General features: G+C 42.2%; 1 protein-coding gene and 1 long non-coding RNA gene across 8 annotated transcripts; one reads left to right on the top strand and one right to left on the bottom strand.

The window, feature by feature from the left end:
* Positions 1–42,936: 42,936 nt before the first annotated feature.
* LOC130541073 (uncharacterized) lies at positions 42,937–69,172 on the bottom strand. The gene is made up of 3 exons (XR_010111055.1): positions 69,041–69,172; positions 62,280–62,418; positions 42,937–43,118 (listed from the first exon to the last, which is right to left on the bottom strand). It is a non-coding gene; the product is annotated as an uncharacterized LOC130541073 (long non-coding RNA).
* A 19,469-nt stretch (positions 69,173–88,641) lies between these two features.
* Positions 88,642–118,377, top strand: LOC117977268 (protein FRG1B-like). 7 transcript variants are annotated; one of them, XM_055105089.2, is made up of 6 exons: positions 100,304–100,324; positions 102,934–103,048; positions 105,291–105,395; positions 108,588–108,679; positions 109,665–109,775; positions 116,090–118,377. In XM_055105089.2, the coding sequence occupies exons 3-6, from the start codon at positions 105,297–105,299 to the stop codon at positions 116,343–116,345; spliced, it is 558 nt and encodes a 185-aa protein (XP_054961064.1). In that variant the 5' UTR covers positions 100,304–100,324; positions 102,934–103,048; positions 105,291–105,296; the 3' UTR covers positions 116,346–118,377. The 7 variants fall into 7 exon arrangements, 1 of the variants encoding a protein (XP_054961064.1); XR_008622356.2 differs by lacking the exons at positions 105,291–105,395; positions 108,588–108,679; positions 109,665–109,775; positions 116,090–118,377 and adding exons at positions 88,642–89,467; positions 89,949–90,131; positions 91,331–91,400 and having other exon boundaries at positions 100,199–100,324; XR_008622355.2 differs by lacking the exons at positions 105,291–105,395; positions 108,588–108,679; positions 109,665–109,775; positions 116,090–118,377 and adding exons at positions 88,905–89,171; positions 89,949–90,131; positions 91,331–91,400 and having other exon boundaries at positions 100,199–100,324.
* The last annotated feature ends 25,802 nt before the right edge of the window (positions 118,378–144,179 follow it).

Genomic DNA, 144,179 nt, shown 5'->3' with positions numbered 1-144,179 from the left:
TTTTTCTCTTTTAAAAAAGTTGGCTAATTTGTGCTTCTATATTCCTCTTTAATTTTATTTTTATTGGGGGTACAAATGTTTTTAAAGGAGGGATTTTGGTAGACCCGAAACTGTGGGGTGGCTTCCTCTCTAGCAAACTTACTATCTCTATGCCTGTGATTCCCATCTCCCCCAAGAAAACAAACTAATTAAACGACCAGAAAACTGTACCTGGAGAAAATGAGGTAGATGTTGCAGGATCCGGGACCGCGGTCTTCGCTTGCTTCATGAAAAATCGGCTAGTCTCCAAACTCGCGAAGGAATATTCAAGGTGCCTCAACTCCTCCTTTTAAATTTTTTAATAAAGAGCCTAGAAAGGGAACTTTCCCTGGGCCTGCTGGAGCCCCAGCCTCGCTCTCCCAACTTCCCAGCGGCCATAAGTGTTTTTCTGCTTCCGTTCGGGCCCCCCGTCTTCCCGGGCATCTCTGAGCTCCTGCCGGATCAAGGCTGTGGTCATCACCTCATTCATCTCTGCCGCTTGGCCTGAGCCTGCACATTTGGCCTCATTCTTAAAACAGAGGCTCCTAGAGAGTCCCAAAAGCCGTTAACCATTCCCATATGTGGGATCCCTTCCCTGATCACACAAAGCAGAAGCCTGAGAAAAAAAAGCAATAAAGAGTGGCCTCCTGGCTCTCCTTCCCCTCTTCCGTCCCTTGTCTGGGAAAGGGGTTCTCAACCCCAGCCCCGCCAAGAGCATATTAAGATTTCTTCCTCCCTTCCTTTCCTATCTCCCCCTCAGATTCTGTGATCCTGACTCCTTCTGTCTCCACCTCAAAATATTTCCTCTTGCATTTTATTGTTATTCTGTTATGGAGGGACTGTTAACTACTGTTGTTATTATTATTCATTATTTATTGTTATTATGATTGTTGTTAGAGATTTGTTCACCACTGTTCAGGGGACAGCAGACTGGCCCAGGGGGAAGCCTGCCTCTCCCTCTCTGTCTCTCTCTCTCTTTCTCACACGCACATACACACACACACACACACCCTAACACAGTGCACACTCATGCATATATGCTCACAAATGCCTGCTGTGTTCAGGCCCCTGCACAGCAATCCGAAGAGGCAGGCATCCTACCCCAGCACGCAAACAACACACTGCCCACGCACACCAGCATTCAGGCAGAACACCACCCCCAGACCAATGCCAAAACCCACACGCACCGAGCTTGCAAGGAAAGGAAAATACATTAGAATCCCTTCTCTCCACAACCTGGAGGGGCGAGTCAGGCCTCTGTCTCTTCCCCCCAGTCGCTTTCGCTTTCTCTTTTTTTTTTTTTTTCTCCTTGTTTCCAGCTTCAGAGAGCTCAAGGCCCATAAATCTTGAGGGGTCTACAGAGCGCAGAGCACATTTGTATGCATCGTTAGGACTCGCTAATACCTAAGCCCATTAAGGAGCGTGTATGCGCGTGGTTTCCGGTGTGTATTAACTTATAGTTAAATTCTGGAGGAAAGGGCATTGTGAATTAACATATACCAAATCCATCATGGGCTTTTGTCATATCAGATTAGTCAGTCATGGGTTTGGGGGAGCAACTTGCCTGGGTCGGTGTGTACCCACCCTTCAAACTTTGTGGAGCAGGCCCAGGGGTCTTGGGAAACACGAAGGCATTCCTATCCAGCCCCAGTCATTCGGATCCCCCAGGCCTAGCGGCCGCACACCTGCGAGATGGCGGAGGGACTGCAGACCCGGGTGCGGGAGGCCAGCGCCGGTGAAGAGAGGCGGGGGAGGGAGGCCCCTCCAGCGTCCTGCTGGGGTTGAGTTGGGGCAGCTCGTCCCGTGGCCGCTGGGTCGTCTGGTTTCCGCTTTCCGAATGAGAGGAGAGGCAAGTGGAGCCGCTGAACTTTAATTTAACCGTAGAGAAGACAGTGGGGGGAGGGGAAAAAAAAGATCGGAGAAGGAGGAGGAGGCGGCCGAGAGATCGAGGAAAGGAAGTCCTGGCGGCTCAGGGGAACTTGGAGATCTCTCCAAGGGGCTGAAAGCTGGAAGTTGTATGAAGATGTTCCTTTCCCACATCCCAGCTACTCCGCCCCAGTCGAAGAGACAAATTCCGGCCCTCTTATAAAAATAAGAAAGAAAAGGTAAAGAAAAAGAAAATCTAATTACGTGGCATGTTTCAGCCAGGTGTTCCTGGTTCCAATGACTCAGACCCTATTGGAGCCCCGAGGATCTGGATAATTGGGCATGCATAGACAGTGATGAAGGATGCCATTTCTAAAAGGAGGAAGGGGAGAGGAAAGTCCATCTCTTGGGGTCTTGTAGAAAATGCCAAAGACCAAACAAGCTAAATTATTGTGTCCGTGTAGATCTATTTCCCTATTTACATACAGCAGGCTGTGGGGGTGGGGGATGAGGGAAGTCCAGGAATAAACGACCAGGCTGGAGCTGGCTGGCAGGAGAGAAAATGCGCCCCCCGGCCCTTTGCGGGAACAGCCAAGGGGCCTCCTCAGCTTGCAGCTCAGGCGGCCATGCGGAGCACCGGTCCGGGGCCGGGGGCCGGGGCCGGCCTGGGGGAGGGGAGGCGGGGGCGAGAGGGGAGGCGGAGGCGACTCTCCCCGGGCGCTGTGAACTTTAGCTGGGCCGCAGCCTGTCAGCCCCAGAAAGCGTTAAAGGTGCAGCAGCCCGCGCCAGCCTCCGCAGCCGCCTTTGTATGCGTGATTTATGACTTCAGTCTTGGTTCACCAAGAGTTCACACGGCTTTCGCTGCAGTTGAAGGTTAAAAGATGGTCTTCGCTTGACAAGTGGGACTATTGAAAATTCTTTCTTCTTCTTTTTTTTTTTCTGCCAAAAAAATTATTCACTGTTTATCTGAAATTCACATTTGACTGAGGGTCCTATGTTTGACCTGACAACTCTACTCTTTTTGTTTGTTTGTTTGTTTTTGTTTTTTTTTGTTGTTGTTTGTTTGTTTTATTGATCATTCTTGGGTGTTTCTCGCAGAGGGGGATTTGGCAGGGTCATAGGACAATAGTGGAGGGAAGGTCAGCAGATAAACAAGTGAACAAAGGTCTCTGGTTTTCCTAGGCAGAGGACCCTGCGGCCTTCCGCAGTGTTTGTGTCCCTGGGTACTTGAGATTCAGGAGTGGTGATGACTCTTAATGAGCATGTTGCCTTCAAGCATCCGTTTAACAAAGCACATCTTGCACCGCCCTTAATCCATTTAACCCTGAGTGGACACAGCACATGTTTCAGAGAGCACAGGGTTGGGGGTAAGGTCATAGATCAACAGGATCCCAAGGCAGAAGAATTTTTCTTAGTACAGAACAAAATGAAAGTTTCCCATGTCTACTTCTTTCTACACAGACACAGCAACCATCCGATTTCTCAATCTTTTCCCCGCCTTTCCCCCTTTTCTATTCCACAAAACCGCCATTGTCATCATGGCCCATTCTCAATGAGCTGCTCGGTACACTTCCCAGACGGGGTGGTGGCCAGGCAGAGGGGCTCCTCACTTCCCAGTAGGGGCGGCCGGGCAGAGGCACCCCTCACCTCCCAGACGGGGCGGCTGGCCGGGCGGGGGCTGACCCCCCCACCTCCCTCCCGGGCGGGGGCTGACCCCCCACCTCCCTCCCGGACGGGGCGGCTGGCCGGGCGGGGACTGACCCCCACCTCCCTCCGGGACGGGGCGGCTGGCCTGGCCGAGGCAGACCCCCCACCTCCCTCCTGGATGGGGTGGCTGGCCGGGCGGGGGCTGACCCCCACCTCCCTCCCGGACGGGGTGCCGGGGGGAGACACTCCTCACTTCCCAGACGGGGCGGCTGCCGGGCGGAGGGGCTCCTCACTTCTCAGACGGGGCGGCCAGGCAGAGACGCTCCTCACCTCCCAGATGGGGTCACGGCCGGGCAGAGGTGCTCCTCACATCCCAGACGGGGTGGCGGGGCAGAGGCGCTCCCCACATCTCAGACGATGGGCGGCCGGGCAGAGACACTCCTCACTTCCTAGATGGGATGGTGGCCGGGAAGAGGCGCTCCTCATTTCCTAGATGGGATGACGGCCAGGCAGAGACGCTCCTCACTTTCCAGACTGGGCAGCCAGGCAGAGGGACTCCTCACATCCCAGACGATGGGCGGTCAGGCAGAGACGCTCCTCACTTCCCAGACGGGGTGGCGGCCGGGCAGAGGCTGCAATCTCGGCACTTTGGGAGGCCAAGGCAGGCGGCTGGGAGGTGGAGGTTGTAGCGAGCTGAGATCACGCCACTGCAATCCAGCCTGGGCACCATTGAGCACTGAGTGAACGAAACTCCGTCTGCAATCCCGGCACCTCGGGAGGCCGAGGCTGGCGGATCACTCGAGGTTAGGAGCTGGAGATCAGCCTGGCCAACACAGCGAAACCCCGTCTCCACCAAAAAAATACGAAAACCAGTCAGGCATGGCAGCACGCACCTGCAATCGCAGGCACTCGGTAGGCTGAGGCAGGAGAATCAGGCAGGGAGGTTGCAGTGAGCCGAGATGGCAGCAGTACAGGCCAGCTTCGGCTCGGCATCAGAGGGAGACCGTGGAAAGAGAGGGAGAGGGAGACCGTGGGGAGAGGGAGAGGGAGGGAGAGGGGGAGGGGGAGGGGGGGCAGAAGGAGAGGGAGCCTTCTTTTTTTTTTTATTTTAGAAGCGAAGAGCAGAGGCTCAGGTGAGAAAAAAATTGGGGGGGTGTGCGGGGGACAGGGGTTGCAGGTGGGCCAAAATGGTAGGTCAGGAAGGTTTGTCTTCCTATATTTAGGATTTTTTTGTTGCTAGGATTTGCGTGCGTGTTGGGGAGAGGGTAGAGAATAAGAGGGAGCTAGGCAAGAGATGTAAAGATCTCTCATATTTAGAGGCCAAAGGAGTGAAAAAAAATCGTGCTTCCACAGTTAATTATCTGGGTAACTTGGGTCACACCCCCTAACTGATCCTCCTCTAGAGACCAGAAATGGGCCAGGTAAGGGAGAGAGTTTGGGCAAAGGGTAAGGTTTGTGTGCTTCTCACTGGGTGTACTTGATCATCCACCTTACCTGGGTAACTACTTTTTTTTTTTTTTTTTGGAAATGGGGTCCAGCTCTGTTTCCCAGGCTGGAGTGTTGTGGCACCATCATAGTTTACTGAAGCCTCAAACTCCTGGGCTCAAGTAGTCCTCCCATCTTAGCCTCTTAAGTATGTGAGACTGCAGGCATGTGCCACACCGCCAGGCTGGGTAGCTGCTTTTCAATATGCTTCTGCACCCACAGATTTGAAAAAGGGCATTTTTAGACAGCAGTCTTCAACTCTCTTCATCCTGTAGGTTTAGCCTGCCATTTACATTTGATGCACATGAAGAGGCTAATGGGAAGGAAATCTATAGAATTGTAATTGGAAGACCTTTCAAATCCCAAATTCCCTTGGTCTAAGAGCCAGTCTCTCTTCTTTCTAGCATTTTGACAAAGGTCATGCCACAGCAGAGGTGGTGGTCAAAGATCTCCTAAAGACCAGGATCTAAGGCCCCTTTGTGATCTAAGGCTCTGAGTACTTGGAGAGACAAAACTCACTCCTTCTTTGTAGATTCAGAGAGACAGAGAGAGAGAGAGAGAGCGAGAGAGAGAATGAGGAGATACCTTGAAGCTGAGGGTCTGCTTGGCTCTTCGAGGTTTCTTTTAAGATATGTTTTTAAAAAATTTTCTGGAGTGGGAATTGGGATTGTGTGCACTGGGAAGGGGAACAGCAGAGAGCTGGGTTGGGAGTTGGGTGTGCCTCCCTAGCCCTATTTAGGCCCCATCTCCATTATCGATACTAGGTAAATGTCTTAAGAGATAGAGCCAGCCCCTCAAATCCAGATCTGGGAACCAAAGGCATCCACGCTAGAAGGGGCACTCCCTGCTTCTCTTTCTACATAGCGTTAGAGAGGTATTTTCCCACCATGTGAGGACTTAGATAAGAGAAGGAGAAGAGCCAGAAAGATGTCCACATCTCGCCGGGACACCTAGCACCAGGCCCTCCTACAGGGGACCTCGTATGTAAATAGCAGAATGGGGAGCAGAGAACAGAGAGACGCCAGAAATCCAGAGTCCAGGCTCTGAGGTCACTTTGGCAGGAATGGTCCTCTGGCCTTATGAAGAACAGAGGGGCAATATGGCACTGTTTAGAAGCTCAGGGGGTGGTAGCTGTTAGGAGGAATCAGCCAAGGAAGCTAATGAATCTCTTCCAGGTTCTGGTTGGGAAGCAGAGGAATGAACTTAACGGCCTCTGGAAGTAATGTCTGTACTGAAGTCCCCTTCTCACCCTTTCTGACTGTGTTCCTCCCTGGGAAATAATTCCAGTAGGCTTGTGCTTATCTGCAAGTCTGGGGTAATTATGAATTATTAATTCATCATTAAGACTTGATTGTGACCGTTGCTCTCCAGTGGACCCATTTATCTCCTTCTTTGTGAGGCAGAGGGGAGCCTCTGTTAGCCCTTGGCTTCTGTAACAGGCAAACTGAGGCCAGCCCCTCTTGAAGGCAGTCCTTGAACTCTGCCCTAGGTGGGATGGTTGCCTCATTACCAGTCAAGTAATGTTGCACCTCAGAGTATTTGTGCAATACAGCCACCTCCCACAAACTTCAGATTTCAAAGTGCTTTGTAGGCTCCTGGAGAGATAGAGTAGCGGATTGGGAGTGAGACTCCAACAGGGGAAGAAACTTGGCCAAGCTGTGTGTGGAGACAGGAATTAAGGTGAGGTGGGAGGACTCCCAGGCACAGTATCTAAGCAATCTGGGATCAGGAATGGGCATTTTGCCTTCCTTACCCTAAGGAGATGCTAGTTTCCCTCAACTCTCTGGGGACCCCTGAACACACATCTGGCCCCTTTTCCTGACCTCTCTTTCCCCCACCAGCCTCTCAATCGAGAAGCACAGGTTTCAAGTCACATCATCCCCTCTGATGGTTAGGGGTGGGAAAGTCAGATCTGCCGGTTGTTTCACATCTGTGAGAGGCCTGGAGAGGGAGAAAATTGCTCCTATCCCATGAGGTAATGCCCATCTAAATCCCTGCTGTAAGCTCACCTCCCCCAGCACTGAAACAATTCTCTTCATCCTTTTTTTCCCCTCTTCTTCCCTCTGGAACCACAGACAGGGAGATTGAGGGTAGGAGATGCAGTTCCCAACAGCTGTACCTAGAGGAAGAGACAGAAGTAGGAAATGAGGGGAGAGTGGCTTAAACCTGTTATTTCCCACAAAGTTTATCTCCATTCTTCAAACCCAGGTCAACACCATGAAACCAGAGCCATGAGAAGCCCTCTCTCCTTGTTCCCCCAACTCTCTCTCTCTCACACAGAAAAGGAGCCCTGTGTCCCTCCCTGAGGCCAAGGGGCTTCTCTAAAAACTGCTCTAAGAACACTACCACTTTCTACAGGACACCTGAAGTCCCAACCCCCATGTATCTCTCAGTGACTGTCTGGTCCAGAGGGAGCCAGTGGCTCTTGCCAACACATCACCATTTTGTGCCCCACGAGGGGGGTGGTCCATGGAGTCATCTCAACTTTCAGCCCAGACCTCACTCACTCTTTCTCCAAGCCATGCCAACATTCCTTGGTCTCTCCAAAGCCAGGAGGCAGGTAGGAAGCCTATCCAGAGGATCCCCTGGAACTGGCTAATATAGTTTAATTTACTGTTTGGTGGTAAATAAAGAGAACTTGGGAAAAAATGGAAGGAGCAACTGTGCCTAGCATCCTTCTCAGCCACCCCTCCCCTGGACATTGGCTTTCTCCATGAAACAGTGCACTGTTGTTCTTGGACAACCATTCCCCACCATCTTCGTTGGAAGGGCTTGAGTTTCACCCTCCATTCACCCCCATTAATCACCCCAGCAGCTAAACATCACCCAGCTCCCTCTGGCCCTTTCTCTTCTTGCCCTTAGTATTCATGGCAGAGCATTCCTCACTGCTGCATGCTCACAAAGACCCCTCCTCTGACACGAGGTCCCTCCCACTCCCCAACCACCCAGTCCACGATGGGCACTGCTCACTGTTCTGGATGTTCCAACTGCCAGTGCCCACTCCTGGACCCCATTCCCCCACTCCCCAGCTATCTCCATAGCCACTGCCCCCTTCCCATGCACTTGTTGGCTTACCACACCCTCTTTCAGGTAACTCCTCTTAACCCCACAAACCCTCTTCAGTCTTTCCCAGCCACCATTCTGCCCTCCATGCCCTATGCATGTGTAGCCCTTGTCTGCTTCTCTATACTTCTCCTTGCTTCTCTCTTCTTTCCTTCCCCAAGACATTCCGTAGGCACTTCATATGGTGGACCTGAAGCCCTTCCCTTCTGACCTTGAGAAACTGAGAGGCAGTGTACCACAGGGGTTAAAACCATGGGTTTGTGATTCAAGTCCCTGATCTGACACTTGCTAGTTGTACAAACTTGGGCAAATTACTTAACCTCTCTGAGCCATCCATAAAATAGACATACCCACTGACCTTATAGAGTTGTTCTGTAGATCAGATTAAATTTTATTTGCATAGATCCAAGCATTCAGCAGGGGCTTGATAAGTGGTAGTTATTGTGTTACAAGCTTCTTGTGAAGAAAGAGAGATGTTCTTCAGATTCTAAAAAGTGAAGGAATTGCCTCCTCCAGCACCAGAGAGGGAGGGATAAAAATTACACAGTCTTGCAGATAAGCAGGGCCCATTTACCAGGCAGTGATACTCTTCTATTAGCTCTAGAGGGTCTCAACTTTCGCTGCACATTGGAAACCCCAGTGAGTTTTTTTGTTTGTTCATTTTTGTTTTTGAGATGGTGTCTTGCTCTTGTCGCCCAGGCTAGAGTGTGGTGGCACATCTCGGCTCACTACAACCTCTGCCTCCTGGGTTCAAGCAATTATCCCTGCCTCAGCCTCCCGAGTAGCTGGGATTACAGGTGCTTGCCACCATGCCCAGCTAATTTTTGTATTTTTAATAGAGACGGGGTTTCACCATGTTTGCCAGGCTGGTCTCGAACTCCTCACCTCAGGTAATCTGCCCGCCTTGGCCTCCCAATGTGCTGGGATTACAGGTGTGAGCCACCATGCCCAGCCACAAGTTTTTTAAAATACTGATGCCTGGGTCCCACCTCCAGAGATTCCAATTTGGTTGGCCTGTAGTAGGGCCTGGGCATCTGGATTTTTAAAACTCCCCAGCTTACTAATGTGTAGCCAGAGGTTGAGATGCAGGCCCTAGGAAATGATACAAGAGATAAGGGGAGGGCTGACACTTCTGCCAGAGCAAGGGAGGGGAGGGATACTCAGCTGAGAGCTGCTTCTCAACCTTGGACATCCCCTCATCAGTGGCACTGCTTCAGTCGGGGAGGTTTTCACTTAGAATTAGCTTCTCTTGAGATCCCAGAATTTCAGAGACTCTCACCTTTTTCATTTCCTATAGCTATTAGAATTTACAAAGGGGCCACCCAAAGAGGAGACAGAGGAATCGACAAATTGACCTCTAAGAGGCTCATCTCTTATCAGAAAAGCATATGGTCCCCAGACCACCAGTGATAGAAGCAGAGGCAGATACCTCCAGTAGTGGGAAAATTTGTAATTACATAGTAAATGGAGTTTCTACCTGGTTGCTACAATAATAGGCCAAGCAATTAGGATACAAGTTTCCAGGATCTTTTCCTATATTTCCAAAAAGATAAATCACCCCTAGGAACAGAATCTGCATATTGTAATTAACTGATAAATATTTCATGCCTGGTTCAAACCTTCTCCTCTTCTATTTAATGGCCACAAACTTGAGCACAGAGGAAACAGGAGTGAGGAGAGTGGGGGTTGGCTGTAGGGGGGAGGTTCTACCTTGGCTTCAGGGAGGGAGAAGCTGTCTTAGTTAATTATTTACTGTCCTCCTGTTCTTTTAAGAAAACATTGCTCACCTGGAGAAAATCAGGTCCCAGGTGGTAAAGGGTGTGACTTGGGCTTGTTGGCCTCAGCCCTGACCTCCCCCAGGAGAGGCCAGGTTTTGGTGACCCTGGGGGTGCTGGGAACTGCAGGCTTTGGAGTCAAGGGCCCAGTGTTTGAACAAGAGCTCTGTTCTGTCACTTATTAACTGGATGGCTTTAGGTAATTTACCTAATTTATGTGAAACTCAGTTTCTTCATCTGTAAAACAGACATAATTTTTACCTTGTAGGGTGGCCTATGCTCAGTTGGATCTCAATGCATGATAACTATTATTATCAACAGTAACAATGAATAATTAATAGCCCATTGGATTGTACCCTTTCCCTTCCTCAACCCTGCTCCAGTGTGTAGGGCACCTAAACTACTGAATGCTTACTGTGAGTATGGTGAATGCCTTAGCTCAATTACACAACATAATTCTTTGAAGGGAATATCTTATCATCCCTACTTATCTGTGTTTGCAAATGAGGGAACAGGGCATGTAGAAGTTAAATACCCTGCCAGGTGTCACACAACTAAGTGGTTAAGAGCACAGGCTCTGCAGTCTGACTGTGTAGTTTCAAATTTGGGCTCTGCGACTTAATAATAGACTCTCCTTGACTTACAATGAGGCTGTGTCCCGATAAAGCTGTAATAAGTTGAAAATATTGTAAGGTGGATATGCATTTCATACACCTAACCCACCAAACATCATAGTTCAGCCTCGCTTACCTTAAAGTGCTCAGGACACTTTCATCAGCCTACAGTTGGGCAAGATCATCTAGCACAAAGCCTATTTTATAATAAAGTGTTGAATATCTCATGTATTCAACATGAGATATTTATTCATCTCATGTATTCAACATGAGATTCAACATGTTATAATATACTGTACTGAAAGTGAAAAACAGAGTGGTTGTATGAGTATTAGAAGTACAGTATCTAATGAATGCATATCACTTCCACATCATCATAAAGCTGAGAAATTGTAAGTCAAAGCATCATAAGTCAAGGACCGTCTGTAATCACTGCAGGATGGAACATAAACTGCTTAACCTCGCTAAGCCTCAGTTTCTTCATCTGTAAATTGGGGATATGAATGGTACCTACCTGAAAGGTAGTTGTGAGAATTAAGTGAGAAATGCGTGTATAGTGCCTGTCTCAGTACTGGCATGTGGTAAGTGCCTAGTAAATGTGAGTTGTCAGTGCCATCATCATACTACCCAGCAACACAGGGCCATGGCGTCTCCTGCTCTTTGGTGGTGTTTGGGAGATGAGTGAGTGTGAGGGTTCTCCAAAGGTCACAGAGCTGCTCTTTTAACTCCCCCTGACAGACACACACACTTCAGTATCTAGGACTCGGGAAAAAGAACAATAAGCAGATTATGACTCCATTTCGGGAATTAAATCAAAACTCAAGACTATCTCAATTTGGCTTCTGACGAGAGGGAAAGGTTTAAAGGGAGTGAGGAGGCGGCTGAGTGTGCGTTCAGAATTGCAATTGGTTCTGGATCCCACCTCCCAGCTCCTCCACAGGGCCAGGCCCAAGGAGTATCCCCCGGGGGTGGAGGAGTGAAGGAGCCTTAGAACCTGTGTTATCTGAATGTGGGTGAGGTGGGGAGAACATGGTCAAGGAGTTGGGAAATTATCCAGAAACATTTTCCAAAGGGAGATCTTCCCGCATACCACCTCAGCCTGGCTCTGGATTGCAGGGGAACCCCAGAACGGATGGGGTCTGGGGGCTTAAGACAGGTAGGTGGCCTCAGTAGAGGGGAGAAAAAGTCCTGCTGGAGACAGTCGCCTCCCTGGATAAGTACCTGGGCTAGTGTTCTCTTTAAAGACGTCTAAGCAGTCCTGGTATGCTAAAAACATTATGTGTATGTGTATAAACATATATTATGTGTGTGAGTAGCCATTCAGCTCTTACTTGGCTTCCCACATTTGGCTCAGATTATTCTGAGCATTGTAAACTAAAAGTGAAATTCGGTTTCTACTTAAGAGAGAGCGTGATTTTCCCCAGTATTATCTCCTGTGCCCCCAACACTCCACCAGGCTTTAAAGGCCATTATACAGAAGGGAGAACTGAGACTCAGGAGATGGATGGCTTGTTCAGAATCACAGAAGCAGCGTGCATCCAAGAAGGGATCTGCTCCCAAACAGAAACCAGTGTCTTGGGAGAGAGAGAGCAGAGGAAGCCCGCACCTCTGCCCTAACCTGAGGCTTTGAGCCTCCCGCAAAGCCGAGTGAGTTGAGAGCGCCTGGAAGGCAGACGCTGCGGAGGGAGGGACTCCCGGGCTCGCCAAACAGCGGGGCCTCGGGCAAGAGCGTCGCCGGCGCGTCCTCATTCTGCGATTACTGTCAGGGGACCATCCATCAGCGCCGCCCGGGATGCTGGGCCAGACTGCCCGCCGCCCGCACCGCCCGGGTCTCTCCAGATCGCATTAGCGTGGGGCGAGGGCTCAGTGCGGCACCGGCTGCTGAGGGAGAGGCGTGGCGGGGAGGAGGGTGGGGCGGGGGGACGAGGACATCGCAATGGGGCCACTGCAGGGGCAGGGGAGAGGCTGCTTTAGGACCCTCCTCCTTTTCTTCCAATCTCCCGCCTCTGGGATCTAAGGTGGATGAAAGGGGCACTAGAATGGGAGGCTTTTGGGGGGCAGGGGGCGCAGAACACTGAAGGCATCAGGGAAGAGTAGTGATGGGGGCAGTTGCCAGAAGCAAAGAGGAAGAAATACCTGTAAAGGGGAAAGCCAGATAAATTGTCTGGGGAGGGGAGAGACTGAAAATGGGGGTGCAGAGATTGGGGGTTAGTGGAAGAAAAAGACTTAAAGGGAAAGGAAAAGAGAAGCTGTAGAGGGAAAGAGAATTGGCAAGGAATTGACGAGAGAGCAGGGAAACAGGAAACCACAGATCGTCAGGGGCCGACAAAACCTTAGAGACAACCTACTGCAGCCCCTCATTCTACAAATGAACAAATGGAGACCCAGAGAGGGGAATCCCTTCTCCAAAGACCCACTCCACCTGCTGGCTGGGCAGGCTCTTGACCCCAGGCTCATTCATTCAACCCATGTGTTTTGAGCATCTGCTGTGTGCTGGGCACTGGACTGCCTGGATGATGCAGGATCAGCTCCTGCCCTCCAGAAGCTACAGTCTTTCCTCAGGGGCTTGGAGGGGCTGAGCATCCAGGAAGCTCCCTCACCCCCAGCCAGGAGGGACTCCCTGAGCCCCACCTCTCCTGGCCACTGAACCTTCCTTGCCTTCTGCTGTTCTGCTTATCTCCTCATGGAGGGTGGCCGTTCCCTGGAAGATCTTCCCTCTCCACTTTCCTGGGGACTCCCCAGGTGTGGAGACAGGTACTTGACAGTTTGGCCAACTTGTTCTATCTCCCACAGCCAACAGCGTAGGCCTAAAAGGAAAGTCCATATTCCTTGCTGGGTTTCTCCTCTGGGCATGGACAAATCCCACAGGTTGCACTGAGATCCAATCGAGCTGTGGTAAGGAGGATTGAGGCTGGACATGAAGAAGTACTTCCAGGTCCCACAGTCTGGGACCATTTTCTTGCTGGGGCTTTAAAGTAACTGTCCTTCTGTGAGCACAGTGTTGTCACCGTCTTCCAGGGAAGGACTTGTCTTCCTCAGTCTCCAGTTAGCCTTGTGTGAGGCATTATGCTGGGAATGTTGGGGTTCCAGATACCTGGTCTCTGACCATGAGGTTTCTGCTCTAGACATGGGTGAACTGACATCTCCCTGGCATCCTCCCAGTCACTGCCAGCTCTGCAACATCATGGAACCCCTGAGTCCTTCACAACTCCCAGATCATCTCATCCTTCCTCCTTGCTCTGGGAAGACCATGTCTGAGTAGTTCCAACCAACCTCCCACCTTAAACCCAGTCCCTGACAACCAGAAGTACCTCCTTAGTCTGGACTTGACCTTCCTTGCTGCCATGGTCCATCAGCAATGACCAGGGCTGAAGCAGCACGTTTTTTCTACAAACACCCCTCCCTCCCAGTGACGCTCGTCCAATCCTCAGTGGTCAGGCAGGGAGTGGGGACAGCTTCCTGCCAAGAGCTCTGGAAGGCAGCTCTGCCTCCTCTGCCTGAAGCAAGCTCCTGTATACTCTGAGATGGTGGTGTTCATTTTAAAGAAGGGACCATCTTTCCTCCACAGTCCAGCTTACATTTGGAGGGAGACAAATGTGAGTTTCCAATCCCAGAATCTTTGCCACTGTACCAATCTCCATGGATGCATGGGATTCAGGAAAGGAGAGAAATGAGCAGAGCGAGGACATGAATAGAATCCATTTCCTACCTCTTGTTCCAGCCCAATTCCCAGGGAAAGGCCAACAGAGGGCAAGAGAGGTGGACACTGAAAATTCCAGACTAAAGACCAACAGACAGATTTCAGCATTATTCCTTCTTGTAGGCAAAGTGGTGCCTAAGGATCTAACCAAATGAAAAAGCCTGGGAAATAGGCTATTTCTGCACCCCCTGACCATTCATGCAGAGCAAGATATCGGCTTCAGCCCAGAAGCAATGCTAGAAGTTGAGAGGTTTGGAGTAGACTGTGAAGCAGTTCCTCCAAGTGCATGCCAGATGAGGGGGTTGGAGCACCCAGCCCAGAACAGCATCCAAGGAAGGAGGCCTTGGCGTAACTCTCTGTGTCTCTGTGTTAACTTCACATACATTGTCTTGTGTGATCCTCAGTGCCAGGTTAAGCACCAGGCACAGAATACATGCTTGCTGTACAAATGCATAAGTGAAGAGCCATGGGAGGAAGGTCAGGATCCTCAATTTTAGATGAAGAAACAGACACACAGAAAGGTTAAATGACTTGCTCAAGGTCACATATCTCATCAGAGACAGGGCCAAGTTTCAGTGGAGAGCCACTTTAGTGGTAGAGGGTGGTAGGGAAGAGGGAGGCAGGAAGGGAGAGAATGAACCATCAGACACCACACCAGGGGGAGAGGAGAGCTGTCATCTCTTTCTCTTTGTGAAAAGAGATGACTTCCTGGAAAAGATGGCATTTAAGACCACACAGTTTTAAAAATAACCCATTGAAGGTTGATTTGTAGCATATGCGAAGTTCTGCCAAAAACATGGAGAGGTCAATGAGTAGACGGGGTCATTGAGGATCAGAAAAGAAAGACAACACTGAAAGTCTGGACAGCTAAGCCCCAGAATTTTGCTAGTCTTAAATGCTGGGTGACATCAGGCCAGCCACACCCCTCTCTGAGCCTCTAGAGAATGGAGATGCCAGATGTGGAGGAGGGTACACATGGGCAAGAGGAGGCAGGTCATTGCCTTCAGGGTAGCAATTGGAGGCATCAAGTTCCCACTTCCCTAGACCTATTCTTTGTTGTTATTATTGTTGTTGCTTTCATCTGATTTTAATTGTTTTATGTTTTTTGAATAGGAAATACATGTACATGGTTCAAAACTCAAAAGGCACCAAAAGTTATACAGTGACAAGTAAGTCTCCCCAGAACCTCAGAACTCCCAGGCCACCCATGTCCTCACTCCATTATAACTGCAGTAACCACTGAATTGTATAACCTCCAAAGGTATTTCCTGCTTCTCCTGGCTTGTACGCTGAGGCCATCACAAAACTGAGTTGAGCACTGATATTCTGAGGAGAGGTGGTACACATGTTTTGGCCCCTGGACTGGTGGGGCCTTGGAATACTAAACTCTGAAAAGATGCAGAACCTTGAGGTCAGGAAGAGGACATTTCTGCATGCTTAGAAGCTCAGAAGCCTCACAGGTGAGAGGATGGAGTTGGGAGCCAGGCAGAGGCAGGAACCCTCTCCGGGGCTCTAATACCACACTCCCACCCCAGAGCCTCACAGTGCCCTCTGGGTTAGCCTGGCTCAGGTATGCACCCAGTTAGGTCCTGCTCAAGTTTTCCAGAGAACAAGGCCCAGTGCTTCCCCTCCACCACCTGTCACATTATTGGGAGGCCTTCCTTGATGTCTCATTCTAGTTCCTTCAACTTTAGGTGCAGCCCATGGCTTTTGATTCTGCCGTCAGTGAAGATGGAACATGCTCTTGGAGATGATAGCTTCCAGGGACCCAGGCTCTTCCTCCCACTTGCATACACAATTTTCCTTCAGGCCCTCTAATTCCACCTCAATCTTTTTTCCAGACTTAGAAGACACATGCCTGTTCTTTCAGCTACCCTCCCCCACCTGAATTCTCAGTGTGCCTCCATTTCCAACCACCTCATTCTTGCCCTGCACATCCCTTTGGCATTATTATCCCCAAGTATGCTTTGGTCATGAAGATGGTAAAATCCCAACCTAAAGCCAAGTCCTCCACCAGATTCGGGAGGTAAATCCAGCCTAGTCTCTTTGTTAACTGAATCTCTCCATTTTGGGTGATGGCCTAGCCCGACTCATGAACTTGTGTCCAACACTCTGACTCTCAGATCCTCACACATGGCCTGTTGTGAGATAAGGCACAAGTTCACCCCAAGCCTGGGATGGCCTCCCCTCTGTTCTCTTCTCCAAACCCTCCCCTGGTGAACCTCATCCTTTGCATTTACTCACTAAGCAATTATTATTGAGCACTATTCCAAGTTCTTAGAATACATTGGTGATCAAAACCGAGAAAGACCCCCCGCCTGTGTGGAGTTTACATTCTAGCAGAGAGAGACAGATAATGAACAATATTCTTACTAAATAAGTAAATTATATCATATATTAGAAAATGATAATTGTTACAGAAAAGGAATAGATCACGTACAGAAAGATCAGCATGGAGAGGAAATCTGAGGTTTTTAATATGGTTGTCAAGGAGATCTCACTGAGAATATGGTATTTGAACAAAGACTTAGAGGTGAGAGAGGAAGTAAGCCCCATAGACATCTTGGCAAGAGTATTCCAAGTAGAGGGAGTGGCTGGTGCTAAGGCCCTGAGGCAGGAACATGCCTGACAAGTCTGTGGGAGTGAGCAAGAGTGGGAGGAGATGGCATCAGAGAGGTAAGGAGGAAACAGATGATGGTTGGCCTCATAAGTCAACTTAAGGACTTTGCTTTTTACTCGGAGTGAAGTAGAGAGGAAAGACATGATTGGACTTCAGGGTCTTGCTTTGTTTTGAGAGACAGTCTCACCCTGTCACCCAAGCTAGAGTGCAGTGCCACAATCTTGACTCACTACAACTTCTGCCACCCAGGTTCAAGTGATTCTTATGCCTCAGCCTCCCAAGTAGCTGGGATTACAGGCACCTGCCACCATGCCCAGCTAATTTTTGTAGTTTTAGTAGAGACGGGGTTTCACCATCTTGGCCAGGCTGGTCTTGAGCTCCTGACCTCGTGATCCACCCACCTTGGCCTCCCAAAGTGCTGGGATTACAGTCGTGAGCCACTGCACCTGGCCTGGACTTCAGTTTTTAAATAGTCTTTTTGTCTTTTGTGTTGAGAATAGATCACAGGGTGCCAAGGGAAGATGCAGGGAGACTTGTTGAAAGGTCATTGCGCTAATCCAAGTGAGAAATGTGTGGCTTGGACCAGGATGGCAGCAGTGCATGTGGTGAGAAAGGCCCAAATTCTGGATTTGGTGGCAGTTTCCTCTTCCTTGGCTTCCATCCTTTTGCTCTCTTTGCTTCCTCTCTTCTTTTCTAGGTTGTATGTTTTCTCTCTTCTTGAAGACTGAGAGCTCTCTGTGGGTGGGGCTCAATCTCTGTTCCTGGGATCCGGGGCAGGACCCCAGGCAAAGGACAGACAGGCCCCATGCTGTCTGGGAACAGGCTGACAAGCCATGCAGCTTCACAGCCCTCCCCAGTTACAGGGTCCCTGAGCCAAGGGGAAGAGGCTGCTGTTTCTAAAGAGGATGTGTTGGACAGTTATTGAGGCGCTTAGCTGGGGGCTCCACTCTAGTCTTAATCTGAGCAGCCCTCAAGGAAATCATAACCAGCTCTTAAAAACATGTTGAGACCAAAGCTGGTGCATGTGTTTGAGCGGAGCTTCAGACAGCTACTTAACACTGGGGGCCTCTGGGCTTTTGATTCCTCCACTTCTAGCCTGCCATCTCCCCCCAGCTGGCTGGTGCTTATCAGCCAAGACGTTGTTTAAATCACACTCATTTCCTATAACCATTTCACTTGAAATGCCATCCTCTGCTCCAGAAATTCATCTATCACCAGCCTAGGGGTGTAGTTGAGGAGCCTTGGGGTGATCGCTCCCCATCTCTACCCCTGCCCCCAGTCACCCCTCCTCCCATGACCCATATTCTCAGGTTTCACGCCATAAGAACTACTTCCCCTCGGTGTAACAGGGCACTTAGTGCCAGAATTATTTATAACATTGAGATGGCAACAGGGCAATGGGGAGCAGCCCAACCCATGGACACTTTCTCTTTGAAAGCTCGATCAATGGACCTAGATCACTGTTTACTACTTGGTGTCTCGGCCTCTGCTGTGTTTCCTGCTGGCTTTGGGGGATGGGGAAACAGGGGTCTGGACCAGGTCAAGGCTGTCCTCAGAGTTTAAGATGCTTATAAACCAGGCCTCTAATAAAGTTATTCCTTCACTGTACCTCTATTCCTTGGCCAGGCACTTCCCTGCCTCAGGTGAGCTTTCTTCTTGGAAATGAACCATTCTTGGGGCTTTTTCTCAAACAGGAGCCCTCTTCCTCCCCCAGGAAAGCTGACATTATGTCCCTACCACAGTGGCAGAGCTAGGACTTGAGCTGAGGAAGTCATCTGATATGGATCAGAATGGGGATGTGGAAGATTCCGGGAGTTCTTCTGAGGAAGGGCTTGAATTGGCCCCACCCAGTCTGGAGTGGAGGTAGAGGGGTGGATGAATTCACTTCTTAAGGACTGAAAACCTTTTTACCATCCTCTTCCTCCCCATTCATAGCCAATTACTCGTTGTCCTAATTTGAAGGCTCTGTTGTCTGGACTGGAGGATTTTTACCCATTTTCCAGCCCCTCTCCCGGTCTCATTTATTTGGGCAGTGTCACATTAAAGGCATTGCCAGACTTCCTAGTCCTTCCCAAAGGCCTGACCCAACTCCTTCCCAAATGGTGAAGCACCTCTGCCTCCTTCCCTTTACACCTGTGGACCTACCACACTGGGGAACTCCTAGGTGAGTCCCAGAGAAAGCCCAGGTGAAAGACTATGAGCCAGTCAGAAGGGATCAGGGTAGAACCCAAGTTGGGACAGGCAGGGGAGGCAGTCCCAGTCTTTAGGGGGGTCAGGTAATTCCCCTTTACAAGCCAAATGAAGAAAAAAAGTTCTAAGGACAGCATATGACTCCACAAAATAAAGGACATAATTGGGAGCGATATCTAATTTATCTATTGAATGCCTCCTACATACTCTTTTATCACTTAGATGGACAGAATATAGTTGGTGTGCTGTGCGCCATCAATCTCAGGGCCTGGGCTTCCTGTTCTGGCTACACCTATTACTGTCCGATTATGACACTGTAATACCAAGATCAATGACATTTTAAATGTGCTACAGTTATGGGCAATTGCTGACAATAAAAACAGTGACAAATTGATGAAACTTGGGCAGAGACGATCTGGTGTCAAAAATAAACCATAAAGAATCTGATTTCCAAACTGAGAGAGGTGCCTGGGACACCAGCTTAGTGGGGAAAGACCCAGCGAGAAGAGAACCTATCCTGCCCACATGATCTTGGCCACTCAGGAAGCCACCTGCTCTGGAAAACTCCCTCTAGGCTGACCTGAAAGGCCCCAGCAGGAAGATGGAGAGGTGGTCTTTGGTTAAGGCTTGGGTTCCCTTTAGAGAGAATCGTCATCACTGAGACTCTGGGAAGTGTCTGTGTGTGGCTGCCAAGGTGGGGGCCACACAAACTCACTGAGATACTGGTGGGTGGTCTTTCATGTCCTGCCCACACTGAGGAATTAGGGCAGACTGGTTGAGTCATAGAATCACACTTAGCCAATGTTAAAGCTAAAAGAGACCTTGAGAGTCTCTCTTCATGGAGGGTCAGGCTCTGTCCTCCAAACTGTCCCTCAGCAGAGGGACCTGGATCTTCCCTAACTCTGCTTCAACTTGCCCCAGGCATTATTTCCCCAGGCTAATCCCCTTCCCCACCCGTTGCAGGGAACTCCAGGCCTTCAACAAGCAGAACTATTTTGGCGTACATTAAGGTGGGCCTCCTCCAGCTCCTTTTTTTTTTTTTTTTTTTTTTTAGATGGAGCCTCGCTCTGTCACCCAGGCTGGAGTGCAGTGACAAAATCTCCACTCACTGCAAGCTCCGCCTCCCAGGTTCATGCCATTCTCCTGCCTCGGCCTCCCAAGTAGCTGGGACTACAGGCCCCTGCCACCACACCTGGCTAATTTTTTGTGTTTTTAGTAGAGACGGGGTTTCTCCATGTTGGTCAGACTGGTCTCGAACTCCTGACCTCAGGTGATCCACCCAACTTGGCCTCCCAAAGTGCTGGGATTACAGGTGTGGGCCACCATGCCTAGCCTCCAGCTCCTTATTTTTAATGGATTACCTTAATTTGTAGTATTCCTTTCATACATTTTTCTCACTTTAATAATCACAATTTTAAAATATGAATACTTTAGTAGCATTGCTAATACTACTTTACATAATAATACTTTAGTAGTATCGCTAATACCACTATTACAAGGATAACTACTATTGGGAAGCATTTATTGTGCAACTACTATATGTAAACTCTGTTCCAGGTGTTTCATGGGTATTATTTTTCATCCCCACAGCAGCCCTGTGAGGTGGGTATTGTTCTTCACATTTTAGAAGTGAGGAAACAGGCCTAGAGTTGTAGTGATGTGCCTAAGATGACACAGCTGATAAGCAGTGGAGCAAGAAAGGAGCCTGAGATGTGGCTCAACATTCATCTTTTTTCCATTGCCCCTTTCACAGACCTTTATAGTCCCATTTATAGACGGGGCTGAGGGCCTCCCTAAAGAACCTATAGCTAGTCAAAGGCAGAGCTAGACCTAAGCCTAGCTTTTCTGACCCTTCTCGTATTAGACCAGCATTGTATGTATTTTTTTTTAAAGACTGGTCAAGTGCAGTAGTGAGAAGGGGGAAGGAGCAGAACAAGGAGTTTGATCTGTAACTGGCTGTGAACAATCAATTGAGATAAGGCACTACCTTCGGAACATCCCCCACACTCTTTCCAGATACACCACAACAGTCCTTTCCCCAGGTCACCACCACTCACTCAGCCAGGGGCTTCAGCCTTGGCCTCTAAGAGTCAGCAGGGTGTCACAGTTGGCTTTGAAACCAAGCAGACAGGTGTTTGAATCCCCACTCTGCCACCTTACAGCTCTGTGGCCTTAGGCAGGTGGTTGTGAGAATTTAAATGGCATAAGCATATAAAAGCATTTGGCATAGAGTCTGGCACATAGTAGTGCTCACTAAATGGTAGTCATTAAAGATACAACCTGGGACAGTGGCAGCTAGTTTAACAAACCACCACACTCCGTAGCACCTCTCACCTGGGTGCAAGTGCCCCAGGCCACACTGCAGTAGCTGCACGCTGAGGGTGTCCCCGGATATATAAGAAGCCTCTCCGAGGGCCACAGAGGTTTTTTGATGGCAGATGGTTTAAAACATCATTTTTATATTAAGTTGTATAAAATATACTATGTTATAAAATGCAAAGTTTGCATCATTTTAGAGCTAAAACTTAAGGCCACAAAAAGAATCTGCTATTTTCTTATTAATAAAAAATCCTATTTTTATATAAGCAAATAATGAAGATGAAGTAACCTATTATTTAATTAAACATGTCTTTAAAAAAAAAAAAGAAATAATTGGTCCTTGCTAATGGCCCTTCAAGGCAAGCCCCCAGACTGCTGGGGTCGAAGTTTACCCTCCTGCCTCTAATATCAAAGGGACTTTGGCAGAAAAGTTTGAGAAACCCTGTCAGGAACAGAGCCTACACAAGGACCAGGAAATCTGACTTCTTCATTCTTTAAAAGAACAAAACAAATAGCAACATTGTTTTTTCTACCTTCCTACTGTTTTACCTGCAAGTTTAGCATTAAGAACATGAAATGTTTTGTTTAAATTTATGATTCTTATTTCTGGTTCCTTTCTGTTTAATAATTGCTAGCTGAATCATTAATCATCAACCAAGTGAATGGTCACACTTTATAGAAGGCTACAAGGTGGAACACAAGATTAGTTGGATTCTTAAGAAAGAAACTAAAAGCTGCTTGCGACTTAGATGCTCTTAAGTTTTATGACTATGGTGGGAATTTGAGCATCCAGGCCTTGCTTCTGATGGTCCTCTCGTTCCAGTGCCCCAGTTCTAATCCTCTGTGGGTGCCTTCAGTAGGCACAACCTTAGGGCTGCCCAGGGCTCAAGGCGTCCATGTTTTTAAAGTGCCCAACAATGGCTTTTCATTCATCAGAAACTCCACAGTACACCCACCTAACTGGGGCTCTGATACCTAATTCAGCAGCACCCACCACCAAGTCTTTCTAAGTTTTATTTTTTTAATATTACATGCAATATATGTTAATTATAAATAAATGTAATAATTCAGGCAGGTGAAAAGGAGAAGGAAAAAAGGCCCAAGTAGTTTCCCCACTGAGGAAGAACCCTGATTAGTGAGGCAAGTCACGTGACTTTGGGAATCTTGTTGAATCTACACCCATTTAAAGTGGAAATCTATATAGCCTGATTGTTTGATGGTTTAGAGCTTTGCTCAGTTTAGAGTTCAGGGAGGTGGTATCTACAGGGTGTATTGCTCTGATAAAAATTAGCAGCCTGCCCAAGTTCAAGGTATGAGGGGACTGATCACAGATTGGTTTGAGAATCATTACGTTGGCCCTTTGGTGACTCTAGAGATTAGATCCAGAGTACAAGGGGCCCACACTTCCAAGGGATCCCATCACACCTTCAAATAGCAGGCTCATGGAAAGGGGATTCCAAGATTCTCCCCCTCCAGCTACGGCATTGCTTTACAATATTTAACATTCCTTCACTAAAGAGCAAGTCTAAATTGCAAGTACTCCTAGGACAGGGACTGGCTTAGATCCATGACAGTTCCCTCTCTGAGAGAAGGGCGTGCCTTACTCCACCGGACCAAACAAAACTAAAGTGACCTCTCTGCTCCCCCCAGAGAGGGGCACTGGGGATGGTAAAAGCATTTCTGTCTCTGAACCCAGGGATGAAGTAGAGAAATGTCACTTAACCATAGCTAGGACCCAAAGAATTGTGAGACCAAGCTACCAAAGGCTCAAGTGAGGGGCTGGAAAGAGTGACAAAAACAGAGAAGGACAGATCTGTGAGCCACCACACTTCATTTAGGAAGTCAGTGCTAGGGTAACAGGAAGGATCAGGCGGGCTGTCAGGAGAGTGGAACGTGTTAGAGAAAGAACAAAACTGAGTGGAGACGCAAGGCAGGAGACCGTTTACAGGTGAATTAGCAGCAGAGGGTGGGTGGTGGCTGTGCCTGGGGCAGGGGTGGTGGGGTGAGGAGGTGGGGGTGGCAGTGACTTTGAGGGAGCTCTTGCAGAGGGCAGCCTTCTGAGGTGAAGAGCCAGAGCTCTGGGTCTTAAGAGTTGGAAAGCAGGTTATATTTCACATCCTTCCCTGAATGGAGAAATTGAATTTGGTCAAGAATAGGTCCTAAGAAGCAGCTGTGAGCACCCCTTTTCCATCCTGTTGATGAATATGGAGTGGGAGCAAAGTTGAGTGTGGGCATCTGACAAGGTCTTTATGATCCTAGATGCACTTACTATACCTTCCTCCTCCTCCTCTGCCTTGGCTAATGGGCTGTGGGTACCCACCGCACAGAGGGCTGTAAGACACTCATTGTGGCTGATGCAGAAGCTGGGCCCTGCCCTCCTGGCCTTCTGAGGAAAGTGATTATTGTTTTTGTCTTGTTTTTCAACTATCCCTTTGCCCCCAGCAGGACTGAACCTTTCCACTCTTACCATCTCTGGGTCCCTTCAGATCTTTTATAGCCTTGAACTACCTGCTACAAGATTTTTTTCTGTCCTAAGAACGGAAGTCCGGTCTGCTTCCTAACATTAATCCCTTCCACACGGCACAGCCTCGTTTCCTCTAGATCAGAGAGATGGCTTCTGGATTCTTCTTTCCCTGCAATACAGCTTCTTCTCCTGGGGCCCTCATACTGCAGACTGGGATGATCATCCAGGCTTTTGCACTGGGCCAGGAATTTGGGAGTCATCCTGGATCCGTCTGCCCCTGTCAACCTTTCTCTCAACAGATATTTATTGGGCATCTTCAACAGCCAGGCCCTGTTCATGGTGCTGAAGAACAGCATGTATAAAACAACCCTGCCCTCACAGGGCGATCACCAGTCACCTGTGGTGTGGAGTCTCCTTTTACCTCTGTCTCCTCCTTCCCACTGTCACCATCTTTGGTCCTCCTCTGTCACCTGGAATACTCCACTTCGTAACCAGCATGATCTTATAACGCTAGTTTTACCCTTGTCAGCACTTTGCTGAAAACCTCAAATAAAGACTTTTTTTAAAATGTGCGATGGAAAACTAAAGTTATAAATTATATCATAACCATTGGACCTCTTTTTAAAATGCACTGAAGCCTTACAATGTTATTCATGGATATATATCTATGGTAAAAATAGAAAAAATATATGATGGTGGTGCCTCTGAAAGGGAGGGGAATGGTACTGGGGAAGGGACAAAGGGAACTTCAACTTTATCTGTAATGACCTCTTTATTTTTAAAACTCAAGAGCAAAATTGACAAAATTTTAACGGTAACTTAACAAAACCTCAAGTCTGGATAGTGGGTTCAAGAGTGTTACTTTATATGGACAGGCAGTGACTCATGCCTATAATCCCAGCACTTTGAGAAGCCAAGACAGGAGGATCTCTTGAGCCCAGCCATCCTCCCGCCTTGGTCTCTTGAAATTTGAGACTAGCCTGGGCAGCATAGTGAGACCCTGTCTCTACAAAAAAAAAAAAAAATTTAACAGCAACTCAGGAGGCTGAGGCAGAAGGATTGCTTGAGTACGGGAGGTCAAGGCTGCAGTGAGCTATGACTGAGCCACTTCACTCCAACCTGGATGATAAAGCAAGACTCTGTCTCAAAAAAAAAAAAAATTAAAAAAAAGTGTTCCCTGTAATCCCAGAACTTTGGGAGGCTGAGGCAGGTGGATCACTTGAGCTGAGGAGTTCGAGACCAGCCTGGCCAACATGGCGAAACCCTGTCTCTACCAAAAATACAAAAAATTAGCCAGATGTGGTGGGATCAGTCTGTAGTCCCAGCTACTCAGGAGGCTAAGGCAGGAGAATCACTTGAACCCAGGAAGCTCAGGTTGCAGTGAGCCAAGATCTCACCACAGAACTCTAGCCTGGGTGACAGAGTGAGACTCCATCTCAAAAAAAAATAAAAATAAAGAAATAAAAAAAAAAGGAGTGTTACATTAGTTGTCTATATTGTAGATACACTTGTCAAAATTTAAGCCATAAAACCCTCAGTGTCCCTCACTGTTCCCACCCCCTTAGCCTGGCATACTGGGTCTTTCACAAGCTTGTGTCAACCTCCTCTACAGACTCATCTTTACACTGAGGGACTTGCAGTTTCCAAGTGCTCTGGCCTTGCAGCCTTTGCTCATGCTGTTCTCTTCTGAATGCCCTTTCCTGCTTTACTACTTTGTTCTTGCCCTTCTGGATTCAGCTCCTGGGAGGCCCTGTGGATTGAAGTCAGATGGCTCAAGTAGGCAGCTGGTTAGGACCCAGGAGACAGAAACGTGCCTGGGGAGGACAACACTTTCTTGTCCTGGTTTCTATTCAGCTGCAACTAGAGAAACAGATCACCTGTTTCTTGTTCAAAACTAGGATCAGTGAGAGGAGGGTGGAAAGTGTAAGATCCTCCACAGTGCCCTCCCACCTCCCAGCCTCTGCCCACATAGCCTAGCTCCAAGGCAGAAACTTCCCAGCAGAAAAAGGAAAACTGATAAACTCATTCCTTGGTCTGGCTCTGTTAGGATTATCATCTGGTTTCCCCTGCTGGTGTTGGAAGAGCTGTGTTGGTGTAGGCCAGTGCTATCCTGTGACTAGAGGGAAGAAGCTCTGTCTGGGCCTGATTTGGCCACAGCTCCTAGTAATATGCAGAAAAGGAACACAAACCCTAGGCCCAGGACACCCTCCCCATGCCATCCCACACCTGACTTCTGCGCACCTTGTGAGCAGATCAGATTTGGTGTTGCTTCTTCCACATCATCCTCGCATCCCCTTTCACAGACTCGGATAGATCCCCTCATGGGAACCTATGGATCTATGGCATATCTATAGATATACCACCCCCCAACTGTCCTTTCCCCTTCATAGCATACATCACCCTGAATTATAGCTGCCTGTTTATGTATGTGTCTTCTGCACCAGGTGGTACTCTCTGATGGGTCAGGGATTGAGTCTGTCTTGTTCACAGTTGCATCTCCAACACCTGCAACTCTGACTCGCTCAGAGTAAGTGCTCAATACTTTTTGTTTTTGATTGAATGATAGAATGACAAGTGAACTCTATTTCCCACTAGACTGTGAGCACCATGTTGACAGGGACCATGCCCTGATCATCTTTGGATCCTTAGGGCCTATATAGTGCTTGCCACATAGGAGGTGCTCAGTAGACACTTATCAATTTGAGTGAATGGACTTCAGTTTCTCCACTTACAATCTGAGTAAGAGGAAGATATTCTTTGCCCTCTCTCCCTCATTCTCCAGCCACATTGGGGGTTGTGGTTGATGCTATGAGGTTGTTCCTGCCTTATTCAACTTCATGTCCAAATCTTCTAATGGCAAAACACAACATGGTGACCAAGTCTCAGAGTCCAGGCATCCCTCCCATAGCCCATAGCCAAGTATGGGAGAAGGGTGCTTCAGGGTCTCTCTCCATTCACTTTAGTCTCCAGCATTAGCCAAGATCCCACTGTCTACCCTGAATTCTTCCTGCTATTGCACAAGGCTTCTTTCATCTTACTGTATTGTCAGGGAAAATATAGCCAAGATTATCTGCTCCTCAACCTGAAGTAAAATAAAGATTCTGCCTAATTTTAGAACCGGTGTTAGCCAGGTGTGGTGGCTCACGTCTATAATCCCAGCATTTTAGGAGGCCAAGGCAGCAGGGGAATCGCCTGAGTCCAGGAGTTCAAGACCAGCTGGAGCAATATGGCAAAACCCCATCTCTACAAAAAAAGCAAAAAAATTAGCTGGGTGTGGTGGCACACGCCTGTAGTCCCAGCTACTCAGGAGGCTGAAGCAGAGGATCATTTGAACCCGGGAAGTGGAGGTTGCAGTGAGCCAAGATCGTGCCACTGCACTCCAACCTGGGTGACAGAGTACGATCCTGTCTCAAAATAAAAATAAAGAATAAAACCAGTGTTTCCACATCTGGAACTTTCTTTTCAAGTTTATATCACCTCTCCTTCCAAATCAGATCTCCCCTCCTCCAGGAAGTACTCCTTGATTAAGCCAAAAATGTTTTAATTTTCACCACTTGTCCTATTACTCTGCATCCCCACAGCACTTGTAGTTTGTACTTATTCCCTATCCTGTTTAAGTGTGTGTTCATCATCCTAACCATACTGCATAAGCAGGCGCCATTTTAAGTAGGCTTCATAGATTATCAGAAATTGACAAGAAAAAATACACACCAAGAAGAAAGTAGAAGAGGATTTTTTCTTTTCTTTTCTTTTTGCTTTATCATAGAATTCCTTGTCTTGGTGCTTACAAGCTGTGTAGCACAATGAGAGGAGAATGTGATTTCTGCAAAACATTTCAGGGAGCACAAAGTATCTGTAAATACCCAGGAATAATGACCATGTCTTTATTTGTATTATTTTTCTAATTCCTCCACTCTATAGGGTTTGCCCAAAGTCCTTGATTTAAGCCCTTGAGTGTTGGTTGGCTGACTTAGCTTTGGATTGTGGTCCACTGAGATCGCTGGATCTTTTTAAGCTTTAGAGTTATGCCCTGCCATGTGGATGCAGGTGGAGGAAGGACTTCTCAGTGTGACCCATGAGAGGAGTGGCTTTCCTGGGCCCCAGGCCCCAGGCTGCATGCGTATGGGAGGGAGGAGGAGAAGCAAGGAAAGGAGGAGAGACAGAAGTATATACTGAGCTGGTAGTTGGGGGAAGGGTTGGCGGGTGGGGAGAAAGGAAGAGACGAGTCTGGGCCAAGGCAGAGGTGTCTCCCTAGGGAGTCCTCAGAGCGGGCAGCCGGACGTCGCTCCATCCTTCCCGCCAGATGGATGGGTCTGCTGCACAGGCACAAGCTGTCGGGCCAGGCCCTGCCAAGGCAGAACAGTGGCGCTTCTGTGCGCACTGCTCCGATCCGCTCCGGAGGATGGGGCCCGCCCGGGAAGCCAGGGAGTGATGGAGAAAGCAGACGTCCCAGAACAGGAGCCGCGGGGTCACAGAAGCACGCCTGCCTCCCGAAACAAGGAGCCACAGGATGAGGTGGGAGGGGACCGGGAATCAACGCGGGGGAGCGTTTGGGGGAAGTGTTGGTCGAAAGAAGAGGCAGAAGGACGCGCGCTGAAAGAGCCTGGGGATGAAGAGCTCGATGATTTGGCCACAAGCCCCCTCACCTTTAAGAACAAAGCTTCCTGCCTTCAGTTGCAGAGTTTTGTTTCCCGGTCAGATGCTCGGAGACCTTCCAACCTGTCCCCCACCCCTCAGCCTTGCCCATCTCCACGGGCATCTTCCGCGCCCTCGCCCGGGACTCGGAGACCACCACCCTCCGCCTCCGCCTGGCCTGGCCCGGCCCGGGAGATCCCTGACACTCCAGTTCGGAATCTGCGATCCGCAGGCTCTCAGATCCGCCGCTGGCCCGGCTCCCACCCGCCCGTCAGCCGCCTCCCCCTCAGCGTTAATTAAAACTTGCGAGATGGAGAGGCTGGCGTGGGCGGCTCTGTTTAATTTGCAGCATCTTTCATGCTGCTGACGATCGTAAAGGGCTTTAATATTGAAATATGGGCCATTTTCCCAGCTCCAGCCCTCGCCGCGGCTCCCCGCACCCCCACACCCAGCCACCCCGCGCTTGATGAAAGAGCCCCTGCAAATCCATTAAGGAGAGATAATTGAAAACTCTGGGGTAATATTTAAGACCGTGTGCCGACGCGGGGTGGAGGGCCTGACTGCTCCCGCTTTGCCTGTCAGTGCTGGTGCGTGCCAGTCCCTAGCACTCTAGGCCCACCAAGGCCCCGCGGACGCCTAGCCAAGGCCCGCCGTCTTAGCGGTGCCTCCTCACTCCCTGCACTCAAAGGGCTGGCTCTGCGCTAATCTGGCTCTGCCAAAGACTTCCCTGGAGACCTGAGTTCCAAAAGGAGCCACAGGGCACGCTGTGTGACAGATGCATTAGGGCCAGCATGCACGGGGGCCAAAGCATCTTGTCCCACTCCTTCAGCTTCGGTTTGGTGCACCAGCATCAGGCACTGCTCAAGCTTCTGAGCACAGCATCCCCTCTGCCTGCAAGCTTTTCCCTCCAGCACTTTCTACTTGGGGAATTGCTGTTCCTCTTTCAAAACCAACCCAGTTCCACCCCAAGTAATGGTGCAGTGGGGTATGGAACGTGGGTGGGAGTATAGACACTCCAAGATCCTGGTGTGACCATTGTTGCAGCTGCATGATGAGGACACTATACTGCTCTGTTTTCATATGTTTTTAATGTTCCACGACAAACATGTTTAGAAAGCAGCTGAAGCATCTTCTTTTACGCCTCCCTCTCCCATAAATACAGACTACCTGTTATCTTGTACATTGATGTTCCTTAGCACATTGTGTTGCCATTATCTGTTTAAAGTCTTTCTGCCTACTCAGCTGTGACATCTTCAGGACAGGGATCAGGTCTAATTTCACTCCTTAGCCCTTGCTTCAGGCCCAGTGCAAGGCACATAACATGCGTTCAGTAAACATCACTGAATAGGCTGCTCTCTGGGTACCTAGAAGTCTCTAGAGCTTAAGGTTAGGATACAAGCACACGGAAGGAGGGTAGGGCAAAGCATGGAAGAGGGGTGGTGTCTGTGAGGCTGGGTTGGGGGTCATGTCTCTCTCCCACAATGACTGGCTTCAGGATGTTCCCAGAATGGGAAAAGGGTAGAGGACCCTGTTCTGCACTGTGATTTAGGAATCCTTAGGTCTCTACCTGGGACTTTTGGGGATGTTTCTCCACTTCACTCCATTTGGCTTACTCTCCCAATCAGGTTAGACACACACACACACACACACACCACCACCACACACCTTAGACAGGGAAAGAGTGGGAAAGAGGGAAGCAGAAGAGATTATTTGAAGACCTACTTGTGCAAAAGGCATGAGTAGTTCACGCATTTCCATGGATACCCAGCTAACCCCCTACCACAGGGCCTTTCCTACTTACCCCTGTTGCACAGTCTTCCCCAGCACTGTGTCCAACACCCATACAGGAGTTATACTCACAGGATGGCACTATCGAGGAAGAGGGGGCTGTATTGACTCAGCCCCCCAACCGCACATTGGCCCTGAAGCCACAGTTGCAATGATGCCCTCTCTATGGCCAGAATGAGATCCAAACCATTCCAAAGTTCCATTTCCAAACAAGGACTCCTCGTTAGAACCACAAAACATCAGAGCTGGAGGCAACCAAAAGAGCACTGTGTCCCCTCTTAGTATCTATGGGGCAACTAAGACTTAGAAAGGGTCTGTGATGTGCCCCAGGTCACAAAGCCATTGGTAACTGGGCGGGCAGGGTGGCTCACGCTTGAAATCCTAGCACTTTGGGAGGCCAAGGCGGGTGGATCATTTGATGTCAGGAGTTCGAGACCAGCCTGGACAACGTGGCGAAACCCTGTGTCTACTAAAAATACAAAAATTAGTGGGCAGTAGTGGAGCGTGCCTGTAATCCCAGCTACTCAGGGGGCTGAGGCAGGGGAATTACTTGAGCCTGGGAGGCAGAGGTTGCAGCGAGCTGAGATCATACCACTGCACTCCAGTCTGGGCGAAGAGTGCGACCCTGTCTCAGGAAAAAAAAAAAAAAAAAAAAAGCCATTGGTAACAAAACCAGTGCTAGTGCTAGAATCCCAGCAAGTTAGTGGTGGAGCTGGAATTAGAATCCCAATCTCTTGAGCCACTTAAATATATACAATTGGTATTTGAAGTGCTTTTCACAAACATTATCTCATTTAATTCTCTCTCTCTCTCGATAGGATCTCACTCTGTCACCCAGGCTGGAGTGCAGTGACATGATCATGGCCCACTGCAGTCTCAAGCTCCTGGGCTCAAGCAATGCTCCCACATCAGCCTCAGGCACATACCACCACACCTGGCTAATTTTTGTATTTTTGTAGAGACAGGGTTTCAGCATGTTGCCCAGGCTGGTCTTGAACTCCTGAGCTCAAGAAATCCTCCTACATTGGCCTCCCAGAGTGCTGAGATTACAGGCATGAGCCACCGTACCTGGTCTCATTTAATTCTCACAAACCTATGAGATAGCGTCACAATTCCCATCTACAGATGAGAAAAATGAGGCTCAGGGAGAGCCATGATTTGTCCAGTGTCATACACGGGTGGAAAACAGATCCAGGATTTGAACCCCAGTTTGACTGGCTCCAATTCCAGTGCCCTTTCCACTCACTTCTCCAGTATCTCCCCCTACACCCCACCCAGCCAAGTCAGGCCAGTTTCCCAGACACTCACCCTTCATCCCTGGACATCTCCAGCCAGAGGTCTTTTTTCTCCTTAGCCCAGCTTCCCCCACCCAGGGCAATGTTCTTTGCCCCAGATTTGGAGGTGGGGGTGTGGTAGTCCCCACCATGGTTCTGGGTACAGGCCTCTATGAACTGAAGCCATGCACAGCCTGGCCTCCTGTGTGCAGCCCTACTCCTGTTCGTGGCCACGGAGGCCTCAGCCATAAATCCCCAGGTCTCAGCTCATAACCATTAGCAAGCGATTGGGTTCATCAGGACGCCTTTATGAGACTGGAGTCAAATAAATGGATTGCCGGAGGTCAGGAACAAGGGATCTCCTTGTCTTGCCTTGCTTCCAAGATGCTCCCACCACCCAGAGGTTGGCAGATTCTGTTTGACTCACAGCTGTAGGTGGAAGTGGGGGCATTGTCACAGTGGGATAAAGATGTACAGTATCCCCTGGTACTCCACACCCATAGAAGGAAAAGCGCTTGGAGAGGCACATCCTAAGATAGCCCACAGTCATTAGGGCTGGAGGAACGCACACACAGAGGCACATATACACACTCAGACCCCCATCTCTGATTCAAATCCACTCTTCAGCAACCAACCCCCCAACCCCACCTCACGTCCTCTGATGTCCTCACACTCCATTCCTCCCGTGAGGTATTTCCTGAAACACTGCTTCTCAAACACCACTGTGCATACAAATGACCTGGGACCTGGTTAAAATACAGATTCTGACTCAGTAGATCTGGGGTGACACCCGAGCTCTGTTTTCTAACCAGCTTCCAGGTAAGGCCAGGGCTGCTTCTCCAAAGATTTTAAGCAATGGTCCTCCCACATTGGAAGGGCAGAGGCTTTCAAAATGTAAAAGAGATAGGAGTGTGCAGTTTGGGAAAGCTCCTCTCCCACTCCCATCCCCCAAACGCTGCTGTGCACACCCAGGTGACTGAACTGTTTCTAGAATGCTGTTACCTCACTCTTTACATGGCTCCCTCTCATTCTTCAAATCTCAGCCCAAGTGTCACTTCCTCAGAGAAACTTTCTCTGACCACCCAATTTATTTTATTTTATTTTATTTTATTTTTTTGAGCCGGAGTTTTGCTCTTATTGCCCAGGCTGGAGTGCAATGGCATGATCTCGGCTCATGGCAATCTCTGCCTCCCGGGTTCAAGCGATTCTCCTGCCTCAGCCTCCCAAGTAGCTGGGATTACAGGCATGCGCCACCACGTCTGGCTAATTTTTGTATTTTTAGTAGAGACAGGGTTTCTCCATGTTGGTGAGGCTGGTCTCGAACTCCTGACTTCAGGTGATCCACCCGCCCCAGCCTTCCAAAGTGCTGGGATTACAGGCATGAGCCACTATGCCTAGCTGACCACTCAATTTAAAGGGTCCCTGCTCCACCCTGTCTGTGATTACCCACTTCACAACAGGTCTCAAAATTGCATGTATCTATTTGCTAACTTGCTTACTTATTTTTTTGTCTGTTTCACTCTCTGAAATGTATGGTCCTTGAGTTCAGGGATTATGCCTGTTCCATTTATTCATGAATTCTTGGCAACCGGTGCCTAGTGCATAGTAGATACTCAGTAAATACTGCTGGATAGGCCAGTCACAGTGGCTCATGCCTGTAATCCCAGCACTTTGGGAGGCTGAGGCGGGCAGATCATTTGAGGTCAGGAGTTCGAGACCAGCCTGGCAAACGTGGTGAAACCTCATCTCTACTAAAAATACAAAAATTAGCTGGGCATGGTGGCACAAGCCTGTAATCCCAGCTACTCTGGAGGCTGAGGCAGGAGAATCACTTGAAGCTGGGAGACACAGGTTGCAGTGATCCAAGACTGCCACTGCACTCCCACCTGGGTGACAGAGGGAGCCTCTGTCTCAAGAAAAATAAAAAATAAAAATAAAAATAAAAAAATAAAAGATCATCTGAAAGAGTATCTGAATCCAGGACTGAGGCCATAGGTAATCTGAGAAAGTATCTTGGAGGAAGGAAAATGGGAGGAAAAGAACATTGTGTGAAGGACTTAAGAAAGGTGACTCAAGGGAAGTGGGGAGGCAAGGGTATCCAGATAAGATTGGACCCATTGGTCCTGGGTTGATATGACAGGGGTGAGGAAGGGTCCTGGAGGGAGAGATCCTGTGGGTAGCAGCAGATGCCGCAGGGTCTCGGAAACCATGGCAGGCACTAAGAAGACACGTGGGCTTCCCTCCACCTCATGGACAAGGACCTTCATTTATTCATTCTTTCCTACACTTGACAAATTCTTACTGAGATCTTATTAGGCGCCAGGCACTGTGCTGGGTGCTGAATACTCAGTAATGAGCACAATGGGTCTGGTTTCTACCCTCCTAGAGATTACAGTCCAGTGGGAGAGACTGACAGTAAACATATTAATATGTTACAGTTGGGCCAAGTCCACAAAGGATAGGGTATGATTACAGGTATGATGGGTGGTTCCCTAGGGAGAAGTTTCCCTAGGGAGTGACAGTCACCCAGAGTGCTGATGGGTGGAGGTCTTCCTTGCCAGCCCCCTGCTAAGCTTTCGTCCTGGACATTCCTGCATTCCTCTGCACTGTCCCTTTAAGAGGAGCATCTCTTCCCTGAGCAAAGGTGGTTCGGGCACACAGCCTGAGCCTGCCAAGGTTGTGGGCCATAAATCAATGCTGGCACTCCCTTGGCAGTGGGCTCTCCTCTGAGCTGCCCAGATGGCAGGCAAGCCTGGGGCTCCAGGGGCAGCCAGGCACTCAGGAGGGGGGAGGTGGGAAAGGTGGGGACACAGTTGGGCCCCAGGCTCCTGATGGCAGCTGCCCACTTCTGTCTAAGGGCCCTAGGCCAGGGAAAATGCCAAAGTCCTTCTATTCTAGTCCCACATACCTTCTGACTCCGAAGTCAGTCTGGCATGGGGCTGTTGGGATTATTGTTCCCACCCCAGCCAGGGACCAGGGCCTCATAGGCATCCTCTGAGACCAAGGGTCTTGGATGACCTCTTGGGATCACAGTCTGCTCTAACATTCAACCTGAAAGTTCTGCCTGTGGTTTGACCTTCTTTCCTCTTGCTGTAGCTGAGGTGTCTTCTTTTACCCTGCATGAAAGATGAAAGACAGTAGCTCCCCATTTAGTGGGGGCTTTGGGACTGTGTGATATCTCCCTCTGCCTTCACTTTAAGCCTCCCAGAAAAGCAGGATAAAAAGATGCTTCAAGGTCAGTTGGAGAGATGGAACTCTTCCCTCTTGGGGGTTGCCATCCCTCTGCCACCCTCACAGGTGCTGTGACAGAGGGAACATATGTTGCTCCTACCCCAGAGGACAGAGACAACATCTTAACAGCCACAGCCCCACAGAGCTGGGCTCAGCAGGCCTTGACAGAACTGGAAAGGCAGCCTCTCTCCTGGGCCTGGGCCTGGCCTGAGCCTGGGTTGTGGGCGGAAGGGTAGAAGAAAAGCCTGTAGACCCCTCCCAGAAAGGAATCAATAGGCTTGACTGCTCTCCCCACGCTCACTCCCAAACAGTAGAACAGTGGAAAATTCATGGGTTCCAGAACAATAGAGATTTCCTGGGATGTCCTTGTCCTCAGATTCTCTGTGAGAAGTCAGAGTTTACAAGTCCTTAGAGATTCTTTCTCACACGCTCATCATACAGATGAGGAAACTGAGATGCAGAGAAGTTCACCCAGGTCTTTTTCAGGTTGTTTTTACTACACCACATTTGCCACATGAACAGAAACTCCCAGAGTTACCACTAAGCAGGATGTATTAGACTCTAAAGGTAGTAGCATAGATGGAGGTTAGGTAACAAGTAGAACTTTCTCAGAATTGTAGGTCACAGAAGAAGATGAGAAGCAAAGTAAAGAAAGTGCATTCTCTAAAACAGTAGGGTGGGGGTGGGAGGGATGGAGCCAAAGAATCAGGATAAAATTTTGCAAAAAGATAGAAATATAGAGAACACAGGAGAGGGAGCTGGCATAGAGCCCAGAGCAAGGACAACTGGGGTGTGGAGCTTCTGGGGTTCTTCATTCAGGACCCCTAGATTTCATCTGTCCCAGGCTGCTGGGTATCACCAGTAGTTTAAAGTCAGGCCTTATCTGGGCTGATTCTCTTGGCTTTCTCCTTGTTCTCCTGGGATGGCTTATCTGGCTGCCAGAGTCATTTGCCATCTCTAATTTGTGTTTAAATTAAAGTTCCCACAAACAGAGGTTTAATGTGCTGTTACCAAGAACTCCCAGGCCCCCTGCAGCTCTGGGAAGTTGAAGGGGCTGGGGAGAAGAGGTCAGTCTCTGTGCATCCCATTGAAGCTGATCCCACTGGCATTGGACCTGGAGTGGATAGCCCAAATAAGTGTCTCCGTCCTTGCTGCTCCATCCAGAATGGTGATGACAGGGGGCAGGGCCGGGAGAAGCATGCTCACAAAGGGCCTGGAACCAACATGCCTGTTCAGGGGCTCCTGGGTGGCTGTTCACCCTTTTTCAGGATGGTGAGGAGAAGGCAGGGGAGGTGGGCAATGAGAAGAGGGCAGGGGGTGGAAAATAAGGAGAGAGCAGGAGGCTCCATTCTTTAACACTTGTGTATGGCGCTCACTGTGTGCCAGCATTGTTCCTGGGCACCTCATAACTACAAATTCAACCTACTACACAACCTGTAAGGCAGGTGTTATTATCATTAGCCCCATTTTTATAGATGGGGAAACAGAGGCATGCCCAGTATCACACAGCTAGTAAGAGGCAGATACAAGGAGTCAAGCCAGTGCCGTCTAGCTCCAGATTCCCAGTGCTATGTTGACACTTAAGCCAAGATTTATCTGTCACCCTCCCAATCTCTTGATCACAAGGTGAGGCTTCTCTTTGCCAGAGCAACTGAGACAAAGTGAAGCTCCCATCCTGCTCCCCAGACCTTTACCTCTCTTGGCCGCAGTCCTCTCATCTGTAAAATGAGGATAAGATACTAAGAGGGGTTGAGGGTCTGGGAAGGTTTAATGAGACAGCTTGTCAGTGACCAGCACAGGGTAGGTCCCCAGCAGTGGCTGCTTCCTTCTCTGTAGTCTAACCATGAGCCTTCCTGCTGTGCCTTCCTGCACTGCCTCTTAACTCTGCTTTCAAAGGAGCTAGCGGCAGTGATCCTCGCCCCTTAAAGAAAACCCTCAGGACAGCGTTGTTCCTCATTCATTTGTCCAAATTCTCTCTCTTCCTCTGGGAAACCCTGAAAAAGAGGGATAATAAAGCTGAACTGGAGCCCCAACCTGCTCTGTCCCCACCTCCTCTGCACCCAGGTGAGCCAGTCAGGGCGGCAACAGAAAATAAATGACACATTCGAAAGGGTTTCACTGAAGGGTTTAGTGATGTGACAGTTTCTAAAGGCATAGACCAGATGAAGAAAACTAATAAGGGCTAGTGTGGCACCAGGATAGAAATATCTCTACCAAAGCCCGATGCCAACTGTGGTCATGGGACACAGGAGAGAGGCCACTCAGCAAAGCTGTGACCATGGAGGAACCACAACCACCACCAGAGCTTCAGGCAGGCAAAAAGCGGGGCTGACAGGGAATGGGGGAAACAAATACCCTGACTCCTCTCTCCCCGTTCTCAGCCGGGACCTCTATTGGCCGAGAGATCAGGGGTCCCAAGTGACACAGTCTGCAGAGGTCAGCCTCTTTGGGCAGAGCAGCACAGAGAACACAGTGGGGCAAACAGAAAACCATCCCCGTCCCATCCCACCCGCGAGTCCCTGCTCTGATACCAAAGCCTTCTCTCTGCTGCTTTATTGCCACCTCTATCACTACCTGCAGCCAAACAGTGACTGACAGGGAAGGAGAGTCAAGACTCCTTCAACGCAAACACTCCAGCTCACAAGGAAGGTGGGATCCAGGCAGAGGGCAGCTTGAGGGAAGAGGGCTGTGTCTGAAGGGCAGCAGGGCAGGGACTGCCCACTCCCAGCATGGAGAGACAAAGAGAAGGACCGCACTGGGGGTGAGGATGTCAAACAGCGATAGTAAAAGACTCTCTTTCCTCCGCATATGATACAAATCACTGTGGATCTTCCTTCCTCCTCCCCTCTCTAGACCGGGAGCCCCTGTGGGGAAGGGATTTTGTCTTGTTCATCCTTGACATCTAGCACAGTGCCTCTTAGGGGCATAATCAGAATTTATTGAATAAATAAGCAAATAGATATATAAACGAATGAACAAACCCATTTGCAGCTCATATGCACAGCCCTGGGCCCTGGTCAGGGAGCACTGTTGAATGAATGACATGCAGCATTCCTACAGAAGTTTTATTTCAATCGGTTCCAACATTTACCACCTCAGGTTTCCTTTCAGCCACTCAGTCATGGGCCACACAGCCCACGTTTGTCTCCACGCTGGCCAGAGGCTGTGCTTTGATAGCACCCACTCAAATGTGCAGTGACTTCATCAGGCTCCTCCTGATGGAGGAATAAGGGGAGTAGCAAGTGACTTCCTTTCTCACAGCAGCCTTTCTGTGAGCTCTCTATTGAGAGAAATCTTGATCCATGTCAAACTGTCTGTGGTATTCTCGGCTGTAGCCCTTGGCGGGAGATGGGAGGAGGGAATGACAGTGCCAAGGAGGCAGCTGAAGGATCGTCACCCTGGGAGCCACAGCCCTGGCTTGCTTTTTCCAATGGGCCATAAAGACTGAGGGAGGCAGGCGGAAGCAGGGGCACCAGACTAACAAACTAGAGTTTCAAGTGTAGTCCCCATGCGAAGCCCACCTGTCGAAGTGGTTAGACACAGATGCTGGGGCTGGGCTCAAGATCCCTGTTCTACCACCTGCTGGCTGTACAACCTTGGGCAAGATACTTGATTACCATGCCTCAGTTTCCGCATCTTAAAAAATGTGAATAACAGTAATGCCTACTTCACATGGTGGTGAAAAAGTAGGTGAGTTAATAGTTATGAGATACAGCCAGGCCTGGTGGCATGGGCCCATAGTCCTAGCTACTCAGAAGGCTGAGGTGGAAGGATTGCTTGAACCAAGAAGTTCAAGACCAGCCTGGGTAACATAGCAAGACTGCTCCCCTCCTTTATTTTTTGAGATGGAGTTTCACTCTTGTTGCCCAGGCTGGAGTGCAATGGCATGATCTCAGCTCACTGCAACCTCCACCTCCTGGGTTCAAGTGATTCTCTTGCCTCAGTCTCCGGATTCCAGGGATGAACCACCACACCCAGCTAATTTTTGTGTTTTGTATTTTTAGTAGAGACAGGGTTTCACCGTGTTGGTCAGGCTGGCCTCAAACTCCTGACCTCAGGTGATCTGTCCACCTCAGCCTCCCAAAGTGCTGGGATTACACGTGTGAGCCACTGCGCCTGGCTGCAAGACACCCATCTCTCTAAAAATGAAAGTTTTGAACTATTTAGGAGAGTACATGATCCATGGTAAGCTCTATATAAATTTTGTTACATAAAATTAAGGTTCTAGTCCCATAAACTTTTTCTGTAATAAGCTGCTCAGCCTTAGATACCTCTCATATTTGCTGTGAGAAGTGAACAAATGCATGTGAAAACTGTAATGTGTTTATAATTTTTATTATTTGTCATCAAGATCATGTAAGAGACCTGATTTAGTAGAGGGTGAAGGGATGCGAAAGGGGCTGTCAGTCATCAACTTTTGATTATCTGCCTTGTTAAGGTCCCCTTCTTGTCAACATCATCAGCTCTTTGGCTTGTTCAAGTCTTTTGTTGACAATATCCAGGCTTCTTATGGTCCCTCCCACACACAACGGGCGCACAGCAAGGGCTGGAAGGAAAAGGCCTTTGAAAGCAAAACGGGTCCTTCCCTTCCTTAGCCTTGAAACGGGAATAACCACTAGACAGAAGGCTGTGAGGGAGGACTCTGGCACTTTCACTGTGGCTGCTTTGCCTTTGGGCAGGACGGGAAACTGATCAGCTCCCTCTGTGGTAAGGCTGCAGGAAGAGATATTGGCATTTGTTATGAAGTGCTAGGAATAAAAACACATACATGGCCGGGTGCAGTGGCTCACGCCTGTGGTCCCAGCACTTTGGGAGATCGGAGCAGGCGGATCACAAGGTCAAGAGTTTGGGACCAGGCTGGCCAACATGGCGAAACCGCGTCTCTACTAAAAATACAAAAATTAGCCAGGTGTGGTGGCGGCCACCTGTAATCCCAGCTACTCAGGAGGCTGAGGCAGGAGAATCACTTGAACCCAGGAGGTGGAGTTTGCATTGAGCTGAAATCATGCCATTGCCCTCCAGCCTGGGCAACAAGAGCAAAACTCCCCCCCCAAAAAAAACAAACAACAACAACAAAAAAAAAAACAGAAAACAAAAAACAACAACAACAAAAACCCATACACACATACTTATCCCAGTGTCCAGAGCAAATGTTCTGCCACTTACTGCTATGGGTGTGATTTCAGATAGCTACTTAAACCATGAGTTTTGGTTTTTCTCATCTTCAAAATGGAAATATTGATGCCTAATTCAAAGGGTGAAAATTAATGAACTATAGAAACCCCTTGGTGTATGTCTGGTCCAATAAATGGTAGCTCTTATTAGCTAACATTTTGTAATATCTGCCCACTATCTCCTCCAAGGGATGGAGAAGTAATGCTGACTTCCAGACTAGGAAAGGTAGTGGTAGCAGAAAGTGATTTACAACTCTGACTTTTTTCACATTTTTTTTTTCCAGAGCACATACTAAGTTCTTGTTGGTTCATTCATTCATTGAACAGTGTTTAGAAGTTTGAACAAGCTGGAACAACTTGTCATCATTTTGTTCACTTGTATTCATCTTACTCTCACCACTAGAACTGCAAGGTCCATGAGGGCAGAGGCAGTGTCTGTTGCTGGGTGAGTGACTGGATTGACCTCAAAGCATGTCTGAAGATTGAAATGGTCCAGGCAAGGAGATGGAAACTGGAGGCCTGGATTCTGGGCTCAGTCATACCTCCAAGAACATAACTTTCCCTCGAACCTGGAGTCTTCACAGACCTTCCTTCCACTGTGAGGCATTAGAGAATCACTTGAGACCAGACTCAGGGAACTCTTCCCTCATGGGAAGACATTCATTCATCCACTCCATGTCTTTGAAGCCCCAAGAGAAGGATCTGAATCCCCTAGTCTGAAGAGTCAACAAGTTTCCAACATAGCAATCATGATAAAAAGGGAGAATTGATAAAGGAGGGAGCAGCCCCACCTCAGTAACAATAGAGGGAGGAAAATTCCAGCTAGTACATGTACTTAATATGAAAGCAGACATGTGCCAAGACCCTGCTTTCAAGGATATTAGGTGTACCCAAATATAAGAAACACCCATTCTTGCCCACAGGCCTCACTGGATACTATCCAAGATGTCTAGAGAATGAGAGGAAAGAGAGAATAATAATATCCAAAAGGTGGAAACAACCCAAATGTTCACCAATAGATGAACGGATAAACAAAGTGTGATATATCCATACAACGGAATATTAGTCAGCCTTGAAAAGGAATGAAGTACTGATAAATGCTACAACATGGATGAACCTTGAAAACACTATGCTCAATGAAAGAAGCTAGTCACAGTAGGTCTCTTATTATATGATGCCATTCATATGAAAGTCCAGAATAGGGAAATCTACAGAGACTGAAAGTACATTAGTGTTGTTAAGGGCAAGAAGGAATATGGGGGGATAGGGAGGTGATAGCTAAAGGTTACAAGATTTCTTTTTGAGGTGATGAAAATGTTCTAAAATTAACTATGATGATGGTTTGACATACCTGTGAATATACTAAAATCATTGAATTGTACATTTCAAATGGTGAATTGTATGACACATGAATTATACCTCAAGAAAGTTGTTTTTTAAAAAGACAGCATAAGGGGTAGGGGGAAGTTGAGATGAAGCAGGAAAACTGTGATCAGAAACAAAGCTCAGGGGCTGTCTAGCCTGGCTGCCCCAAGTCGAAGTCTGCATTTCATAAAGGCAATGTTAGGGTAGCCCCCAAGCCACGATTCGGAAAGATAAATTGACCCCAGAAGGTATAGGGCTGGGTCCCTTCTCCCCTGACAGCTCCCTTTTTGTGTTTTTTCTGGCACAAGAAACTCTGTCATCTTGTATAAATAGGAGAAATTTATGGCAGTTTTCCCTCTTCTTCTCCCTGGTGGGCTACTAGGAAAGGTCCAGGGGGAGGAGGGAGCCTGAAATTCCAAAAATATAGATGTGGAAAGACTGGAGGGTGTCGAGGAGTCTCTTTGCCTGCCTTGGCTCTGGCCCCAGCTCTCCTTTCCCTTTGCATGTTTGACCATCTGGGTGACGCGGAGGGTAGAGAACTGGTGCAGTCCGTTCTCTCTGCAAGCCCAAAAGAGATGGGTCCCAAATCCGATATCCAACAGGAGGGGCACAAGGGAAATCAAGGAAATAGGCTTGGCTGTCCCATGAAATTATTGGAGGAGACACAGACCACTGCCCTCCTTCCTGGATTTGGCTATTTTTGTACTTCCTTATTTGTTGAGGCAGGCTGATACAGTGGGAAGAGAACTCGTCCTAGATTTAGAAAGATTGACAGAGAAACTAAGTGTGTGACCTTAAGCAAGTCATATCTTCTCTCCAGGCCTCACCTGTAAAAAGAGGGAGGGGACTGAATTTATCAGGGGTTTTCAAATGAGTTTAACTCTGGGGTCCTTCCTTCAAATAAAACCATATATAGTGACCCAACATGAACATGAGTAGTAGCCTGCTGAGCTTCTTGAAGGTAGTAATGGGAGTCTCAGGACCCTGTGGTGACTGGCGAGAGGCTTGTCCAAGCACAAGATGATCTCCATGGCTTTTCCAGCCCTGTCCTCAGGAGGGATTTGCCCCCATGGTGAAGAGGCTCAGTTCTGCACACCCAGTGGGCTTGAAATCCAGCTCCACCCCCTCCTGTGTGTCCCTCAGCACATAACTTACCTTCCTTGAACCTGTTTCCTCGTGTGTAAACTGGAATAATAGTAACACGTATCTCAGAGGATTGTCACATAGATTACACTAAATAATGTGCATACAGTCCTTCGCATACTATCTGGCCCAATAAATATCATTATAGTTATTCCGTGATCTGATGTAATCAGTTTTTTGTTTTGAGACAGAATCTCATTTTGTAGCCCAGACTGGTTCACAGTGGCATGATCTCAGTTCACTGCAACCTCCGCCTCCTGGGTTCAAGCAATTATCCTGTCTCAGCCTGCCAAGTAGCTGGGATTACAGGAGTGTGCCACTGTGTCCAGCTAATTTTTGTATTTTTTAGTAGAGATGGGGTTTTACCATGTTGGCCAGACTGGTCTCGAACTCCTGGCCTCAAGTGATCCGCCTGCCTCAGCCCCGCACAGTGCTGGGATTACAGGCGCGAGCCATCGCACCTGGCCTGATATAATCTTTTTAATTTGAAATATCTGGTGTGAGAAGGTGAATTAGAAAGGATGACAGCAAAACTGCTATAACACAAAGGCCCCAAAACACAGTAGCATATAGAAAACAGAAGTTTATTTCTCACTTAGTCTGGGAGGAAGCGGTTCCAGACAGCAGGCAGCTCTGTTCCTCCTAGTCAGTCAGGGACGTGTGTTCCTTTCATACCTTTGCTTTGTCTTCTCTTAGGGATATCTTTTCAGTTGCCTGGTCAAACCTGTCTCAGGCACATCTGCCCAGCTCATGAAAGACAGAACACAAAGGAGAATTTACCCAATGCCGTCAGGCTTTGAGGACATGCTCGCCTCACATTCCCCTGTGTCTACACCTGGCAACAAGACAGCTGGGAAATGGAGTGTCCAGCTGGGTGTCTCTCCACCCTCGGGCAGCAAGGAAGGAAGAGATTTTAGTGGACAATGGGCAGTCTTAATCCAGGGCTCAAACCCACACCTGAGCTGTCCTCTTCCTCTTCTCTTCCCAAAGGAAGGGAAATAAAGTCTACAGCCCAGAAAACAATGTGACCACCCATCCCCTACCCAATCAGGTCCCTGCCATTCATCCCAAGATCAGCTGTTTCCGGAAAGTGGCTTGGAAGCCTCCGTCCAGAAAGACCACCCTTCTGTCCATCTTCTTCACATGGGTGGATGTGAGAAAAGTTTCTGTCCCCACTGCCTGCCTGCCACTCCCTGTCTCAGTTTCAGCTCACACTCTAGCCCTTTGTTCCCAGTCACCAAGAGTGACTACAAATGTGGGGGAACAGGAGGACCTGAAACAGTCATGGAAATTGAGACTGGGACACAGAAGCCATGCTCAGAGGCAGCCTAGGTGAGGGTTCTGATGCCAGGAAATCCAGCTACTACTGTGTAACCTAAAGTGGGGATTAAGCTCTCAGAACTTCAATGAACTCTTTTGGAAATAGGGATAAGAAACCCACTTGTCAGGGCTGTTGTGAACATCAAATGTGATCATGTATGTACCTAGTACATAGTATGCCTTCAATAAATGGTAAGGCAAACGGAAGGCAAATCAAATTCATGTCCATTACTCTGACCCAGCCTTTGCATAAATTCTTTTTTCTTCTCCTTCCTTGTCAATGCATGGCTCCCTCCCTCTTCTTTACTTCCTATCCTCATTCCCCTACCATCTGAACCCTGATCTGGAATCTCTTTTCTCAGGAAATCTTCCATGATTGAAAAATTCCTGCTTGGCCAATTCCCACTCCAATACTCTATCTTCACCCATCTTCCATCTACCCCATGGTCCTGGCCCAAGTTTACACGTGTCCCATCCCTCCCTTCAAAAAGCATGCATCAATGGAAGGGCTTTAAGTTTGTCATCAATCAGATCAGAGTTCAGAAGCCAACTCTGCCAAGTTCTAGCTTTAGAACTTTGTCAGATCGCTTAATCTCTTTGAATCTCTGTCTTCCCAACCCTCTGGTGAGGTCAAGTGTGTGTGGGCTGGTACACAAAGGATATTTAATCTCGTCTGCTCTACCCAACCTCCCCCAACTCACACTCCCAGGACTACCTCTCTACTAAAGGGAGTTATTAGACCAAGAAAGTAATTCTCCCATTACCAGATCCAACACAACTCTGCCCAGGGAAAAAGAAGTGACTTCGAGTCTATGGGTCTTGGAGGGACCACCAACCCAAGAGCTAGAGCAGAGGAAAGACTTGGATATCCCAGCTTCCAGGGTTATAGGCTCTCTCCCCAAGCCCTCACATGCAGCCCCAGTTGCAGGACTAGCTTCAGGGACAGGAGTGAAAGAGTTGATCTGATTCCAATCTTAGCCTGTAAGTAGTAGCTCACCTGTGCCTCTATTTTCAACCTTCCTAGATCAGAAGAGCAACAATATTAATGACAACTAATGCTTACACAGTGTTTCCTATGGGATGGACATTGTTCCAGGCTCTTCGTACATATAACTCATTTAATCCCGACAGCAGCCTTTGACCTAGGTACTATTAACCCCGTTTTACAGACAAGAAAACTAAAGCACAAGGGGTTAAGTAACTTGCCTAGGTCATACAACTCACATAAGGCATGACCGCGATTCAAAACCAGGCCGTCTAGCTCCAGATTCCATCCTGTTAACCACTCTGCCATAAAAAGAGCTAACATTTACTGGCAGTTTCTATGTGCCAAGCACTGTGGAAAACACATGGCATGTATTTCTTCTAATTCCAAATAACCCCCTGAGATAAGTTCTATTATTAGTATCCCTGTTTTAGAGGTCAAGAAACTAAGGCAGAGAGAAAAGTTAAGCAACTTGCCCTGAGTCACACAGCTAGATATTAATAGTTTCAGAACTCCTAGCTGTTTTGCCTCAAATCCCACCTCCCCACCCCTGCTCGAAGCCCCTCCCCTTCTAGGTGGGTTGTTTAGTTCCTATCACCAGTTCTTCACAAATCTGCTTTACCCCCCACAGCCTACAACCCTTGTTCTCCAAAACTCCTGTTGACCTCCATCCCTTTCCCTTCCCACTTTCTCCCTAGTCCCTCTGCTCCCCACAAGGTCCCCCAAACCATTCTGTCTCTCTCCCTCTGCTCCCCCCACACCCTCCCACACAACTCCTGCTGAAACAGATGAATTTCACCAAAAAAGACCATCAGACTTTCCCCAAGCAGTCCCCCACTGTGCCTAATCGCACACCCCCAGGGGAGGCACCACAGTGGCTAAGCTGGAGAGCCAGAAATAAAATCCTCATTCTACTTCCCTGCCCCCTCTTCCCATCACTCATCTGGGAATCCAGGGTGAAGAAGGGAGCTAAAGTGCAGAGCATTCATTTAATATTAACAAATTGAAATGAATTCTTTTAATGCCAATTAACTTGGAGCGGCCCCTTATTAATAGTAACTTAGATTCATACTTGGGAGAAGCAGGGACGGGGGCTGGGCCAAATGTGCCCAGAATGTCAATGTGACTGGGGAACTGAAAGCGGAGGGGTGGCAGTTTTGCTTCTGCCCAGTTGGGTTCTGTTTCCCTGAGAGAAATGGACAGTCACTGGAGGCAGATCTTTGGGAAACACAAATTACTCTTGTAAGTTTGTTTTTGTTACTTCAAGGAATCTGAATAGTTTGAAGCCATGTCACACCATTTTAAGAGTTTATTTTCACAGTAATGCTAAAAAGAAGAATTTCCTCAGAGCTGGGATTTACTTCAAACTCTCTCCTAAGCCAAACCTTACTGACAAAAGGGACAAGTCCCCAGGCCAGCTCTCTACCCTTCTTTGTTCAGAGCTAGAGCCAGAGATCAACATGGGCTTCCTCAATCCCTGCCCCTTCTACCTTAACAAAAACTAAAAGGAAGAATCAACACTGTGTGTCTCTCTGAGAAGTCTCCCCCAGGAGGTAAAAGACCCAAAGGGCTGACCCCTAAGCTAACAGCTTACATTTAAGGAAGAAAAACAATCTGCCTGCACTTTTCGTAGAATTTAGGGAAAAAATGAGAATTTAAAATTCAATTTCATGTGTCAGAGTTCTCCAGAATACAGCCAAGTGGAAAGAACTTGGTCCCAAATGAAAAAGTTGAACAGAAATTCTGCTCTCACTCGTTTTGCCAGCTTGGAGGTGAGACTGGAGTTGTCCTGAACTAGAACCAGAGCATAGGTTCTGACCCAAGAAGGACACTGTCTACTTCCCAGGCATCCCTCCTTGGCTGGGAGGAGAGGGGAGGATGAGTCCGTTGGAAGCTGAGAATTGTGGAAGCTGGGGATGGGAGTTTTGAGATGGAGGAGGCAGGAGCGTAAAGGAGGTCAGGGAAAGGCAAGTAAATCTACTAACCATTGCAGTTTATAAAATAAAAACCTTAAAAATGGTTTAACATGCAAAAGGTTAAATTTTAAAAAGAGGTCAGGTTTTAAAGAAGGTAAAATACCTCAAATTTAAACATAATAAAAATGAGGAAAATACACAAAACATTTCAAGCAAATTGTTCTTCAGAAGAGGAGAGGTTGGAATTAATCAAAAGACCTTTTTTACACACACCACCCCAAGAGTTTCCCAAACAATAAATTCATTTACAAAACAAAAAGAGGAATCAACACAAAACCTCATCCACATACAGAGAAAAATAAACTGTGGTGATTCTGTAACAGCTGAAAAACTAGTGAGGGAGGAGAAAAATGAATAAACTCTAAATCCATTAGGTGATATTTATAAATAGCAAAATTGGAGGATGGAATGGAGAAAGGAGTTGCACTTATCATTAAAGAAGTAACACATGTGAAAACATGAGGTGTAACTCATCCCCAAAGAAAAGCAAACTCTCCATAAAGTAGCAAGTATAGAAATTTATTGAAAAGGAGGAAAGTACCACTCACCCCCCCAATATAAGTGTATTAATTTGAATTAAAATTTTCTCCAAATCCGAGATAGGTTACACAAAAGAATACAAAAAGTTTTTTTCTTTCAACTAAGAGGAAAAACAAAATCCGATTTAAATTCACTAATGGGACAGGAAGGGAGGCTGTGGTTTGCAGGTGCTAGTAAACGGGGTGAGGGTTGTGAAGAGTTTGAGGGGTAGAGGACCAGCTTACCTCGCTTTGGAGCCGCGGCGGCCAACAGGAGTGGGCAAAGGACGCTGCCAGTGCCTGATTGATACGGGAAATAAGGAATAGGGGATTCGGGTGCCCCTAGACGAATGAGGAGGATGGAAAGACTGGGGGTGCCCATCTCCCCTCCTTTGCCCGCCTCCCTCCCTCCGGTACCCAGGCCTAGAGAGTTACTGAAAGTTACAAATTGCTTCCATTATTACTCATCCTGGGCGGCCTGGTCATTGGCCAGCCCCTGGCCACGTGGTCCCTCGTAGCAATCGATCAAATTTCTAGTCGCAATTCTCTGTCTGTCCCTCAGCTCTGGGGAGAAAGTGGGGACTGTGGCGTGGGGGCTGAGGTCCAGTTTGGGGCGGGGTGGGAGAGGAGTCCTTGAGTATCCTGTCCCCGGGCCAAACCCCCAGGAGTCCAGTCTTCAGGACCTCCTTGAGCCGACTTCCACCGATGGAGGGGGATCTTCAGGGCACCTGCTGGGTTCTCAGGACTCCTCTTCAGATCCTAGTTTGGACCCCTCTGGGTTAGAAAGGATGGGCTCAGCACATCTGGTGAGGCAGGCAGGTCCTCGCTGCAGCACAGAATGATCCCATGGCCCTCAAAGCGTGGTGTCAGCTGAAAGTTCATTGATCCGTGAGCCCTCTGCCTCCCTCCTCCGTTGAAAGAGCAGTGGTGTGCCCCGCTTTTAAAAGCCCTGGGGCTCCTGCAAGCGGACACCGCTTTCCAGGACAGGTGCAAACAGGGACGGTGCGAAGCTGAGGTGGAGACAATGCGATCACGCATGGCACTGGCGTATCCCACAGCAGATGGTGTGAATGTGCGTCACCGGAGGCATATGGGGTGATGGCAAAACCAACAACGGTGTCCAGGCATGTGCCCAGTGGAAACGGGAAACAAGTGGCCTTTCCCTGAGTGCCAAGGGAACTCAAAGAAGACCTGGGAACCTGGATGGGGCCTGTGCCTCAGTCCAAGCCACATTTTGAAATGCCTGCCAGAGGAGCACACAGGTTTCTGCAACATTCACCCCACCCCGAAGCCTCCACCGCCCAGGTAGCCCTGACGCAACCTTCCCTGCACCCAGCCCCAAACACATCCACAGGCCCAGCCCAGTTCCTTTGGTTTCCTGACATTCATTACAGCCAAAAGATTCAAGGAATCAGTCCACCTATGAGCAGAGGAGAGGATATCCCTCATTTGTGAGACAGGACGTGCAGAGGAAATGGGACACCACCTGTCCTAGAAGACAAGGCCAGTCATGATCACCTAGCGCTTATTCTAGGCAATCCACCCACCCATGAGGTGAAGCCAGGAGACCAAAGAAGCTTCCCTGTCTGAGACACGCATGGAAGCCAAGTGTTCCAGGCTTATCAGACCTGCCCAATCCAGCAGAAACAGGTTTGGAGAGAGAAAGAGTCATGTCACGGATCTCCAGAAAGTGTCTCCCTGATGGACTGGGAAGCGATCTTCGTAGAAGTTATTCAGCCAGACCAAGAGGCAACTAGGCCCCTCAGAAACAGGGGAGACAGAGCAAGAGGGAGGACAGAGCAGAGGCCAGAGCCCAGGCAGGTTACAGGACCTTGCCACTGCCACGGGCATAAGGGGAGGGGTGTGAAACACGTGACTTGTCCAGAGAGGCCAGCATTCCAGGGACAGGGATTGTTGCCGTCTCCCATTCCCGGCTTCCTCCTCAGAATTGTATCGTGGTGTGGCTTCATTGCTCAGAGAAGAGCCGTGCAAGGGTACAACCATCTTCTTGGAGGTGGTTCTGCTCCTCTCCTGCCGGACAATGAGCTGCTGTGGGGTTTTGTCCTGGGCTGGAGTGTGGTCCTCTTGATCCTAGAAAAGAGGCCGCTCAGGATGGGGATGAGACTTCAATTGCTCCGGGACTGACGCGTCTCCTCACATGATCGAGGACTTCACAAACCCAAAGTGGAACCGCCGTGAAAATGATGGACAACCGGCCAGGGGACCCAGGCAGAGACGCAGAAAGAGGCTCAACAAAGACTGGCCGATATGCAAAAGTTCGCATTTTGGCGAACAGAGCACATTCGTCCAAAGATACACAGACACACGGGCATACACACACAAACACGCACACACACAGACCGACAGAGAGAGGGAAAGAAACACACAGAGGGTGAGAGACAGAGAGAGAAGAGAGAATGGGACACACACACACACACACACACACACACACACACACACAGTCCTACAGTGGTGGCACAGAAACACACACTCCCTGGCAACCCCTGAGGCCAACTAATAGTGGAAAATATGTATCTAAGAATACACTTGGAACAGAAATGTGAAAAACCGAAAGTAAGAGGTATTATGAAGGATCAAATATAAAATGACCCAGTGCTAAAGAGGCAACAAAGAAAACTGTAGAAGAAAATGACAAGAGGCATTGTGCCTTAATGAGTTTGTGCTACTATATAAGAAAATACACTAGGCTGGGTAATTTCTGAAGAACAGAAATGTATTTCTCACAGTTCCATAGGCTAGAAGTCCAAGATCAAGGTGCCAGCAGGATTGGTGTCTGGTGAGGGCCTCTGCATCCAAGATGGCACCTTGTGCACTGTGTCTTCAGGAGGAGATGCACTGTGTCCTCACATGGCAGAAGGCGGAAGGGCAAAACAGGGGAAGCCCACTCCTTCCAGTTGTGTAAGGATCCTACACCCATTTATGAAGACTCTCCCTTCATGACTGAATCACTACCTAAAAGCCCTACTTCCTAATCCTATGACATTGGTGATTAATTTTAGTGGGACACATTCAGAGCATAGCACCCTATATTCAATTTCTTAAAAATTATTTTGTTGTTTTGCTTTTCTGTTTTTCAAATGGCTTAAAGTGCTCAAAATTGGATTAATCATAATCCTTGGCTCATAGCACACCTTGGCTCCTATTTCATCCTTGTCTGTGCCTGAGCCTCTGTGTAAATGTATTTGAACAATATGGTAATCACTTGTGAACTTACAACACAACCAAAGAACTAGGGTTCTGACCCTAACATCTGCTCCTCCTCTGTCCTTTTTCCTGATTTTCCCCCTTCAGCCCGAGGGTAACTAATTCCCTGAATTTATGTTTAGGATTCTCTTCCTTTAAAAAAAAAACAAAACATTGTTTTATTGCATACATATGATTACCCTAAATGACATATTATTTAGTTTTTAAGGGTATAATTTATTTACCCATTCTCCTATTAATTTACCCATTCTCCTATTAATGAACATTTGGCTTATTTCCAGATTTTTGCTATTATGAATGGCATTACATGAGCATTTTTTTTAATACTTCTGGTACATATGGGCAAGAGTTTCTCCAGGGCCTATGGCAGAGGAATTACTTTGCCATAACATATGAGAATGCTCAAATTTATAAGATAATCCAAATTGCTTTCCAAAGTGGTTGTTCTAATTTAAACTCTCACCTCCTGTATTAGTTTGAGATGATCTTGTTGATCCAGTCTCTCCATATATGGTGATATGGTTTGGCTGTGTCCACACCCAAATCCCAGCTTGAATTCTATCTCCCAGAATTCCCACGTTATGGGAGGGACCCAGGGTGAGGTAATTGAACCACGGAGGCCAGTCTTTCCTGTACTATTCTCATGATAGTGAATAAGTCTCATGAGATCTGATGGGTTTATCAGGAGTTTCTGCTTTGGCTTCCTCCTCATTTTCTCTTGCTGCTGCCATGTAAGAAGTGCCTTTTACCTCCTGCCATGACTCTGAGGCCTCCCCCACCATGTGGGACTGTAAATCCAATTACAGTTCTTTTTCTTTACACCTCTTTTTCTTCTCAGACTTGGGTATGTCTTTATCAGCAGTGTGAAAACAGACTAATACAGTAAATTGATACCAGTGGAGTGGGGTGCTCCTGAAAAGATACCCAAAAATGTGCAAGTGACTTTGAAACTTGGTAACAGGCAGAGATTGGAACAGTTTGGAGGGCTCAGAAGAACACTGGAAAATGTGGGAAAATTTGGAACCTCCTAGAGACTTGCTGAATGACTTTGACAAAAGTGCTGATAGTGTTTTGAACAATAAGGTCCAGGCCGAGGTGGTCTCAGATGGAGATGAGGAACTTGTTGTGAACTGGAGCAAAGGTAACTCTCGTTATGTTTTAGCAAAGAGAATGGCAGCATTTTGCCCCTGTCCTAGAGATTTGTGGAACTTTGAACTTGAGAGTGATAATTTAGGGTATCTGCTGGAAGAAATTTCTAATCAGTAAAGCATTCAAGAGGTGACTTGGGTGATGTTAAAGGCCTTCGGTTTTATAAAGGAAGCAGAGCATACAGTTTTGGAAAATTTGCAGCCTGACAATGTGATAGAGAAGAAAATCCCATTTTCTGAGGATAAATTCAAGCTGTCTGTAGAAATTTGCATAAGTAACAAGAAGCTGAATGTTAATCCCAAAAACAATGGGGAAAATGTCTACAGGACATGTCATAGGTCATCACAGAAGCCCCTCCTATCACAAGCCGGGGCCTAGGAGGATAAAATGGATTTCTGGGCTGGGCCAGGTTCACTGTCTGTGTGTAGACTAGGGCTTTGTATCTCTGTGTTTCAGCCCCTCCAGCCATGGCTGAAAGGGGACAACATAGAACCCAGGCCATGGCCTTGAGAGTGCAAGCACCAAGCCTTGGCAGCTTCCATGTTGTGTTCAGCCTGCACATGCATAGAAGTCAAGAATTGAGGTTTGGAAACCTCCACCTAGATTTCAGAGGATGTTTGAAAACACCTGGATGTCCAAGCAGAAGTTTGCTGCAGGGGTGGTGCTCTGATGGAGAACCTCTGCTAGGGCTGTGCAGAAGAGAAATGTGGGGTCAGAGCCCCTATACAGAGTCCCTACTGGGGCACTTCCTGGTGGAGCTGTGAGGAGAGGGCCACTCTCCTCCAGACCCCAGAATGGTAGATTCACTGACAGCTTGCACCATGAGCCTGGAAAAGCTGTGGACACTCAATATTAGCCCATGAAAACAGCCAGGAGGTGGGCTATACCCTGCAAAGCCACAGCGGCAGAACTACCCAAGGCTGTGGGAGCCCACGTCTTGCATCAGCATGACCTTGATGTGAAACATGGAGTCAAAGGAGATCATTTTGGAGCTTTAAAATTTGACTACCTTGCTGGATTTTGGACTTGCATGGGGCCTGTAACCCCTTTGTTTTGGCAAATTTCTCCCATTTGGAATGGCTGTATTTACAATTACCTGTACCCCCATTGTATCTAGGAAGTAACTAGCTTGATTTGGATTTTACAGGGTCATAGGCAGAAGAGACTTGCCTTGTCTCAGATGAGACTGGAAAGTGGACATTTGGGTTAATACTGAAATGATTTAAGACTTTGGGGGACTGTTGGGAAGGCATGATCGGTTTTGAAGTCTGAGGAAATGAGATTTGGAGGGGCCAGGAGCAGAATAATATGGTTTGACTATGTCCCTACCCACATCTCAACTTGAATTGTATTGCTCAGGATTCCCATGTGTTCGGGGAGGGAACCAGGGGGAGGTAGTTGAATCTTTAGGGCCGGTCTTTCCCATGCTATTCTTGTGATAGTGAATAAATCTCACAAGATCTGATGGGTTTATCAGTGGTTTCATCTTTTGCTTCTTTTGCCTCCTTCTCATATTCTCTTGCCACTGCCATGTAAGAAGTGCTGTTCATCCGCCGCCATAACTCTGAGGCCTCCTCAGCCATGTGGAACCCTTAAACCAATTAAGCCTCTTTTTCTTCCTTGTCTCAGGTATGTCTTTATCAGCAGTGTGAATATGGACTAATACATTTCGTATTGTCAAACTTCTTAATATTTGTGGAGAGAATAGATCTGAAGTATCTTGTGCATTTCCCTGATTACTAATGAGGTTGAGAAAATTTTTATGTTTTGCAGGCTTTCTCTTTTGTGAAATCCCTATTAATGTATTTTCCCAATTTTCTGTTGGGTTGCTATTTTTAAAATTAATTCATAGGAGCTCCTTATACTTAGTTGATATGATATTAATCTTTTGTAGGTTTCAGTTACTGCAAATATCTTCTCTAATTTATAGTTTATCTTTTCACTTTTTTACTTTTATTTTTTAATTTCTATTTTTTGTTTTTGAGACAGAGTCTCACTCTGTCATTCAGGCTGGAGTGCAGTGGCTCACTGCAACCTCCACCTCTCGGGTTCAGACAATTCTCGTGCCTTAGCTTCCCAAGTAGCTGGGATTACAGGTGTCTGCCACTAATACCTGGCTAATTTCTTGTATTTTTAGTAGAGATGGGGTTTCACAATGTTGGCCAGCCTGGTCTCAAACTCCTGATCTCAGGTGATGTACTGTTGGGATTACAGGCTTGAGACACTGTGCCCAGCCTATCTTTCCACTTTTTGATGTAAAAAGTTCTTAATTTTGTGATAGTCAAAATGTCTAATCTTTTTTAATGGTTAAATGGCTTTTTGTGTCTCATTCACTTACATTTTCTACTAAAAGTTTTAAAGTTTTGTTTCTGACATGTAAGTCTTTTGTCCATCTGGAATTTAATGTTTGTATATAGAGTGAAGTAGGAATATAATTTCATTTTGTTTCTTATATCAATAACCATTATTTTTCTATTCTATTTATTGAAAAGTCCTTTCTTTCCTTGCTGATCTGCCATGTCACCTACATCACATATCGAAGATTAAATTTGTGGAGATTTGCTTGGGAACTCTCTATTCTGTTTCATTAGTCAGTGTATCAGTGAGGACCACACTGTCTTAATTGCTGTAGCTTTAAAAAAGTCCTGATATTTGGCAGGACAAATCTTTCCTTTTCTTCAATGTCTTTGATATTCTTGGCCCCTTCCCTTTTCCATATATATATATATATATATATATATATATATATACACACATATATATAAATATGGAAATTATATATATTATATACTTATATGTGTATATATATATATATATATATAGAGAGAGAGAGAGAGAGAGAGAGAGAGACAGGCAGAGGTCTCACTTTGTTGCCCAGGCTTGAGGACAGTGGTGCAATCATAGCTCACTTCAGACTTGAACTCCTGGGCTCAAGAACTCCTCCTACCTCAGCCTCCCAAGTAACTGGGACTCTAAGGCATGCACCACCATATCCAGCTAATTTTTTTAAAAAGTTGTTTTTTGCAATGATGGGGATCTTGCTATGCTGCCCAGGCTGGTCTCAAACTTTTGGCCTCAAGCAATCCTCCCACCTCAGGCTCCCAAAGTGCTGGGATCACAAGAGTGAGCCACCACACCTGGCTTCATTTTCCATATTTTAAGACCATTTTTAAAAAGCTGCTCAAGACTGCTTTTTTCTCTTAGCGTTACTTGCAACCCCCTTACTTAGCCTTGGAAATACTGTTAGTGAAGAAAATCTAAAGAGTCAAAAAATAAAATATTCTTTCTTTTCTTTCAATTGCAAAAGAGCAGACACCCTCCTGAATCATAAAGCTAGTTCTGATAAATTGGTGAACTGAGAGCATACACAGTATTATTAATTCTGTTCTAATTTCTGCTTCACTGTGGAGTGTCTTCAGAGTCTTAAAAGATTATTGCTATGAAATATTCTTATACATGTAACACAAAACCTCTACAATTCTGCAGTTGTATTTGGCTGTCTTACCTAATACTCAGTTGCTTTGCTTCATAATATTTAAATTGACATCTCTAATTTCCAAAAGGCATAAATACTAGTATAGATTTTTAGTTAAGCCAGAAGAAAGTAGACTTTCTTTACTAACATATCTTACATGTAAAAGTTTAATAAATCTCCCTTCTTCTTTTCTTTTGCATCATAACAACCACTGAAAATAGTATTTCTATAGCAGTTGGGGGTAAATGGACAATGACTTTTGTGGCCAGAGGTGAATGGCCCAGGGGCTCCTGCACTCCAGGTCCCACTGAGCCTGCCACACAGCTGAGGGCATCGGTATTTCCACACACCTATAGTGCATGCTGTCCCAGAACACAGATCAGATGCTCTCCTATATTCAAATGGGGAGTTGAGAGTATTGTCATTGTAATTAAATTAATAAATACATATTTATACACTGTTAAAATCTGGTTGGCTTTGTGCCCCTTCACAAAACAAATTGCTTAAATGAAACCACAGAGTTAATATAATTGAGTACATGTGCTTCTATGAGATGATCTTTTAAGTGGAATTAGAATCTAATTTGAAATGTCAATTAAAAGTTTAAATATTCAACTCAATTACATTTAGATTTTTGTTTTGTTTTGTTTTGAGATGGAGTTTAGCTCTTGTCACCCAGACTGAAGTGCAATGGAAAAATCTCAGCTCACTGCAAGCACCTTCTCCTGGGTTCAAGCGATTCTCCTGCCTCAACTTCCCGAGTAGCTGGGATTACAGGTGCCTGCCACCACACCTGGCTAATTTTTGTATTTTCAGTAGAGATGGGGTTTCACCATGTTGGCTAGGCTGGTCTTGAACTCCTGACCTCAGGGGATCCACCCACCTCGGCCTCCCAAACTGCTGGGATTTTGGGCATGAACCACCACGCTCGGGCTTTTTAGATTACTTTATTTTAGTTACTTATTTTTATGACTTTATTGTTATAAAAATGCTAATTTTAAAAAATCAATCAATATAACAAAGAACACAGAAGATGATCAACAAGCATTCCCACCTCTGTGATCTAGAAATAACTGTCATCAATCCAAAAGCTTACACATGGCGGATCCCTTCACACCAGTTCACAGTACAAAGTAACTCCTTGCTTGTAGAAAACATTATTATTATCATTATTATTTTTGAGATGGAATTTGACTCTTATAGCCCAGACTGGAGTGCGATGGTGTGATCTTGGCTCACTGCAACCTCTACCTCTCAGGTTCAAAGGATTCTCCTGCCTCAGCCTCCCAAGCAGCTGGGATTACCAGCGCACACCACGTTGGCCTGCTAATGTTTAGTATTTTTGTAGAGACGGGGATTCACCATGTTGGCCAGGCTGGTCTCAAACTCCTGACCTCAGGTGATCCACTTGCCTCAACCTTCCAAAGTGTTGGGATTACAGGCAGGAGCCACCACACCCAGACTAGAAAACATTATTCAATAGCAAACATTAGCAGTATGCTTGGGGGTTTTAGGATTGATTATTTTCAAATCTCTAGAAAAGCTCAATGCATTACCTTAGGCTATAATCTCAGGGTGGAGTCTCATCTGTTAATGGGGGGCTGGTCTAAGGGTCCTTCCAGCTCTCAGTTTCCCATGTTGAACTGCTCCCTGTCACCCACCATCCTCGGTTTTGTTTGTTTTTACAGAGACGAGGTTTCACTATATTGCCCAGGCTGGTCTTGAACTGCTGGCCTTAAGCAATCCTCCTGCCTTGGCCTCCCAAAGTGCTGGAGTTACAGATGTGAGCCTCTGTGCTCAGCCCATCCTTGGCTGTTCAAGTGTAGAGGTAAGTAGTAGATGCCAAGTTTACCTCCAGGTCAGAAGGGGCTGATGCCCCAGGGCAGAATCATAACCCTAACCTGGCCTCCCACTGCATGAAGACATTATGTTCTGAAGCTTAAACCTGGACAAAGGTCTGACCAGTAGCACTGTGTTCATGAATATCAGGTCAAAAATTTAAAACTGGGACTATCCAGAAGAACCTGGTAGCTGTAGGTGCAGTCCACAGTCCAATGGTCAGCCTTGATAACAAGCCACCTGTACTTTCTTTTTATCATGGAGTCCATGATGTAAAAATTGATGACACTTTCTTGCTTCTGGTGTGCTTCCCTTTCTTCTTCATTTTCCATAAGTAGTTTCCTCCATCCCGCCTCCCAACAGGCCACAGTCAATTCAGGACATTTTAACCATGAAAATGAGTCTCCATAACACGAATTTAGAGGCCAGACAGGGTGGATCACGCCAGCAATCCCAGCATTCTGTGAGGCTGAAGTGGAGGAATGGCTTGAGCTTAGGAGCTTCAGACCAGCCTGGGCAACATGGTGAAACCCTGTCTCTAAAATAAATAAATAAATAAATAAAAATAAGCCATGTATGGTGGTGCATGCTACTAGTCCCAGCTACTCAGGAGGTTGAGGTGGGAGGATTGTGGGGCCAAGGAGGTCAAGTATGGAGTGGGCCAAGATCATGCCACTGCAATGCAGCCTGGGTAATGGAGTGAGACCTTATATCAAGAAAAAGAAAAAGATTTAAAGGACAGGCTGACTTCTTGTTACAAGCCAATGCTCATTTGCTATTCCATAAATCCTAGGGCACCTCTTAAGAATTATGCTAAATCTACACTACCCCTGCTCTATAAAGGGAACAACAACACTTGGATGATATCAGAGCTGTTTACTGCATGGGTTACTGAGTATTTTAATCCCACTGTTGAGACCTACAGCTCAGAAAAAAAGATTCACTTCAAATACTTCAGCTTTTTGACAATATACTTGGTGACTAAAGAGTTCTAATGGAGATGTACAGGGAAACACATGCTGGTTTCATGCCTGCCAACACAACATCTATTCTGTAGTCCACGGATTGAAGCATCATTTTGACTTTCAAGTCTTATTATTTGAGAAATATATTCGTCCAGGGAACGAATCTCCTCACAACATACCTAAGAAAGAGATATATGTACAGAAAACGAAGCACAGTAAAATATCACTTCATTACCATCGGAGATTTTCCCCAAACACAGAGAAAGCTCTACAGAGCTGAGCTTAAGCCAGAACTCTGTTATTTACTTGGTCTAATGCCAAAACAGGCCAGAGACCCCTTTCACCTACTTCTCTTTAATCCCAAACCCATGTCTCGCTTTGATCTAAGAAAGAGCCAAATGCCCAGGAGGCGCCAGGGTAGAGAAAAGCAGCCAGCCAGAGAGTGGCCTCCATGCCAGGGGAGTGTGTCTGAGCTTTGTTTTATTTTTCTTATTTGTCTGTAGTTGTGTGATTGGTAGAAGAGAGTAGATATGAAGTCTACTGACACAGGATTGGTCTTCAGGCATGTCTTACCAAGCATTTGGGGGAACAGAAGGGTTCCACAAATAAGAGAGCAATGATCAGACTTTCTTCTAAAAGGAGCAGCCACAAGCTACCTTAACTCTCCAACTTGCCCATTAATCTTCACCTAGAGTTAGGAAGATTTCACCATTAGCTGTGGCCCATAAAAGATCCTTAAGCTTGACCAACCACAGAGGTCCATCTCCTTGAGGAGGAAGTGAAAGGGGTATGGACAGAAGCTGTGAGCTTTCTGTCCTCCACAGGCCCCCAGCTGTATCTTCTACTTCTTGTACAAGATTGTCTCCAAATGATGTTTTCTGGCTGACAATGCCACAGAACTGATCCTTATCTCACTATGGAAATGAAAGATTTCAAAGAATTTGTTGCCTGAAATATGGTGCCCTAATCACATATTAATAAAGCTGCTATGCAGAAAGAAGGCAGATTTCAAAAGAAAGGCTGTTAGCATCCTCAGGGACCTAAAAAGTACATATTGTAGAACAATGGCAAATAGATCTTGGAATCAGGTAGACTTTAATTCAAACCCCAGCTATGCCACTTATTAACTTATGTGACATAGGGAAAGCCTCTCAAATTTAGATTTGCAAAATCAGTATAATATAAGTAGCCAACAAATAGGGTTTAATGGAGGTAATAATGAAGGTGATTAAGATGATAAAATTAAATAGTGAATATAAAGTGCTTAGCATTTAATAAATTTATTGTATGATTTCAAAGCACATGCTTTTACCTACAGTGCTATAAAGCTGCTTGCAATAGTCAAAGCTAATAGAAGCTCTTGTCAGAGCTAATAGAAGCCTTGTATATGTAATTATTTAAGAATTCTGTAAATATAAACAATAGGGTAGGAATGAGAAAATCTTTAGAGGAAATATTCAAGTATATTTGATTTCTAGCAAATCCAGATAGACAGTTTTGGCAACAACCAAGTCATAATTTTAAGTCTTGTTATAGGAGCTAGAATTTTATTCAAGGGACAACTGATTTGATTAGATTAGATGCTGTGCACTGCATGTTTGCATCAACAAATGCACATGTTGAAACTCTAACAATAGAATGGCATTAGAAGGAGGACCTTTGGGAAGTAATTTGGTTTTGATGAGGATGGAGTTCCCACAATGGGGTTAGCATCCTAATAAGAAGAGCAGGAGACTAGAGCCCTCTTCTCTCAGCCATGTGAAGATACAACAAGAACACCTGCAAACCAGTAAGAGGGCCTTCACCAGACACTGGCTCTGCTGGTCCAGATTTTAATCGTTGAATTCCCACAACTGTGAGAAACAAGTTTATGCTGTTTAAGCCACTCAGTCTACAGTTGTTTGTAGCAGCAGCCTGAGCAGACAAAGACATAGGGTTCCTTTTATTTTCAGAATTCGGTTTAGCTGTAATCACCTACCATCCTGAGATGCTGTTTCTTCCCTCTTCCCTTGAAATATAAGCTCTGGGACTATAGCTTCATGGACAAATTCTGAAGAATTTGTCTCTGCTCTTGTGGGATGCTAACCTAACCAATCAAAGAATGTTTGCTCAATGGAAGGAAACATCTTAATGCAGCTCACCAGCCAATATCTGCAGAGCACACCTCATGGGTTCTGGCTGGCTTGGATTTCTGAGACTACTTCATCCTACTCATCAGTCTGTGGACTCAGATTCAACCAGGAGGCCCAGATTCTAGCGTCAGTTTTGCCCTTGGGATACAAATGCACGTCCTGCTTCACTCAACATGAAACCCTGAATATTTGGCCATTACTCTAGCAATTGTCCTCTCTCCCTGTGCCAATTGCCAATCAACCCAACTCCCAGGCAGCCTTGGCAGTTATGTCTGCTTGGCCTGCTGTAGCAGCCAATGACTTAGTAAAAGTCAGAACATAGATCTGCTAGCTCCCAGTCCAGGATTTCCCCATAACTCGTCCATGTATATATTAAACAACTAGGCTTGCTTTTAAAATTCTTTTTCATTTAGCCTCTTCTTAGAACTTATCATTTTGAGAATCCTGACCTGCCAATATTCCATAACCTTTCTGAAAGTGACAAAGCAAATACGATGCATGCACACTGCTAACTGCAGCTGATTTCATTTTCCATCATCTATAAAGCACATAAGGTAATTTCTAAACCAGCAGTAAGATCTATTTATAAAGAATGCTGATTTGTTTTCTGCATTTTCCAACACAAAGCTTCAATTTATTTCCTTACCATAAAAAAAATTACTTTTTGAAACAATCATAGTTAGTATATTTTATAAATGTTTTAATTTTTGTAAAGTCCAACTTGCAAATTGGAGTGTAAATAGCTTTCTTAAAATGGAAGGAACTGTGTTAGACCCACTATGCTGATTGATGATTTTACTGTGCTTCAAAGCAGACGATTTCACAGTCATTGGGTATATAATGTAATGAGTTTTTATAAAGCAATTCATATCATTAAAAATATAATTATAATAAATAAAATTATAGGGAAAAGGAAATCATTCTGACAATGCCAATTTTTTAACTAACTCATTGCTAAAAGATTATGTTTCTACATGAAAAATTTTACACATTTTTTCTATGAAATAAACCTGATAACAACTTGAAAACTTAATAGTTATGGGAAAGGAACTACTGTGATTTATTTTAGAGAATGTCGTGTTCTTGATGTTCTCAAGTGAGCTGTCTCATGTTATTAGAAGGGAAACAGCAGCACCTTGTGGACAAAAAAAGAAAGTGAATGAATTTTTAGGACCCAGTGCAGTGGTTCAGGCCTGTAATCCCAGCACTTTGGGACACCTGGGTGGAGGGTAATTTGAGCCCAAGAGTTCAAGACCAGCCTGGACAACACAGTGACACGCCGATCTTTACCAAAAATTGAAAAATTCTCTGGGCTTCGTGGCTCATACCTCAGAAGCCAGCTACTTGGAAGGCTGAGGTGGGAGGATTGCTTAAGCCCAGTAGGTCAAGGCTGCAGTGAGTGTGATCATACCACTGCATTCCAGCCTGGGTGACACAGCAAGATCCTATTTCAAAAAAATTATATTTATGTAGCACTTTCTACAAGGAATATAACATCATGTTTGTATTTAAATGACATCAGGACCAGCATGGTGGCTTACACCTGTAATCTCAGCTCCTCAGATGGCGGAAGGCAGGAGGATCGCTTGAGGCCAAGAGTCGGAAAACCAGCCTGGGCAGCATAATGAAACCCCCATTTCTACAAAAATAATAATAGTAATCAAAAGCTAGGCGTGCTGACACACACCTGCAGACCTAGCTACTGTGGAGGCTGAGTGGAAGGATCACTTTGAGCCCAGGAGTTTGATTGTATTGTGTATTGTGAGCTACGATCGAGCCACTCCACTCCAGACAACATGGCAAGACCCCGTCTCTAAACAAAATAAAGGGACATCAGAGCATTATTTATAGAGATTTATAAATGATCCCAAAATGTCTTCAGGGAGATAAATCATCTAAATATAGCTATATCGACTCTTCCTAAATTCCAAATTTGGGTGGGAAAAATAAATGAGATAGAAGACTTCTTGAAATGTATCAAGACTCAGGAAGACAAAACAAAAACTTTCATTAGGCAGTATCAAGAATGTTCATTAATGCTATTTCTAATTTGTGATACGATCATCTAAAGAGGAAATCCCAGCAACAAGAAGCCAAAGGAAAGGGAAAAGAAATGAAAACAAGGACCATACTTTCTCCACATCCAACCTCTTTTCTACCACCTCTCAGCAAGACCTCCCACAGCCAATCACTGCTTTCTCTTGCGGACTTACCCTCTACTCTGTGAACACATGAGCCAGAGAACCCTGAGAAGTCCCTGAGTCCCCTCCAGGGGCTCTGCAAGGGCAAAAGTCTTTTCATAAAAATACACAGGTTTTGTTTACCTTTTCCACTTTAATTCTCTCACAAGTATAATTGGAGTTTCCCAGAGGCTACCTGACGTGGGATGTCACAAGAAATTAAACATAGAAGCAGAAAGGAGAACCAAGTTTTCTTCTATTAAACCAGACATTAAAGACATACCTAAAAATATAAAACAATGTCACTGTTCTCACCAACTTTACTGCTTAAAAATGATAATTTTAAGTAAAAATGTGATTTACGTAAACATATAAGTATATTATTTTCTTAATTTCTCAGTTTTAATGTTTAATATGATAAATATAGATAGACATAATCCAAATAAATAAAAGCTCTTTGGGGTCCTCAATAACTCTTAAAAATGTTAAGTGTTCCTGAAACCAAAAAGTTTACGGACTGATGCGCTAAAGCTCATACCCTTTGATGTAGCTTCCACCCAGGTCATTTCTTAAACACTTGATCAATCATTTCCCATGTCCCTCACCCTATACTTGTTGCAAAATTCCATTTTCCTACTGCAGCCCTCCCTGTCATGAGAAAGTTCCCAGGTTGTAGACATGATTTACTAAATCTTTCTTAACAGCTTTATCATAATAACATGACATATACAAATTGTATAAATTTAAGGTAACTTAATGTTTTGATATTTCTATACTTTTTGAAAGGATCACCATGATCAAGCAAATTAGCATATTATCTCTACATATTTACCATTGTGTGTGTGTTGACAGTAATTAATTTATGATCTAGTCCTTTAGCAGAACACAAGAATATGATACAGTGTAGTTCCATGTTGTGCATTATATCTCCAGAAATTATTATAACTTGAACATTGCACAATTTAATTAACATCACCCCATTTCCCCTCCCTGAGCCCCGGCAACCACTGTCCTAGTCTCCGTTTTTAAGAATTTGACTGTTGTAGATTCCACAGGTAAGTGAGATCATGAAGTAGTTGTCTCTGTGTCTTGCATTTTTGCTTGGCGCAATATCTTCCAGCTCCATCCATGTTTTCACAAATAGAAGGATTTCCTTCTTTTTTAAGGTTGTATAATATTTCATTTTATGTATACACGTCACATTTTCTTTACCCATTCATCTGTTCCTCTGCCAAAGGACATTTAGGTTATTTTCATATTTTGGTCATTGTGTGTCATGCTGCAATGAACGGGATGACAGACACCTCCCTAAGACTCTTATGTCAATTTCACTGGACATATATCCAGAAGTGAAATTGTTGGATTATGTGGTAGTTCTTTTTTTTTATTTTTGAAACCGGGTCCCACTCTGTCATCCAGGGTAAAGTCCAGTGGCAAGATCATAGCTCATTGCAGCCTTGAACTCCTGGGCTCAAGCGATCCTCCTACCTCAGCCTCCTGAGTAGCTGGGACTACATGTCTGGCTAATTTTAATTTTTTTTCTGAGATGGGGTCTTGCTATGTTACCTAGGCTGGTCTGGAGCTCCTGGCCTCCTGCCTTGGCTTCCCCAAATCCTGGGATTACAGGTGTGAGCCATCACACCAGGCCAGTGCTATTTTCAATTTTTTTTGGAGGAACCTCGATACTGTTTTCTGTGTTTTACTAATTTGCATTCCCATCAATAGTGTATAATGGTTTCCTTTTCTCCACATTCTTACCAACACTTATCTCTTCTCTTTTTGATAATAGCCATTTTAACAGGTGTGACATGACATCTCATTGTGGTTTTGATTTGCATTACTCTGAAGTTTAGAGATGTTGAGCACATTTTCTTATACCTGTTAGCCATTTGAATTTCTTCTTTGGAGATGTATTTATTTAGGTTCTTTGCCTTAAAATAAAATTAGGTTATTTATAATTTTGGAATTGTTGTGTGTGTGTCCTTCTTATTTTTTGAACTCCTTATAAGAGATATGGTTTACAAACATTTTCCCCATTTCATAGGTGGCCTTATCATTTCACTAGTTGTTTTCTTTGCTGTGCAGAAGCTTTTTAGTTCGATGTAATTCATTTATCTATTTTGCCTTTGTTGCCTGTGCTTTTGGAATCATATCTAAACAAATTATTGCCAAGACCAATGTCAAGAATGTTTTCTCCTGTCTTCTTCCAGGAGTTTTGTGGTTTCAGTGATTACATTTAAACGTTTGATCCATTTTGAGTTAATTTTTACATAAGGCGTGAGCTAGGGGTCCGATTTCATTCTGTTACATGTAGACATCCAGCTTTCCTAACACCATTTGGTCAAGAGCATATCCTCTGCCTATCCTCTGCATATCCTCTGCCTGATCAATGGTTGCAAATGTGTGGGTTATGCCTAGGTTCTCTATTTTGTTTCACTGGTTTATGTGTCTGTTTTTATGCCAGTACCACAGTGTTTTTCTTTCTACAGCTTTGTAATTTAATTTGAAGTCAGGAACTGTGATACTGTAGCTTTGTTCTTGCTCAAAATAGCTACAGCCTCTCAGGGATTTTTGTGATTCTATATGAATTTTAGGATCTTTTTTTTCTATTTCTGTGAGAGTACCATTGGGATTTTGATATGGATTACATTAAATGTGTAGATTGCTTTGAGTAATATGGACACTTTAATAATACAGTACTAACTCTTTCAATCCATGGGTTGTCTTTCAATTTACTTTGGTTTAAATTTCTGTCATCAATCTTTTATAATTTGTAGTGTTTAAGTCTTTCACTTCTTTGGTCAGTTAGTTCCAAAGTAGTTTATTTGACACTGTTTTTTAAATTTCCCTTTCAGACAATTCATTGTTAGTGTTTAGAAATAGCAATGATTTTTGTATGTCAATTGTGTATCCTACAACTTTAGTATATTTATTATATAGTCAGTCCTTCATATCAATGGGTTCTGCAACCATGAACTCAATCAACCATGAACCTAACTTGTACATATTTTCCATCTGTGGTGTTTTGAATCCACAGATGTGGACCCATGGATACATAGGGCCAACTGTACACGATTTTATGTGAGGGAGTTGATCATCACAGATTTTGTTATCTGAGGGGGTCCTGAAACAAATCCCCAGCAGATATGAAAGAATGACTGTATTATTTCTAACCATTTTCTGTGGAGTCTTTAGAGTTTTTAATGTATAATAATCATGTCTTCTGTTAACAGAGGTAACTATATCCTTCCTTTCAATTTTGATGCCTTTTTTTTCTCTTGCCTGATTGCTCTGGCTAGGACTTCCAGTACTATGTTGAATAGGAGTGATGAGAGTAGACATCCTTGTCTTGTTCCAGATATTAAAGAAAAAGCTTTCAGTTTTTCCCCAGTGATTATAATATTAGATATAGGTTTTTCATATACAGCCTTTATAGTGTTGAGGTAAGTTTCTTGTATACTTATTTTGTTGAGAGTTTTATCATGAAAGTATATTAAATTTTGTCAAATGTGTTTTCTGCATCTATTGGAATGTTATTTTTGTCTTTCATTCTGCTAATGTGGTATATCACATTATTAATTTTTACACATTGAAACATCCTTGTATCCCATACATAAATTCCAATTGGTCATGGTGTATGACCTTTTCAATGTGCTTTTGAATTCAGTTTGCTAGTTTGTATTTTATTGAGAATTTTTGCATCTATATTCATTAAGGATACTGGTCTGTAATTATTTTTTATTGTGTTGTCTTCATCTAGCTTTTAAATCATGGTAACATCGGCCTCATGAACTGAGTTTGAGAGTATTCTCTCTTCTATTTTTTCTGAAGAGTTTAAGAAGTTTTGGTGTTAGTTCTTTTTGAATGTTTGGTAGAAGTTGTCCATGAAAGCGTCTGCACCTGGGCTTTTCTTTGTTGGGAAATTTTTGATTACTGATTAAATCTCTTTGCTTGCTTTTGGTCTGTTCTATTTCTTTTTTGTTCCACCTTGGTAGATTGCATCTTTCTAAGAATTTATCCATTTCTTCTAGGTTATCCAATTTATTGGCATATAATTGCTTAATTGTCCTTTATAATCATTTGTATTCCTGCACATTTGTTATGATGTCTCCATTTTCATTTCTGATTATATTTACTTGAGTTTCTCTTTTTTTCTTAGTGTAGCTAAGGGTTTGTTATTTTTGTTTGTATTTCCAAAAATTCAACTCTAGTTTTGTTGATTTTTCTATTTTTATTTTATAGTTATTTTATTTATATTCTAATCTTTATTATTTACTTCATTATGCTAACTTTGGGTTTAGTTAGTTTTTCTTTTTCTAATTGTTTATTTGTAAAGTTAGGTTGTTCGAGTGAGATCTTTCTTATTTTTTAATGTAGATATTTATCACTGTAACATTTCCCTCTTAGCACTTCTTTTGCTGCATCCTGTAAGTTTTGTTGAGTTGTATGTTCATTTTTGTTTGTCTCAAGATATTTTTAAAATTCCCTTTTGATTTCTTCTTTTACCCAATGGTTGTTCAAGAGTGTGTTGTTCAGTTTCTGCATTTTTGTAAATGTTTCTGTTTTCTTTGTTATTGAATTCTAATTTTATTCCATTGTGGTCTGAGAAGATACTTGGCATTATATCAAACTTCTTAAATTTGTAGGATGCCTTGTGACCTAAGATTTGATCTATCTCAGAGAATATTCTGTGTTCACTTGAGAAGAATATATATTCTGCTGCTGTTGGATGGAAAGTTCTGTATATGTCAGTGTTTAATCTACTGTGTTGTTCAAGTCAGCTGTTTCCTCTTTTTTTATTCCTGCCTAGATGTTCTATCCATTATTGAATTTGGGGTACTGTAGTTGCCTACTATTATTTTAGTGTTACTGATTTCTCCCCTTATCTTTGTTGATATTAACTTTGTATATTTAGGTGTTCTAATGTTGGGTGGATATATATTTACAATCTTCCCATTGAAGTGAACTTTTATCATTATATAATGACCTTCTTAGTCTCTAGTGACAGTTTTTGATTTCAAGTCTATTTTTTCTGATCTAAGTATAGATACCCTTGCTCTTTTTTGGTTACCATTTGCATAGAGTATCTTTTCCCATCCCTTCACTTTGAGCCTCTATGTATCTTTATATCTAAAGTGACTCCCTTATAAATATGTACTGATGAGTATCTTTTATGCATTGTTGCACTCTATGTCTTTTAATTAGATAGTTTAATCCTTTCACATTTAAAGTCATTGTTGATAGGTAAGGAGTAACTTGCATTTTGTTAATTGTTTTTCATATGTTTTGCAGTTCTTTTTTTTTTTTTTTTTTCCTCTCTTGCTGTTTTCTTAGTTTGGTTATTTCTTGTAGTGGTTTGGTTTCATTTATTTTTCTTCACATTTTGTGTATCTCCTATAAGTTTTTAATTTGTGGTTGCAAATTTACATCTTCTATAAAAAGCTGTCTTAATGTTATCAGCTTTTTTGGAATCATTTTCTTTCTCTTCCTTCTTCAGATATATTTGCAAATACTCTGTTGTTCAAGACACGAGTAAATAGGGCTCTGGTTAGAAATTTATCAATACAAAAAAAAAAGATCCTCTGAGTCTTTTGATAAGTTAGAAAATAATGATAGACTGTGGTAGAATGTCATGTATTTCAAGTTCTGTCATCTATGTTACTCTGCAATATATTTTCTGTGTGTATTAGTCAATGTTATATATTTATAAGGTAAATCCATAAAGCATACATTCTAGAATGCCCTAACTTAGGTCCTTAAGAGATATGCTCCTTATAGCCTTCCTGGCACTCCTGAAGTGTTAAATATTTCCATTGAAGAAGGTTGCATATGGCTTCTGAGATGAAGTCTAGACAGGTTAGGATTATTTTTTGCTCCTTTTGCCTACACAGCACCCACTGTCCCCTCCCTTTGTTATTAGCCATTATCTGATACCCTAGATGAAGCCACCTTCTGTCCTTCAGTTTTCGCGTGGGGGCTGATTTCACCCCCAGTTTCAGGAATAAGCACAGGACAGCTACTAACAAGTATGTTGTTCGCTCAAGGAAGAAACCCAGCTAAGGGAGAAAGGGGGGTTGAAATCCAGCCTGCATGCTCTTCTCCAAGCAACATGCACCGATACAGGGCTGCATCTAACTGGAGAAAGGGGAGCCATTTTCTAATACTTGCAAAGCACTGTGTGGACAGTGGAAACCCTGTATGAGCTCGTGACACAGGCCTGGCCAATGAATAGACTTCTAATCCTGGCACAGATGAAAGTAGAGATGGACATGAAATCCAAGCCTCACACCCAAAGTCAATCTCTAGTCTCTTATTGAAACTATTAGAAGTGTTTCTGTTTTTGCTTTATTCTGGGGCTATGGAACTAAGGAAATGTAAACTGGAGGAGTGATGATGGCCACATTGCAGCACAAAGGGAAAACTTGTCTGAGAATAAAATCAATGGGGAAGGAAAAAGCAAGGAAGAGGAGAGGAGCCAAGTCCTGAGTCCCTACGTTCAGCCATTCTGAAGCTATACCCTGGATTTTTCCATTATACGAGTCCACAAATTAATATATATTTTTTGGCTTAGACCAGTTTGAGTTTGAATTCTATTATTTATAACCAAAGGAGTCCTACCATATTATCTTAGCCGGATTTTCATAAACACGGTATACGTTGATGAACAAACTTCCTAAATGTTTCAAGTTCACTCCAAAGAGTGAGGGGAAAAAAGAAAGAAGAGGAAGAAAATGGTTACTTATCATCCACAGTAGTCAAGGTTGCTGCAGAAGCATCAAGCAAAAGCAGCAGAAGTTAGCTTTGTACTCCCACAAACCCTGCTCTGAAGTACTCCACCTAGTGGCCCACAGCAGAAGCTGCATTTCTAAAATCTTTAAAAAGACAGAAAAGGAATCACCACTTACCCTGGGAACCCTAACAGGGGAGAAGGCCACATAGGAATATGTCCCATTGGTTTGAGGTCGATAAGTCCATTTTCAAAGCTTTAGTAATTCCAGAAACAAGAACATATTTATTTTGCTTTGATCACACAATGCCTAGTTATATTAAAAGTAAGGAGAAATTCAACAAATACCTTTTATGGAAATAAAAACAGACAATTTAGGAGAAAATTAACTATCAATGCATTATTTTCAAAGGTAAAGAAAAAAGAAATTATTCTGAACACACAAAACTATATTATCAAATATCATGGTAAATTATCATTATATACTAGGTCACTTAATAAATTTCCAGAGATGATTGGAAAGAGTTTCCACAATAGATTTTGTTTCACCCCAGGAAGAAGTTTCACAAAAAGTTAGTTACTTATCTCCGTTGTTACTAGTACCAAACTAATCCTATTATTCTGAGTCAAATTACAAATAACGTCCACACTTTTCTCCAGTGAGATCACAGGAGATGCCTAAGTGGAGTGTGTTTTAATGTGAGGGCATAATTGGTTTATATTTTTCACTAAAAATAACAAATTCTAGACAACTTAAGCAAAACAGGAATTCAATGAAAGGATATTGAATAGTTCACAAAATCATTGAAGATGCTGAAGAAGCAAGGTAAGAACTGAGGGAAACTCAGCACAGCCAAGTTCATTCGACGGAAGGAGATCTTGGGATGCCACCACTAGGATGTTGTCATTTGACACTTGTCACCCTGTAGCTGGGCTCTGCTGAACCTACGCACTTGCTGCCACATTCCTGGACCTGCATCTCTGCTCAATTTCTCAGAATCATCTCTGATTCTTTCAGGTCTTTTGCATCATTTCATCGGGTTCCGAGTTCTAATAAAGAGACATCAGTTGGCTGGGCCTAGATATGTGCCCACACGTGGGTGGCCAAGAAACTGGAAAAAGGATCATGCACTCCCTTTCAGCTTTTGTAATGGAAGGTGGGGCCTGTCCTCATATTTCGCTTGGGGTTCAAAAACCTAGGAAGGGGGTTTTGTTGAAATGAAACCCAAAACTATAGCTATCCATTTACAGCACCTTATTTGTACAGGAAGAAACCATGAGACAAAATGTATAAAAGTGCATGGGAGGTCTAAACATATGAGGGGGTTTCTGAGGACAGAAAGATCATACTTGATTGGTGCTGTGGTTTCACTGTGCCTCCTCCGAGATTCAGCATTGATAATTTGATAGTGTTGAGGTGGAGCCTACAGGAAGTGATGAGGCCATCAGGACTCCTACCTCAGGAATGGGTTTAGGAGCCCTCATGAAAGGGCTCCATGGAGGGAGTTCATCCCTCTTGCTCTCCGGCCTTCCACCATGTGAGGACACAGTGTTCCTTGTCTCTGGAAGATGCAGCATCAAGACACCATCTTGAACGGAGAGAACAGCCCTTACCAGACATCAGACCTGCCAACGCCTTGATCTTGGACTTCCTAGTCTCCAGAACTATGAGAGATAAACGTCCGGTTTTCATAAATTGCCTAGTCTGTGTTATTTTGTTGTAAGAGCATAAATTGACTAAAACAATTGGGGATTAGAAAAAGTTTTTTGAAGTGGCATTTGAGAAGGGCTTGATAGATAAGATCTCTACAAATAGAAATAGAGAGATGGTTTCAAATCACCCAGGTGAAAGGAATAACATAGCCATGTTCAGTCTGAATGCAAAATGGAGATGGTAAAAAGTACATAGGATTCCACCACCAGTGGCAGGACAGAATTGTAATGTGGCAGCAATCTGTAAATATAATATTTATCACTCATTCACATTTATTTAGAGTCTAATGTGTTCTAGGCTCTGAAATTAAGCAAATAAAATCTAGATATGCATAAGTCCAAGACTTTGCCTTTGTGATAGTCAAAATAATGACCCCATAAAGATGTTCTTGTCCATGGAATCTGTGACCATATTACTTTACATGGGGCAAAAGGGACTTTGGAGATGTGATTAACCCTTGAGTTAGGGGGATTATCCTTGATTATCTTGGGGGCCAATCTAATTGCATGTGTCTATAAAATCAGAGAATCTTTCCTAGCTACAGTCAGAATGTGATATGACTACAGAACAATGGTCACAGACATCCCACATTACTGGCTTTGAAGATGAAGTGATGGTCCCATGATCTAAAGAATAGGGACAGCATCTAAAAGTTTGAAAAGGAAATGGATTCTCTCTAGAGCCTCCAGAAAGCAATACAGCCCTGACAACACCTTGACTTAAGCCCAGTAAGACCACCGTCAGAGGTTTGCCCTACAGAACTATAGGGTCATAAGACTTTGATTTAAGCCACAAAGTTGTGGTAAATTGTTATGGCAGAAATAGAAAATTAATTTTAAGAACTTTATTATTTGGAAGATAGGCAGACCGGAAAATCCAAATTATAATATAATTCGATTAAAACCTATGGAGATTTGGGCTAGGTGTTTTAGAAAAGAATTGAGTATTAACAAGACTAACAGGAGAAATGTTCTAAAATTTACACACTAAGTACATCACATTTTTCTAATGATCACGTTGATAGAGCAACTTAGAATCCATGGTTTTAACAAACCAACAGGCTTATATACATATATATAAAAATATTATATATATATATATGATATATGGAATAGCCCCATGGGCACGGGCAGCCCTGGGTCAAAGGGCGGCACTGTACTAGCAGCCCACACCCCACCTCACCCGCCTACCCTGAGCTGACTTGTCTGCTAAATGCTAAATAAACCTGTCAACCTCTCTGGTTTAACTTAGAAGGGCCTGGATGCAACAAGCCTGAGGGCTGTGACTGGGGGAAAAGAGAGTACAGATGGAGCTCCTCCTCCTTCTGCCACTGCCCACCAACTGAAAACCACCAAATGAAGTTTGCTTAGATTCTCAGCCCACACCTTGTTCCCAACGAAACTCATACAATGCTTTGGCCCCCACTACAATCTCTGGAACAAAATATTCTACGGATCTGCTGTTTGAGCTGCAACTTATCTTACTAAATTCCAAGAAGCTTATGTAAAAGAAAACCTCCAGATAATACAGGATTTTCAAGGTGATCATCATTGCTACTTTTAACTAGAAATTATCCAGTAAATGTATTGTGAACTGCTTTGTGACTATGGTGATTTATTTAGTCTTTCTGATCCTTGGTTTGATTATCTCAAATATATGAGTATCACCAATTTTATAAAGTTGCTCTAAAAATTAAATGAAAGAAAAATAATCCTCCTTCTCCATATATTGAACACTTACAAAATTATAGGCATTGTGTCCAGGTTTTTACATACTTACCTGATAGAAGTCTCCTAACAGCCCTGTCTTTTAAATTACAAGCATTTTGCCATGATTTTTACACATGTACGTTATGGAAGCCTCGTAACAATCGCATCTTTTATAGATCAGCAAACTGAGGCTCAGACGAGTTAAAAACACATTCACCATCAAATCATAATGAGGGATGCAACTGGGATTCAAATCTGGTTCTCTCTGATGCCAAAAATGGTGCAATTTAACGAGAATCAAGTTACACCCAGAACATGGAGGGATCAAAACATGTGGATTCCCTTTTCTGCCCCCTCATGTGGGAATTTCAATAGCTTTCACTGCCTCAGAGCAATCCTAAACTCCCTCCCAGGTTGCTTGCAATGGCCCCCGTATTCGTGGGGATGATTAGGAATCTGCATTTTTGGACCACAAGCATCTATAAAGAGTTGTGTTGATCAAGAAATAAAATTTTCTAGGCCATGAGTTCCTGTGAATTGTCTAGCTTCTCTGAAAAAAATAAATGGGCTATTCTCTTTATTTTTTGTTATTCCACTATTGACAATAGCCTAGAATCAACCTAAATGTCCAAGAAGACTTGGTTTAATCCTGAGGATTACTAATGTTTTCACTGTGGTCATTGTGGTAGATTATATTACCATTCTCCCATTATCTGGTCTTCCTACTGCAGTGGCCCTATTTCCTAGAAGATTATACATTTCTGTCCTATTGAAGGAAGGGTCAGATTAAGACATGTGACCTGTTTGGCCAGTGAAATGCAGGTAGAAGTGGCATGTGTAACTAGTAAGCAGAAAATTTCCTTTTTCAAGGATCTGGTAGCCATCCCTTTCAAATGTAATCCTTCAGAAAGATAATACCTTATTTCCCAGTCTCCAGGAGAGAGTAAGAGCCTAATCTTGCTCCAAGTTGTAAAAATTACCTTATATCATAAAGATAAAAGAAAGTTTATTTTTCCTTTGAGAAAAGACAGTTAGCAAAGACAGGTGGCCTATGATCGCCCCCTTACCCTCACTTTCAAAAACTCCACGGCCCTTTGTATCAGGGGAGCTGAGTTCAGACTAGGTCTGGCCTCTCTCCTGTATTGCAACAGCTTGAATAATATCTTCCTTACTTATTTAACTTTTTCCAGTACAATTTTTTCTTTGACTCTTTCCTCCCTCTCTAAAACTTACATTGAAATTTTAGTAGGATTCAAGGCAGCCAATATCGACCCTTAAATATATAAAAGAACCTTTAAGATTAAAAAACCCAAGTTACCTTCCATAAGTTATTTCTTTGGACTATTGCCTTATTAAAAGTTTCTAGTTCTTATTTTTGCATTGAAAAGGAGAATGATGATTTTTAAATAAGTTCCTACTCACTTTTAATTTCTATTATCACAGTTTTATTGCTTTTCATGGCAATACATTCCTCTGGTTCAACAAGAAGGCCAGAACAAGGAAGTACAGAAACATCTCAATATATCTCAAAAAGTTATTTAACATGGACAGTGTCATTTAGTATCTTTAACATCCTTATCAAATGGATGCTATTATTATCCCCCTTTTACAGGATATTAAAACTTATATACTGTAAATAACCAGCTGAAAGTCATATAGCATGGAAAATACAATAAGCATACAAAGAAGCAATGACATTATAAGTGGAGGAGGGTGAAGGATTAAAAGGCTAAACTTAGTTTGGTTAAGAAAAAAGAAAACTAGGAGGTGGCAAACTCTTGTTGGAAAGGGGAAGGGTTTGGGCAGAGCAAGGTAGTGGAGTAGATCTTTCCAGTAATCATACCCTTATGGACACATCTATATGAACAACTATCCACATATGAAATTAACTTTACAAGAGCTAATGAACCCTGAATACATGAGTGAGTCTATGAAGCCCCTTTGGACTGCAAAGAGGAGTAAAACCATGCTTGGACAGTAAGGGAAACAGTACTCTGTGATTGTGATACTCCTCCCCCCGGACATAATGGTATTATATGCAGAAAGTTCTCCTGAACTCACAATTCTTACACTGAATAAAGTGAGCAGAAGTTGAATATTTTTTCCACCATACGGAGTGCCTTCACAGTAGACTCACTCCAGCATCAGCCCACAAGCAGCACCATGAGTGTCAACAGAGCTGAACCACCAGAGGTGTGCTAGGGACATAGAGAAGGGATTGGGTTAGCAATACTTTCTATATGAAACTTAGCAGTGGCTAGTCATTTCTACCAGAGGAAACATTATACCAGACAGGTTGTTTATGGGCACCACACTGTGGGAAACATGATACACAGACTGTCCAGATTTGATGGCCTGACTTGTTCTCCCCCTACAGACAGCAGCCTTTCTGCGGATCACCCATGGGCCCATCCAGTTACATTGCATCAGTGGTGAAGCCCCATTGCAAGACTTATGTCTAACCTTTGCTTTGGGCACCTCCTAATGCTAAAATGGAATATAATGGAAATCCGCACAGAATTTCTAAACAAGCCCACTGAGAAACAGTCAAAAACAAACTCAGACTGAGAAGAATGAAATAAATATTTAATTCATCAATGTGTAGACAGAGATGTACATCTACAAAAAATAAGAATAGCCTAGGAAAAATTGCCTCACCAAATGGAGAAAACAAGGTGTCAGCAACTGAACCTAAAGACATGCAAATGAATGATGTGGCAGACAAAAAAATTCAAATAGCTGTTTAAAAAAAAAAAAAATCTGTGCACTTCAACAAAGTACAGAGAAACAACATGGAAATTTATGAGAAATTCAACAAAGAATTTAAAATAATGGGAAAAAATCAAAACGAAATCCTGGAGGTGGAAAGTTCAGTAAACAAACTGAAAAATGCACTACAGGGCATCAAGAGCAGAACTGATCAAGTAGAAGAAAAAAAGCAGTGAGCTCAAAGACAGGCTCTTTGAAAATACACTGTCAGAGTAGAAAAGAGAAAAAAATGAGAAGAAACAAAGAAAACTTATGAGATCCATGGGACACCATCAAAAAAACAAATCTACAATGTTAAAGTGGAACTAAGAATGAAAAAGAGTTAAAAGCTTATTCAGAGAAATAACAGACAACTTTTTAAACTTGGAGAAGGATTAAGATGTTTAGGATGGCCAAAGCTCACTAATCTGATTTAATCTGAATAAGACAAGCACAAGACATTATAATTAAACTTTCAAACATCAAAAACAAAGAGTAGGTCCTGAAAGCACTAAGAAAAAGGAAGCATATAACACATAAGAGAATTCCAATGTGAGACTTCTCAGCAGAAACAATATGGGACAGCAGAGAGTAGGATAATAGAATAAAGTGCTGAAGAAAAAAACTGTCAACCATGAATATACTTTCCAGCACAGCTCCCATTTAGAAATGAAGGAGAGGTTAAAACATTCTAAGACAAACAAAAGATGAAGGAATTCATTGTAACCATACCTGCCTTAAAAGAAATGTTAAAGAACAGTCTTCAAACTGAAAGAAAAGGGCACTAATATGTAATACAAAAAATTGGAAGGTATAAATCTGCAGGTAAAAATAAATATTCAGACAAATTCAGAATGCTCTAATATAGTAATAATTGAATGTAAACCACTTACATGTTTTTAGTAAGAAGGTTAAAATACAAAACAAAAATAATAACAACTACAATAATTTGTTGAGATAAGTGATATAAAAGATGTAAATTAAGACATCAAAAATGCAAAATGTGGGGGATTGATTGAGTTAAAGAGCAGAGTGATTGCTTTTCCCCATTTCTTATTATCAAAATTAAGTTGTTATCCATTCAAAATTACCTATTGAAACTATAAAATATTCTTCGCATGCCTCATAGTAACCAAAAGGCAAACATTTTTATTAGATACACTAAAAATAAAAGAACAAGAAACAAAAACACACAGAGAAAATCACTTAACTACAAAGGAAGACAACAAAGGGACAAAAAGGTACAAAAATTCTAAAAGACAACAAGAAAACAGTATATGGCAGTACAAGTCCTTATCTATCAATAATTACCTTGAATGTACATAGATTAAATTATCCAGTAAGAAGACAGATAATGGGTAAATGGATTAAAAACAAGACCTAACTATATTCTTTCTACAAGAGACTCCCATCACCTGTAAATACACACATAAATTGAAAGTGATCAGATGGAAAAATATATTTTATGACAATGGAAATCAAAAGAATGCAGAAGTAGTTATATTTATATCAAATAAAATAGACTTCAAGTAAAAAAAACTGTAAAGACAGACAAACAAGGCCATTATGTAATAATAAAGGGGTCAGTAGAACAAAAGAATACAATAATTGTAAATATATAATGCACTCAACATTGGAGAACCTAAATATATAAAGCAAACATTAATAGATCTAAAAGGAGAGACAAAAAACTGTACAATAATAGTAAGAAACCTCGACATCCCATTTTCAGCAATGAACAGATCATTGAGAGAGAATCTCAACAAAGAAACTTTTAAACTGCACTCTAGATCAAAAGAATTTAACAGTTATTTACATAACATTTCATCCAACAATTGCATAATTCAGTGTCTTTTCACCTGCATATGGAATATTGTCCATGATAGATATGTTAGAGCACAAAACAAGTCTTAACTAATCAAAAAATCGAACCATATCATGTGTTTTTTTTGACCATATGGAATAAAGCTAGACATAAACAACAGGAGGAACTTCGGAAATTGTGCAAATACATACAAATTAAACAACATATCCCTAAACAACCAATGGGTCAATGAAAAAAATTTAATTTTAAAACGTCTTAAGACAAATAAAAATGAAATCAGAACATATGAAAACTTATGAAATACAGCAAAACAGTTCTTAGAGGGAAGTTTATAGCAATACATTATGACATCAATAAAGAAGAAAGATAATGAATAAAGCATCTAACAATGTATTTCAAGGAACTATAAAATCAAGAACAAACTAAGACCCAAATTAGCAAAAGAATATAAAGATGAGAGCACAAATATACAAAATAAAGACAAAAAATACAAACGACTAATTAAATGAAGGAATCTTTTTTGAAAACGTAAAATTGACAAATGTTTTGTCAGACCAAGAAAAAAAGAGAAAATTCACATAAAATCAGAGATGAAAAAGGATATACTATGATAGACTCTAGAGAAATACAAGGAATCGTGAGTAAGTACTACAAACAATTATACGCCAATAAATTGAAAAGCTTAGAAGAAATACGTATGCTCTGGACACATATAACCCATCAAAATTGAAGAAAGAAGAAGTAGAAAATGTGAACACACCAATGACAAATAATGAGATGGAAGGAGCGATTTAGGCTCTCATTCAAGGAAAATCCAAAAGACTTCACACAGTAGCTCACATCTGTAATCTCACAGTTTAGGAGCCCAAGGCAGGAGAATCACTAGAGGCCAGGAGTTCAAGATTAGCCTGGGCAACACAACGAGACTCCGTCTCTAAAAATAAAAATAAAAATTCCCCAGGTATAGTGGTGTGTACTTGTACTCAGGAGACTGAGGCAGGAGGATCACTTAAGACCAGGACTTTGAGGCTGCAGTCAGCTATGACTGCACCACTGTATGCCAGCCTCAGTGATAGAGTGAGACTCTGTCTCTAAAAAAATAGAGGAAGAAAGAAAAGTTCACGACTTGGTGGTTTTCGCTGACAAATTCTACAAAACATTTAAAAAATTTATACAAATTATTTACAAACTATTTCAAAAAAATGAAAAGGAGGGAACTCTTCCAAACTCATTCTATGAAGACAGCATTTCCTGATTCCAAAATGAGACAAGAACAGCAAATAAAAGAAAACTCCAGGCCAATATCATTGATAAACATAGATGGAAACATTCAAAACCAGCAGATCTAGCAATGATAATTCAAAAGCACATTAAAAAGATTATTCACCATAATCAAGTGGTATTTACCTGGGGAGGTAAGGATAGTCTAATACATGTAAATCAATAAAATGTGATACATCACATTAAACAAAGAAGGATAAAAAACATATAATCATTTCAATAGATGCAGAAAAAGCATTTGACAAAATTAGACATCCTTTTATGATCAAACCTTTTAACAAATTAGTTATAAAAGAACATAATAAAATAAAGACCATATGTGATAACCCACAGGCAACATTATACTGAATGGTGAAAACTTGAAAGCTTTGCCTCTAGGATCTGGAACAAGACAAGAATGCTCACTTTAATCACTTTTTTCAACATAGTACTGGAAGTCCTAGTCATAACAATTAGGTAACAGAAAGAAATAAAAGGCATCCAAATGGAAAAAAAGTCAAATTGTCCCTCTTTGTAGATGACATGATCATATATGTAAAAAACCATAAATACACCACTGAGAATCAGAAATAGTAAATGAATACAATAAGGTTTCAGGATACAAAAGCTACATAAAAAATCATTAACATCTCTATACACCAATAGCAGACTATCTGAAAAAGGAATCAAGAAAATAATCCCACTTAAAATAGCTATTAAAAAAACAAAATACCTACCAGTAAATTAAGCCACAGAAAGATGAAAATTATTAAACATTGATAAAAGCAATTTAAAAAATTAAAATAAATAGAAAGATATCCCATGTTCATGGACTAGAAGAATTAATATTGTTGAAATGACCATACCACTCAAATCAATCTATAAATCCAATATAATCTCTATCAAGTTTCCAATTTCATTCTTCACAGATATTAAAAAATATCTTAAAATCCATGTGAAACTACAAAACACCCCAAATAGCCAAAGAAATCTTAAGCAAAAAGAGCAATGCTAAAGGTATTACACTATCTAATTTCAAAATATATTACAAAGCTATCCTAACTAAAACAGCATGGTATTGGCATAAAAACAGGCATGTAGACCAGTGGAACAAAAATAGAGAGCCCAGGCATAAATCCACATATTTACATGCAACTTATTTTTGACAAAGCTGCAAACATTCAATTGGGAAAAGACACTCTTTTCAACAAATGGTGCTGGGAAATGTGCATACCCACATACAAAAGAATGAAAGTAGACCCCTATCTCTCATCATATACAAAATCAACTCAAAATAAATTAAATATATAAATGTAAGACCCCAAACTATGAAACTAGTAGAAGAAAACATAGGTGAAATGTTATATGTCATTGGTCTGGGCAAGGACTTTTTAGAAAAGACATCAAAAGACAGGCACAACAAAAGCAAAAATAAACAAATGAGATTACACCAAATAAAAACTTCTGCACTGCATAGGAAACAATCATGACAGTGAAGAGACAACCTACAAAACAGGAGAAAATATCTGCAAACTATTCACTTCATAAGGGGTTAATATCCCAAATTTATAGAAAACTCAAACAACTCAATAGCAAAAATACAAATAATTGGATTAGAAAATAGTCAAGACAGTTGAATAGACATTTCTCCAAATAAGACAAAAAAATCGCCAACAGGTATATGAAAAAATGCTCACCATCACTAATCATCAGAGAAATGGAAGTCAAATCCACAGTGAGATATCATCTCACCCTGCTTAGAATGCTTTTTATGAAAAAGTCAAAAAATAACAAATGCTGGCAAGGATGTGAAGAAAGGGGAATGTTCATACACTGTTGGTGGAAATGTAAATTAGAGCAATTGTTATGGAAAACAATAAAACTTCCAAAAACATTAAAAATAGACTTATCACATAATCCAGCAATCCCACTACTGGGTATATATTCAAAGAATATTAAATCAGTATGTCAAAGAGATTTCTGGACTCTCATGTTTATTACAGCACTATTCACAATAGCCTAGAATCAACCTAAGTGTCCATCAATGAATGAATGGAGAAAGAAAATGTGGCATATATGCTGTATTTGGTCATTCTTGCATTGCAAGAATAAAGAAATACCTGAGATTGGATAATTTATAAGAAAAGAGACGTAATTGGCTCCTGGTCCCATGGGCTGTACAGGGAGCATAATGCCAACATCTGCTTGACTAGTCAGGAAGCTTGGGAACTCGTTCACTATCATGACGATAGCACCAAGCCATGAGGGATCCACCTCCATGACCCAAACACCCCCTACCAGACCCCATCTCTAACAGTGGGGATTACAATATAACATGAGATATGGGTCAGGACAAATATCCAAACTATATCATATGCACATTTGGCCATAATAAACGGTAAAATCATGTCACTTGTGACAACATGAATGAGCATAGACGACATTGTGGTAAGTGAAATAAGCTAACCACGGTAAGACAAATATCACATGATCTCATTTATATGTGAAATCTAAAAACACTGATCTAATAGAGAGTAGAAGAGTGGTTACCAGACTGGGAAAGATAGGGAGGAGAGGTTTTAACAATGTGTCAGGTATCAAAATACCACATTGTACCCCATCAACATGTGAAATTATCATGTATCCACTTAATAAAAGAAAAGAAAAAAGAAAATGGAAGAGTCAAGATACTGAGGCACTGGAAGAGATAGAAGAGAAGGTGAATTGGCAGTAAGGAAGAGAGGGTCTGAAAGAGCAGGTCACAGAGTGGAACATTAAAGTTTATAACATTAGAAATCAATTTTTAAGTTATTGAAAAGTTAAGTTTATAGTCATGAAAGTGAGTAGCTCAACTGAAGCGAAAGTAAAAGTCAATGAAACATTAAATTAGAAAATATATTGCTTGGCATTTAGTAGTTACTTCAGAAATATTAATAAATCTTAAGAAAATTAAGAACACCAAAGCATTCATAGTGGACCATTATCATAATATGAATTTATGTGGTAATATTTTATTCTTTCCAGTGAAGGAGTAATTCAACAGCCTTGATTACAGGTTAGAAAATGATTTCTCCAGGTGTGACCCACTGACCACATTCATTGTATTTGAATTGCTTGAGCAATTTGTTTCAGGAGAAAATGGAAAGATTTTAAGATGGACCAACGAAATTACCACTGAGTGTCTTTAATGGAAACCTCAGCCTTGTCTAGAATAACCTGAGTTATCTGTTTCTATGGAGTCTCTGTGCCTTTTGTTTTCTTTGTTATTTGCAATTCTGTTAGTTATAGATTACTGATAGTAATGCAAATATTCATGTTTATAGACAGGCAAATGATTGATTTTGGTAGAAGTATAATTAATTTTCCTTTTTCCATCTTCCATCAAGAAGTCAGTTTTGAACCTATCAAGCAAATTTATTTCAGTGTTCCTTAGTGCCTAGATATGTGTGGCTCTTTTAATTTTCCATAAAACTCAGTATAACATCTTACTGGCTCCCTCATTAAACAAATGAGTTAAACAAAAATCTTAGACAAGTGTTCATTTTATATTTGTAAGTCATAATTTACCCTATTTTAAGCAATTTTCCTTTATCATTCCTAAAAATACAGATTCCTATGCCCCATGCTAGACCTATTGAATCAAAATCTCAGGCCTAAGGCACAAGAATTTACATTGTTAGTAAGCTTTTCAAGTGATTTTTAGGCATACTAAATTGTATTAACCATTACCATTCTAATTCTTTAAACTTGAATTATTGTATTTATAATTCCATCTTCATCAAAGTAAACTTTTGGTTAGCAAAAACGGTAGAAAACCCCTTATTCAATCAGATTGGGACGAGTAATAAACAGATTAATCACAAATTTAAGTTAGATGGAGGAATCATAAGAAGTATTAGATGTAAGTCCTTAAAACTTAACTTTAATTTAAAAGACATGTGTAAATAAATTTGCCAGAATTTCGATGACAAGGTCTAAGCCTTGCACGGATTCAGAGTGGAGTTTCTTGTGGAAACTATGCCAATGATATGTTGTCATGGATTTCTTGTTCACTTTCTGTGAAGACAACTGGGGTAAAGCAATCTGAAATCCTAGATTACACAATTTTTCCCATTTGTTTCTAGTTGTCTTGCCAACAGTTAAGCTGACAGCAACTGTTTGAGTTTCTCATTTTTCCAACACATTTAGTTTATTTCTCAGAGAAACAACAATACTACTCTTGTTATACTCATTTTCTCAGTTTATGTAATATTTATTTATTTATTTATTTATTTATTTATTTATTTATTTATTTTGAGACGGAGTCTCGCTCTGTCACCCAGGCTGGAGTGCAGTAGTGCAATCTTTGCTCACTGCAAGCTCCGCCTCCCGGGTTCATGCCATTCTCCTGCCTCAACCTCCCCAGAAGCTGGGAGTACAGGCACCCGCCACCACGCACAGCTAATTTTTTTGTATTTTCAGTAGAGACGGGGTTTCACCGAGTTAGCCAGGATGGCTCGATCTGCCCGTCTCAGCCTCTCAACATCATATTTAATTAAATTGCATAACTACAAGAACAAGAACAAATGGAGTAAACATATTTTGGAATGAACACAGCTTCCTCTTAGAAAATATACAATTTCTGTGATGGAAGGAGAAATGTACAGGCATTAAAAGTAGCTCAAAGGCTTTCAGTTTGCAGTGGACATCAGTCAATAAGTTGTACACGGGTACAAGAAAGTGCTGATTGTAAATCAGTTAAGTGGAGGTCAGTTAAGGCAGCATCCACTGTATCTTAATTTGTAAAGTTAATGTTCTAAAACTGGGTTCACTTTTGCTATAAAGGACCAGCAAATGTGGTCCTAAATGAAAAAAAAAAAGGACCTAAAATGAAAAATATTTTAGGCTTTGCAAACCATACGGTCTCTATAGCAACCATTCAACTCTACCATTGTAGCAGGAAAGCACCATAGATCCATGGATGTGCTCCAATAAAACTTTATTAAAACAAGCAGCTGGTCTGAGGGCCATGTATATATCTTGCTGTTTTCATGCAATTTTCTAAGTTAGTAGTTCCCTGCCTTTTTAACAATCAAGGATTACTTTCAATCCTCTCCTCTGATTTTATGTTTAAAAAGCCTTAAGAAAAACCCTAAAAATATATTTATTTTATAATTTTGGGGGGGTTCTTATTTTACTAATAAGTAATCAATGATATATAAAGGCTACCCATTAGGTCAGTATGAAATAATCAACATTATTAACTCTAATGACTTAGTTCTGGATAGAAATAAAAAGTATTCAACTATATCTATATAACTTAAAACCTGTATAGCTTTTTCTGGTGTAAATATATAACTTTTCGAGATTTTTCAAGTATTAAATACAACTTTTGGGAATCCTCACACCTGGCTCCCTATGATGACATTTAAGAATTCCTTAGGATTCTGGGAATCTTAGAATGAAAGTCACTGCTCTGTAGGAATGAATGAATGAATGAATAAGAAAGGGAAGGAAGAAGAAAGAGCATGTCTACTAAATGTAAATTAATCATCAAGGAACGTTTATTTTATTAATAAATTTGTCAACTTTAGGTTGCCAAATCTAACAAGAGACCAACATGGCATTCATGGTGATCACACCTCTAGTCAAATTTTATTTTAGTTCATTGACTATACTATTAATATCCTGAAATACTCAAAAATTCTGTCTTAATTCTGTGAATAATTCACTTATTAATCACCCTATACACTACTTAATGAACGGAATGGTGCTTGGAATAAAGATAATTACAGGGCTAAAAGGGTTTTCTCTAGAGGCAGGTTATAGGATTTTTTTGTCTGACAGGAATAAAACAAAATTAATCAATATTTTCTGCAACCAGTGGCTTTTGACTTAGTCATCTATTAATATCTATCAATCACTATAACCTCAGTCCTGTTTCCTCCATTCTTCTTTTTGCTATCATAAAAACTGGTCCATTTTTTTCCTGTTAGATCTATATGTTTCTCCTCTTTTCTTTTCATCCAAATAACTGGTCATCAACTTAGTAGAGATAGTGCAATTGATCCGAACCCTACAGAACTCAGTGTTTCAATGTACATAACTTACATAACTGTCAAGCTGAAATCACTCTCAAAATTTTTTAATTCAAAATTTTAATTTCATTTAATCATATTTATTTATTCATTAATTTATTTTGAAAATAATTTTAACTTGTATTTTACATTCAGGGGTACGTGTGCCAGTTTGTTACATGGGTATATCTCATATTGCTGAGTTTTGGGGTATGAATGATCCCATCATCCAGATGCTGATTTGGTATGGTTTGACTCTGTGTCCCCACAAAAATCTCATGTTGAATTGTAATTCCCAATGTAGGGGGAATGACCTGGTGGGAGGTGATTAGCTCATGAGGGCAGATTTCCCCCTTGCTGTTCTTAGATGGTAAGTGAGTTCTCATGAGATCTGATGGTTTAAACATATGGCACATCCCCTCTGGCTCACTTGCTCTCCTGCCACCATGGTAGAACGTGCCTTGCTTCCCCCTTCACCTTCTGCCATGATTATAAGTTTCCTGAAGTCTCCCAGCCATGCTTCCTGTACAGCCTGTGGAACTTTGAGTCAGTTAAACCTCTTTTCTTTATAAATTACCCAGCCTCAGGTAGTTCTATATAGCAGTGTGAGACCAGATTAATACATGAGCATAGTACCCAATAGTTAGTTTGTCAAACCTTGCCTTCCTCCTTCTCCCCTCTAGTAGTCCTGGTGTTTATTCTGTCCATCTTTATGTCCATGAGTACCCAGTGTTTAGCTCCCACTTATAAGTGAGATCATGTGGTATTTTGTTTTGTATTCCTGCATTAATTTACTTAGGATAATGGCCTTCAGCTGCATCCATGTTGCTTCAAAGGACATGATTTTGTTATTTTTATGTCTGCATAGTATTCCATGGTGTGTGAAATGGTTTGGAAGGTGGCCCCTATAAATCTCATGGTGAAATGTAATCTTCAGTGTTGGAGGTGGGGCCTGGTAGGAGGTGTTTGGGTCATGGGGGTGGATCTCTCATGGCCTGATGCCGTCCTTGTGATAGTGAATTCTTTCAAGATCTGGTTGTGTAAGTGTGTGTGGTACTTACCCCCACTCCCATTCTCTCTTGCTCCTGCTCTGGCCATGTGATGTACTTACTCCCTCTTGGCCTTCCATCATGAGTAAAAGCTCCCTGGAGACTCCACAGGCACCATGCAGATGCTGTCACCATGCTTCCTGTACAGCCTGCAGAGCTACGAGCCAATTAAATCTCTTTTCCTTATAAATTACCCAGTCTCAGGTATTTCTTCATAGCAATGCAAGAATGGCCTAATAATACTAATGTGGATGTACCACATTTTATTGATCCAATCCACTGCTGATGGGCACCTAGGCTGACTCCATGTCTTTGCTATTGTGAATAGTGTTGCAATGAACATGCAAGTGCGTGTGTGTTTTTGGTAGAATAACTGACTTTCTTTGGGTCATATACCAGTAATGGAATTATTGGCTTGAAAGGAATTTCTATTTTAAATTCTCTGAGAAATTTCCAAACTGCTTTCAACAGTGGTTGAACTAATTTACATTCGCACCAATTATGTGTAAATATTCCCTTTTCTCCACAGCCTCCCAAGATCTGTTGTTTTTTGATTTTTTAATATTAGCTATTCTGACTGGTGTAGGGTGGTATCTCATTTTGGTTTTGATCTGCATTTCTCTGATGATTAGTGATGTTAAGCCTAATCTTTGCTACCAGAAAACTGGGAAAACACAGTGTCGCTTGTCAAAATAAATTGTTTTACTTTGCTTTAAAAATAATCAATTTAGTAGTATATTTCTTCCAGCAAAATTAAGAAGTAAACATTTAGAAATGTACAGTACCTTGCTGTTAAGTCTTCGCACAAGTATACCAATCGAACATAAAGGCCACTTTAAACTTTCATTTGAAATGAAAGACAATTTTTAAGAGGTTAAGGGCTAGTAATTTGTTAAAGTCCTGAAGTTAAGTTAGCTCAAGTAAATATAAAGACTTTCCTTTAATTAAAGCCTTTTAAATGAACACTTTAAAGCATAGTTGGTTTCTCCCTCAAATCTTGTCCAAAGATACTGTTTACAACTCAGTATATCAAAGAAGGTTTCAGACATGATTATGAAGCTCCCTCAACTTACAATGTGCTATTTGCAACCTTAGTTGCTATCATTCTGGCTTTTCTACCTTTTGGCAACAATAAGCACACCATTCCCATTTCTCCCCCACCCTGACTTACCCCTCTTTGCATTTAATATATAATTTTTCTCAGAATGTTCTTACACATCTTCAACTGTAAATATGACAAAAGCACACAGTATAGTACATGTGCCACATGTATAAATGTTGCATCTAGTCATACAATTTTCCTTTTAAAAAAGAAATATTTTCAAAAAGCAAAGACTCTAGGAATCTTTTCTAGCTGCCAGTCATAAAAACATAAATTTCTGGTTAGATTCCCAAATTTGCCTGACCATAAGAAACACTTGTGGTACTTGTCAAACACATGTATTCTGAGTCCCATCCGTGATCTCCTGAATCAGAATCAGCAGGTGAGAAGCCTGGGAATACACATTTTAAACAAACGTCCACAGTGATTACGATTAGTCAAGCTTGAAAAAAATTTCACTAGGATCATTATGACTGAATAACCTCACAAACATAGGAAAGTTACTGGAGAAAAATACGAGCAGAATTTCAGAATTCTGCCTTTGCTGAAAGTGTTTGTTCCCTCCTCCTCTACTCATCAAGACCTGACTGCTTATGTAACTCCCCCAAACCACCAACACCTGGGAGGAGTTGAAAATGATTTTAATGAAGAAGAAAAGCTGATGTTTAATTTCAAAACTGACGGTGACAATAGAAGAGAGAGGCATGAATTTATCTTGATTCTAACACAAAGCATTGTATTTCAGTCAACAAACGAAATTGGTTTCATTTTTATTTTTTGTAAGTTTTCGCCAAACTCTATGCATATATAGAGGCTGGGCAAGAAAGAAATCCAGAAACATGGCATATGTCATCCCTTATTTATTTCCCCATGCGACCAGCCAACAGCTTCTTCACCTAGTCCCTGCTTCAAGCTGACTTTCTGTCTACTTCTCTATCGGAAATGGAGCTTCCCTGACGACTGCCTCAATGTCAGTTACCCAGAGGCCTTTTTTCCATCTTGTGCTCCTAAACTTCTATGATATTAAATGATATTACCCTTTCTGGAAATTCTCCTTAGCTTTGATTTTATAATTTTACTCTAACTGTTTAATTCCTTCTTTTATAGCCTTTCTTTTCTCTATCCCTTTACTGCAGACATGTTGTACGGCTTTGTTCTTGACCTTCTGATCTCTCCACATTCATTCCCTCAGAGCATGTATCCATTTTCTTGGTGTCGGCCTTCCTGACTATCTGATTATTACCATCATATAACGATGTTGGTGATAAGCATAGCTAACATATCCTAGGCATTTTCCATGTAGGTTATAATAAGCACTCTATATAATTTGTACCATTTAATTCTTCAACCCTAAATGATACTATTACGAACCACATCGTATGAGATGAGGAAACTGAGATTTTCATCAAAACCATGGAAAGCCAACGTGAGGAGCCCCTGTGTGTCCCCTTTGTTAATGCCTCTGGGCGTCATGGCATGTGGATTGCCCTAGAATGGGGATTAGGAAGCGCAGCACTGTGAAAACACCAGAAAATACGTTATGATAGCGGGTAAGGACGCTCATCTCCGCACATTGAGGTGGTTTTGTTTCTGAGTCAGGTTTGAAATGAGCCAATCCTGACTCCATGGTGCCACCAGGGATCACGAATTTAATAAGATCTTTGTGGATGCTTGGAACCCAACTGGTCTCTGTTTTCTACTTTAGGGAAAGAGCCACAGCTTGAGTGGGGTGGTTTTGGTGTCACATACGCTATCAATAATACCCACTGTTTTGGTGTCACATATGCAATTAATAATACCCACTGCTGCAGAGGAATCACCGTGGACTACTCCTCGTTTCATCCCATGCTCTTGCGATGGATCCCTCTCACCTGTTTACTGATTTCATTCAAATTCTTCAGCGACCACAGGACCCCGATTTGCCTTCTCTATCCTGGTTCCCATCACTCTGCTTTACAGGCCTGGCCTGCTCGCGGCTACTCACACCAGCACTGCGCATCTCCCTCCACGCCTCTGCCCTGTTTCCTCCATCAGACAGGACTAGCTTCCTCCATCTCTATCGGGCAAAAGCCTGCCCAGCGTTCAAGACCCTCCTCAGATGCCGCCTCCAGGATTAGGCTTCTTCCTGACCCCTGAGTCTGTAACACGCGCCACCATAACTCTCCACCTCCGCCCACATTCCCACAGCACTCGCGACGTCCGCGGCCCTCAACATGGCGCTTCATTCCATTTTAGGGTATTTCCTGTTTGTTTCCTGCACACACAGTCGCGCGAGGCACAGCCCCGAGTGACCCGCGCGGGAGTGGCCCGCGCTTCCAGACGCGCCGCCGCAGGCTGGGGAGGGCAGCCTGACCCGCTTCCCGCCCCCGCGGGGACCGTCGCCAGCCCGCAGCTCTAGCGGGAGGCGGTTCCACAGCGAGCCCGGCAGCCCCGCCACCGTCAGCACCTGCGCCTCGGGCGGGCTTTCCCCACCTCTGGGGGCACGAATCCTCAGGGGCTCCTCGAGATGGCGCCAGGGAGCAGATGCGTGCGGACACCTTTCGGCCCTCTGCAGCCGCCGTAGCTCCCCCTGACGCCTCGCCCCCCGCCCCCTCCCCGGCAGAAACCTGGAAGTGGAAATCTCCGGCATTCACCCTTTGGGTGAAGACGGAGGCGGGTTCTGGACAGACGTAGGCTGTTAGGGAGTGTTTACTTCGCCTCCACTTCTGTTCCTCCCTGCCCTGGTGCTGCTCCAGGTCACATACTCGTCCTGAGCCGGCTTCAGCCTGTCCGCGCAGAAGTCTCCCGGAGCCATGGCCTGGTACTCTTATGTGAAGTCTAGCAAGCTCGTGCTCAAGGGAACCGAGGTGAAGAGCTGGGTCCTGCAGCTCTGGTGGGAGCCTCCTCAGTTCTTTTCGGATGCACTCCACCCCCGCGAATCCGGTGGAAGCCGTGGTGCAGAGAGCCAGCTTCGTGGCCTCCCAGGCTTCGCTCTGACCCTGTCTGGGCTGGACGGAGGCCGGACCGCGGTTCCTGGCGCCTGTGCAGAGAGGGGCAGCCTCCCGCGCGGACGACCCTGGAAACAGGATAGACGGGCGGGTGACCCGTTGCCCCGTACCCACGAGTTTGGGTCCCCTGAGGCATCTCTCCAGGCCTCTGCCTGGTGGGTCTGCGTTAGTCTGATCTTGTAGTTCATTATAATAACTTCCTTTATTAGGGATTATTCTTTTCTCCATTGTCTCTGCCTGGAAAAATTATTGATTAATTTTTTTCTAAGCTAATATGTAGAGTGAAACCAGGATGAATCACAGAGTGGTTGAGGTGTATATGGGCTTTGATAGGGATATGGGTTGGAACCTGCACTCTGTCATTTACTAATTTTGTAATTTGTGGCAAATTGGTTAATATGTCTGAACTTCCATTTACTCATTAAGAGATCAAGTATTTTTGAACCTCCGTTTACACATTTAAACTTTCAGACCATTTTTTATACCTTTAGAAGACTGTGAGGATTAAATGAGAGAACATACATGCAGTAAATAAATTGAGCCAAATGTGAGGAGGAGGTCGTAGTGGTAATTTATTAGCTCTTTAGGAGAAAAATACCTGTGCATTCATATCCCCGCTTCTTTTTTAACTGGCAGATTTGCCTGAGGTTGACTGTACATACAAATATTGAGCATTTCCTCCTGGCCTCCGTGATAAACAGGGGTTTTGATATTGTTGGGCGAGATGGAAAGAAAGTATCAAGGAGTGAGCTGAAGACACTGCCCTTGAGAACCCTCTCGAGGAGTCTGGCCCCATGAAGATGCCAGAATAAGTGGCAGGTATATCCTGAATGAATGTGAGATTTTTACTATGTGAAATGCCTGTGAGGAGTGGTGAGTTATCTTCTGAAAACTTTATGATGAAAATGCAGACAAGAGTGTCTTAAGATTATCGTAATAATCATAATTAATGCTTATATAGCACTTTCAATGCGCCAAGAAATTGTTGTAGGCACTTTGCACATTAACTTTTTTCAAATCGCCCTTGGGTTTTTATTTTTTTATTGCGATGTAATTCATAATTATAAAATTCACCCTTTTGTACAGTCAGTGGTTTTTAGTACATATTCAAGAGGTTCACCACTGTCTAGTTGCTCAGCATTTTCGTCATCTCAGAAGGAAATCTCTTCCTACCCATTAAAGCAGTCACATCCCATCTTCCCACTCTCCTAGTCCTTGGCAACCACTAGTCTGCTATCTATGTGAAATTGCCTATTCTGAATATTTCCTAAGAAATCATGCAACATGTGGCCTTTTGTATCTGGCTTCTTTCACTTATAACATTCTTGAGGTCCATCAGTTTTGTAGCACTTGTTCCTTTTTATGGCTGCGTAGTAGTCCATTGTATGGATGTAATATTTTGTTCATCCATTCATCAGTTGATGAACATTTAGATTGTTTCCCCTTTTTGACTATTGTGACTAATACTAGTGTGAATATTCTTATGTAAGTATTTTTGTGGGTGTATGTTTTCATTTCCCTTGGGTATACATACTTAGGAGTAAAATTGCTGGGTCATATGGTAACTCTTTAACTTTTTGAGGAACCCCAAACTGTTTCCTGTAGATGCTGCACCATTTTACATTTCCACCAGCAATGTGTGAAGATACATATTACCTCTTAATCCTCACAATAGCCTTAAGAGTTAAGTTGTTATCCTAATTTTTTAAGTGGGGAAACTGACTCACAGAGAGATTCAGTACCTTTTCCAAAAATCACAGAGCTAAGAAGTGACAGAATCAGGATTTAAAATCTGGCAGTGTGGCTCTACAGTCTGCTTTGAACTTTAACATAATATGTACAAAGCCTGAAGCAAATTCTCAGTACTGTATTTAAGAGGGCATAGCAATGTAAGTCTTCCTAAATCAATAATTTATAAATGAAACAACTTAAAAGACTTCCAAGTTTCAATCTTATGATATTTATTTATCACACAAATCAATATACTTAAACTCATCTATATAAATTATGTCCTGTAGTAAGAAGAAAAATAGCAAAGATAAGAAGAGAAAAAGAGAAGAAGATGAAGAAACCCAGCTTGATATGTTGGTGAGTCAGTTTTCAGTGCTTTATTCTGAAAAAAAGTTAACATTTCTTGAGATCTCATTGAAAATATTTTCCTAGTTAGAAATTTATGATGTATTCATATTTGTCTTAAAGTGCTTAAATATTACCTACAGTTGCAAATTCCATTTATTCTTTAGCACAGTAGATGCTACTGATGCCTTTACTTCATTATCAGAACAGAGCACAGGAGAGAAGAATTACAACTCTCTGACTTAGTAGGCACCATTAGACTGCTTAATAGCCGGAGATTCTGATACATAATTTTAAAGGCTTAGTGTAAATGTTATTCAACCAAATATATTTTACAAGCTATTTTCTTTGAACATGTATACATTTTAGTTGTAGAAGTCAGTTGTCTCTTAAACGAAGTATCTTCACAGGAAAAATCATTATTTTGTGAACTCTGAAATGAATGAAAATTTTAAATACAATATCAGGGTAGCCTGTAAATGATACTGGAAATAAATTGACCCAAACACACTTAACCAGCCTGTTTTCCGTTTAGCTGTTTCCATACTTTTTTTTCTCTTTTAAAACTTGGCAAGTTGCATTTTGAATCTTCATAAATTATGGTAGCTGAAAAAATATATAAAATATGCAATGGTGTAAAGCTAATGTTCTGGAAGAATCATTGCTTTTGAAATGGCAAATCAACAATTCTAAAATTAGGGTAAATATCTAGGGTAGATACGTAGATGTGGAATTGCTGTGTCAAAGGATAGGTGAATGTTTAACTATATAAGAAACTGTCAAAATTTTACAAAAGTGGTTGTGCTATTTTATTCTCCTTTTCAGTTTCTTAATGGTGGTTTTTGGATGGACAGCATTTTTTTTTTTTTTTTTTTTTTTTTTTTTTGAGATGGAGTCTGGCTCTGTCACCCAGGCTGGAGGGCAGTGGCGCGATCTCGGTTCACTGCAAGCTCCACCTCCCAGGTTCACGCCATTCTCCTGCCTTAGCCTCCCAAGTAGCTGGGACTACAGGCACCTGCCACCACGCCCAGCTAATTTTTTGTGTTTTTAGTAGTGACAGGGTTTCACCATGTTAGCCAGGATGGTCAGAAGCTTTTAATGTTTATAAAGCTTAGTTTTTTTTTTCTTTTATGGTTACTGCCTTATCTCTTTGATCTAAGAGATCTTTGCTTACCCCAAAGTCAGGAAAATATTCTACATTGTCTTTTAGAGGCATCATAGTTTTAGTTTTTACATTAAATCTGTCATTAATCTCAAATTAATTTTTGGCATGGTGTGAGTTTGGTTTCAAGATTTCCTTTTTTTTTTTTTTTTTTAACATCTTGATAGCCATTTGTGCCAGCGCCACTGGTGTTTCCTTTTTCCATTAATCCAGTTTCGTATCTTCATAAAAAGTCAATTAACTTTCTATGTATTGGTCTATTTCTGGACTCTGTTCTATCGATTGTCTGTTTTACTTTTGGTGTATTTATCTTGATTGCTATAATTTCATGAAGTCTTGAGATCAGGTAGTGTGTGTCCTCCAACTTTGTACTTACTATTAGTTTATTGATTTCTTCAGTGAAGCCTGTTGGATTTTCTCGGAGAATTGTATTGAGTCCAGAGCATTTGGGGGAGAATCAACATCTTAATATTGGGCCTCAATATTTCATAATTTTCAATGTAGCAGTCTTGCATGCGTGTTTAAAAATTTATTCTTAAATATTTTATAATTTTACACTACTGTCAGTAGAACTTTTGAATTTGATTTTCCAGTTGTTTGCTGTCAGTATGTAGATATACAATTGATTTTTGTATAGTGACTTTGTAGTCTGATAAGTCTGTTTCACTTATTACTTCTAGTGGTTTGTTTATATAGAAAACTAAGAAATTTGCAATTATGTTTCCTGTGACTATCGTTTTACTTCTTTCTTTCTAATCCTTATGTCTTGTCTTGCTTTTTATTGGTTTATTATACTGTCCAGGACTTCCATAGTGTTGAACAGAAGTCACGAGAATGGGCATAATTGCATTGTTTCCAAGCTTAGGCAGAAAGCTTTCAGTAGTCCACCATATGGTATGATGTCTGTATGATCTGCAGAGAAAACCTTTATCAAAATGAGGACATCCTTTTAAACTTTGTTTCTTGGCAGTTTTTATCATAACGATGTTTAATGCTGTCAAATATCTCTTTCTGTATCTGTTGAGATGATTATACTTTCTTCATTCTGCCATTGAATTACATTGGTTTCATTTTCAACTTTTAAACTAACTTTACATCCCTGAGATAAACCCCACTTGGTTGTGGTGCGTTGTCCTTTGGGATATTGCTAGATTTGATTTCTAGGTGTTTTTTTTTTTCTTTTTCTTTTTTTTTTTTAAGATTTCTATATTGGTGTTGATGGGAGATATTGGACTTTGTATCCTTTTCTTGTAATGTCTTTATTTGATTTTGGTGTCAAAGTTTTATTGGGTGTCATAAAATTAGATGGGAAGTGCTGTCTCCTTCCCTGTTTTTGGAAATAGCTGTGTAAGATCGGTATGATTTCTTCTTTACATGTTTGATAGGATTTACCAGTGAAGTCATCTGAACCTAGAGGGTTTTGTTTGGTTTGGTTTTAGTTTTTTGTGGGAGAATTAAGATTTTTTAAGAGATATTTTCAGATTTTTCTGTTGTCAGTTTTGGTAATTTGTGTCTTTTAGGAAAATTTCATTTCATCCAAGTTGTTGGATTTATTGGCATAAAATTTTTCAGAATATTCCTTTAATATCCTTTTACTGTCTGTAGAATCTAATCTGTATTGCAGTCTCTTCATATTGGTAATTTGTGTTTTTTCTATTTTTTCCTGGATCAGTCAGTCTAGCTGGAGGTTTATCAATTCTTTATAAGATTACTTATTTTAGATCATTAATGATCTTTTAGTACAGGGGTATTCAATCTTTTAGCTTCCCTGGGCCACAATGGAAGGAGAAGAATTGTTTTGGGCCACACATAGAATACACTAACGATAAGCTGATGAGTCAAAAAAAAAAAAAAGGAAAAAAAAATCTCATAGTGTTTCAAGAAAGTTTATGAATTTGTGTTGGGCTGCATTCAAACCTGGCCTGGGCCACATGCAGCCCTCAGGTTGGATAAGCCTGTTTCAGTATTACTTATTTTCTATTTTTTTCATTTTTTATTTCATTTATTTTCAGTCTTTTTTTTTCCTCCCTTTAACTTATTTTCAGTTTACTTTGCTCTTGTTTTATTGCTTCTTAAGAAGAGAGTTAGATCTCTTCATTCCACGTTAGTTTTAGTTATAGTCAACATATTTTGCTTTCATTTTCATTCCATTCAAAATATCATCCAGTTTTCCTTGTGAGTTTTCTTTTCATGGACACTTGAATTATTTAAAAGTGTATTGTTTTTTAATTTCTACTACATAGAGATATTATAGGTATGTTATTGTTGCTGATTTCTAATTCATTTATAGTATAGTTGGAGAACATACTTTCTTAGTGAATTTCCATGTACACTTGACAAGAATGTGTATTCTGCAGATGTTGGTTCAGGGTTTTTTTTTTTGGAGATGAAGTCACGCTCTGTTGCCCAGCAGGCTGGAGTGCAGTGGCACAATCTCGGCTCACTGCAGCCTCCGCCTCCCAGGTTCAAGTGATTCTCCTGCCTCAGCCTCTGGAGGAGCTGGAATTACAGGCACCTGCCACCATGCCTGGCTAATTTTTTTTATATTTTTAATAGAGGCGGGGTTTCACCACGTTGGCCAAGCTGGTCTCAAACTCCTGACCTCAGGCGATCCACCCGCCTTGGCCTCCCAAAGTGCTGGGATTACGGGCGTGAGCCGTGGCGCCCGGTGGTTCAGTGTTCTTTAGATGTCAGTTAGATCAACTGGTGGAGCTTGTGACTATGCACATCTTCTGTGTCCTTACTGATTTTTTACTCATCCTACAATGTATTGAGAGTTATGTTAAAGTCTCCAGCTCTAATTCTAGATCTGTCTACTTGAGCAGTTTTTGCTTAAAGTATTTTGAAGCTGTCATGTGTACACACTTAGGATTGTTAAGTCTTCCTTATAAATTCAGTCTTTCATTTTCATAACATTTTAACCTTTATTTCTGTTAAATGTCTTGATGGCTAGTTATATTATTTGACCACCCTTTTGCTCCTGTCAAGCCTGGGCCTTTGTTAGTTTGTGCTTATTTATTAGGTTTTTGCCTGCAGACTTAGACAGTGACTCTTACTCTAGGAGAGGTTCATCCTCATGGGCCTCAGCCACATGTTCTAGGTATACTTGATGAGTTCTCTCCACTCCGCTATGTCCCAAATTTGTGTGATCTCTGGCATCTCCAGTCAGCCCTCAGAAGTGCCAGCCACTCTGCAGAGGCCTTGTGGAGCCTGCCGGCTGTATGCTCTCCCCCCAGCCCTTGGCCCCAGACCTGCAGAGAACTTTTGCATTCTCTTTTGAGGCCTCACCTGTATGTTGTTCCCTCTTCTCCAGTACCTTATTCTATAAACTCCAAACATGTTAGCACTGCAAGACTCTCAGCTTAGTGACAGTGACATTGCCTCATTTTTGGAGGTCTCTACCTCTGTGTGGTCAAGAAACTGCCATTGGGCAGAAAACAGAAGTGTGTGTGAGATTTGCCTCTTGTGTTTTCCTGTTCTCAAATATCACAGTCCTGTTCTGCCTGTGTTCCAATCCCCGAAAAGAGTTTTCTCAAATATTCTATCCAGTTTCAGTTTTCTCATTGGTCATGGTGGGAGGGGAAGTCCATCTTGGCTGGAAGAGGAAGTCCTTCTTCATCTTTTTCTCTTTGTCCTTCCACCTTCTTTTGTATTGTGGATTTTCTAAACTTGCCTATTTGTGAAGGGAAAGAAAAAAACCCTTTTAATTTTTTAAAGCTGTTCTGTTGGTTCCTCACAAGGATCTGAAGGGATTGGTAAATAGGATGAAAGAAATTCTGTCTTTCACATGGAGAATACCATGTGTGACATTAATAAAAATGAGCATGTCTGTAAGCAAAGAGTTTCACTGAGCTCTGCTAGATTCAGAAGCAATTGAACTTAAAACATCGTAGTTTGCAAAACACAGATTTGATTTACTCAGGAACTGAAGCTAAGTAAGCTATGTGTTAATAGAAAGTCTGTGAAGGGTACTTAGACTACAGTAAGATTGGGGAAGAAAATTCCATTTCCAAATCTAAGATATATCATTCCTTTGTGCCAAGCACATAAGGAAGGTAGAGATTTAAGGGGGCCCTTAGCACAGAAGCACTGGGTTAGTCAGAAGGTGACGTGAGCTGTCACACAGCCTTGATTCTAGAATGAGGGTGCCCTGGTAGTATCTTATCAGCCATGACACTGGTACATCGGGCCAGTTTTTTTTTTTTTTTTTTTTTTTTGAGACAGGCTCTTGCTTTGTTGCTCAGTCTGGAGTGCAGTGACGTGATCATGGCTCATTGCACCCTCGACCTCGTAGGCTCAAGCAATTCTCTCACCTGGGACTCCCAAGTAGCTGGGACCACAGGCTTGTACCACCATACCCAGCTAATTTCTTAATTTTTTTGTAGAGATGGGGGTCTCCTTTTGTTGCCTAGGCTGATCTTGAACTCCTGGGCTTAAGTGATTCTCCTGCTTCCACCTCTCAAAGTGCTGGATTACAGGCATGCCAGATATATGGAAGCATTCCCAACTATGTGAAAATATGTGAAAAGCTTTGTTATACATTGTGAGACAACACAGCGGGAATATTTCATCATCTGCCTAAGGTTTAAAAGGAAATAACTTTAAGCATGTGTCTAAATAGCAAGTAATGTTTTAGAGCGGATTCTCTTAAATTCAGCTTGGGCGTCTGCAGCATATACACAGCTTGAGCTGTAACCTGACATAGAGACAGGCAACTTCAGTGCCCACTGTTCTTAGGATCCACTGCTTTTTCACAGCTAAAACCCCTGAGTGGCACTGTTAAGTATTATGTTACTTTAGTCGTTAAACGTATAAGCATACCTCCAAAGGTTGAATGTAGGCCACTTGCAGAAAGTAGGCAGAATGCTCACATTTAATTCTTGATGATACTGTGTTTAGCTTTCTTATTCTTTGAAATATCATTGAGAAGAAATACTGGCATCTGCTCAAAGTAGTTTCTTTTTCAGTTGACAATATTATAAGTAATGTTATTGTATCATTTCCCTACTTGGACAGAGTGTGAAAATTTTGAGGAGCTTGTCTGCCACAAATTTCTTCTTCATTTGCAAAACATTAATGAGATATTATATTTAAATGATTTTATTTAATATTAAGTGTACTTGGTGAAGGTGGCATAGAAAATACAAAATAAAACTAATTTAAAAATATTAACTATTACATTTATAAGAAAGACTTGCTAATCATAACACTGTTCATGATTCTGAATAAAGCATTATTTCTTTTACTGAAAACAATTGTAGCTATAACTCAGTCATCTAAATTGTCATTAGTTTTATTTCTTTCTAATTGTCTGTAGCTGAAATTTTAATTTTGATTAATTTTCTTTTTCTCCATTGGTTTCGTGTGTGTGTGGAGGTAAAATATACAGAATATAGAATTTGTTAGTTTTTCTATTTTTACGTTTACACTTCAGTGGCATTTAAATACATGCACCATTTTACCTTCCCACCAGCATTGCACAAGGTTTCAGTTTCTCCACATCCTGCCCAACATTTGTTTTTCTGGTTTTCTTGGTTTCCGTTTTTTGTTTGTTTTGATAATAGCATTCTAATGGGTGTGAAGTGGTATTGCATTATGGTTTTGATTTATATTTCCCTAGTGACTAGTGATGTTGAGCGTCTTTTCCAGTGCTTATTGGCCATTTGTATATCATCTTTGGAGCAATGTCCGTGTATATCCTTTGCCCAGTTTTGAATTGTGGTATTTGTCTTTTTGGAGTTCTCTATATAGTCTGGATATTAATTCCTTATCATGTATGTAGTTTACAAATATTTTCTCCATTCTCTGGGTTGCCTTTTACTGTGTTGACAGTGGTTCTTGATGCACAAAACTTTTTAATTCTGATGAAGTCCAGTTTGTCTATGTTTTCTTTTGTTGCCTGTGCCTTTGATGTTCTATATAAGAAATCATTGCCAAATTCATTGTCGTGAAGCTTTTCCCATTTTCTTCTAAAAGTTTTCTAACTTTAACTCTTACTTTTAGGTCTTTGGTCTATTTTAGTTACTTTTTGTATTTGGTGTTAGATAAGGGTCCAACTTCATTTTAGCTGAAATTTTATATATTTTAAAATTGATTATGAAAAGCATGAAATGTTTAGTTGAATAGAAAATTTTGTGCAGTGGAATTAACTGAATCTTTAAAACCTTTTTATTATGGAAATATCCAAACTAATCCATACATAGAAGAATATAATGAGTCCCCCATGTGCCCAGGCCCCAGCATTAATTATCAATATTTTGCCAATCTCGTTTCATTTACATACACACCCCCACACACATTTTTTCCTAGAAAATTTTAAGTAAAATCACAGATATTATGTCATTTTACCCATAAGTACATAAATGTACATTTCTTAACATAGTATGTCTTTCTCTCATCACCTGTTTTGTCCTTTACTTTTATGCATTATACTATGTCATTATCAGACCTTGTAAAATTAACAAGAATTCCTTAATATTTCATATCCAGTTAATGATTGACTCATTTCTACTCTAGTTAAAGTGCAATTTAGGAGGAGATTTGAGGATATTTTTTAACATTAAGATATAAACTTTTATAACAACTGCTAAAATAATTGTTGCTAAAGCCTAACATTTCTATTGGCAAATTGGAAATTAGTATACATAGACATAGATTCTGCTCATTTTGCTTTCAATCTAAAATCGTAGTTAAGATTACTGGCCGGGTGCGGTGGCTCACATCTGTAATCCCAGCACTTTGGGAGGCAGAGGCAGGTGGATCACGAGATCAGGAGTTCAAGACCAGCCTGGCCAATGTGGTGAAACTCCGTCTCTACTAAAAGTACAAAAAAAATTATTCGGGCATGGTGGCAGGCTCTTGTAACCCCAGCTACTCTGGAAGCTGAGGCAGAGAATTGTTTAAATCCAGGAGGCAGAGGTCGCAGTGAGCCAAGATCGCGTCACTGCACTCCAGCCTGGGCAACAGAGCGAGACTCCGTCTCAAAAAAAAAAAAAAAGATTACTATGCGAGAAAGTCTTCCTGAGAGACATTTTTAAGAAGTATTATGATAGGCATTGCCTCTGGAAAGCAGGCATGAATAGATGGCTGGGGTCTATCATGAGAGAGACCGTTCTCCATGTATCACTTTGTACCTTCACATGTTGCCTTTTGTTTTGTTTTGGTCTTTTTTTGAAACAGGACCTTGCTCTGTCACTCAGGCTATAGTGCAGTGGCGTGATCATAGCTCACTATAACCTTGAACTCCTGGGCTCAAGTGATCCTCTTTCGCAGCTCCCCGAGTAGCTGGGATTACAGGCATGCACCCCCATGCCTGGCTGTATGTTGCTATTTTGTATTTTAAAAACCTAATCCTGACTGTGCTGGTAGTCGCATGAATCTGTGCACACACATGCGAACAAGTACATGTAAAACTGGTGAAATCTGAATAAGCTTCATGGATTATATCAATGTCAGTTTCCTGATTCTAACAATGTATGATACTTATGCAAGATGTCATCATTGAGACAAAGTGAGTAAAGGATATGTGAGATCTTCATATTATTTCTTACAACTGCAAGATAAAAGGTTTTTAAAACTAAGTTATAATAACAAAGAACTCTGTGTCAAAACTAAAATATAAAGTTGAAATATCAATTTTATTTTTTAGGAATCTGGTGAACAGTAACAAACTTTGGTGAAATTTCAGGAACCATAGCCATTGAAATGGATGAGGGAACCTATATACATGCACTCGACAATGGTCTTTTTACCCTGGGAGCTCCACACAAAGAAGGTTTGTGTCTGGAAGGGAAGATCCTGCCACAAGTGTAGATTTTAGGACATTCATTCACTTAGGCCAAACTCTAACTAGTATCAAACATTTTCCAAAGGAATGTAACCATTGCATTTGACTCTTCCATTTTTTTTAATTCCTTAATATTTACCAGCCATTGGCAAGTCCCTCTTTCTAATATAAGCATTTGAAAACATTCCGTATAGTTCCAGAAGAGTATCTTTGGAAATCAAAACAATATGAATAATTAAAATAGTAAGTGGAAAGAAAAAAGAAAACCTATTTCAGTCAAACATGTTTGAATTTCTTTTTTATTCAGACCTATTACCAAAACTAACCTGGGTGCATTTAACAATTTGAAGTTTCCTCGTTTTCTTTAGCCCATTAGAGGAAGCACTAATGAGATACAAAGTAATTAGAAGATAAAAAGCAGTATCATTTGGTCAGCAAGGCCATCCATTGAATAAATGAAAGCATTTAGCTTTTTTAAATAAGTGCTTATTTATGACTGTATTTTAAAACAGAAGCTATCTCTAAAGTTACTAAATAAGCATTATATCACCCTGTCTTACTCAGTGTATAAAATTAGCACTGTAGTTAAAAGAAGGTAAAATAGATCTTGATTCCAAAGATACAGTATTACAGTGACATCAGTATATCTGAATATTACATTTAATTGCAGAAGAAAATAGCCACATTTTTTAAAGCAAAATAATGTCTTTATATTTATAGCAAATGTCAAATTTATTTTCAAATGTTTTTTCTCCAATATTGATGAGGGCCCTAGTCCTCCAGAGCAGTTTATGGCTGTCAAATTATCTGATTCCAGGTGAGCTTATGTTGTAATATAATTAGTAACCAGTTATTTTAAAAATTTAATTGTATTCATTAAAAATTTTAGTATCTGTCTTAAGCCCATGGTAATTTTGATATAAAAAATGAAATAGCTTTTTTGAAAAGTAGATTTTGTGATCTACTTTTAGTGGATTTCCTATCAATATATAATGCTAGGCTGGAAAAAAGATATGTAAGTTAAAAAATGAAGATTAATAATTTCACACACCAAGTAAGATAGATTAAAAAATAAATCAAATAGTACAAAACCTGGTTCACTGTTGCTATGATATTTAAACTCACTGTTTGGAAGTCTAAAGACAAACAGGAAGACTAAGAAAAGGGACATTGTTGAAACCAGCAGAGAATGTTACAGCATCATAACAACCAAAAGAATATTTTTACTCACTATTTTTACAGTCATTTTATAAAGTAACCTTTTTTATTCTCACCTTGTGCAGAAGTATAGAATGATTCTTTGGGTAAAAGATACTGAAAGTGAATTTACATATTTTAGTAATTGGTTACATCAACATGATAATGATTTCTGTTATATAATCATTAACATATAAAGGAGTAAAAGTCAATTATGGCATCCGAGGAGATTCTTAGTAAGGTAAAAGAAATCATAATTTTAAAAAATCACATTAAGATGATTATTTCTATACTTTCTTTGAAAGTCTGATAAGTAGGGTGAAAGACAGAATAAAAGCAGAGGAAGAAAAATTCAATAGTTTTAAACTGCTTTACAATTATAAACAAAAAAGGATTATAAAGAAAATTAACTGACAAATGAGGAAAATATTTGCAACAATCTTAATAGGCAGTGAGTTCTTACTCTTCATATGTATCTTGTATAGAATTCATAGCACTGAAGACCCCAGTAGAGAAATTGTGAACAATCAGATCTGAATAGAAAAATGGACAAGGGACATTACCAGATAATCTAAAAGCTAGAAAGGAAAAGAAAACAATTGTTATTCTAGTTAACTACTAAAATGCAAATTAATAGGATACTGTTTTTTTTCCATATCAGGTTTTCAAGTACTTTTTTACAGTCATAATGTTTAAAAAAAATCCATGATACAAAACATACTCTATTAATTTGAGGTAAGAATGTAAATGGAAGCAGCATTTTCTGGAAAACAGTTTGATGACATAAAGTTTTAGTAATTTATTATTGAAGGTTATAACTAAAGAGGTATAATTGAAGAATGATGAATTTTGAAAATGTTTGTTATGTAATATATAAGGTACAATGTTTATATTAAAAAAGCAAAATATAAAACTAAATTTAAAACTTTACTGTCCAATATGGCAACAACTAGTCACATGTAGCTTTTTTTTTTTTTGAAGGCACAGAGTCTCTGTCACCCAGGCTGGAGGGCAGTGGTGTGATCATAGCTCACTATAACCTCAAATTTCTGGGCTCAAGCACTCCTCCTGCGTCAGCCTCCCAAGTAGCTGGTATTACATGCGCACACCACCATGCCCAGCTAACTTTTTAAATTTTTTGTAAAGATGGGGTCTCACTATGTTGTCCAGGCTGATCTTGAACTTCTTGCCTCAAGCAATTCTCCCATTGCCTTCCCAAAGCACAGAGATTACAGGAGTGAGTCACCACTCAGCCACATGGATCTTTTGAACACTTGGAATATGTCCAGTCTGAAACTTTAGATATGTACACACCCACACACATACACATGTCCTGTTTTGATGTCTTATAATTAATTTTCTCTCAATTTTTAACTTTTATCTATCTTATTAATGTATAGAATCGCCCTGAAATCTGGCTATGGAAAATATCTTGGTATAAATTCAGATGAACTTGTTGTTGGGCATTCAGATGCAATTGGACCAAGAGAACAATGGGAACCAGCCTTTCAAAATGTAAGTGCTGTTATTGTTTATAAAAACTTCCTGTCAGTTTAACAGAAAGTCTGTAACAGTCAATCATAATATATTTAAAAAGAAAAAGCAGGATGCAATAGTATAATACATTAAATTGGAATAAACCACTAAGAACACAGAGCCTTAATGAGATCTCAAAATATAGTGCAACAAAAATAGCATTAGTACTTTTGTCCACAATTATTTCTGTATACCCTTAGTGCCTAGATATGGATCTCATTTCCATTGAAGAACCAGTCAATTTTAGGTCATAGAGTAGGGAAACAGAATAGTTCCTAAGTATCTTCTTTTTAGCAGAAATCATGGATGTTTTCAGAAACATTACAGACTGTAAGCAAACAGTGGAGCTAGCTAAGACCAAGTTGTGACAATTTGCGTATAAAATATAAATAATAATAGTTCATTGAAGTAAATTATCTCTAAAAGACGTTCAGTTCATAAGCTTAAAATAGTGTACGAAAAGATCGTTTTAATATAAGAACAAAAAAGATAATATACTAATTCTTTATTTTATTAAGTAGACAGTTGTAGTATATGGATGTTTTGTTAAATCTTTGTTGATACAGAATACATAATTTCCTTTTTCTGTTTGTGTGAGAAGTAAAGATTGAACAAAAATATGTGAGTGCTAAACTGTCTTTAAAAAGTAGATAACTATATCAAAAACAGTAAGGACCAGTGGGCACCACGCAGAACAAGCAAATAGAAGATAAGCTCAGCCTTTGAGTAGCAGCTTTGGTAGTATACAATAATGAACTGAAAATAGGAACTCAGCAGTGTTTTCTAAGATGACAGATTAAACAAACATCCCACCAGAAAGAGGTAATCACTTAGACTAATTTCCTCATCCCCTAGGATAAAATCTTAAGTCAGTGACTTGAAAACTATTTTGACCCAATCCATTAAGAAATGTATTTTTACATTGCCAGCCCAGCACAAACATATGTATAACTGGAACAAGAGTTGTACTTAACAATACATACTTATCCATGTGTTATGCACCTTGATATTTCGTATTCTCTTTTACCCCTTCCTCTGTGTGTCTGTGTGTATTCCTTTCCCCCCCAACCCACCCAATACCGTTCAGGAAACATTACATTGATTTCATTACCTGCTAATGTGTTGCAACCCCTTTGAGATGATCCTACTAGTTATGATGAGATGCTTCTAATAAAAGTTACACCAGTAGAAAATGCCAATATTTCATAAGGCCAGGATGATCGCTTAGATAGTACTAATAATACAACACTTTAGGAAAGTTCATTTCATTTTATTTTTAGGATGGACACTAAGTTTCAAAAATTTAAATTTAAATGAAAGAGGGTCTTAAAACTGTATTGCAAAAAGGACTCAGCTGAATAATCTGTGGCACAGGTTTAAATCACCTTGGACCACACCGCCATGTTCCAGGGCTCACCAGGAGCCATCCAGATGAGAGACCACCCAGCCCTTGTGACTTGACTAAGAAATTAAATCCATGTTATCAGCACATTTTTAACTGGATGTGATATAAGGTTAACATATTTTGTAATCATTGTATTTATAAATATTTTGTCTAAATGTTATGGTATTCCAAGTTTTCCAAAAGAATCAACCAAATACAAGTTATAAATAAATGTTATATTTGTTACGGGAGTTAAGCTAACCAAATTTATAACCCAGATTTAAATACACAAGAAAATCAGGTTTTAAAGTTTTGTTTAATAGAAAGCAGTGTAATACATCAAACATTAAACAACTAAAAATGTATATGAATATTTATTTTCACACACAAAAGTCCCTCAGACATTGATTCTTAAATTCAAAACACCAAAGGCATTGTATGTACCTTTTCATGTTTTCTAATTGTGAAGAAAATAAATTTTACTTAAAATGTTAATATCTGAATAAAGTATGCATTCATAATTATGTTCTTGTCTTTAAAGTTAATTTTCCAAGCAGAACTAAATCAGTTTTATCTTCAGTAGATCTTTTAGAAAGGAAGCAATCCTACTAGGAAGATACACTACAAATGTTTATTGTGGTAATCTTTGAATAGTAAAATGAAAGGTGATTTTGGTTTCCTTTTCTATATGTTCTTGTATTATATTTTTGAGGTTTTTCTCTCAGTTCTTTTCTGTGACTTTTAAATCAGGGAGGAAAAATTAATTCAGTCTAAACACTTAATGTTTCTTCCACAAGAAGTATCCTCATGGCTATTTTGTTATTTTGTTTCAATTAGGGGAAAATGGCTTTGTTGGCCTTAAATAGCTACTTTATTAGATGCAATGAAGCAGGGGACATAGAAGCAAAAAGTAAAACAGCAGGAGAAGAAGAAATGATCAAGGTAATGACATTTTATACAGATGACTGCATTCACACATGCGATCTGACTGTATCTCTTTAAAATGTTAAGTCATCATTTACTGTCACTTTAAAGATTCAGTTAATAGCTTTTTATAATGTGGTGTTTCAAATAGACTCATTTTTAATTATAAATCCCATAGTTGATGGCTTGTTTATACAATGTGGTAGAGAAATCAGTGCATCTAGGAGCTACCTTGCCATTATCTCCATGGATTAGTATCTTTTTCTGGTAGTTCCACATGCTCTTTTTAAGCTTCCATTTTCTTGTTTTCTTGCTTGTATTTTAAAATCTAATTTTTTAAATAGATAACATGTACACGTGGTCCAACATTTTTAAATAAAAGCATATGAAGATGTATGCCTGCCATGCATCTTACTCACCTGTGTCCCAGCTCCTGTTCCTCTTTCCCTTTGTTTTTTTTTATAGCCTCCTAAAATTTCTTTATAAACATATGAATATATTTATAATTTTCAACTGTTTTACACTAAAGGCAACCTTCTCTATAGTCTTCTCGACTTTGATTTTTTTTTCCTTAAAATTGTATCTTGGAGAGTTTTCTACTATTTGTTTGAATGTAGAAAGTTTTCTCTTTTTCTTGCTTTTCCTCTCTTTCTCTCTCTCTCTTTTTTAACAGCCACATAATATTCCATTTTAGGGATGTACCTTAATTTTTTTAGTCTTTTGTAGATGGAAATTTAGGCTGTTTCCAGTCTTTTGCTCTTATAAACAGTGCTGCAGTACATAACATTGAATATGCATCAATTTGTAGATGTGCGGGTGGACCTGAAGATAAATTTCCAGAAGCAGAATTACCAGGTCGGGGTATACGTGTTTGTATTTACATAATGCTTGAGTTTCTGTGATGATAATCACTCTATGAAACATTAAAAATCATAGCAGAACTGTTGGGGCCTTAGCCCTTACATTTTAAAAATATTTTTATTAATAGTACCCATCTTCTTTGCATTAGGAGAAACATGAATCACATAAAACATGATTTTTATTTTATTTTTAAAATTTGTGTACATCACTAAGCTGGAAATAAAAGTTCCTTATTCCAGGCTAAATTCCCTCATCCGTAGTCAGATGCATTATCCATTGCACCAGTGGCCTGTGCCCTCCCTAATCCTACTCTTTGTTTTACATCATTGTAAAAGTTACACAGACATCTTCATATCAAGGTGAAATTCTAAATAATACTGTTAATATAACCTAGATAGGTAGTTAACTGGAATTTGATGAAAACATTTAAGGCTTAATTTTTTAGACTCACAAAAGCCACTGCTCTTTAATGATAAACATATACCAGGATGTGTCTAAAGAATAACTCCCCCCTTCTTGACACATGGCTTTTCTGTGTCTTGGCATTACATCGCAGTACTGAGCATCCTGAACCTTGCTTTGTCTGTCTTTGTTGGGAATCACAGGTTGCATCCAGTCTGACCCAGATTTGCTCTGTAAGGCATTGTGGGGGCCAGAGTGGAAGGCTCTAGGAGAGGGGGCAAATGCCTTTTCTAAAATGCCGTTCGTTCTTATAATTAGAGCATAAAAATTTATGTTACATTTTTCTCTACTACCAGTGTAATTTAAAAGCATCTATCAATTCTCTGTACGTGATTCATGTTAGATTTCCGGTCATATGTTTGATTTTCTTTTTAGAGTAGTCTTGATTTCAGATAATTTCAAATCTAAAGCTCAAACAATTTCAATTTAAAATGTAGGCATTTTCTTACAGTTAGAGAAGTGAAATGTTATACTTTTTCATTGCATGCATCCGGCACATGCGCACATGCGTTATAGTCTTGAATTTCCATAATGATCCTGTGAGGTGGATGTGAGCTCAGCCTTACAGACAGGAAGACAGCCTCTGACCCTCCTTACATCCTCGTGGTTTTTGTCAGTCACTTCATGGAAATCACAGTGATTTCAAGGTGTGGTAGGACAGGATGTGTACCCAGGCCCAGCTGACTCCAGAGGCCACTCTCAGTATTTCATAGCACATTGCTTCTCAGGAAACAGGTCATTGAGGAAATGCAGATGGGTTTGTGACTTACATTTAATTTTATTTATTTACATTTTACTGTATCATGTTTAAATTATTTTTCATCTGGATATTATCACAAAAGTGTTATTGAAGGCAACAATTGCAAATATATGTGCAGTGCTTTGCACTTATACAAAGATACAAAGATACACAAAGATTGCATTTTTCACTATTTAAAGCAATTTTCAGACAAAATACAAAGTTTTCTGGGTCTCTTTGGTTAGTCAAGTACTTGGAAGCTCTGAACAGTGATTATTTAGGACTCTTTTCGTACCATTTAATTGCAGGCTCTCCTAATCTCCGTCAGCCCTTCACCTTTATGACCTTGCCCTGTCTACCAGAACACAGATCCCTCTTACTAAAGGTAGCATTATGCTACAGGCGCTAGCAGGGAATGTTTTCAGGTCTGGGACCCCTCTAATCAAAACTGTCACAAAGATGTCATTGGCACAAACACGTTAATTGTCATCACTTTCTAAGCAGCCCTGGAACTGGACTCTGGCCACAGAGATCCCTTAGGAGAAATGAGTCCTTACCATTGCCAATTGCCTGTTCTGTGGGTGATCCTAATTGTTGAATGCAGATCAATTAATTTATGACATGTGATAGTAAACATCTGTCCAAACTTAGGAGGATATAAGAAGCTAGTAAAAGAGGTGGGTTCCAATTAATTAAAAACAAGTTGTGTAATGTTAAAAGTTTTAATACTTTGGTAATAGTCTGTGCAATGTAAAATAGCTATTAAGCTTTCAATCTGATCAAATGAACACTTGTCTACTAGGGATAATTTGATCCTAGTGTATTCACTTGGAGGACAAAGTTAAATTAGTTAATGATTGCTTTATTGCCTAGCAGGATGTGATGTGTAAAATGTTTCTGAAATAATTTTGTCTGTAGTGTTTCTGACACAAGGGCTGCAGAGGAAGCATGTGACAGCACTTACTCGTATAGATTATATATATGAAGTAAAAACACATAGCCAGAACCTGTCTTTTTCTGATTATAGTTGCTCAGTTAATTTTTTCTTCTGCATAAGAAATCATCTTGAATGTTCTTATGTGACATGTAAAGTGGGGAAGGTGGAAGATAAACATATAACCCATTGGATTCTCTTTTCCAATATCTAGATTAGATCCTGTGCTGAAAAAGAAACCACGAAAAAAGATGACATTCCAGAAGAAGACAAAGGAAATGTAAAACAATGTGAAATCAATTATGTGTATGTATGCTTTTCCTTTTAGACCTACAGATTTGACAGTGAAGTGCTTCTCAAAGTGCTTTCAAAATAAATTACCTAATTAGCTGGGGATGGTGGTGCATGCCTGTAGGCTCAGCTACTTGGGAGGCTGAGACAGGAGGATTGTTTGAGCCCAGGAGTTCAAGGCTGCAGTGACCTCTGATCACCACTGTATTCCAGCCTGGGTGACAGAGCAAGACCGTGTCTGAAAAAATGAAAACTGATAGACAAGAAGAGGCAACACAATGTAGCCTCTAGGACAGAGCACTGAGCTAAATGCTTTTCTTTTCTTGAGGTTTCAGGTTTCCTAATCATCCTACCAGCTCCCAAAGCTAGTCACTCGGGTTAGTCAATCTCTCTATTCATTCATAGAATGGGCGTGATGCCAGTCAAAGGCTGTGCTATGGTCAGGACAGAGGGGATTCCAGCCAGCATGCCCTAATAGAAGTGGGGCCTTCTGCTACCCAGTCAATGAGTGGCCCTCCTCTTGAGAGGTCATGAAGGTTATCTTTGTTGTTCAAAAGCTCCAGCTTATTAAAAAAAATACAATTAGACTTTTTTTTTCTCCCCCAAGACAGTCTCGCTCTGTCCCCCAGACTGGAGTGCAGTGCCACTATCTCGGCTCATTGCAACCTCTGCCTCCCAGGTTCATGTGATTCTCCTGCCTCAGCCTCCCGAGTAGCTGGGACTACAGGCACGCGCCACTACCCTCGGCTAATTTTTGTATTTTTAGTAGAGGCGGGGTTTCACCATGTTGGCCAGGCTGTTCTCAAACTCCTGACCTCGAGTGATCTGCCTGCCTTGGCCTCCCAAAGTGCTGGGATTGCAGGCATGAGCCACTGCGCCTGGCCTACAATTAGACTTTTGTAATAAGTGAAAAAAGAAATTAACAGTATTTATAAATTTAATAGTAAATATGTATAATCAGAGTTTGAGGTATTTTTCAATGAAGACATTTTCTTTGCAGAAAGAAATTTCAGAGCTTCCAAGACCACAAACTTAAAATAAGTAAAGAAGAGAGTAAAATTCTTAAAAAGGCTCAGAAAGATGGATTTTTGCATGAGACGCTTCTGGACAGGTAGCTATTTATTTACTTATTTTCACTATTTTCAGTAGCTAATAGAAATGGCATGTAGAAAACCTATATTCTCTTAAATTACTGTAGTTTTCACATTTTTCTCTTTATTTATAATTTATGAGTGTGGCAATATTACCTAGAGAGGACATCATGAGTTTGGGAAAAGACTGTCAAGAAAGAATATCTAAAAATTATAACCGATTATAAGTATATACTTTAAGAAATTCAGGTTTGACTGTATCTACTTCATAAATTTATCATTATCTTTTTATAACTATTAGAACCAGAGTTAGAAAGAAGCAGTTTGACTAATATAAAAATTCTGTGGATTCTGTTAGAGTAGTTCAGGTTCCTTAAAATAAGCATAGATCAACTAAAAAACTAAGTATAAAAGCTAAACAAGTGAAATTGAAGCAGTTTTATTGTAAGATTTGGAAGAGTGCAGAATGTTTATCATAGCACGTTATTAATATTTATTACTCTTCCTATGTAGATAAGTAATGTCCTAGATTTACAACATAGAAAAACAGGTAGAGACGTTTAGCTGTGAGTGCAGAAGTATAAATCAATTAAGTGCCAGATTTTGTTAATCACCAGCCGCTCATTCAAGTCCTATGTTACAAAGTTACTCTTACCCTTTTTTTACATTACTTGATAAAGGCAACGTTTAATTACATATTTCCTGTTAACTAGCTGGTAGAGTTCATACCTAAAGTCAGTAAATAATGTTAAGAATTTTTTCCAGCTGAGCAAATGGATATGTATCTAGTTGTAAGAAATCAAGAAGAGGATATAAAATATAATCAGGATGTGGACTCTAAAACGGAATAACCTCTTTGTCCTGTAACTTTTTTCACTTGTAATAATACAGCATTCTCACCCTATTAAATGGAAATTTAGAGCACCCTTAAATTCTGGAATAATTAAAAGTGCTATTTGGATTGAAAAAGCCCTTAGGCAACATTTATTGAATATTAGGAAATAACTTTTATAAGATTAGAATCCATTTTTTATAGAAACCAAATTTAAAAGTATACATATTTTAATATAAGTGTTGTAGTAATACAATAACCAAAATTGAACACACAGTTTTAAAGCTTTTTATATTTAGTAGCAGTTGAATATATATGGCATGTTTTACATAGATTAATTTTACTATTTTTCTTTGTCTAAACAAGAGAACCAAATTGAAAGCCGACAGATACTGCAAATGACTGGGATTTTTGTTTCTGCCTTATCTTTTTGTGTTTTTTTTTTTTTCTGAATAAAATATTCAGAGGAAATGCTTTTACAGAGTTCTTGAGTTGTTGTGAAATTATTGTTTAGCTAGTAGCTAGTTTAACCAGGATTAAACAAGTGTAATCAGGATTCTTCATGGATGTACTTCCTTGGCTAACTACAGTTTTTCACATGGAAATGAAACTTACAGTACACACTTAACGTATCACAGAATTTTTTTCTGGATTTCCTGTCCCGAAGCATGAAGTGTACTAGAAACCAATTCTTCCTGCGCTACTTATGGAATCTTTCTTAGTGGATCATAATCTTACTTTACTTTATACAATAGATGCTTAATCAGTGCCTTTAATAGGAAGTTGGAAACTCCCAATCCAATCAACAAGGCTTTGATTCTACCTCCTAAGTACTACCCAGATCACAGACAATCCAAATATCAGAACTAGGGGGCTGGGCAGAGAGGACAAATCATCTATTAGGGAGTGGGACAGAAAGTGGAAACATTACAAAGGAGCAAGTAGGCTCAGAACAGAGGGGAGAGTAGTACTGGGGAAACTCCCTACGGAGGACAGGTTAGCCACAGTGGATATGTATGTGATGCTTTTGTCCTCGTGGGCTGGAATGGAAGCTGATAAAGAAGTTCAGATGCTACGTGTTGCTTAGGTCTGCTTCGTTGAAGCCTGTCTCTTTCAGAGTTCCTAAACACAATATTCCCGTGGAATCTAATCCCAGTGAGTGCTCCAAAGCCAGGCTGTGTATCAGATGCCACGGGAAATTCTGCCTCAGGACTGAGGTTGGTTCAAGCATCTGGATGATGTCAAAAGTCCACATTGTGTGCTGGCCTAACCTGAAAGACCCTATCTAGTTCTAGCCTTTAAATTCCTTCTGTCACCAAATCTGGAGTTACATGGCATCTGTACAAGCTGGGTAGCTGAGGCATGGGATCAGCCCTTTAAAGGAGATTTTGGAGCTTTCGTTGTAGGTCTAGCTTCAACTTGGCATTCCCAGTTCCAATAGCTGGACTTTCTCTCATCGTGTGTTCTGATCCTTGGATTGGGAACAAACTAACCACTCTGATCCCACAATGCAGTGGTTCCGGTTCCCAACTGGTGACTATTTTGCCTCCCAGGGGACATTTTTGGTTTTCCCAACTGGAATGCGGTGTTAGAGAGTAGAGGCTAGGGATGCTGCGAAGCATGTGGCAGAATCCTGTTCCACCCAGAATGCTAACAGTGCCAAGGTTATGGAGCCTTCCCACCCAAGGGCTTGGTCTATTCCTTGCTTTTGCCAGCTGCCTAACCCTTAAACACAACAGTTCAAATCTATATGCATAAGTATCTCCTAGGGACCTGCACGTTTCCAATATCGACTACTGAGACCCATCCGTAGAGATACAGGCTAGGAAGTCTAGGATTGGGCTCAAAATTTGCATTTTAACAAGTACTCCAGGTCATTCTGAAGCAAGCGATACAAACCACAGAATGAGGAACACCGCCTTCAAGAGACTGAGTCTTGCTTCCCAACACTAGCTTGGTATCTGAGACCATCTGCCTGCTGACTGGCTTTCCTGGTGCAAACATTCTGCATGTAGGCCCAGTGTGTTCCTCGACTCCATATCAACCCGTTCACCCTCATGTTCCCTTGGTTCCTGTCCCCAGTCCAGCGAGCAGAACTGATTACAGATCTTGACAACAGAAGATACAGATTTAAAATAACTTGCCTGTTCCCGTGGAATTTATCCACTAGTGAAGGAGGACAAGTGGACAAGGGGAGAGGGTAGGTGGGCGCTCCTTCCCTTTTCCTCCCATTCCACTTTATACAAACCCCAGCTAGACCACTGGGAGAGCAACGGAGGTTAAGAATGACTGCATCTAAATATTGTCATCTGGTCCACTCTTCTTCCATCTTGTACACAAGGATATCATGACTTTTGTTTAAAGCACTACTGAAACCAAGATAAACTGTGGCTTAGCATTCCCCCGATGGATCAGTCTAGTAATCTTATCAAAACCAAGATTACCTAAAAGCACTAACCAAAGGAAAAGCTCCCTCACCCCAACCTATGACTGCTCACATTTTTCAGATTGAATCATTTCAATTGTATTTTAAGATTCATTGACTCTTTACCACCTCCAAGCTGCTCCTGAACACAACTGATTATTTTAATTTTGAAAACTTTCTCACTTCTAGAATTTCCACTTGAGCCTTTGTTATTATTGTAGTTTCTTCTTCTCTGCTGTGATTTCCTATCCATTTATTTTAAGGGTTTTTGGGGTTTTGATTTCAGTAAGAATTACAATAACTACTTTAAAAATCTGCACTAATTACAACATCTGGGTCATCTTGAGGTCAGTCTCTATTGATTGCCTTTTTCTTTGAATATGTTTCTGTATTTTTTTGATATAATGGGTTTGAATTCTGAGGATTGTAAAACTAGATTTTGTTTTGTTCCTCTGAAAATTTTGACAATTTTTTGTTGTATTTGTTGTATTTTGTTTGATTTTTTTTCTATTGTATACTTTGCAATATATTTTCCTCCAATGGTTTTAATATTTCTATTTCTCAAAATATTTATGTTTATGTTAAAAATTATACAAAGTAGCTTGGTGCAGTGGCTCCCATCTGTAATCCCAGAACTTTTAGAGGCCAAAGCAGGAGGGTCACTCGAGCCCAGGAGTTGGAAACCAGCCTAGACAACAGGGCAAGACCCTGTCTCCACAAAAAATTATTAGCCTGGTGCAAAAAGTAATTGCGGGTTTTGCCATTACTTTCAATGGCAAAACCCGCAATTACCCTTGCACCAACCTAATAAAAAATAAGCTGGATATGGTGGTGGCTTGTGCCTGTGGTCTCAGCTATTTGGGAAGTGAAGGCAGAGGTGGGAGGATTGCTTGAGCCCAGGAGTTCCAGGCCAGCCTGAGACCCTGTGTCTATGAGAAAAGAAAAAAATTAGTTGGGCCCACATACCTGTGGTACTAGCTACTTGGGAGGCAAAGGCAGAGGTGCCAGAATCACTTGAGCCCAGAAGCTCAAGGCTGCAGGGCACTGTGATTATGCCATTGCACTCCAGCCTGGGTGACGGAGCACGACCCTGACTCCAAATAATAATAATAATTACAAAAAGGAAAGACCTAGAACACCAGGTTAGGGTTAAGTATTCTAAAATTTAGCTAACTTACTCTGTTCTCTATAAAACAGGTTGTCACAGAAAATATAGCATGCCCAGTTAATTTGAAATTTCAGATAAACAAATACTTTTTTTAGTGTAAGTATATCCTATGCAATATTTGGGACATGCTTATACTAAAATATTATTCCTTGTTTATCTGAAATTGAAATTTAACTAGGTATTACATAATTATAGCAGCCTGACCATAAAAGATATGTAGGCTGAGCAAAATTCTACTTTAAACTGCAAGCTTTATAATAAATGCATTATTAATCAAGAACTATTATTTACTGAGACCTGTGTAGATCCCCATATTTATCTTTTTAATTGTGGAACTAGGAAAGCTACATAAAGAACATTTATAGAAATAAATGACTGTTCTATAGCTGAAAGGAAAACTCTAGCTTTTAGTTTTCTCCCCAAACTTAAGCTTTATTCTACGTTTGTATAAACAATAAAATTACAGCTCAACTTTGGAAGCACAGATCATAATATAAAAATAAAGCAAAGATCCCAGAAATATTTAACAGGCAACGAATCTTTCACATCATCTTACTATAGCAACTAAACATATAATAACTTAGAATGATCCATTAATTATAAGTAAGGAATAAATTCTTTTACAAAGCATAACTATTAATATTATTGACCCTCATAAGAGCAAATATTTTAAGTAAAACACCATAAATACTTTACAGAAAGGAGCAAGTTGCAGACACAGTCATTCTTGGATTTCTTTCAACACCAGGCTTTCTTCCCTTTTGACCTGAACTGGGAGTTGAATATTGCCTCTCTTTGCCTTCTGATCCTCTAGTCTCTGAAACATCTTTTGTACTAGAGGTATGTGCAGAGACTTCCTGGAAATTTGGATTTGTAAATTGTGCTGTTGTATCTTCTAGGCACTGCAGTGATCCAGATATAGAGCTGTTGCTCTTGCTTGTATAATTGTAACATTTTGATTCAAAAAAGGAAGTAAAAGGAAGAGAGTTGATTAAATTTGGCTACTGACATTAATAATAATAAATAATTATTGTACTTGTAATATAAACATCTGAAAGTTTTAGTTCTAAGAATGGCTGTCCACATAAGAAAATTATGTAAAAATAATTAATGTCTATTATAATTACTTTTCTTTAACCAAAAAAAAAGTATAATTTAAAGATGGCTGTTTAAGGATCAAATTGCAGCAATTGGTAAAAGTAGATATTAGTCATATTTATGAAGTGACACACAGTGATACTGAAGGCACTTATTTCTCAAGAAACATCATTTTTTCCCAACAAGAACATACTACATCCTAGACATGAGATGAAAATAAGCTTTAATTTTCACCACAGCAGGGCGACAATCAGAGAGCTGAGGTGGTACAGATCCATTAGAGGACCATATCCATGAGTCTATCAGTCTCTACTGTAGGATAGAGCAAGAATTTTTAAAGAATCTCGGTGAAGGCTCCTTTTCAAAAAAATATAAAGATTAAAGCCTTTGAAATGTAAATTATTTTTTCCAGTTATTACATTGAGGACAAAGTTATAGTTGCAAAGGTAAGATTTTTATAACTATCTCTAAAATTGATTCTCAGTGACTCCCTTGATCTACATATGTTAAGGAAAGAGGCAAGATGAAGATGTGTTAAATATTTTCCAGTTTTTAATAATCAGTTTTAATATAAGGTATACCCAAATAATGGTGAATTAAATGACAATGAAAGTATGTTGCTCCCTCTCCCTCTCCCTCTCCCTCTCCCCTCGCCACGGTCTCCCTCTCCCTCACCCTCTCCCTCTCCCTCTCGCCACGGTCTCCCTCTCCCTCTCTTTCCATGGTCTCCCTCTGATGCCGAGCCGAAGCTGGACTGTACTGCTGCCATCTCGGCTCACTGCAACCTCCCTGCCTGATTCTCCTGCCTCAGCCTGCCGAGTGCCTGCCATTGCAGGCACGCGCCGCCACGCCTGACTGGTTTTCGTATTTTTTTGGTGGAGACGGGGTTTCGCTGTGTTGGCCGGGCTGGTCTCCAGCTCCTAACTGCGAGTGATCTGCCAGCCTCGGCCTCCAGAGGTGCCGGGATTACAGACGGTGTCTGGTTCACTCAGTGCTCAGTGGTGCCCAGGCTGGAGTGCAGTGGTGTGATCTTGGCTCGCTACAACCTCCACCTCCCAGCCGCCTGACTTGGCCTCCCAAAGTGCCGAGAGTGCAGCCTCTGCCCAGCCGCCACCCCATCTGGGAAGTGAGGAGCGTCTCTGCCTGGCCGCCTATCGTCTGGGATGTGAGGAGCCCCTCTGCCTGGCTGCCCAGTCTGGAAAGTGAGGAGCATCTCTGCCCGGCCGCCATCCCATCTAGGAAGTGAGGAGTGCCTCTTCCGGGCCGCCATCCCATCTAGGAAGTGAGGAGCGTCTCTGCCCGGCCGCCCATCGTCTGAGATGTGGGGAGCGCCTTTGCCCCGCTGCCCCGTCTGGGATGTGAGGAGCACCTCTGCCCGGCCGCAACCCCGTCTGGGAGGTGAGGAGCGTCTCTGCCCAGCCGCCCCGTCTGAGAAGTGAGGAGACCCTCCGCCTGCCAACCGCCCCGTCTGAGAAGTGAGGAGCCCCTCTGCCTGGCAGCCGCCCCATCTGAGAAGTGAGGAGCCCCTCCGCCTGGCAGCCACCCCGTCTGGGAAGTGAGGAGCGTCTCTGCCCGGCAGCCACCCCGTCCGGGAGGGAGGTGGGGGTCAGCCCCCACCAGGCCAGCCGCCCCATCCAGGAGGGAGTTGGGGGGGTCAGTCCCCCGCCTAGCCAGCTGCCCCGTCTGGGAGGTGAGGGGTGCCTCTGCCCAGCCGCCCCTACTGGGAAGTGAGGAGCCCCTCTGCCCGGCCAGCCGCCCCATCCGGGAGGGAGGTGGGGTGGTCAGCCCCCCGCCTGGCCAGCCGCCCCATCCGGGAGGTGAGGGGTGCCTCTGCCCAGCCGCCCCTACTGGGAAGTGAGGAGCCCCTCTGCCCGGCCAGCCACCCTGTCCGGGAGGTGGGATCAGCCCCCGCCCGGCCAGCCACCCCGTCCGGGAGGTGAGGGGCGCCTCTGCCCGGCCGCCCCTACTGGGAAGTGAGCCCCTCTGCCCGGCCAGCCGCCCCGTCCGGGAGGGAGGTGGGGGTTCAGCCCCCTGCCCGGCCAGCCGCCCCATCCGGGAGGGAGGTGGGGGGGTCAGCCCCCCGCCCGGCCAGCCACCCCGTCCGGGAGGTGAGGGGCGCCTCTGCCCAGCCGCCCCTACTGGGAAGTGAGGAGCCCCTCTGCCTGGCCAGCCGCCCCGTCCAGGAGGTGGGGGGGGTCAGCCCCCCCCGGCCAGCCGCCCCGTCCGGGAGGGAGGTGGGGACGTCAGCCCCCTGCCCGGCCAGCCGCCTCATCCAGGAGGTGAGGGGCGCCTCTGCCCGGCCACCCCTACTGGGAAGTGAGGAGCCCCTCTGCCCGGCCAGCCGCCCCACCCAGGAGGGAGGTGGGGGGGTCAGCCCCCCACCCGGCCAGCCGCCCCATCCGGGAGGGAGGTGGGGGGGTCAGCCCCCTGCCCGGCCAGCCACCCCGTCTGGGAGGTGAGGGGCGCCTCTGCCCGGCTGCCCCTACTGGGAAGTGAGGAGCCCCTCTGCCTGGCCACCACCCCATCTGGGAGGTGTACCCAACAGCTCATTGAGAACGGGCCATGATGACAATGGTGGTTTTGTGGAATAGAAAGGGGGGAAAGGTGGGGAAAAGGTTGAGAAATTGGATGGTTGCCGTGTCTGTGTGGAAAGAAGTAGACATGGGAGACTTTTCATTTTGTTCTGTACTAAGAAAAATTCTTCTGCCTTGTGATCCTATTGATCTGTGACCTTACCCCTAAACCTGTGCTCTCTGAAACATGTGCTGTGTCCACTCAGGGTTAAATGGATTAAGGGCGGTGCAAGATGTGCTTTGTTAAACGGATGCTTGAAGGCAGCATGCTCCTTAAGAGTCATCACCACTCCCTAATCTCAAGTACCCAGGGACACAAACACTGCGGAAGGCCGCAGGGTCCTCTGCCCAGGAAAACCAGAGACCTTTGTTCACTTGTTTCTTTGTTCACTTGTTTATCTGCTGACCTTCCCTCCACTATTGTCCTATGACCCTGCCAAATCCCCCTCTGTGAGAAACACCCAAGAATGATCAATTAAAAAAAAAAAAAAGACCCTGTCCCCTCCAAAATAAATAAATAAATAAAAAGACTGAGATTTGCTAAGCACAAAGTTCTTTGATTATGACACAAACCCACTGCATGTGTAGTATTCATCTGGACTCAGTACAAACAAGATGCTCATGCTGCGTGCTGTGCTGTGAGTAATGAGGTCCTTTGTCTCTGAAAAAAAAAAAAGAAAAAGTATGTTATAGCAGATGCTCACTCATCAACCTGCCTTGAAATTAAAGGTTTATAAGGTGCATAAGGGCAAATCTTTTGATGTTGTCATTACATTCACAAAGGTATCTGAGGCACGTACAGCATGAAGTTCCCTAAGTGCTTGCAACATAACCAGCACTAAATTTTGTTGAATAAATAAATGAATACTTTTGTATAGCATCTGCTCAAAATCTCTGATGTAAAAATGAAAATAATCTGAAAATATGCAAAACTGAAATTTCCCACATACGGTTGCCGATTCGTACAAACAATAAGATAAATTTCAAAATGAGAACATGACAATAAAATCAAGTTTCAAAATGGCTGGCCTTTAATAGCAAAACCCATGTTCAAAAAAAGGAATAAGACATCAAATATTTTGAGAACCAAAATTTCACTGCTGCTTTTTTAACACCCTGTTGTTAACCTGAGCCCCCATCCTCTTACTATCAGTAACAGATTTTCATAATAAAATACAAGTAACAGGCCGGGTGCCTGTCAATAACAGATTTTCATCATCAAATACAAGAAACAGGCAGGGCAAGGTGGCTCACACCTGTAATCCCAGCACTTTGGGAGGCTGAGACGGGTGGATCACTTGAGGTCAGGAGTTTCAGACAAGCTTGGCCAACATGGTGAAACCTCATCTCTACTAAAAATACAAAAATTAGCTGGGTGTGGTGGCAGGCGCCTCTAATCCCAGCTAATCAGGAGGCTGAGGCAGTAGAATCACTTGAACCTGGGAGGTGGAGGTTGCAGTGAACTGAGATTGAGCCACTATACTCCAGCCTGGGAGACAGAGCAAGACTCTGCCTAAAAAAAAATAAATACACAACATAACAGAATCTCTGGGACATATTCAAAGCAGTGTGTAGAGGGAAATTTATAGCACTAAATGCCCACAAGAGAAAGCAAGAAAGATCCAAAATTGACACCCTGACATCACAATTAAAAGAACTAGAAAAGCAAGAGCAAACACATTCAAAAGCTGGCAGAAGGCAAGAAATAACTAAAATCAGAGAAGAACTGAAGGAAATAGAACACAAAAAACCCTTCAAAAAATTAATGAATCCAGAAGCTGTTTTTTTGAAAAGATCAACAAAATTGATAGACCGCTAGCAAGACTAATAAGAAAAGAGAGAAGAATCAAATAGGCGCAATAAAAAATGATAAAGGGATTATCACCACCGATCCCACAGAAATACAAACTACCATCAGAGAATACTAAAAAACTTCTACACAAATAAACTAGAAAATCTAGAAGAAATGGATAAATTCCTCGACACATACATCCTTCCAAGACTAAACCAGAAGGAACTTGAATCTCTGAATAGACCAATAACAGGTTCTGAAATTGAGGCAAAAATCAATAGCTTACCATCCAAAAAAAGTCCAGGACCAGATGGATTCACAGCTGAATTCTACCAGAGGTACAAGGAGAAGATGTCACCATTCCTTCTGAAACTATTCCAATCAATAGAAAAAGAGGGAATTCTCCCTAACTCATTTTAAGAGGCCAACATCATCCTGATACCAAAGCCTGGCAGAGACACAACCAAAAAAGAGGATTTTAGACCAATATCCTTGATGAACATTGATGCAACAATCCTCAAAAAAATACTGGCAAAACGAATCCAGCAGCACATCAAAAAGTTTATCCACCATGATCAAGTGGGCTTCATCCCTGAGATGCAAGGCTGGTTCAACATACGCAAATCAATAAATGTAATCCAGCATATAAACAGAGCCAAAGACAAAAACCACATGATTATCTCAATAGATGCAGAAAAGGCCTTTGACAAAATTCAACAACACTTCATGCTAAAAACTCTCAATAAATTAGGTATTGATGGGACATATCTCATAATAATAAGAGCTATCTATGACAAACCCACAGCCAATATCATACTGAATAGAAAAAAACTGGAAGCATTCCCTTTGAAAACTGGCACAAGACAGGGATGCCCTCTCTCACCACTCCCATTCAACATAGTGTTGGAAGTTCTGGCCAGGGCAATCAGGTAGGAGAAGGGAATAAAGGGTATTCAATTGGGAAAAGAGGAAGTCAAATTGTCCCTGTTTGCAGATGACATGATTGTATAGCTAGAAAACCCCACTGTCTCAGCCCAAAATCTCCTTAAGCTGCTAAGCAACTTCAGCAAAGTCTCAGGATACAAAATCAATGTACAAAAATCACACACATTCTTATACACCAATAACAGACAAACAGCCAAATCATGAGGGAACTCCCTTTCAAAATTGCTTCAAAGAGAATAAAATACCTAGGAATCCAACTTACAAGGGACATGAAGGACCTCTTCAAGGAGAACTACAAACCGCTGCTCAAGGAAATAAAAGAGGATACAAACAAATGGAAGAACATTCCACGCTCATGGGTAGGAAGAATCAATATCGTGAAAGTGGCCATTCTGCCCAAGGTAATTTATAGATTCAATGCCATCCCCATCAAGATACCAATGACTTTCTTCACAGAAATAGAAAAATCTACTTTAATGTTCATATGGAACCAAAAAAGAGCCCACATCGCCAAGTCAATCCTAAGCCAAAAGAACAAAGTCGGAGGCATCATGCTACCTGACTTCAAACTATACTACAAGGCTACAGTAACCAAAACAGCATGGTACTGGTACCAAAACAGAGATATAGATCAATGGAACAGAACAGAGCCCTCAGAAATAATGCTGCATATCTACAACCATCTGATCTTTGACAAATCTGACAAAAACAAGCAATGGGGAAAGGATTCCCTATTTAATAAATGGTGCTGGGAAAACTGGCTAGCCATATGTAGAAAGCTGAAACTGGATCCCTTCCTTACACCTTGTACAAAAATTAATTCAAGATGGATTAAAGACTTATATATTAGACCTAAAACCATAAAAACCCTGGAAGAAAACCTAGGCAATACCATTCAGGACATAGGCATGGGCAAGGACTTCATGTCTAAAACACCAAAAGCAATGGCAACAAAAACCAAAATTGACATATGGGATCTAATTAAAGAGCTTCTTCACAGCAAAAGAAACTACCATCAGAGTGAACAGGCAACCTGCAGAATGGGAGAAAATTTTCACAACCTGCTCATCTGACAAAGGGCTAATATCCAGAATCTACAATGAACTCAAACAAATTTACAAGAAAAAAACAACCCCATCAAAAAGTGGGCAAAGGATATGAACAGACACTTCTCAAAAGAAGACATTTATGCAGCCAAAAAACACATGAAAAAATGCTCACCATCACTGGCCATCAGAGAAATGCAAATTAAAACCACAATGAGATACCATCTCACACCGGTTAAAATGGCGATCATTAAATGTCAGGAAACAACAGGTGCTGGAGAGGATGTGGAGAAATAGGAACACTTTTACACTGTTGGTGGGACTGTAAACTAGTTCAACCATTGTGGAAGTCAGTGTGGCGATTCCTCAGGTATCTAGAACTAGAAATACCATTTGACCCAGCCATCCCATTACTGGGTATATACCCAAAGGAATATAAATCATGCTGCTATAAAGACACATGCACACGTATGTTTATTGTCGCACTATTCACAATAGCAAAGACTTGGAACCAACCCAAATGTCCAACAATGATAGACTGCGTTAAGAAAATGTGGCACATATACACCATGGATTACTATGCAGGATAAAAAATGAAGAGTTCATGTCCTTTGTAGGGACATGGATGAAACTGGAAACCATCATTCTCAGTAAACTATTGCAAGGACAAATAACCAAACACCACATGTTGTCACTCATAGGTGGGATTTGAACAATGAGAAGACATGGACACAGGAAGGGGAACATCACACACTGGGGACTGTTGTGGGGTGGGCGGAGTGGGGAGGGATTGCATTAGGAGATATACCTAATGCTAAATGACGAGTTAATGGGTGCAGGACACCAGCATGGCACATGTATATATATGTAACAAACCTGCACGTTGTGCACATGTACCCTAAAACTTAAAGTATAATAAAAAAAAAAAGTCAAACAACAGATGCTGGCAAGCCTGTGGAGAAATAAACACTTTTACACTGTTGGTAGGAATGTTAATTAGTTCAATCATTGTGGAAGACAGTTTGGCGATTCTGCAAGGATCTAGAACCAGAAATACCATTTGACCCAGAAATCCCATTACTGGGTATATAACCAAACGACTATAAATCATTCTATTATAAAGATGCATGCACGCGTATGTTTATAGCAGCACCATTCCCATTAGCAAAAACATGGAATCAATCCAAATGCCCATCAATGATAGACTGGATAAAGAAAATGTGGTGCATACACACCATGGAATACTATGCAGCCATAAAAAGGAATGAGATCATGTCTTTTGCAGGGACATGCATGAATCTGGAAACCATCCTCTTCGGCAAACTAATACAGGAACAGAAGACCAAACACCACATGTTCTCACTCATAAGTGGGAGCTGAATAATGAGAACTCCTGGACACAGGGAGGAGAACAACACACACTGGGGCCTGTCAGTGGGGACGGGGAGGGAGAGCATCAGGATAAATAGCTAACACATGTCAGGCTTAATACCTAGGCACCTAGGCAGTGGGTTGATAGGTACAGCAAATCATCGTAGTGCACGTTTACCTATGTAACAAACCTGCATGTCCTGCACATGTATCCTGGAACTTAAAATAAAATTTAAAAAATAAAAAGAAAACAGAAGAGTACTGAAAATTGGCTCACAGTTCCACAGCCTGTACAGCAAGCATGATGCTGACATCTGCTCAGCTTCTGGGGAGGCCTCAGGAAACTTAACAATCATAGTGGAAGGGAAAGCAAGAACAGGAGGAAGAGAGAGAGGGGGAAGGTCCTATACACTTTAAACAACAAGATCTCATGAGAACTCTATCACAAGAGCAGCGCTAGGGGGATTATGCTTATCCATTAGAAACTGCTCCCATGGACCAGCCACCTCCCAGCAGGCCCCATCTCCGAAAGTGGGAACCACTGGAGGCTGCTCCCATGGACCAGCCACCTTCCAGCAGGCCCCGTTTCCAACACTGGGAACCACTGGAAACTGCTCCCATGGACCAGCCACCTCCCAGCAGGCCCCATCTCCGACACTGGGGATTACATTTCTATAGAAATTTCCAATAATTTTGGAACACATACTAATAACATATTTATGAAAATACAGTCTAAAGTAGCCCAAACACCATTCACTTTTCTATTTGAAAGTTTTCCCTCTATTCTAATGTCACAATATCCAGCTTTATTAATCAGAATCCTGCATTTAAGGGCATCTGTTAAATTTTATAGCTGATTATAAAACCATCATTTAAAGAGGACCAAAATGAGACAAAAATTGTCTGTGGATGACAAAAACATTAAGGGCAGCCACAGTTAAAGACACGAACAACAGTCTTTAAAGTAGAATTTGCTGTAGAGCCCATTATGAGGGAGATATTTCTAGTTATTACCTCTTTTATTCTAAACCATGGAAAAAGGACCTATCAAATAAAGTCCTTCTAGAAGAGTGAAGGGCTCCTAGCAATGTTCTCTTTAATCCATGATGTGGGATAAGGGGAGTTTTGACTGATTATGAGGCAATGTATATACCACTAAAGTTTCAACACCCTAAAAGGAATAAAAATGGGGGAGGGAAGTCCTGGAAGAACCAGATGGAGCCATAGCAGAAGATGATTTCAGTCCACCAAACCCTGAATTGTGGGCTGGTTGTGCTGCATCGCTCTGTGACTTATGCTTCTGCCGCAACAAAGATCTAATACCCAGGGTTATAGGAAAAGACACCTGCAGTACCCCTGAGTCACAGAGAAGGGAGAAATCCAAACCTGACTTAAGTCTAGGGTTCTTAAACCACACAATCTGCTCATAAGGAGGACTTTAACTCTGAAGATACTGATTTGGGGCTGTTTCAAAGAAAGAAATTATAAATATGAGTGGGAAAGAGAACAACCTTCCCCATATCCAGTGGCAAAAAAATGAGGGAGAGGGAAGGAAGGAAGGAGGGAAGGAAGGAGAGAGGGAAGGAAGGAGAGAGGGAAGAAAGGGAAGGAAGGAGAGAGGGAAGGAAGGAGAGAGGGAAGAAAGGGAAGGAAGGAGAGAGGGAAGGAAGGAAGGAAGTAGGGAGGGAGGGAGGTAGGGATGGAAGGAAGGAAGGAGAGAGGGAAGGAAGGAATGAAGGAAGGAAGGAGAGGGAAGGAGGGCAGGAAGGAAGGAAAGCAGAGAGGGAAGGAGGGAGGGAGGGAAGGAAGGAGAGGGAAGGAAGGAGAGGGAAGGAAGGAAGGAGGGAAGGAAGAAAAGGAAGGAAAGGGAAGGAGGGAAGGCAGGAAGGAGGGAAGGCAGGAAGGAGGGAAGGAAGAAAGGAAGGAAGGAAAGAGGGAAGGATGGAAAGATGGAAGGAAGGAAGGCAGGAAGGAGGGAAGGAAGGAAAGATGGAAGGAAGGAAGGAAGGGAAGGAACTTGGATATGCACAAAAACAAAATTTAATACGGAAGTCTATCATCTGACCTAATTGGAAATGTACTATTTTCTACAACAATTTATACAGTCCAAAGATAAAAGGGTGCTGATTGGTATTTGTAACTCTCTAGCATATATTCTGAATCAATTTTAACATCTGCTGAAATCTACCAATTGGCATACCTTCACAAACTAAATCGATACTGGAGCTCAAACTTTGTTATACCTGAGATTTCACTAAATTTAAACATTGCATCCCCTAATCCTAGCAGAGTAACTGCATATAGAATAGAGGACACATACTTATGCCTCACATTTTTTACCTTGACTAAATTTCCCGTAGTCATAGAAGCTTTTGTCCATAGGGGACCTGGATACTCTGACCTAATGAGTAACAAATTGATATTAAATCATTTGCACTTACACATTGACTTCACAAATGTAACCTTACAGAACTCCCTCTCCTGTTTTTTTTTTTTTAAATTTGATTTATTTTTAATTTTTCATTTTTTTAGAGATGGGGTCTTGCTCCATTACCCAGGCTGAATGAAGTGTGGTGGCACAATCATAGTTCACTGCTGCCTTGAACTCCTGGGCTCAAGCAATCCTCCCATTTTAACCTTCCAAGTAGCTGGGTTTACAGGCATGCACCAACACAGCCAATTAAAAAAATTTGTAGAAGTGGAGTCTTGCTATGTTGCCTAGGCTGGTCTCTAACTTCTGGCCTCAAGCAATCCTCCTGCCTCGGCCTCCCAAAGTGCTGGGATTACAGGTGTGAGTCACCGTGCCTAGCCTCCCCATCTTGATAAATTAGCAAATATGGTTCAACATAAATTACAACACGACTTCAAATAAATAAAACTTATTATATAAGACCAAATTAACTAGTGAAGGGGTGATAATCCTCATTGCTTCAACGTTTAGCAGTAGAATTTGGCCTGTTCTTAAACCTGCAAAGAATAAATGGTGTTTCACAGTGGATTGCTGTAATGTGACTGCAGTGCTCCCATTCATTAAGGCCCTTGTACCCAATACCTAATACTTTGGTTAATTTTTTTTATTTCAATAGGTTTTTGGGGAATATGATGTTTTTTTTTTTTTTAATTTCAATAGGTTTTTGGGAAACAGGTGGTGTTTGGTTACAGGAATAAGTTCTTTAGTGGCGATTTCTGAGATTTGTGGTGCACCCATCACCCAAGCACTGTACACTGTACCCAATATGTAGTGTTTTATCCCTCACCGCACCCACCCCACCACTCCCAGCCTTTCCCTGAGTCCCCGAAGACCATTGTATCATTCTTATGCCTGTGCCTCCTCACAGCTTAGCTCTCACTTATGAATGAGAACATACAATGTTTGGTTTTCCATTCCTAAGTTGCTTCACTTGGAATAATGGTGTCCAGTTTCATCCGGGTTGCTGCGAATGCATTATTTCATTCCATCTTATGACTGAGTAGTATTCCATGTGGTAAATATTTATACCACATTTTCTTTATCCACTTACTGATTGATGTGCATTTAGGCTGGTTTCAAATTCTTCCAATTGCATATTGTGCTGCTATAAACATGCGTGTGCAAGTATCTTTTTCATATAATGACTTATTTTCCTCTGAGTAGATACCCAGGAGTGGAATTACTGCATCAAATGATAGATCTGCTTTTAGTTCTTTGGAGATCTCCTCACTGTTTTCCATAGCTGTTGTACTAGCTTACACTCCCTCCAAAAAGTGTAAAAGTGTTCCCTTTTTACCACATCCATGCCAACATCTATTACTTTTTGATTTTTTGATTATGACCATTCTTGCAGGAGTAAAGGGGTATCATATTGTATTGTGGTTTTGATTTGCATTTCCCTGATAATTAGTTATGTTGAGCATTTTTTCATGTGTTTGTTGGCCTTTTTCATGTGTTTGTTGGCCTTTTTCATGTGTTTGTTGTTCTTATCTTCTTTTGAGAATTGTCTGTTCATGTCCTTAGCCCACTTTTTGATGGGATGTTTTTCTTGCTGGTTTGTTTGAGTTCCTTGCAGATTCTGGGTATTAGTCCTTTAATCAGAAGTACAGATTGCGAAGATTTTCTCCCACTCTGTAAGTTATCTGTTTACTCTGCTGATTATTTCTCTTACTGTTCAGGAGCCTTTTAGTTTAATTAGGTCTCATCTATTTATCTTTGTTTTAGTTGCATTTGCTTTTTGGGTTATTGATCATGAAGTCTTTGCCTAAGCCAATGTCTAGAAGGGTTTCTCCAATGTCGTCTTCTAGAATTTTTATGGTTTCAGGTATTAGATTTAAGTCCTTGATCCATCTTGAGTTGATTTTTGAATAGGGTGAGAAATGAGCATCCACTTTCATTCTTCTATGTGTGGCTTGCCATTTATCTCAGCACCATTTGTCGAATAGGGTATTCTTTCTCTGCTTTATGTTTTTGTTTGTTTTGTTGAAGATTAGATGACTGTAAGTATTTGGCTTTATTTCTGTGTTCTCTATTATGTTCCATTGATCTATATGGCTATTTTTATACCAGTGCCATGCTGTTTTGGTGACTATGGCCTTCTAGTATAGTTTGAAGTCGGCTTCTAGATTTGTTCTTTTTGCTTAGTCTTGCTTTGGCTATACAGACTCTTTTTTGGTTCTAGGCTTTTATTACCTTAAGGTATGTCCCTTCTATGTCTTTTTTAGTTCCATGTGAATTTTTGTAGTTCTGTGAAGACTGATGTTAGCACTTTAATGGGGATTGCATTGAGTTTGTAGATTGCTTTTGGCAGTATGGTATTTTCACAATATTGATTTTACCCATCCGTGAGCATGGGATATGTTTCCATTTGTTTGTACCTATGATTTCTATCAGCAGTGTTTTGTAGTTTTCCTTGTAGAGGTCTTTTGTCTCTTTGGTTAAGTATTCCGGATATAATTAAGATTTTGTCTGCAAAGATTGCATGCAATTGACAATTATGGGAATATACTATTGTAACTATAGGAATTATAATATTCCTAAGATTTTTATTGCAGCTATTGTAAAAGGGGGTGAGTTTTTTATTTAATTCTCAGCTTGTTAACTATTACTGTATAGCACAGCCACTGACTTGTGTACATTAATTTTGTATCCTGAAACTTTGCTGAATTCATTTACCAGTTCTAGTAGCTTTTGGGATGAGTCTTTAGGGTTTTCTAGGTATACGATCATGTCATCAGCAAAGAGTGACAGTTCGACTTCCTCTTTACCGATTTGGATGCCCTTTATTTCTCTTATCTGATTACTCTGGTGATGATTTCTAGTAGTGTGTTGAATAGAAGTGGTGAAAGTGGGCATCATTGTCTTGTTCCAGTTCTCAGGGGGAATGCTTTCAACTTTTCCTCATTCCATATAATGTTGGCTGTGTGTTTGTCATACATGGCTTTTATTAACTTAAGGTATGTCCCTTCGATGTTAATTTTGCTGAGGGTTTTAATCATAAAGGGATTCTGGATTTTGTCAAATGCTTTTTCTATGTCGATTTTGCTGAGGGTTTTAGGCAAAAAGGGATGCTGGATTTTGTCAAATCCTTTTTCTGCATGCATTGAGATGATCATGTGATTTTTGTTTTTAATTCTGTTTATGTGGTGTATCACATTTATTGACTTACAGATGTTTAACCATCCTGCATCCCTGGTTTCTCTTCAGATCGTATACATCTTTCGCCTTATGATGGTTAATTTTATTTGCCAAGTTGGGTTGCCTAGATATTTGGTTAAACACTCTGTATGTGTCTGTGAGGGTGTTCCTTGATGAGACAAACATTTGAATATGTAGACTTAGTAAAGTAGTTGCACTCCCCAGTGTGAGTGGGCCTCATCCAATCCATTAAAACCCAAATAAAACACAAGGGTAGAGGAAGAGATAATTCACCCTCTTTGATGATTTCAGAGCTGAGACGTAGATCTTCTCTCGCCTTTGAAGTCAGACGTGGACTGTAACTTATGCCATCAGCTTTCCTGGTTCTCAGGAATTTAGGCTTGGACTGGAACTCCAACATTGGCAGTCCTGGTTCTCCAGCTTGCTGACTGCAGGTCCTGGGACTTCTTAGCCTCCATAACCACATGAGCCAATTCCTTACAATAAACCTATATATATTCATGCAACTGATAAATATTTTGTTGTTACAGATTTGGCTACCATGTTCTTTTTGTGCCTATTTTAACAGAGTCTCAGTCATAGCCTGCCTTCATCTCTGAAGGGACCAGGCGACCCATGGAGTGCCTCAGCAGCCTCGTCATTGCATGCAATCTTCACAGACAAGATCTCACTGCAACCACCTTTCTACAGGAGCACAGGTGTGACATTATACTGATGACATCATACTCAGAGGAAATTCATTTTACATACTAAGGACACACAGATACAAGGAGGCTTACGCAAAGGGAGTGGACCTCTCCTCAACACAGTAGTGCAAGGCCCTGCCACTTTGTTTCAATTCCTGAAAATTCCTTGGTAAACTTGGGGCTGCTCTATTCCTGACATTTTCAAAAAACAGTTATTCATCCTCTCAGCATCCAAAATGTTAATACAAGCCCAACATTCTTTAATTTGTGTTTTGTTTTTTGGAGGCACAGTCTTGCTCTGTCACCCAGGCTGGTATGAAGTGGCACAATTTCAGCTCACTGCAGCCTCGACCTCCTGAGCTCAAGCAATTCTCCCATCTCGGCCTTCCAAGTAGCTCGGACTGCAGGTGTGTGCCACGACACTCAGCTAATTTTGTTTAATTTTTTGTAGAGAAAAGGTCTCGCTATGTTACCCAGGCTGGTCTGAAACTCCTGGGCTGAAGGGATCCTCTTGCCTCAGCCTCCCAAAGTTCTGGGATTACAGGTGTGAGCCACTGTGCCCAGCCCTTTAATTCTTTACTTGGGGTTCAGGTGACAACATATTTCTTGTTTACAAATCTTACTTAATCTCACTGATGCTGTCATTGGCAAACTGACCCACCTTGAATGAGGCCTCCTCCAACAAGTCTGGAATCTGTCCGAATTTAAATTAACAGGTGCTTCTATGAATTCCCTCAGAGAACACAATGTGGATGCTTTAGAGACCTCTTCCCATGCATCCTGAATTATCTGGGTTGCATATGGTGGCCATAAGTAGTCCATGGGCTTCTGATGTAAAAACAAACCTGCCCCTTTTGACCCTGCTCTGTACAGCATCAGGGCGGTGATTGCTGACCATATCCTGGACCCTCTGGAAACAGAGGGCTCTGCATCCATGTCCACGAGCCTTCATGCCCATCTGGCCATCAGGCCTTGGGAAGCAGCACCCCACAGCCTTGGCACAGCTGCAGAGACCTCCTTGCCTCAGGATGGAGTCAAACCTGGACCCCCTGCCATTCTCATCTGCAGGAAACACTGGCCTCCTTCATTCTCAGGCTGTGTTGTTGGAAGTCACCCGTCTCCGAGGACCCTTGGGATCGACTGAGTGACCAGCAGTGAAGTTTGTCCACCTTCTGAATGGATGCCATCATCTGACGTGATGGAGCGCTGTGGGATGCTGCTGCCTTCCCTCCCTTAGCTAGGATGTCCCTGATAAAGGATGACACCCAAGCCTCAGCACAAATGGCCAAACTTGAGGTGGTCATCTCAGCACTGATGCTGGGCCAACAATTAGCCCCATTTTTACATTTTTACAAATTTTTGGCAATTGCCAAGAATTCTCCACCTTCCCTCCCCATTGAATTAAAGAAACTTCTTGCCTCATGGATACTCAGAATACAATCAAGGTAACAGATGCCTTTTTTTTTAACCAAGGACACAGTACGGATCTCACAGGGACACTCCTTATCCCCTGCAGAGTTCCAGACACTACTGATGGTGACCAAGGCAACATTCATCAGAAAACACAGTGCTAAGCTTGTGAAAGTGTCCAGTAGGGCTTCCACTGCCCCTATAGGCTGCAGGCAGCTGCTTTAGTTGAGAGAGAGACTGAGCTCCTCAAAGAATTCCTATTTAAGTTACAAAGCAGCGAGTGGATGCCCTGCTGGGTTCCACTGTTGCCACAGGCTTTGATTACTCTAAGTTCATGCTTCTTAGGAAAGTGCACTTTTTACACCAATGCTACACAGTTCCCTCAGTTGCCTTTACTGGACATCAAGGAGTTCACATTTTTGACAACCATTCAGTCCTGGACTGTCCAAGGGGTGGAGGTAGCTCCGTACAGGAAGCTGCCTGCTGCGTGTGGATCAGTAATATCAGACTTGCCCAACAACTCACTGGAGACATGAAAATCAATACATGGGGTTGCATGATATCACCCAAATATTTATGAAAACACTTGTGTGGCCAGAGACCCCAGATGTCTAAACCAATGCATGGGGAATGCATGACATCACCCAAATATTTACGAACATGCTTGTGCTGCCAGAGACCCCAGATCACTTTCCCTGCCTCCTGCTAAATAAATGGGGGTCATAGCTTTGCATTGGCTTCCACATTACATTACTCATAACCGTGGCCTTCCTAATCTCTCATGTCCCTAAGTACTTATTATAATGTCTCAGCAGCTTTCTCTCAGCCTCTCAAAATATTAGTCATCATGAAAATAAATGTCTGATATTAAAGCATCAGGGGTCAATTGTATTGTGACACCTAAAATTTCATGCAGCACCCCACCATGTCCTCAGCCTAATGGCTTTCATGCCCCCACCAGACTGCAAAACTCTGAATTAGTCAAGCGCATCACTGAAGGGACCAAGGGTTACCCCACCCTCTGATTTCTACCAAGCCTGCCTCCCACACCCTCAGTTCCAGAGTGCAACCCTGGGTAGACCTGCATAAATACAGTGTCATCCCCCGCTGGGCTGAGTATGTGTGACGAGTAAATTACTGGGAATTTCGTCTGCTCAGTGTTTGTTTTGTCTGTCTGCAGCCATTCCCAGAATTCTAGGGCAAGACTAGCTTCTTCGCCAATGGGGTGAACAGGAAGGAACCCAGGTAGGAATTGCCTTTTTAAAAAAATCCCTTCCCACCCTCTTAATTATGTAATGCATGCATTTTTATAGCTTTTTTCTCATTCCATTACCTGAGGTCAGCCACTGATATTTAACCCATCCTTAGCCTCGGAGGAGGGCAGAGGAGCACTGGTCATATTGATTTCGCTAGCGGTGACATGATTTCCTTCTGTGCCACTCAAATTCTCTCCTTCTTGAACTTGTTGCTCAGTAGGTTGTGTTTCTCTCGTCTTTGCAGATTGTTAGGAAGATGAGAATCAGCTTTCATTTTTGATGTTGCCATAGAGAAGAATCCATGGTAATCTTTATTTGCACAATCAACTTTTTCTTTTCCCCCAGAAATTGCAAATTCTTATGTGAGAGACAGCTTTCTGGAGTCTGCAAACATAGATTATCGTGTCTCTTTTGATGGTAAATTTCTTATATCCCCACCAAAAATGAAATACTTACATATAATTTTGGCATGTCATATTGATTGCCAACTACATGTAAGAACATTCCTTGATTTTAAATCTAGACTAATTATGAAAATTTGGGTAGTCATACAAAATTATTGTGTACAAATTTATAGACCTTAGGATTATTTAATCCTATTACTATTAGGATTAGTTACTATTAGTAACTATTAGTTACTATTAACTAATATTTATTGAGCAGTCAGTGTATGGCAGAGGCTTACTATGTACCATTTCATTTTATACTTAAAACAATATTCTATGCAAAATGCTATAATTTCCCCATGCCTCCAATTTGGACATGATAAAACTGGGTCTCGTAAAGTTTTCACCCCAGAGTTCTCTGCTTAGTAAGAAGTAGAAGTAAGTCTAAACCTAAGTCATCTGATTTCAGAGCCCATATAGTTAAATGCTCTAAATGCATCTTCCCATGGTGATCGTGACTATGAGAGCCTGTCACATGGTGTAGGACAGTGCTTCCCTGTAACGTGTGCAAGATTCCCGTGATGATGGTGACTATGAGACCCTGTCAGATATGATGCAGGACAGTTCTTTCCTGGAACATGCACAAGATTCCCGTGATGATAGTGATTATGAGAGCCTGTCACATATGATGTAGGACAGTGCTTCCCTGTAACATGTGCAACATTCCCCTGATGATTGTGACTATGAGTGCCTGTCTGATACGATGTAGAACAGTGCTTCCCTGTAACATGCACAAGATTCCCGTGATGATGGTGACTATGAGAGCCTGTCTGATACGATGTAGAACAGTGCTTCCCTGTAACATGCACAAGATTCCCGTGATGATGGTGACTATGAGAGCCTGTCACATATGATGTAGGACAGTGCTTCCCTGTAACATGTACAAGATTCACCCTGGAATCTTATTAAAATGCAAACTCTTAGACCACACTTTGACTAGCTAAGACAAGAGCATTTAAATGGATGTCCAGGTGACAGTGTTAAGATCCTACTGTTCGTGTGGGCACTGGCTCACCATATTAACAAAGCTTAGGACCTCCAGTCCCTGCTAGAAAAGAAATACAGATACATAGGATGTGACTATGCATATGGAATGTCTGTTGTGTTCTCGACATTGTACTAGACACTAGAGATAAAAAGTCAAATATCCCTTGCCTCTTTCTGAAAGGAGCTTCCTACACAGTGGCTTCTGACTGCAGTGTATATTTTCTCTTCTGCCCTGGGTGGGTGAGCTCTATCTCAATGTTGGTAACTGAACACTGCCCAGTGGGTTTTACGGGGGAGACCATAGCTAGCTGCGCTCCCACATAGCTATGACCATAGCATATCTCGTGATGCCATTTCCCCTTTGTCAGAAGGCTCCCTCCAGTATCATACATACACGCTCCCCATGATTATAAATTCTTCCTCCTTCCACTAAATGTTCCTAAATCTTGCAAAGATAAAAACATAAACCACATTCTTGTCATATTAGTTATATATTAATGATGAAAGTTCCTTAGTTTTCTTCCTTTTCTTTTTGCGATGGAGTCTCGCTCTGTCCGCAGGCTGGAGTGCAGTGGCGCGATCTCGGTTCCCTGCAAGCTCCACCTCCCGGGTTCATGCCATTCTCCTGCCTCAGCCTTCCGAGTAGCTGGGACTACAGGCACCCACCACCACACCTGGCTAATTTTTTTTTGTATTTTTAATAGAGACGGGGTTTCACCAGATGGTCTTGATCTCCTGATCTTGTGATCCGCAAGCCTCGGCCTCCCAAAGTGCTGGGATTACAGGCATGAGCCACCGCACCCAGCCCAAGTTCCTTACTTTTTATGTTTAATATTTTCTCCCAATTTATAGAATATATTGATTAAGAATAAATTTTAGCCATGCACATCTATTACAAACTTCATGATATACTTTGCTATTTTTAAATTTCTTATACTCTTATAAAATGTGTGTTCTGGACTCACATTGGCTTCCATTTCTTCCCTCTGGCTTCTATTACTTTAGGCTATGAGCAGAGATGGACGAGGTGGCTACTGTAATGGATCAAGGGTATGAGCAGAGATGGATGAGGCAGCAGCTGTAATGGATTAAGGCTATGAGCATCTTGTGAAGTAGGATGTTAAATCTGTAAATGTCAGAATGAATCCAAACTTACCAATTCAAAACTGGATTGTAAAACAGCTCAAAAAAACTGAAAACACAGCTCTACACTTTAGGAGGCTGAGGCAGGCAGATTGCTTAAGTTCAAGAGTTGGAGACAAGTCTAGGAAACATGGAAAAACTGTCTCTACAAAAAATATATATATTTTTAATTAGCTGGGTATGGTGGTATGAGCCTGTGGTCCCAGCTTTTCAGGAGGCTGAGGTGAGAGGATGGCTTGAGCCCAGAAGGTAGAGGCTACAGTGGGTTCTGATCACGCCACTGCATTCCAGCCTAGGTGACAGAGTGAGACCCGTCTCAAAAACAAACAAAAACAGCTCTAAACGAAAGTGGCTAGAAAAGTAGCTTAAGTTGTTCCTGTGTGGTTAAATAGAAACAAAAATGAACTACTTATGTGCCCCAGGGGCTTCATAATGTTGAGAGCAAAGTCAATTATTCCAGCAGGTTCTAGAAAACTTTATCATATCATGGGGTTCAATGAAAATATCAAATCATAAATATAATAATCAAATCTGAAAGTGAATCTAGTTTCAAAGACCTCAGAAGCCAGTGTGTAGGAAGTTCTTTTCAGATAGAGACAAGGGATTATTTGACTTCTTATCTCTGTTGTCTAGCACAATGTCCAGAACACAACAGATATTCCATATGCACAGTCACATCCTATGTATGTGTATGTGTATCTCTTTTCCAGCAAGGACTAGAGGTCCTAAACTTTGTTTATATGGTGAGCCAGTGCCCAAATGAGCAGGAGAATCTTAGCACAGTCACCTACACACTCATTTCAATGCTCTGGCCCCTTATCCAAGCTAGTCAATGTGTGGTCTATGGTTTTGCATTTTAAGGGATCTCCGGGTGAATCTTGTGTCTGTCAAAGGAGGAGAAGCACTGCCCTCAAAATATAGAAAAAGTGAACTAATTTATCCAGGCAGGCTGGCTATTTATTTATGTATTTATTTATCTTTTTGATGGGAAGATTCAAATTGACATACACAATCACCCCCAAAAGATTTCAGGTAAAAAACAAACAAAGGTTTAGATATCAGATGTGTTTTACAATTACCGCACCAGTCTTTTTACTACAGAATCTAGTAGCATATTTCCCAATAGATCTAGGTGAAAATTTCTATCTCATGAGCCTTCTGTCAGTATTTTTAAAATTGGACACTCTATTAGTGGCCACATTGAATCTCTTACAGGCATCTCACTCAAACTGCAGCCATACTTTCCAATAGGCCCCATAAAAATCCTTGTTCTGGAGCAATCTAATATATTTATTCACCTCTTTAGACACTTAGGTAAGTATAATAATACAAGTTTTGTGTGTGTGTGTGTGTATTGTGTACCTTGTGACCTCTTGACCAGTTTCTGCAACACCTGAAGCTGAGGCAAGTTTAATGTAAATAACGTCCAGCAATGTTAGAAATGTTGACTTTTATGTGTCCATCAGGAAAAAAGGATGAATGTTATTGTAGAGGAAATTTTCATTCTGGAAAAAAATGCATACTGTTTGAATATTACTTTCATGCTTTCCACAGATATTATACACATATTATATTCCAAGGATTATGTTTCAATGTCTTCAAAAATAGAAAATTCATTTTATATTTCTAGCTGAAAATAATAATAGTAATTAGCATACCTTTGGGGAAATGTGATAAAAATACTAATGACCATCACAACTCATTAAAAGCATAAAATGTGCAATGATTTAAACTACATGTTCTTTCTATGAATCTGCGTAGAAATATAGACATATTTGATAAATGCTATTTAAAGTCTGAGTGCTTTGGTAAATGATTCGTCTATAGGTTGAAGGAATTACTTTTATCTGCCTTCATAGTGAGAATTAGATTTCTATTCTTTATAAAGCAGGGAATACAGATTGTGCATGGAGTAAAAGCATTCAATCCTTATTAATAATGATGGTAGCTGCGCTGCAGAAAAGAAAGCCTGTCAGAGTAACGTGTTCAGTTTTACATCATAATCAGAGGTATGTCGATCTCTGTTGAAGGCAGAATTAAAAACGCCTTCAACATTTTTAAAATAATAGATGAAAAACATCTCAAAGTCACTTTTAAAATTTGAATTGACGATTCCACATAACAGGGAAAGGACCAAGAACATCTTAAATACTTCACGATGGAAGTGATGTTTTAAGTGCAATTTCATCAAGGAGAAGTTTTTCCAGAAAGTCTTCTGACCTCAGTAAGAAGCTTATTTACTCTGGTAAATAGTTTCTAGTAAGATGAGAAAGACTTGATTTTTTAAAAACAATAAAAAATTCACATTGTTTAATCTAATGTTGTGATTTCAAAAGTACTACTTTTGCCCTTATAGTTACACATGTGTATTTATATGCATTTTCTTGGTTCATTCAAATGCCAATAAAATACTTTACTATCCAGGCCCCTTAAAAGCTAAATTAATGTCTAAAAGTGACGATTGTATGTATGCTGTGAGGTGTGTACATGTGTATGCGTGTGATGTGTATGTATGGTGTGTGTATGTGGTCTGTGTGTGTAGTAGGTTCATGGGGTATGTATATGTGTGTGTGGTGTGTATTGTGGGTGTTATGTGTGTATACTGTGTGTAGTGTGTGGGTGGCGCATGGTGTGTATATGTGCTGTGTTTATGGTGTATGTGTGTGTGGTGTGTGGGTACTATGTGTGGTGTGGTGTGCGTGTGATATGTGGTGTGTGCAGTGTGTAGTGTATGTGATGTGTGTGTATGGTGCTGGGTGTGTGTGCAGTGTGTAGTGTTTGATGTGTGATGAGTGTAGAATGTGTGGTGTGTGTGTGTGCACAGTGTGTGTGGTGTGTGTATGTGATGTGTGTGCTCTGTGTGTGTGGTGCTATATATACGTGTGCAGTGTGTGGGGAGTATGTGTGGGCTGTGTGTTTGATGTGTGTGGGGAGTATGGGTTGTGTGCGGTGCTGTATGTGTATGTTGTGTGTGTAGTAGATTCGTGTGTGTGGTGTAGTGTGTGCAGTGTGTGGGGGTATGCGTGTGTGCACATTGTGCAGTGTGTGGTGTGGGGATGTGTGTGCATGTGCACATGGTGTGTGTGCAGTGTGGTGTGTGGGGTGTGTGTGTGCACATGGTGTGATGTGTGTGGTGTATCAGGCATGTGCGTGTGTGCACCTGGTCTGTGTGCAGTGTGTGTGGTGTGTGTGTGGGGGTGTGTACGTGTGCACATAGTGTGTGTGCAATGTGTGGTGTCTGTGGTGTGTGTGCATGTGCACGTGGTGTGTGTGCAGTGTGTGTGGTGTGTGGGGGGGTGTATGCATGTATGCATGGTGTGCTGTGTGCAGTGTGTGTGGTGTCTGTGTGGTGTATGTGTGGGGCATGAGTGCTTGTGTACACGGTGTGTGTGGTGTGTGCATGTACACATGGTGTGGCATGTGCAGTGTGGTGGGGTGTGTGTGCAGTGTGTGATGTCTGTGTGGGGTGTGTGTGCACATGGTGTGTGTGCTGTGTGTGGTGTCTGTGGGGTGTGTGCATGTGCACATGGTGTGTGTGTGCAGTGTGGTGTCGGGTGTGTATGCCTGCACATGGTGTGTGTGTGGTGTGTGTGTGCACATGGTGTGTGTGCAGTGTGTGGTGTCTGTGTGATGTGTGTGCATGTGCTCATGGTGTATGTGCAGTGTGTATGGTGTCTGGGTTGTGTGTGTGTGTGCACATGGTGTGTGTGCAGTGGATGTGGTGTGTGCAGTGGGTGTGGTGTCTATGTGGTGTGTGTATGTGCATTGTGTGTGGTGTCTGTATGGGGTGTGTGCCTGTGCACATGGTGTGGTGTGTGTGGTGTATGTGTGCATCCACATGGTGTGGTGTGTGCGGTGTGTGTGGTGTCTGGGGTGTGTGCATGTGCAGATGGTTATGTGCAGTGTGTGTGGTGTCTGTGTGTGGTGTGTGTGTGTGCACATGGTGTGTGTGCAGTGTGTGTGGTGTGTGTGTGTGCACATGGTGTGTGTGCAGTGTGGTGTCTGGGGGGTGTGTGCATGTGCACATGGTGTGTGTGCAGTGTGTGTGGTGTCTGGTGTGTGCACGTGCACAGGGTGTGTGCAGTGTGTGGTGTCTGAGATGTGTGCATGTGCACATGGTGTGTGCAGTGGGTGTGGTGTGCGGGGGAGTGTGTGCGTGTGCACATGGTGTGTGTGCAGTGTGTGTGGTGTCTGGTGTGTGCACGTGCACAGGGTGTGTGCAGTGTGTGGTGTCTGGGATGTGTGCATGTGCACATGGTGTGTGCAGTGGGTGTGGTATGTGTGCAGTGCGGGGGGGTGTGTGCGTGTGCACATGGTGTGTGTGCAGTGTGTGTGGTGTCTGTGAAGTGTGTGTGGTGTATGTGGGGTGTGTATGCGTGTGCGTGGGGAAAAGAAAGAGATGAGACTGTTACCGTGTCTATGTAGAAAGAAGTAGACATAAGACACTCCATTTTGTTCTGTACTAAGAAAAATTCTTCTGCCTTGAGAGGCTGTTAATCTGTAACCCTACCCCCAACCCTGTGCTCCCTGAGACATGTGCTGGGTCAAGTCGAGGTTAAATGGATTAAGGGCTGTGCAGGATGTGCTTTGTTAAACAAATGCTTGAAGGCAGCATGCTTGTTAAGAGTCATCACCACTCCCTACTCTCAAGTACCCAGAGACACAAAACACTGTGGAAGGCCACAGGGACCTCTGCCTAGGAAAGCCAGGTATTGTCCAAGGTTTCTCCCCATGTGATAGTCTGAAATATGGCCTCATGGGAAGGGAAAGACCTGACTGTCCCCCAGCCTGACATCTATAAAGGGTCTGTGCTGGGGAGGATTTAAAAAGAGGAAGGCCTCTTTGCAGTTGAGATAAGAGGAAGGGGTCTGTCTCCTGCCCGTCCCTGAGCAATGGAATGTCTCGGTGTAAAGCCCAATTGTATATTCTATCTACTGAGATAGGGGAAAAATGCCTTAGGGCTGGAGGTGGGACATGCTGGCAACAATACTGCTCTTTAAGGCATTGAGATGTTTATGTATATGAACATCAAAAGCACAGCACATTTTTCTTTACCTTGTTTATGATGCAGAGACATTTGTTCATATGTTTTCCTGCTGACCTTCTCTCCACTATTACCCTATTGTCCTGCCACATCCCCCTCTCCGAGAAACGCCTGATAATGACCAATAAATACTAAGGGAACTGAGAGATTGGTGCCAGCGTGAGTCCTCCGTATGCTGAGCGCCGTTCCCCTGGGCCCACTTTTCTTTCTCTATACTTTGTCTCTGTGTCTCTTTCTTTTCTCAAGTCTCTTGTTCCACCCGATGAGAAAAGCCCACAAGTGTGGAAGGGCAGGCCACCCCTTCACGTGTGCACATGGCATGTGTGCTGTTTGTATGGTGTCTGTGTGTGTGTGGGGGGTGTGTGTGTGTTATAAGTGACTGCTCTTAGCATGTGGACATCAGTCTTCCAGACCAACTTTCTCCATGTGTCTGGGAACATAAGAAACAAGTTTCTGCAATAATTGTTACACAACTTTTCCAGAGAGGGACCAAATCTCTGTCATGAGTGGGTATCTGCATCATTGCAGGAGGGAATGTGATGTCCTGGCTTGGCTCACACCCTCTGAGGGCTTAGGCAGGGTTCATGCTGGATCCCTCACTGTGGCCAGAGAGGGAGGGCTCTGTTTCACCACAGGGAACCAAAAGAGGACTGGTGCGTGGGAAGACCAGGTAATCATAATGGTATTAATAATAGTGGTAATAATACTGTTTTATACATTGTATATGTCATAATGATTTTAACTTTCATGTAGCATAATTGTTGTAAAAATGTCCCCAGTTTGTTTTGTGCTATTTACCTGGTGTTGAAATGTGTAAGAATTTACGTTTTAGGTATGTTAGGTTTATTCCTTTTTATATGGTTTCTGTTTGCAATTTTGATTTTAGAAGACATTCATTCATTCTCAAGGTCATAAAACACACACACATCTAATTTTCTTTTCTTTTCTCCCTCTCTCTCTCTTTTTTTTTTTTTTTTTTTACATTTAATTCTGGAATTAACTTTTATGTAAGTTGTGGGACCATGATTCAATTCTATCATTTTATATTCTCAAATCATTACCCAATATTTTAATATCATAAATAGAAAAATCGCTCTGTTTTGTCGGTTTAAAATATTACCCTGTTACTAGATAAAATTACACTCAATTTCTGTGTTTTTGATTCTCTTTCATTAATGTGTTTATTTTTGTGCCATTTCAAATTTGTTTAATTTTGAATAGTAATAACAACCTTAAATATCTTATAGTAAATTTTATAAAATTGGCTCTCATGTGTGTGTTCATTATGTGGATTTAAAATCACATTTTCTTGTTCGAAAATATTTTTCTTGGAATTTTTATTGGAATTTGAGCATATTTTTAAAAGATTTACAGCAAACTAAAGAGTTAATATTATTGAGTCCTCTCATCCAGAATGTGACATGCAAATTCCTCAAACCTCCTTTAATGCCATTTAGTCAAAATTAATATGTTAAATCAATATAAATTACTATAAATGAGTACAACTAATGATTAAAATAAATTAATGTGTTTGGCTCCATGTTTCTGTCTTCTGTCTTCTGTCTTCTATCTTCTATCACTGAGGTTTTATTCCTATCCCTGTTGTTTTCTATAGTTTCTTTTATTATGTCTTTTTCTGTCTTGTGATTTGAAAACTATATGACACATTGTAATGTTTTAAGTTTTCTAATTTTTTGCTTTTAATTTTAACTAATTTTATTTTTTAGAGAAGTGCAGGTTCATAGCTAAACGGAACAGAGAGTACAGACTTCTCCTATGTCCCTTTCCCCACACACAGCCTCCCCACTACAGCTTCCTGCCTCACAGGAGCACACCTGTGACAACCAGGAACCTACCTTGACCCTTCAGTATCACTCAAAGCTTACAGTGCACATTCATATTTATTTACTCTTCACATTGTACTTTCTGAGTCTTGACAAAAGTATAATGGCAATGGGATATTATTCACCGCTAACAGGAGATGATCTATCAAGCCACAAAAAAAATACATGGAGGAAACTTAAATGCATATTGCTAAAAGAAGAAGCCAATCCAAAAAGTCTACGTACTGTTCGATTCCAATTATACGACGTTCTGGAAACGGTGAAACTATGGGAACAGTAGAAAGATCAGTGGTTGCCATGGACCAAAGGGAAGGAAGAGATGGATACACAGAGCACAGAGAATCTTCACGGCAGTAAAACAATTCTGTATGATACTGTAATGGTAGATATATACATTTGTAAAAATCTATCTTAACTTTTAATCTTTTAAATTACGTTTTTGTTTTTTGGTTTTTTTTTTTTGATGGAGTCTTGCTCTGTCGCAAGGCGGGAGTGCAGTGGCACGATCTCGGCTTACTGCAACCTCCGCCTCCCGGGTTCAAGCAATTCTCCTGCCTCAGCCTCCCGAGTAGCTGGGACTACAGGTGCCCAACACTGCACCCGACTAATTTTTGTATTTTTAGTAGAGACTGGGTTCACCATCTTGGCCAGGCTGGTCTCGAACTCCTGACCTGATCCACCTGCCTTGACCTCCCAAAGTGCTGGGATTACAGGCACCTGTTTTTTGTTTTAAGAACTGCAGAGAAGCTGGGTGCAGTGGCTCAAGCCTGTAATGGCTGCACTTTGGGAGGCTGAAGTGGCTGGATTGCTTAAGCCCCGGAGTTCAAGACCAGCTGGACAACATAGTGAGATCCCGTCTCTACAAAAATAGTATTAAAGAAATAGCCAGGCATAGTGCTGCATGCCTGTATTCCCAGCTACTCAGGAGGCTGTGGTAGAAAAATCACTTGACCCAGCAGTTTGAGACTGCAGTGAGCTATGATCATGCCACTGTACTCTGGCCTGGGCGACAGAGGGAAACCCCATCTCATAACAAAGAACAACCAAAAACCTACAAGCATACTCAGAGATATTGTGGGTTTGGTTCCAGACAACTGCAATAAGGCAAATGTTACAACCAAAAACCTACAAGAACACCTCAGAGATAGTGTGGGTTTGGTTCCAGACCACTGCAATAAGGCAAATGTTACAACCTAAAACCTACAAGCACACCTCAGAGATAGTGTGGGTTTGGTTCCAGACCACTGCAATAAAGCAAATGTTACAATCAAGTTAGTTGCATAAACATTTTGTTTCCCAGTGCTTATAAAAGTTATGCTTAAACTGTATTGTAGTCTAATGAGTATTTAATAATTATTAATTAGTAATTAATAGCATGTCTGAAAAACAGTGTACATACCTTAAGTTAAAATACGTCAGTGCTAAAAAATGCTAATGAATATCTGAGCCTTACCAAGTCTTAATCTTTTTACTGGTGAGGGTCTTGCCTCTATATTGATGACTGCTGGTTAATCAGTGTGGGGGCTGCCGAAGTTTGTGTGCCTGTGTCAATTTCTTAAAACAATGAGGTTTGTTCCTTTCACAAAAGATTTCCCTGTAGCATGTGATGCTGTTTGACAGCATTTTATCAACAGTAGAACTTCTTTCAAAATTGGAGTAAACCCTCTCAAACCCTGCTGCTGCTTTATCAACTAGGTTTATGGAATATTCTAAATCCTTTGTTGTCATTTCAACAATGTTTATAGCATCTCCACCTGGATTAGATTCCATCTCAAGAAAATATTTTCTTTGCTCGTCCATAAGAAGCAACTCCCTATTTGTTCAAGTTGCATCATGAGTTTACAGCAATTTCATCTCACCTTAAGGCCCTAATTCTAATTCTAGTTGTCTTGCGATTTCTACCACATCTGCAGGGACTTCCTCCACTGACATCCTGAGTCCTCAAAGTCATCCATGAGGGCTGGAATCAACTTCTTCCAAACTCCTGTTAATGTTAATATTTCAACCTCCTCCCATCAATCACAAATGTCCTTAATGGCATTTAAGGATTGCTATTAAGGACATTTGTGATTCACGGGAGGAGGTTCAAACATCATGAAAGGATTAATGGTGAATCCTTTCCAAAAGGTTTTCAATTCAGTTTATCCAGATTCATCAAAGAAATCACTATCTATGACAGCTATACCTTTACAAAATGCATTTAATTAATAAAAACACTTGAAAGTCAAAACCACTCCATGATCTACAGGATGAAGGTAAGTATTGTATTAGCAGCCATGAAAATAACATTAATTTGCAAGTACATCTCCATCTAAGCTTCTGGGTAGCTAGGTGAATTGTCAATAAGCAGCAATCTTTTATTTCCTTTTTCCTTTTATTTTTTCTTTTTTTCTTTTTCTTTTGTTTTTTTGTTTTTTTGTTTGTTTGTTTTTGTTTTGACATAGTTTCACTCTTGTTGCCCAGGCTAGAGTGCAGTGGTGCAGTCTCCGCTCACTGCAACCTCTGCCTCCAGGGTTCAAGCCATTCTTCTGCCTCAGCCTCCCGAGTAGCTGAAATTAGAGGTACAACCACCATGCCCAGCTAATTATTTTGTATTTTTATTAGACATGGGATTTCATCATTTTGGCCAGGCTGGTCTTGAACTCCTGACCTCAGGTGATCCTCGGCCTCCCAAAGTGCAGGGATTACAGGTGTGAGCCTCTGTGCCTGGCCAAGCAACAATCTTTTTA

Source organism: Pan paniscus, chromosome 21 (genome assembly GCF_029289425.2).
Source record: "Pan paniscus chromosome 21, NHGRI_mPanPan1-v2.0_pri, whole genome shotgun sequence".
NCBI classification, from domain to species: domain Eukaryota; kingdom Metazoa; phylum Chordata; class Mammalia; order Primates; family Hominidae; genus Pan; species Pan paniscus.
Note: the sequence above shows the minus strand (reverse complement) of the source record. Positions and strands in the feature narration are given on the sequence as shown.

Bases quoted from the DNA above. Each gene is read 5' to 3' on its own strand.
- LOC117977268 (XM_055105089.2), top strand. From the start codon at position 105,297: ATGGCTTTGTTGGCCTTAAATAGCTACTTTATTAGATGCAATGAAGCA. The intron at 105,396-108,587 runs GTAATGACATTT...TCCAATATCTAG, and splicing joins GAGAAGAAGAAATGATCAAG to ATTAGATCCTGTGCTGAAAA. The intron at 109,776-116,089 runs GTAGCTATTTAT...CTCCTGCCTCAG, and splicing joins CATGAGACGCTTCTGGACAG to CCTGCCGAGTGCCTGCCATT.